The sequence below is a fragment of the Carica papaya genome, chromosome 9 (genome assembly GCF_054855325.1).
Source record: "Carica papaya isolate Zhongbai chromosome 9, ASM5485532v1, whole genome shotgun sequence".
NCBI lineage: Eukaryota > Viridiplantae > Streptophyta > Magnoliopsida > Brassicales > Caricaceae > Carica > Carica papaya.
In genome coordinates, this window is record NC_142317.1 from 3,902,736 (window position 1) to 4,014,025 (window position 111,290).

General features: G+C 35.2%; 13 protein-coding genes and 1 pseudogene across 21 annotated transcripts; 7 read left to right on the forward strand and 7 right to left on the reverse strand.

Moving 5' to 3' along the window:
* Positions 1–1,343: 1,343 nt before the first annotated feature.
* Positions 1,344–6,671, reverse strand: LOC110823124 (beta-glucosidase 44-like). The gene is made up of 11 exons (XM_022053431.2): positions 6,336–6,671; positions 6,177–6,235; positions 4,327–4,402; positions 3,875–3,946; positions 3,695–3,782; positions 3,346–3,598; positions 3,129–3,244; positions 2,733–2,950; positions 2,584–2,615; positions 2,150–2,252; positions 1,344–1,869 (listed from the first exon to the last, which is right to left on the reverse strand). The coding sequence occupies exons 1-11, from the start codon at positions 6,574–6,576 to the stop codon at positions 1,589–1,591; spliced, it is 1,539 nt and encodes a 512-aa protein (XP_021909123.1). The 5' UTR covers positions 6,577–6,671; the 3' UTR covers positions 1,344–1,588.
* Positions 6,672–8,319: 1,648 nt separating this feature from the next.
* On the forward strand, positions 8,320–11,010 carry LOC110823123 (aspartyl protease family protein 2-like). Its single transcript, XM_022053430.2, has 2 exons — positions 8,320–8,611; positions 9,099–11,010. Exons 1-2 carry the CDS (start codon positions 8,574–8,576, stop codon positions 10,831–10,833), a joined length of 1,773 nt encoding a protein of 590 aa, XP_021909122.2. The 5' UTR covers positions 8,320–8,573; the 3' UTR covers positions 10,834–11,010.
* A 575-nt stretch (positions 11,011–11,585) lies between these two features.
* LOC110823073 (transducin family protein / WD-40 repeat family protein) lies at positions 11,586–21,171 on the reverse strand. Of its 4 annotated transcripts, XM_088211180.1 has the most exons (10): positions 21,032–21,171; positions 18,854–19,049; positions 18,477–18,759; positions 17,654–18,192; positions 17,076–17,237; positions 16,233–16,419; positions 15,004–15,423; positions 13,332–13,739; positions 12,355–12,617; positions 11,586–12,027 (listed from the first exon to the last, which is right to left on the reverse strand). In XM_088211180.1, the coding sequence occupies exons 4-9, from the start codon at positions 18,043–18,045 to the stop codon at positions 12,360–12,362; spliced, it is 1,827 nt and encodes a 608-aa protein (XP_088067306.1). In that variant the 5' UTR covers positions 18,046–18,192; positions 18,477–18,759; positions 18,854–19,049; positions 21,032–21,171; the 3' UTR covers positions 11,586–12,027; positions 12,355–12,359. The 4 variants fall into 4 exon arrangements, with proteins under 4 accessions (XP_088067306.1, XP_021909048.1, XP_088067304.1 ...); XM_022053356.2 differs by having other exon boundaries at positions 11,586–12,617; positions 17,654–18,189; XM_088211178.1 differs by having other exon boundaries at positions 11,586–12,617.
* LOC110823075 (sufE-like protein 1, chloroplastic/mitochondrial pseudogene) lies at positions 20,760–22,093 on the reverse strand (annotated as a pseudogene).
* A 949-nt stretch (positions 22,094–23,042) lies between these two features.
* LOC110823076 (microbial collagenase) lies at positions 23,043–25,739 on the forward strand. Its single transcript, XM_088211181.1, has 6 exons — positions 23,043–23,449; positions 23,619–23,801; positions 23,903–23,962; positions 24,520–24,795; positions 25,048–25,147; positions 25,257–25,739. The coding sequence occupies exons 1-5, from the start codon at positions 23,153–23,155 to the stop codon at positions 25,138–25,140; spliced, it is 909 nt and encodes a 302-aa protein (XP_088067307.1). The 5' UTR covers positions 23,043–23,152; the 3' UTR covers positions 25,141–25,147; positions 25,257–25,739.
* Positions 25,740–28,619: 2,880 nt separating this feature from the next.
* CDKD1;3 (cyclin-dependent kinase D1;3) lies at positions 28,620–33,590 on the forward strand. The gene is made up of 7 exons (XM_022053796.2): positions 28,620–29,000; positions 29,482–29,780; positions 29,862–29,970; positions 30,611–30,736; positions 31,700–31,935; positions 32,006–32,281; positions 32,952–33,590. Exons 1-7 carry the CDS (start codon positions 28,896–28,898, stop codon positions 32,995–32,997), a joined length of 1,197 nt encoding a protein of 398 aa, XP_021909488.1. The 5' UTR covers positions 28,620–28,895; the 3' UTR covers positions 32,998–33,590.
* Positions 33,591–33,762: 172 nt separating this feature from the next.
* LOC110823562 (protein DETOXIFICATION 16-like) lies at positions 33,763–38,059 on the reverse strand. Of its 2 annotated transcripts, XM_022053963.2 has the most exons (9): positions 37,466–38,059; positions 36,311–36,855; positions 35,810–35,896; positions 35,634–35,690; positions 35,087–35,325; positions 34,640–34,758; positions 34,397–34,483; positions 34,203–34,285; positions 33,763–34,100 (listed from the first exon to the last, which is right to left on the reverse strand). In XM_022053963.2, exons 1-8 carry the CDS (start codon positions 37,736–37,738, stop codon positions 34,226–34,228), a joined length of 1,467 nt encoding a protein of 488 aa, XP_021909655.1. In that variant the 5' UTR covers positions 37,739–38,059; the 3' UTR covers positions 33,763–34,100; positions 34,203–34,225. The 2 variants fall into 2 exon arrangements, with proteins under 2 accessions (XP_021909655.1, XP_021909654.1); XM_022053962.2 differs by having other exon boundaries at positions 33,763–34,285; positions 37,466–38,057.
* A 636-nt stretch (positions 38,060–38,695) lies between these two features.
* Positions 38,696–42,864, reverse strand: LOC110823520 (protein DETOXIFICATION 16-like). The gene is made up of 8 exons (XM_022053915.2): positions 42,376–42,864; positions 41,012–41,556; positions 40,495–40,581; positions 40,325–40,381; positions 39,778–40,016; positions 39,383–39,501; positions 39,131–39,217; positions 38,696–39,018 (listed from the first exon to the last, which is right to left on the reverse strand). The coding sequence occupies exons 1-8, from the start codon at positions 42,646–42,648 to the stop codon at positions 38,959–38,961; spliced, it is 1,467 nt and encodes a 488-aa protein (XP_021909607.1). The 5' UTR covers positions 42,649–42,864; the 3' UTR covers positions 38,696–38,958.
* Positions 42,865–44,049: 1,185 nt separating this feature from the next.
* On the reverse strand, positions 44,050–48,134 carry LOC110823284 (protein DETOXIFICATION 16-like). The gene is made up of 8 exons (XM_022053648.2): positions 47,681–48,134; positions 46,384–46,928; positions 45,884–45,970; positions 45,714–45,770; positions 45,169–45,407; positions 44,707–44,825; positions 44,464–44,550; positions 44,050–44,351 (listed from the first exon to the last, which is right to left on the reverse strand). Exons 1-8 carry the CDS (start codon positions 47,951–47,953, stop codon positions 44,292–44,294), a joined length of 1,467 nt encoding a protein of 488 aa, XP_021909340.1. The 5' UTR covers positions 47,954–48,134; the 3' UTR covers positions 44,050–44,291.
* A 16,046-nt stretch (positions 48,135–64,180) lies between these two features.
* Positions 64,181–66,796, forward strand: LOC110823458 (alpha-1,3-arabinosyltransferase XAT3-like). Its single transcript, XM_022053844.2, has 3 exons — positions 64,181–64,447; positions 64,560–64,874; positions 65,367–66,796. The coding sequence occupies exons 1-3, from the start codon at positions 64,279–64,281 to the stop codon at positions 66,539–66,541; spliced, it is 1,659 nt and encodes a 552-aa protein (XP_021909536.2). The 5' UTR covers positions 64,181–64,278; the 3' UTR covers positions 66,542–66,796.
* On the forward strand, positions 66,352–69,475 carry LOC110823398 (alpha-1,3-arabinosyltransferase XAT2-like). 2 transcript variants are annotated; one of them, XM_088211822.1, is made up of 2 exons: positions 66,352–66,450; positions 68,138–69,475. In XM_088211822.1, exon 2 carries the CDS (start codon positions 68,155–68,157, stop codon positions 69,295–69,297), a length of 1,143 nt encoding a protein of 380 aa, XP_088067948.1. In that variant the 5' UTR covers positions 66,352–66,450; positions 68,138–68,154; the 3' UTR covers positions 69,298–69,475. The 2 variants fall into 2 exon arrangements, with proteins under 2 accessions (XP_088067948.1, XP_021909464.2); XM_022053772.2 differs by lacking the exon at positions 66,352–66,450 and adding an exon at positions 67,197–67,460 and having other exon boundaries at positions 68,138–69,474.
* A 623-nt stretch (positions 69,476–70,098) lies between these two features.
* LOC110823304 (DEA(D/H)-box RNA helicase family protein) lies at positions 70,099–100,463 on the reverse strand. 2 transcript variants are annotated; one of them, XM_088211977.1, is made up of 19 exons: positions 99,941–100,462; positions 99,289–99,443; positions 99,076–99,163; positions 98,637–98,882; positions 97,957–98,052; positions 85,067–85,255; positions 84,798–84,957; positions 84,598–84,728; positions 84,145–84,318; positions 83,793–84,065; positions 77,701–77,895; positions 76,008–76,211; positions 75,857–75,926; positions 75,619–75,767; positions 72,794–73,102; positions 72,449–72,508; positions 72,165–72,317; positions 71,878–71,988; positions 70,099–71,780 (listed from the first exon to the last, which is right to left on the reverse strand). In XM_088211977.1, exons 1-19 carry the CDS (start codon positions 100,310–100,312, stop codon positions 71,301–71,303), a joined length of 3,615 nt encoding a protein of 1,204 aa, XP_088068103.1. In that variant the 5' UTR covers positions 100,313–100,462; the 3' UTR covers positions 70,099–71,300. The 2 variants fall into 2 exon arrangements, 1 of the variants encoding a protein (XP_088068103.1); XR_015816565.1 differs by lacking the exon at positions 70,099–71,780 and having other exon boundaries at positions 72,165–72,298; positions 99,941–100,463.
* A 1,782-nt stretch (positions 100,464–102,245) lies between these two features.
* APG10 (Aldolase-type TIM barrel family protein) lies at positions 102,246–106,241 on the forward strand. 3 transcript variants are annotated; one of them, XM_088211687.1, is made up of 8 exons: positions 102,246–102,541; positions 102,622–102,707; positions 102,960–103,164; positions 103,852–103,937; positions 104,032–104,133; positions 104,343–104,476; positions 105,364–105,412; positions 105,860–106,241. In XM_088211687.1, the coding sequence occupies exons 1-8, from the start codon at positions 102,412–102,414 to the stop codon at positions 106,034–106,036; spliced, it is 969 nt and encodes a 322-aa protein (XP_088067813.1). In that variant the 5' UTR covers positions 102,246–102,411; the 3' UTR covers positions 106,037–106,241. The 3 variants fall into 3 exon arrangements, with proteins under 3 accessions (XP_088067813.1, XP_088067814.1, XP_088067815.1); XM_088211688.1 differs by having other exon boundaries at positions 102,248–102,541; positions 102,646–102,707; XM_088211689.1 differs by lacking the exon at positions 102,622–102,707 and having other exon boundaries at positions 102,257–102,541.
* A 1,231-nt stretch (positions 106,242–107,472) lies between these two features.
* LOC110814410 (TCP-1/cpn60 chaperonin family protein) lies at positions 107,473–109,383 on the forward strand. Its single transcript, XM_022041881.2, has one exon. It carries the CDS (start codon positions 107,593–107,595, stop codon positions 109,195–109,197), a length of 1,605 nt encoding a protein of 534 aa, XP_021897573.1. The 5' UTR covers positions 107,473–107,592; the 3' UTR covers positions 109,198–109,383.
* Positions 109,384–111,290: the final 1,907 nt, after the last annotated feature.

Consider the following 111,290-nt stretch of genomic DNA (forward strand, 5'->3'; position numbering starts at 1 on the left):
ACTCCATTAATAATTTTGATTTTTTCTAATAACCTTCATTTTTGTGTTAGTGAGTAACGTGATATTCTTACTGAACTAGTGTAGCTCATTTCCTATTTAACTATTTCAGATCAAGAGAACCAGAATGTAGAGTTCGATTCACAAGAGGGTTGTAAGTAGAATGCCAGTTTTATTTATTTTCTTAATTTTTTGTATTTCCTTCAAAAAGGTAATTTTCATATCACTATTTGGTACTTTAACTTATTGTATAAAAAATATAAACTTTAACTATTAATTTTCATTTCATACTTAATTTTTAATTTATTTTTTTTAAAATTACGTAGCCGTTATATCCCTCCATTGCAAAAGGAAAGTTAGACTCAAAAAGTATGGAGACCTTCAACGTCAGCCAGCCCTTGTCGTTGGCAGGCTCCACAAAGCGGAAGCTGCCACTGTATCCTCCATCCGATAAAAAAAACTCCTTTTTAGTGTTCCCTTCTCATAAAACAGAGAAAGAGATATTACAGGCAAGTCTTCTGGGTTCTCATGCCATTTCTGATAGCTGCTATACAAATGTATGCCAATAGTCGTGCATTTTCACAAATTGTCTTGAACATATCTATCTTCATGTAACTTCTAAAAAAAAAGGTCTACCTTCATGCATATACATGTAACTAAAGCCTCTTCCACCTATTTGACAACAGACATTTTTCTAGAATCATACACAATAAGGGAAGATCCAATTTGACGAAAACGAAGTATCACAAGGAAGATTCAGGGTTCCACAAACTTATTTCACCAGCTAATACTCATCGGGCAGTGGAAGCTTAAGAGATTCCTGATGACATCCAATTGAAGGTTCCCAACAACAATCTATTCAAATAAAGAAAACTTCATGAAATTCCCTTGAAGCAGATAAATGATGCAGCTGAACAAATGTCTGTTGTGACAGAGAATGAGAAGATGGATGTCTTTTGCAGCCCACCTGAAGATACTGTGGAATTCCCATGTATGAGAAGGAACATGAAATTCACTTGAACCATACAGATTGTGCGAATGAAAAGATCTCAGTGGTAACTGAGATAGAAAGTTCAGACAGCTTGTTTGTCAACTGGGGGTCCCAGGAAAGTCTAGAAAGGTATCCGGTGGGAAAACAAGAGGGAGAAGTGAGAAGTTGAAGAGATATGCTGAGAATTCTGAAAGAAAGAATGGTAGTAATGAATTTCTTTTCTTGAGTCTGATCAGTCTTTTTATTTTACATAATTTATGGACCAATTCAGGCCTTCTTTCTTGATTCTAGAGTCAAGTTCTTATGGATGATCATCTCTTATAATTGGCTAACCGGTCAACCGCAGTAGTCAAGGTAAGTATAAATAATTTATATAATATATTGAATTTATAACTGAAAATTCAATAGGAATAGTTTCTTATTTGCAAGCTTGAGCTGTACTACTAATGCTCTTGGATGGTAAAAGAAATCTAACATAATGAAAGGAAGTGGCTAATTTAACACTATCTGGAGGATTATTAACTTGATGTATGCTTTTACTTGAACAACATTATTTAGCTAGCTGAAACATAGTGAGTATTCCGTGCCTTTGGCCGTTGTTCAATGTCGGTTCCTCTGAAGCAGTGTCCGGAACCAATAGGCAGACATCTTAGGATACCTCTTCAAGTTGTTAGGCCGGTCGATATATACAATTCCAAACCTTGAAGTGTATCCTAATCTCCATTCAAAATTGTCAACCAACGACCAGGCAAAGTAACCAGCTACATTTGCTCCATCATCTACTGCCTTCTTCAATTGCGTCAGATATCCTTTGTAAAAGTTTATTCTGGTAGTGTCGTGTAGTCCTTGACGAAGTGTGACATTTCCTGGATCATCCATCCCTGCATGCAAAAATAATAAGGTAAAGATTTGAAAACTGAAATAGTATGTTTCTTCTTAACTAACATCCAATGAACTGGATAAGGAGTCTCTTATAATTAGTTCTATATCTATACTACAACTTTCTAATATATCATAGCAATTAAGTAATTTTCTATTGTACTTAGTTAAGATCGTCAATAATTAATAAGAAATATGGTACCTAAGAGGCATCATAGAACTTCTCAAAGTTCTAACCAAATTTAACTAACTCAAAAATATATGAGATATCTTAATTCTTACCATTTTCAGAGAGAAACACAGTAGGGTTCTGATATCGTTCCTTTATATACATCAAAGCCTTATACATCCCCCAAGGTACATTATAGAGCCAATTAGAATTTGCCTGCAAATGTTCGATCAATTAGGATGAATTAGATCGAAATTCAATTAAATAGAATAAGAGTATGAGTATAATACTTGTGTTATGGGAATATACATGAACATAATATTGTAATAACCAGTTAACCTCGTGATTTTTCTCTTAACAAGTGATAATTGAAGATATGAGAGGAGCATCAAATATGTAAATTATCACATTTTTTACTATCAAATAATTTAAGAATTGATTGAGATATAATACTTTTGAACTAAATATGACTTTAGTGTTAAATTCATTGTTTCATTTTCATTCATGGCTGACTACCAAGTGAGAAAAGTAAATGGAAGAGACTTACTCTTGGACCAATTGGCACTTCTTTCTTCTCATCTGCAAAAGTCAAAAAATGGTTGAAAATCAAAGAATATATAAGTATATATAGATTTTTATGCGTGTTTTATAATCTATAAAAGAGCCAGATCACACAGACAGGGAGCAATTACTTACAAACAAATGCAGCATTCCAGTCTTGCTGGTAACCCAAGACCTTAGGATTTGATGGGGGTGGGTTAGATATGTAATAGGTAGTGTACTGGTTGATACCCACAAAATCAATGGAGCCTTTCACCATCTTAACCTCTTCTTTTGTGAACTTGGGTAATCTTTTCCCAACAATTTCTTGCATTGTCCTTGGATATTCACCATATACAATTGGATGAATAAACCTACATAATATCCGAACATTGTATCAACTACAAATTTTTTATATCTTATATTTTAGTTAAGATACGAAGTTAAATAAGTGATTATGGTGGATTCCTCTAAAAGTTAAGAAGAGAGCAAATGATAAAATCCATTTTTTATACTCTTATAAGATGGTTCAAAAAGAGTTAAAATTTGTACCATCCAACATGGAAGTCTCTTGCTCTTTGAGCTGCATAGTTGTCAGCCTTGGATCTGGTAAGAGGTTCATACCATACAAAATCCAACAAAATTCCAATCTTTCCCTTTTGCTTTTCCTGAACATTACAGAATTGAAGAACATAAACCCGGGTTGCTAATGTCCGTGTTAATTATGTAATTAGTACTTAATTAAGCAATAAACAATCATGTTAATTACTTGGTACTTTTCGCGGTATCTCTGAACAGCAGCAGCATGAGATAGAATCAAATGATGGGCAACAATGTAAGGCTCTGTTGCTGAGTTTCCAACAGTACAATTTCCAAACTCTTTAGAACACCTTCCTGGAGCAAAGAAGCCATTGTCATACCCGAGAGCAGCTACCACTCTCGGTTCATTAAATGTCATCCAGTTCTTCACTCTGTCTCCAAACATTTTGAAGCAGAAATCAGCATAGTCTGCAAAATCCTTCCTGTAAAAAGGAAAAAGATTTACACCAGTTAATCAAATTTCACAATGTATTTTACACACAAACATATGTATAACCAGTAAAAATTAGACTACTTACACTACTTGGTCATTTAGCAGCCCATTGTACTTCTTCTCTAGTGCCAGAGGAAGATCATAGTGATACAAATTGACATATGGAGTAATGCCTGTAAATATTATTTTGAATGAAATCAATTTGAGAAAAAAAAAATTGAAAATTACAATGAAAAAATGTCGGCATCATATGAATCTCCTTTACCTTTTTCAATCAGGTAGTTAATCAATCTATTGTAATATGCAACTCCTTTCCAGTTAACTTTGCCAGTTCCATCTGCATTCACAAGATTCTTAAGATTTTTCATCCATGAAAACTAATTGAATATTTTGGAGTAGGTGTAAATGTTAGTGTATTAGATCCAAATAATATATAGAATCATTTTCTATCACTTTAAATTTTTTGTTAATAAATTATTTCTCATTATTCAAAGTATGCCTTATGTTTAAATTTTGACTGCTGTCGAAGTTCTATTAAAGTAAATTTCAGCAATGTCAATAATATAAGGTGGGTACTAACTAGTTTTCTATAGAGTTACTTATATATATATATATATATATATGCATTTAAAAGAAGTTTCTACAAAATTGATTTTAATCAATTAATTTGATGATAAAATGAGTTTAAAAAATTTAGAAAGCTGATTAGTTAATCACCTGGGAAAATTCTAGACCAGGAAATTGAGAATCTGTAGGCATCAAAGTTCAATTTATGCATGATATCCACATCTTCCTGGAACAATCAAAAGAAAGAAAAATTACAAAATTATAAATATATTATATAACTTGTATCCACACTTACAAATATATATATTTGTTGAAATATACATTTCAATACACATATATATATATATACATATATGCAATATTGATGACTATTCGATTCTTTACTTTTTGCAATATTTCTTTTTTATGTCCTTATCTCTAATTATAAACATCGTAAAATTAATATAATACAATAAAGCAAAAAGAAAATCTTATCTTGAGCTGTCGTTTCATCATAATTGCTGTTGCTATATTTTAGAATTAGTAAATTCAAAATTAAATAAGCAAACCGTGTAATAAACAGACGATGCTCTCTACTTCCCTTACTGCAAACTTGAACATAAACCAACCGGTAGCGTTGAACATATTCCATCTGGAGGAAACAGTTGATTTCTATGTGAATTACAATGATTCTCGGAAATGGAAGGAGTTTTCTGACCTTCTCTCTCGTCATATTTGCTTCGAAACCGATGTGATGATGGGCTCTAGGTCGTGATGATGATTGTGAGCAAGATGAAACCGAGGACAGCGACATGGAAGAAGAAATAGCACGGCAGTGAGACTCGACGAAGAAGAGAAGAGGACAAAAGACATAACGAGAAAAGAGCAAAGAGTAACAAAGAGAACCGTGATTTGGAGCAGTGTAGGTGGCCGAATTCGGCTATAAAAAGGGGTCGAGACTGAGTAGAGGAGCCTAGAGGAGATGAAATAGATCCTAACAACTGACGGTATCGTAACTATGAAAACGGGTTACAAGTTTTGTCAAAAACGAAGGACTTTAGGTCGAATAACATTTGGGAAACAATTTGGCCCCTCCTCGTACCTGAGCATGAGAGACAATTGTTGTGGTTGTTAACCTCGAGAAACCTTATTTGTGAATGAAGAAAGAATCATGGGTACCTTACCCAAGATGCCAAATCTTTGATCAATGCCTTAACTGTTTGACCTCTAAATAAGTGTCGAATTAGCTTCTTGATAGTAAATATACTAATGGATTTTCTTTTTTTTTTATATATATTTCTTTTGACCGGTGGATCTATTTGGACTTTCATAAAGAAGTGTTCATGACATTATGGAGTGGAGATCAATCTTTTGCTACTATTGCCTGGTTGTTATGGAGAAGAAGAAATGAGTTTGCATATGATGGTGAGGACGTAGTTTCTAGCACATTCCAACTATGAGGCTGCCAACCTTACCCTTGAGTTTTAGATATAATCCAGAGAGATGATTCAAGCTTAATATTAATGGTTTTGCATATGTTGGTCTGGGCATGGCTAAAGTTGCAAGACTCATTCGTGATGGTGGCGGGCTTTATGTACTATATCGGTAATAGCGATGTCACGAGCGTAGAGAGTATTAGAGTACCGAAGAGTCAGTCTTAAGTTGGTATGGGATAAGAGAATTAGGAAACTAGTCATTAAGGTGGATTTCCTACATCACTACAGGTTGATAAACTTGAAAAGATTGCCACGATGATTAATTTACAGATTAAGAATCTCCTTGGTCGTGATTGGGAGATCTACGTCTCCCGCATGAATTGAACTCTCTGCTCATTGGGTGCACCATATCTATAGATACTGTGTGAAAATTAGATCAGCTCCCCATTACCCTCAACAAGTACCTTTATTTGGACTATTGCGGCACTGATTGGATAATTAATGTTAATAGCCTACAATTTATCCAGTTAAAGAAGTAAATTAGACATTAAATTTTATAAAATTTTTGTTTATAAAGAGAATTACCCTGTAACGATGGTATTGGTCTACTGCAACTTCGCCGGTGGCGTTGTTTGCAACAATCCCTATTTAATAAACAAAACAAAGAAAAATATTTAATAATAAGGAAAAAATTAAATTAATTCTAAAAAATTCAAACTAAAAAAGGAGGAGAAAAAAAGGTACCAGGGAGTTTTACGAATTCATCCCAAATGCTAGGGCCACGACCGTCCTCATCAGCCATTCCTTCAACTTGATAAGCAGACGTCGCCGTTCCGAACAGAAAGTTCTTCGGAAAGCTTGCTCTGCTCAGACCGCCGGTATCGAAATGGACGGCGTCCGGCTCTGCAGCTCCATTGAAGCCCGATGCAGAAACGACGCACTGGGTAGCGAGGAGGAGTACTAAAACGCAGAGTAGCCTCCTCATTAATCCTTAATTAGCAAGCAAGGAGAAGAAGAAGAAGAAGAAGAAGAGTACCGAGAATGATGTTTGGTGTGAGGGGGAGGAGTGAAAATCTTATCTATTTATAGACATAATATATGAACAAAATATTTAAATATAATGAATAGAGTTAGAAGAAAAATAAAAGTTGGTTATTTCAAAATTCAGCTCTCATTTGGACCCTATGCATCACTGTACTTTAGTTTAAAACTAAATTTAAATTTAAAATTTGAGTTTTGTGTCTGATATGACGTAGTGGTGACTCATATTCAGTAATTACTTTCTACATATTTATAGATAACAAGTTTATATGGTATGAAGCTCTTTGTCCCATTCTCTTTTAAGTTTATTATTAAATGAATGCATCTTACACCACCCTTCGATTTGCTTAATTATTATTTTTTTTAATAAAATGTCACGGACGTGTTAAGAAATTTTATACGTGATATTTAGGGTTTAATGATATTAGATGTTCGTAACGTTAATAATTAATTTTAATCTTTTTTTTAAACTTATAAAACTAAATTATTGTGAAATTGAGGCATATGTCAAATTAAAAAAAATAATAATAATAATAAATTGAAAAAGTGAATTTGTATGATAATTTACTTAATTATTTTTAATAAAAGATTAACTATTACTAATTAATAATGATTGACTGAAAAGAGAAGGGCTGACCAGCAGCAGCATCACGTGAAAATTCACGATTGCGCCCCACATCATAATTAAACTATCCAGACAAAAAGTAGTATGATTTTGCGCAGCGCTGACAAGGTGCCATACTTTTTTTTTTTTTTTTGTCATTTTGTGGAAAATGAAGGGTAAATTGGTCAATTAATATAGGGCCTCCTCCTCTTCCGTCCGTCCGTCCGTCCGTCCGTTGCTGATATTTATTTTCGGCTCCAAAATTAACTATTTTGGATTGGGAAATTTATTACAAAATCAGGGGTATATTCGTCATAACAGATATTCCAAAAATTATAAAGATTTATTTTAGTTATTATATAATTTGACACGTGATTAATTACTTACAAGTGTTAGTACAAAGCCCGAGAAGTTCCTTGCCTTGTCGACCACATTCCTCCATTGGGTTTCACGACTAATTATTGGTCAGCACCATTTGTGGTGTCTAATTGTAATTAAAAATGTATACATCATTCGTTAGTTAATTATTACTAATTAATAATTAACAATTAATATAATTTTTCACGTAATAATTACACAATTCGGCTGTAATTAGTATTTCTAAAATTTTAAGTATTTCTTGTGTCATTTATCTTGAATAAAGATATCGATGTTATTATATAGTTTTAGTTGACAGTGGTCCAATGATCTGCTTTTTTAAAAGAAAAAAATTTAATGGTATAATCTAAAATTATTACACTATTAGGATAAGTAATACCTAATAATTTGCAGTTAAAGAACCCATTTTAAAATGTACATGAATCGGAAAAATGTGCAGTTTTATTTTTTATTTTTAAAATTTAATTAGGGGTGAACTTGACCAGATTAAAAGCCCAAATAATCAAAAACGAAAAGATAGTCCGGCCCGAACCCAAGTCCGAACCCAGCCCAGTCCAGGATGACCCATGAAAAGCTCCAATTTGGATTTTCCAATCCGAGTTTCATCTTGGCCCACATCAACGTTTCTTTACATTTTAAAACAGTATGAAAACAAAAGCTGTGTTAATTCAACTCCATGATCAAGTAAATAAGGAAGGAGACGGATGGTTCTGCGATTGGAGGGAGACTCGGTGAATTTAAGTCTCTGTAAATACCCGACCCGGATGTACATACACCCATTTATCTATAAATGCAGGTGCTTGCATCATAAATAATGATTTGTTAAATACATAAATACATTCCGTTTTTCATGGGTCCCGTCCATCAAGCTGACTGAAGGAGGGAAGAAAAGTACCGGCGACTTCTGGTGTAGTTGCAGGCCAGTGACAGTGAAGAACAAGTTTGTCAAAGCGTAGAAAATGCGAGAGGAAGAAACCCAGAAAGGAGAGCAGACCAGGTAAAATAATCACTTTTAATGTTTCTTAAAGAATGGGCACATTTTTGTTTCTTTGTTTTTTGTTTTAAATAAATTTTTTAAGCTGTATTTTATTTTTCTTTGACCAGTTTTTAATAAAACCGCGTTTCAACACAGTCCCCTGTTTCAATTCAAAGTCATTACCTTTGATTTTCGCAACCCATCCAGATTTTCTCTTCTCTTCTTTTCTTCTCCATATTTGCTCTTGTGCTCCTCATTAATGTCATTAAATCAGATTGATTCACATCAACGACTCAGCTCACTTTTTCCCGGCTTTTCACTTCTCTCTAATTTAACTTTTTCCTCTTTTGGGTTCCTCCTTTTATTGCTAACTTCTTTTTCTTCAAGTGAAAAATCCAACTTATATTTCTTGTTTTCTCTTATATTCCAGTTTTGATTCGGGTTTCAGATTGATTCTCTTGTTTTCTCTTTTCTGGGTCTGGGGTTAAACTTTTGTATTTTCATGTAGGATTTTCTCTGCAACCAAACAGGAAGAGATTGCTGATATGTTAACCAGGTTTTCTCTTATTCTCATTTTGGCCTTTCTCTCGGTTTTTTCTGGAGGTTTAGAAGTAGTCGCAGGAAGCCATGATCACTCCGAAAATCTCAAATCCAATACATCAACTCTTCCGGGCATAGAATTTCCCGACCACATGAGCTTCAATGCGGTTTCCTCTTCACCCCCTAATGATTGCAGCTTCCCATCAACAAAGAAAGTGAAGACGTCGGATAGACAGGAAGAAGACGAGTATCTCAGCGATGATGATGGCGAAAAAGAAGAAGGATATAAGAGAGATAAACATAAGGTGAAGCTTCATCTGAAGCGCCGGTCAACGGGTAAAGAATCAGAGCCTGGAAAATCTGTGGCCGAGTTCAAGGTAAGGGACTTGACAAGAATTCAAACACTCCATACAAGGGTGACAGAGAAGAAGAACCAGAACACCATTTCAAGGTTGAAGAAAACCATGGAGGAATCAAAGAAGAAAAAAAAGAAGATTGAAATGAATGTAGTCCCACCGGCTGCATCGCCGGAGTCGTATTCAACCGGGCTTTCTGGGCAGCTAGTGGCGACTTTAGAATCAGGGGTGAGTCTCGGATCAGGAGAATACTTTATCGATGTGTTTGTGGGTACACCTCCAAAACATTTCTCTTTGATTCTTGACACTGGTAGTGATCTAAACTGGATTCAATGTGTCCCTTGTTACGATTGTTTCGAGCAAAATGGACCTTATTATGATCCTAAAGAGTCTTCTTCTTTCAAGAAGATAACTTGCAATGATCCAAGATGCCAGTTGGTTTCATCCCCTGATCCTCCTCAACCTTGCAAAGCTGAGAACCAAACATGCCCTTATTACTATTGGTATGGAGATAGTTCCAACACTACTGGAGATTTCTCAGTCGAAACCTTCCGTGTTAATCTGAGCAGGGCTGATGGAAGATCAGAATTTAAGCGTGTAGAGAATGTGATGTTCGGTTGTGGTCACTGGAATAGGGGTCTTTTCCATGGAGCTGCAGGTCTATTAGGACTTGGAAGAGGGCCTTTATCATTTTCTTCTCAGCTGCAATCTGTGTACGGTCAATCCTTCTCCTACTGCCTTGTAGACAGAAACAGTGAGAGTAATGTTAGCAGCAAGTTGATATTTGGGGAGGACAAGGATCTTTTGACCCACCCAGATCTAAATTTCACAGCTTTAGTCAATGGTAAACAGAATGCAGTAGATACATTTTACTACCTGCAGATAAAATCAATAAAGGTTGGAGGTGAGATGGTGAACATCCCAGAGGGGACATGGAATTTGTCTGAAGATGGAGGTGGGGGAACAATCATTGATTCAGGAACAACTCTAAGTTACTTTGCAGAACCTGCATATGAGATTATAAAGAAAGAATTTGTGAAGAAAGTGAAAGGGTACAGGGTTATAAAAGATTTCCCATTGTTGGATCCATGTTACAATGTGTCTGGAGTTGAGAAAATGGAGTTGCCTGAATTTGGGATTGTTTTCTCAGATGGAGCAGAGTGGAATTTCCCAGTTGAGAATTACTTTATCTGGCTGGAAGAAGATGTGGTTTGTTTGGCAATTCTGGGGACTCCAAGATCAGCTCTTTCCATAATTGGGAATTATCAGCAGCAGAATTTTCATATATTGTATGATATTAATAACTCCAGGCTGGGATATGCGCCAATGAGCTGTGCTCAGGTTTAACCCCAACCCACCACCACTCATGCCTCACCTGGATATATATATATTTTTTTTACATTTTCGTCTAAAGAACATTTGACATACAAGAAATTCATTTTTTTTATTTATTAAAAGTAAAACATATTCTACGATTGATGTAATAATGATTTTTGTTTATAAGAATATACCAACGTGGATCTATGGAGATGTGTATAAACAGAAATTATGAGAGTAATTTATTTTCCGTGTACAAAATCTACCCAGACAGCCTCAGGCTGCATCATAATGATAGTAATAAATAAATAAAAATGGACTAATTTTTGTGTTGTTTTTGTTGACTGGTTTATAGTTGAAAAATTGAAGCAGCGTGGTGTTGTATTATTTCCGTGTAAGAAATGGTTGTGCTTGCTTAGTTTGACTATTGATTTAATAAATAAATTGGGATAGGAAGTTTGGTCAATAGTTAGGTATGGCATTGCGGATGCAGCCTACAACATTTAATTACAAGAATTAGAAAAGCTAATGTATTAGGTGTCCTGCACTTTAATTATTTTATTCATCATTTTCTTCCTATTCACACTTCCGGCTTAACACTTCAATATGCAATCGCTTCATTCTTCGTCTTTCCCCCTTTGACTTATAATAGTTATGTTTTCTGTATAATATATTTGGAATAACACATAATATCTACATTTAGATTTACTATGCACCGATTTATCAATATACTGAACACCTAAATATCTCATTATTTTGGGCATTTATTTCCCATTTAAATATGACCCTAACAAGTTCTAAATCGCTGATCATTACACAATTCTGTAAATGTACAACAGTTGCAATTCTGTAATAAAAAGATGAGGATACATATTTCAACTCGTGGTTGAGGTTCAGATTAAAACAAAGGGGACAATAACGCAGTGCCCCCCAGAAAAAGGAAAACTTAAAAGAAAACAAAAGGAACAGAAAATGAAAATATCAAGCAATGCATAGTAAAAAAAAAACAAAAAAAACAAACAAACAAACCATGTGAGGTGAGGGCACGGGGCCGAAGAAGCTGAAACTAGGCTTAACTCACCGGTCAGTGAATTAAAAACTGCAGAGTTGAGATAGGTAGGTCTCAGCTTCAAATCTCCAATGCAATACCGATTTAAACAAAATAAACAGCTTGTAGGATCATTGCCTCAAGAACAGCTACCAGGAAACAAGACCAACTCCAACCTGGAAAAAGAAAAGGTCAAGAGTAGGGGATGCTTGATTAAACCATTGCTGGCGACCATAGTTGGTAGCTTTCAACTTGATCACCTTCCTTACATAATTAGTTGGTAAGCATTTCTTAAGAGTTTAAACTAATAAGTAAAAAACCCAACTTCATTTTTTATATTCCAACAATGACGAAGGCTAGACCCCATGATAACATGAATTTCCGACTCGCAAAATCTACATACTCTAACTGCAAGCCACACCCAAAATGATCATAAGCCAACAAAAACCCATCTTGCTCAAATTTCCGGACTTGGTATTCTATCCTAAATGGTCTCTACCCACCTCTTTCACTGTGGTGTTAACCTCCAAACGCGGATACAAGCATCTTCTCCTGAGCTCACTACAGTTGAGTCATCGGTAAAAGCTAGCCCATAAACTCCACCCAAGTGAGCTCCCTTTATGGTTATTCGGCTAGACGCTGGCTTGTCAATTTCATAAATTATAACACAAGTGTCAAGGGATCCAGTAGCAACCATGGTACTACTTGGAGACCAAGCAAGGCAGTTTATACGTGCTGTGTGGTACAACATGTTCTTCAGCTTAACCTGCAAGAAAGATCAATGCGAAAACTGACTAAGAGACTGAACAATCTGGCAATCAAAAAACAAGATCTGGCATTGTTATGTTAATGAAACAGATATTAAAAATAATGGAATATTATGTCAAAGAAATATGTCTAGGTTACTTGAAATATTAAACATAAAGGAATATTACAGAAGGGAAGTCACTAAAATGTAACCAAAGGGTTACAGATGCGGCAAACTGGAAAGCTATTTATGTAACATGAAATACAAGTTTCAAGGTATTTCTCATCTTAAAAGATTTCTTTTTAGTGTGTTCTCCAGAAAAAAATGTTTTTATTTTACTGAACATACATGCACATAGTGAAATAGATGTTTTTATGCATAAACATGTATATGTAAACTGTATCTCTTTGTGTAGGAATCTGTATATATATATATATATATGTGCATGAACTTTGAAAACTAGAAAATGTTCTTATGTACCAAATGATTCTTTCTTTGAAATCTTCAAAAAGCAAATGGGAGAAATATTTAGATTCAGGGATCTCTAGAAAGGGAAATGATGATGCTCTCTCATCCAAGAAGGATGCAAGATAATGCAGGTCTAGAGGCATTATAACCAGGTTGGACTTTTTCATACTCAATCCAAGCTGCATTTTGCTAATCAAATGCCAGAAACAAAGTGTTTGTTACAGTCAGGGAAATTAGTTAAAAGACCTAGAGGGCAAAATATACCTCTCTGGAGACACGATCCCAGACTATAGCTTCTCGATTTACATCACCTGTTGCAAACATTGAAAAATCTGGAGAATAACGTATGACACTAATAGCACCTTGGTGTTTCTCAAGGACCAACTCCTCCACAAGGGAATCACCCTGGACAGAATATACATGCAATTTACCATCCTGACCGCCAATGATGGCTTCACTTCCATCAGGTGCTATTGCGGATGCTGTTACAGCAAAACCAACATTTATTGTTGAAACTACTTTTGTACCATGAAGCATAACAATTCCCGAATCTGTAGTGACCAAAGCAAGTTCAGGTGAGAGAATGGCAAGGCTTAAGTCTTTTGGTTGACTCCCAACATCAACCGAGTTTGCATCTCCACACTGATCCCCATGAAGAGAAACCCTCCATATCTATTAACAGAAAGAAAACAAAGGCATAAGTCATACAAGCACTTGACAGAACGGTTTATTCAAAAAGTAATTGATCAACAATACTCTAATTTAAAATTTTAAACAAACATAAAAGACTGTTTCAATAAAACAAGTGCGTAAGATAAGGCACTCCATAGCCCCATCCATGCTTTGATGGAGCGACTCCAACATTTGGTCTAAAGAAAAAGGCAAATGAATATCTGCAACATAAGATAATCATCTGGAAAATCAGACTTTCCCAGTGGTGAAAATAAAACTTTCTGAACAAAAAATGTTCTATGTATCACATAATTGCAGATGCAGAAGAATTTAGGTTTTTGGAAATTGACAATGGTTTAACAAATCTTCCAGGGGAACAACTATACTGAATATGATGCAATTTACCAAGAAAGCTGGACTTTGTTTAAGACAATAAAACAAAATTTACTGGATATTTATATCTATGATACACCTATGGACCTCATTTCCATTATATTAAAGATATATCTATTGCATCAATAAATCTCAAATTACAATTTTACTCTCCAACAAAAAAGAGTTACTAGCGGAAACACTATTTTTCTTCATCAATATTATATTAATCTGAGAAAAGAAAATTCATATGAACTGTGCTCCAATTTGAGAAACCACCTGCCATTTTCCGTGAACTTAACCTAGTGTACTAATAAACCTCAATCCTAATTTTATAATCCAGAACAAAAAATATGCCTCCAAAAATAACCTCCCTCTTTATCACGATTATATTAATCCTAGAAAAAAAAATCTAATCAGCTACAAATCCAGATTGAGAAGTCATGATATCATTCTCATGATTTGAAAGGTAGACTCCATAAACTACAATTGTATGCAGCAAGATACTTCAACTATTGTAAGTGTTTCCTTATATTTACCTGCAACAGGTAATCAGTATTGTCATTAAATGTTAAGCCTGCTCTTGGCATAGAAAAGAAATTTTCAATTTTTTTGGCGTGAGAAAAAGTTTTATTCAATCAGAAATTAGAATTTCTTTTAACATGGATACATCCAATAATGGAAAGGCTGCCTCACAATATGTGAAAATTGTGCTTTTTTCAATGATCATAGTGTTCTGATATAATAAGTACGAAGACAATAAGGTCATTGGTATAGATTGTAGTCCTCCTACAAAGGTTGATAGGCAGTAATTAGGCCATTTTTTTAAAAAAAAAGTGGAACAGAAATCATCCAAGTGCTAAAGCATCATAGATATAACCATGCAAATTACCTTATTGTCAAATCCGGATGTAACAATCTCTTCTTCAACAGCAGCAAGACATTTGATTTGAGAATTCTCTTTCCTTTGTAATTTACCACCATAACCAATGCCTTGGATCCATTTAACTATTAGGCCATCATAGCTGCTAGACAGTATAAACCTTGGGTTACTTTTGAGCACAACTAATGAAGTGACATTCTTCATATGTCCAGATAGCTGCAGCGGGGCTTTATCAAGATCACTCGCTGAAAATATACTAATTGTACCCCCAAGAGAAACAGTAACAAGATGATCATTCTGCCAAAGACACCCAACAAGCATGTCATCCAGTCCACCTGAGCCAGGACAGGTCAAAGTTTTCTTCAGCTTTCCATTACTATTTTCAATTTCCCAAACTTTGGCTGACTTGTCAGCAGATACAGTCAGGACCTGGAAAATAATTTATCATGTTCTTGGTGAGCCTAAGAAATTTTATGTATCATAATACATAACAAAGATTATCATTCATTTAAATTACAATTCACTTGTATCTGGCGCTATACTACTACCTAAATTGACAAGGGAAATTTTGAATTTGATGTTTAATTTCCAATTCACAGATAAATATATTATAATAATTTTTGAATTAAAGCATGCATGACTGAAATTTTAATTTCACTACTATTGACAACAAGTCACTTCTAAGGAAAAAAGGCAAGATGTGTGCCTTACAAAGATGGATTGAAATTTATATAATAAAGGAGAGAGAAGGGATGATAGAGAGAGGGGGGGGGAGAGAGGGAGAGGGAGAGGGAGAGGGAGAGAGACAGAGACAGAGATTTTCCTATGATTTGATATTGTCGTGCATGTAATCATGCATAATAAAATCCCTGACATTACGTTGGAATAACAAATCTATAATCAATAGACTCAAGAGAAAAGCAAAACATTGCAAGAAATATCCTTAACTAGCCAAATTCCTTCTCTGGAAAAAAGAAAAACTATAAATTTTCAGCCCACTGTTTCTCATACTGCAAATATCCACTTAGCAATTATAGCATTTTTTTTTAAAATAACTAGCAATTATTGCATTTTATACGTTAGAAAATCGTAAACATCAAAAGCAAACTGAATTTTAAGCCAGATGCTCACCTAACACTTATAATACCATTTTCGCTAAATTTCGTTCTTGAATCCATGGTATTAAATTAGACACATCCCAATGCATCTTTTAAAGAAGAAAATCAACTTTAAAATACCTGTTTACTGTCAGGACTCCAGCTGACAGCATAAATGCTGCCTTTATGGCCATCATCAGAAGACAGCTCTCCAATCTTCTCTCCAGTCTTCCCATCATATACTATACCTTTTTTATCAGAACTGACACTGATAAATTTGCTGCCATCAGGAGAAAACCTTACGCAATTGACAAAATTTGAATGATCTCTGAAAAGAAAACGAATAAAACATATTTATGTTAAAATATAAAAATAAAGCAAAAACATGGAAGTGTTATGACCAGATCCAAATTATATGAAAGATTTTGAAAGCATGTAATAGAGTGAACTTAGTAAAGGATCATCATCAGACATAATTCATCTAACACTCTTGATGCGGATTCCCCATTCACTCCTTTCAACATCACCGGTCATGAGCATAGCACGTGAATTAACAAAAACTCGACATAAATTTAAATGATGGAATGAAGAAACAAAGAAAATCATATTACAGCTTCCAAGTTATGCATCAAGCTTACAGTTTATGCATATTGAGAACATGAAAAGAAATAGATCAATAAAAGTGTCACATAAAGCACTTGAAGATAGATTTGCATAAGACAAGTAGGAGATAGTGCTGAACAAAAACAATGTAACGTCTTGCACATGCATCTAACACACGGATAGATGTGTTTAAAATTCTTATTCAGTTGTTCAGGGTTGACAGTGTCTTCAACACACCATCGAATTTACCAAAAAATGACTCAAGGGTAGAAAATGACCACCGAATCTCCATTTCCTTTTCTATGCAATCTTACAAAGAGAAAAGATGTGAATTGCATTGACTATGGAAATAAGTCACGCCAATGATTTATTATTACCAACCTATGAGACAACTTGAATTTGAAGGGTGGTCCTTCATAGAAATTGACCAGAAAGTCCTCTCCACATGTCACAATCCGGAATGGTCTAGTTGGCTTAAAAGCACAGCTCAGAACACGTCTTGAGTGACCATCAAATTCCCCGACATTCGTTCCTGAATCCCACCTATTTGAGATAATATTTCATCAGCATTAATGTAACGAATAATGACAAACAGACACTCCTAGCAACAGGAATGAGACCAGCTTCAAGCATTCGTGAAGCTACAATCCAGTTCTGGAAAAACTAAAGTTGAAAGTTCAGAGAACCGATAGATAAGAGTTGATGATCGGGAGTTAAATATAGACATAATCAATTTTGCCTTTGCTTTTAGAAACCAATAGAAGCTCACGATCAAGTAGTTTATATCCTCAGTTAATTTCTCTGTAAAAGCCAACCATAGCAGTAAAGAAGACAATAAAATAGAAAACTGATTAAGAGTACACTTCCTTTCACTTTTGCCGGGGTTTCCGAACAACCAAACGCATAAACAATCGGTTGATAACAACAAAAGGAATAGAAATAAGAAAAGCCGTGCTTACATGAAGGCTCGGACAAACGATTTTCCTTTACCGTCACCGGACGCCACGATCCGCATGCCATCAGGTGACCACTGGAGGTCGTCGATCCGACCTGACAGAACCTTAAACTCCTTCTTCAATACGTGGTCGTTGCGGGCCCCCCAGATCCGAACCGTGCCGGAGGCATCAGCTGATGCGATCCACTCGCCGTTGGGGGAATAGCGAGCGACGGTGGCAGGGTAAGCGTGCTCACCATAAACCGAGACGTTAAGAGGATTGTTGAGGTCGAGCATGAGGACTGATCGGCCATTGGTATAGAGAATGGTATCGGATTTTGGATCGCCCGAAATCAGGATTCCCCGTCCCCGTTCAGTGGAGGGAACGCAAGCGTATGTCTCGCCGAGATCCGGCATTGAAAATATCTGCTGCGGACGGAATGGAGCTCGGTTCCCGAGTCAATGAGCTATTGAAAAGGAAGAAATGGGGTTTATGAAAGAGCCACGGTTTTATGGAAGCGCTGCCTGTAAGTGCAGTGCACGAAGTGAAAGGAGTGGGGCCTGCTGAGGTATACAGGTATGATTATTGTTATCCCTTTTTTCTGGGAGAGAAGTATCATAAAATTAAATAAATTTTTCTCCAATTATTTTGTTTATCTTAATTAAAAAATATGTATATATTATTATAAAATTAAAAATACAAGTAAAATTAATTCAACTATGTATTAGATACATAAGTGATAGTTAAATTCCAAATATTAAACTTAAAATAATTAAATTATACATATTAAATATTAAATATTAAAAGTATATAAAAGCAGAATAATATTAAACCAAATTATACATACTAAATAATTTAAACCGGCCATGTATTGATCATCTTCCTCAGCGTAAAAGCCAGCCAGGAGACCTGTGTTTGATGCTCCCTCAGCAAGTTTCAACAGCAGCATCTACTTCTGACTTACTGGAGTGCTTCAAAGGTGACTTTCTTCTTCCGGGCGAATTTCTCTAACCCTAATCTGGAAATCAATTTGAGGTTTGAGTGTCCGGAAATGGAGCTGTACTTCTTTGACAGACTCGTAGCCACTCAAACCTTTCTCTCAAAGAAGGTGACAAACCAGATTGGAATCACTACAATTCATGTCAAGATTGGTCTCGTTACCACAGAAATCTACCTACGGGACTTGGAAAGAAACAACAGAATTAAGCAAAACATAAAGCGTACCTTTAAATTGGAAACGAGTCCGGGTATTGATCCATTTATTCCACCTGGTTGCATAAGAGAGGCCAGTTAGAGATTACCGGTTCACCAACTGCTGTTCTAGTTGCTCATATTACAGAACAAAGAGATGAAGAAAGAAATGGAGTAGGCTTGCTTGGCTACTTCAATTTGGCTGCCTCTATTTCAATTCAAATCAGCTCTGATGTAAAAAGCATTCTCATAAGCTCCAGAGGAGAAAAGACAATCTAAAAGAATATATTTTTTAAGGTTAATGGCTTTATGGGTTCAAGAGAAAAGGAAACAAGGGAAAGGAAAGAAAACAGGTTTTAAATAAACCTAAATATCATTGTCTTTTCTCTTTTGCATAAACATGGAAATCACATATGCTCTTTCTGATGAAGCCCTTACAAGTTCAATAATAGCATCAATTGGAAAACCAGTAGAGAAAGTAGCAGAATTAATTGAAAAGAAAGTTAGTGTTAGAAAAAGAATCTTCATTTTATTCTACACAAACTGCCAGATAAGTTATACATTGCTGCATACTGAAAGTACATAAGCAAGTATGAATCTGATTAAAGAAATGAAAGTTCGAGTATCTAATTGGAGATCTTGTATCAGGACCGCATTTTGAGCATATGATGTGAAGTCCATAAACTATAAATTTACAAAGCAGTCCAGAATTATCTTATCCATCAATAATAAATACAAAATAAGAGAGCATCTAAATTGACACATGAAAGGACCTTTCTTCTGTTTAGAGAAGACAAGTCACAGGCTTTGCCGGAAGCAGAATTACTACTAAATTTTGAAGTACGCAAGCATTCTGTTGGAAGCTAAAAGTGTTCAAATTTACCATAACAGATATGTCGGGTTGATTATTACCCACCTGGTCAATGTGTTCATAATACAGATAAATGATAATGAATGTGTTCACAATACAAATACATGATAATGACATCTCAGTGTAATCCAAAGCATATAAAACTCTTTGATGAGTAACATAAAATGGATTTATAAATAGAAAATACAGAGAATTGGCAACAAGTTCTTCACACCCAAGATTCTGGTACAATGTTGCAGACAAGATCCCATAATTTTTTTTTGGTGGAAGATAAAGAACAACAAGATAGAGTACCACCTATGTTATACAAAACTTTAAAACTTGAAAAATTAGGGATGTTTTTACACAGTTTACCCTATGAATATAATACAGTTCAGGCAAGAATAAATTCCCTAATTATTACCTATGGCATTATTGTGAACTCCACAAAAATTATCAATACCAGAAAACTAGAACCGAGCAGAAGTCACCATAGTATCTCCTTACTAGAATATATGAAGTTATATTATGTTAAAAATTTGGGGAATAATGACCATTATCCTCAAATCTGCCTCAAGTATCTCACAAACTTCGGAGTAAATAGTTGAAAAATAAGAACAGCTGATTTTATTTTATCCACCTTACCTAATAATCATTTCCATTATTTCTTTTCCAATATCAACCTTCTTGCATAAGTTCTACTCCTCTTAAATTCAATCCCACTTTTACCCCATCTTATGCTCTCCTTATGTCTCAAACATTATTCAAACCTACCATGAAAATAATCGGATTAGCATGCCACTTCTAGATAACCAACAAGCTATTTTTAATTATCCCAAATAACCTGGATGATGAAAGATTAAAGCAAACAATCCTGACTCTGAAAATAAGCGCCATCCAACCAGAGCTTTATTAATGAATGACGACAAATTTTTTTTTCCACCTAGTAATCCATAAACAGTCATAAATCATTTTATATTAGGTGAGCAGGAAAGAGATTCCAACTGTGGATTACAGGGAACTTCCTGTTCTTGAACATGATAGGTAGAAAGCAAATCCAACGCCATTCTCTAAACAAAGACATGGGAATTTAAGTCACAGCAAACAAGGTGCAAAATAACTTTACACCTAAATCCTCATATATGCAGTTAATTCAATTCTAAAGACCCAGTGGCATTTGACCCATTTCGCATCATAAAATCGAAGACTCAACTGTTCAAGATTCCACACTTTCCCAAACAATTGGAAATCCCCTTATGAATCTAAAACAGAAAATTTATGAGAAACTCATCTTGATTGAATCATAGAAAAAAAAGACATATAATGCAAAAACAAAACTAGTCTCTTCATCTTGCACCGACCTCAGATGGTGTCTTTGCAACAATGGACAATGCGTGAAGTCCAGTCTGCAACTCGGCTTGCAACAGGTCATAAACCAACCTGTGCCTCTTCACCAAACTCTTCCCTTCGAAAGCTTTAGAGACAACTCTCACATTGAAATGGGTCTCTCCATAACTGCCTCTCACACCAGCTTGTCCTGCGTGTTGATATGATACATCCTCCACCTGCAACTCAACAGGGCTGAGCTCCTTCTCCAACTTCTCCCTAATCCTCGTCCCTCTACTCCCTAAGGCACCCGAGTTCGACCCATTTGCATTACTCCACAAATTCGGACTTGTAACTCGGTTTTCACTCTCTGAACTTTCTACCGGATTTTCACTCAATCCAGAACTCAAGTTCACCACACCACCATCTTCTCTCCCCGCCGGATTTGAGCTCGCAAGGGATCCTTCGCCTTTCTCAGCTTCCATTGACAACTCAAGAGCCTTCTTCTGCATCAGTCTCAACATGTTCAAGAACCCGTTGTTCCTCGAAGGCGTCAAGCTCTGCTGCAACCCGAGGAGCACGATGAAATCCGGGGAGACCTGCAAAACTTCCTGGACGGACCTCCCAGATAGCCCTTGAACTAGCAGAGCGGCGAGTCCCTTGGTAAGAAGCGAGTCCTAATCGGCTTCATAGAGAACGTCCTTGTCTTCATCGAGATAAGCTCTGACCCAGACCTGGGAAACGCAACCATCGACCTTGTTTTCCCTCGTTTTGAATTGGGTATCAAGTGGCTTCAAGTTCTTCCCGTAGAACAAGAGCTGCTCGTACTTGGCCTTTGGTTCTTGCACGGACTGGAAAAGCTTGATGAGTTCTCGGAGCCTAGGAGGTAGCTCTTCGACTGGTTGCAGGTCCATGGAGCTTGATGCTGACACAGATACCGATAATGTCGAGGTGTTTCTAGTAGAGATCCTTCCGAAGGTAATTGGTTTGTAAAAGAAATGTAAATTCGTTGTGGGTTTTGTTGGCGCGATTAGAGATTTTGTTTGGTGGAAAGGGGCGAATGATTGTAGTGAAGAAGAAGAAGCCATGGCGTCCATACTGGGGCAGATGACTCGAGAGAGAAGTGCTTTTTTTGTTTCTTTTGAGAAATAGCGTCAAGAGAGAAGTGCTTTTGATGGTCAAGAGAAGAGCTTTTTTTTTCTCCTCTCCTCAAGGAACGCACCGTTTTGTGTTAGTCTCGTACTTTTTTTGTTTTTATTTTTTATTTTCTCTCAATAGCTAAACCACACATTTCGCACTTCTTGTGCCAGAATAATTTTAAGAAATTATTTCGAAAATAGAAAAAAAAAAACCAGGGAAAAAAGGGTCAAAACTTGTTAGAATTAATTGATTAGTTTAAATAACATTAATCAACTAATCAATTCTAAATAGGATGATTAGTAAGAGTTTAGTCTAAAACGTAATCAAACAGAAACTAATTAATAATTATCTAACCAAATAATTTTCCATTAAACATCATATTGCTCTTATTAGTCTATAGTTTATAACTTAATGAACTCATCCAAAATTACCATTTTCTGAAGTGTTTTATTCATACAACTAGTAAGAATTTAAATTATTATTTTTAAATATATATTTTTACTAAATACTGAAATTTTATTCAAATTAAATTTATTTATAAAATTAATTGAAGGAGAACATTATAAATAAGTAGTTAAAGTAAAATAATATATAAGCATGGCAATTTTATTAAATTATTATTACATTTTAGTCTAAACTATAATTTATTTAAACGAGTAATTAATACTTTTTTTATAATAAATTATAAATTTGAGCGGAATTATCTTTTACATGTACTAAATTTTAATATTAATTATTTATGTATATTATATAATTAATATATAAATTTATTCAAAAGTATTAATTTACAATAGTTGGTATAATTTCAAAAAGTAAATAGCAAATTATCAAATTACATATATATATATATATATATATATATATTAGTAATCGGTCGACTGTTTTTACATTAAGATAAATAGCTTTTACAGGTCCAAAACCAAGCAGCTGCCAGCCAAGGTGTAATTCTAGTCCACAAGCGGTGGCAAAAATGGCCAGCTCTGTGTAGAAAACCCAACAAAACCAGCAGAAGCAAAATGGGTCCACAAGCTAACTGGATTTCAGCGTCGTCTTCTTCCTTGAGCTCTTGGGTCTCTGTAAATTCATCCCATTCCCAACTATCGCCACTACCATCTTCACACTCAACCATCAGGCCCTCGGTATTCCCTTGCAAAACTCCTAGCCATGCTCATGCCTCCAACATCAGACAATCCCCTCTCCATTGTACTTTTACCCAGAATCGCTTCAGAGCAAAAACTAGAGCTTCCCTTGATGAAGAAGACCAGGTTGCGCCATCTCCAGTTGTTGTCCGAGACCGAGGAGAACCTAGCAGAGTATACGCCCATGCCATTACTTGCCCTAGTTTCTGCTTTAACTTTTATTTGAGACTGGTTTCTTGCTCTTTCTTTTGGTACAGAACCGTTCAATAAGATTCCAAAATTATTCACTTCCCTTTCGGCTTCCTCAATTTTGTTAGCATTACGTGTTGTTAATGTGTTATAGGAAGTTGAGGAGTGTGTGAAATTGCTGAAAACTGCTGCGAAAACTAGAAAAGTGTCTGTTGACGAGATTCTGTCTGCTCTGTCGGTGATTGAGAAGACTAAACTTGATACTTCTGATTTTCTTAACACGCTTGGGGGAGGAGAATCGCCTGGAAGAACCTGGATGCTCATTTTTACTGCCGAGGTTTCATTGTTTCAAGCTTTTTTCCTTTTCTTTTTCTATCCTCCTCTGTGTGCTTGTTCATTGTGAACTTTTCCCTTATTGATTATTTGTTGACATTGCAGAAGAAATTGAAGGGTGGTCGATATTTCCCTCTCACAGCTGTTCAGAGGTTTGATGCTGCTGTAAGCCCTTTCTCTCTTTTTTCATGATCAAGTTTCTGCTGCTTAAGGTGGAAAAGAAGGAAATGATAAAGAATGTTGAATTTGCTTTTTTTTTTCTTCTCATTTGCTATTTGCTTTTAGATTTATGTCTATGGCTGCAAGAATTTTATACAGTTTGATTTGAGTAATAAATGCAGAGCTCAACCTCGAATTGGTGATTCATGATTTTATAAGCCTCTTCTAGGAAAATAGTAAAAAACCCTGTAAGATATTATTTCTGCATGTGTTCTTGAACCTATATAGAAATTTAACAAAATGATTTTAGCATAATATAGTACCTTATAAAAGGAAGGTTTATAGTTACGATTTCTTTCATATTCATACTTTTGCATATCTTGTTCGCTCGTGATTGTCTTGACTCGTTCTCTCACTCTCAGCCCCTATTCGTGATCGAGTAGAGTTAGAGTCGCATTCTTGTTTGCAAGGATAGCTTATATTGGTAGATAAAAGAAGAGGCAATAGTGGCTTGTATTGTTTTTCAAGATTGGAAGGGTGATAATTTTTTCCTTGAATCTCAGGCAAAGAGGATAGAGAATGGAGTATATCTTGGGCCAATTGGATCCTTGACATTTGAAGGAAGATTTTCATGGAAAAATAGAATACTGGCTTTCATCTTTGAGTGCATTCGCATTAAAATTGGTCCTTTGAACCCTTTCGAGATAAGCCTAGGACAGAATCAAGATAGAGAGCCAAACACGAAAGATCCTTTTTTTATATGGTTTTATATTGATGAGGAGATAGCTGTTGCTAGAGGAAGAAGTGGGGGGACAGCATTTTGGTGCCGGTGTCGCCGTGTGAGTGCAACTTGATTCTTATTGATGTATTTCTGTATTGCTGTACAGTAACAGCTGGTAAATATCCATCTGCGACGTATGTTTAAGGATTCTTTGTATGCTTCAAAATTCAAATGGATCTCAAATGTAATGTATTCCTCCATTAAGTTCTGTTTATTTCTGTAACTGGGGCTGTTACACAGTGTCTTTTTTTTTTTTAAATAGTTACATAACTGACATTTGCATATGCTTGGCCGTGACCTACCCGCATAGAAAGAAAAGGAGATTGTCCGTTACAGAGGATTAAAGATTGTGTTACAGAAACAGCAGCTGGTCTTTTGGTATATGGAGTCTACAATGGTATAAATTTCTGGTAATTATCACATAAGAACTCAGTTTTTACAATTTTGAATAGATCAATCCTTTTTATCTTAGTTCAAGCATTTATTTTCGGCTTTGTATGTTATCATTTTTCCCTTAAGGGAAAATGTAGAGAGAGGGATGCTGTCAGAATACTTACTCATGGCTTTGATCTGCAAAAAAAGAAAGAGATAACAGAGGAAGGGAGAGATTGATTTGCTTTGAGGTAAATAGATTTTCAATGCCTTTATTCATAGAAACTTTTGACTATTTATAGGCTACAAATGGCAGGAAAAATGAGCGGGAACCTCCAGGCGTTCATGGAGGTTGTAACAACCGAATGGTCGGTGTGTAGGTGCCCTTGTCAAATGGTTTTCTGTTTCACCGTTTGAAACCCTACCCTTAATTGGTTATTTTGGAAAAGTCTATTTTGAATAATTTTCCTTTGTATTCATTCTTCGGTAGTACACTACCAGAGGCTTCAGTGGCTTCTTTGCAGATGCCTTTGGAGTTTAGACATTCTGTGAAATTGTTTTGTTCGTAAGGCTCCACATAATGCAAAAAGATGCTTCATTCTATTGAATGCACAAAATCGGTTTTCTCCTTGTTGCCTTATTAGATAAAAGTGATGCAAAGCACGCATGGTGAACTAGTGCCTACTTTCCTTGAAAGGAAAAAACTCTTGTTCATCTTGTTCTTTACTTCCTTGATACCAAATCTTACCATTATATTTGTAAATCTTGCTTGGTATAGCAGAAATTATTGTGTCTTATACATTCTCTTTTCAGGAATTCCTTCACGACAGGGGACTTTCAAGGTATCTTCTTTGCCCTTACCTTTTTGCTAGAATTACGAAAGCTTTCTGATTTATGCGATTGATACTTTTAAGTTTGCATCACAAGTTTCTGATGAAGATTTGAACAAACCAATTAGACTTATGGAGTTTCTTAAACTTATTTATACTCCTAAAGTACCTAATAAATGTTCTTTAAAAGTATGGTAAAATTTTCTACGGAACGTTGTAAAAAGTTTATTTTGTGTTGGCTGCTAAGGGACGCCTGTAGTTCACACTAGCAGTGAAGTAGTTGATAAAATTCTTTCGTAATGACGAGCCAATAAGGCATCCAACTAATTGCAGTTAAAATATAAATTTAGTTCCTGTATTATTTATTTTTGTTCAATTTAATTATTACTTTGATTTTATGTCAAATTAAATTCTTATATTTTTGAAATTTTTTTAATTTAATTATTTTTTGTTATTAATTATAAATATTATTAATTTAGGTATGAGTTAAATGTCACATCAGATGACATGTGGCATTTCATGTGATATCAAAGAATTTGCATGTAAACTAGTTTAGGTTGGTCCCCAAATTAAAAAAAAAAAAAAAACAATTGAAATCCTTAATTTTCTCAAATTCCCAAAAACATGTCATTCCCCTTCTTCTTCTTCTCTTTGTTCTTTCTCAATTTTGTTGTCGGTTTTGCAATTAACATTTGGTATTCGGTAATCTTTTATGTTTTGCTTGTTGGATTCTTGTTGTTTCAAGACGAGAATCTCATGAAAATGTATCGAAAAGATTTTCAAAGTTGATTTCAAATTTTTTTTCATGGTTCTTAGTAGAGATCAGACAATTGATATCAAATGTTAGTCTCAAACATAGAAAAACAAATCACCATTGTTGCAATCACTATGTTCTTTGGTTTCGATGAGGACTCGCTCCTCATCAAGCTTTTTCGATAGAGGAATCGCTGCCAACCACCAGTGATAACCAAGGAGACATTAAATTATCATCCTTAGTTTTTTAACACTTTAAAATTCATCTCTTTAATGTCATACGAGTTCGATTTATTGAGTCTGATCGTGAAAAAAAAAAAAGATTAGATGTTTTTTTATATTAAAGTGCTTGACTGTCGCGATTATGACCAAATTGAAGGCGTCGCTGTGTGGATGAATTTCAAGGTAGCCAAGCTAAAAGGCCTCAAGGTCAAGCTTCAAGATAGAATAGAAGGGCGTAAAGGGACACTAGTGGTGGCTGCGAAAGTGTACAAAATGATGTTGGAGGTTGTCGTCAGGGAGGATTAGACAACACACGATGACTAGTGGCGTAAACCTGTAATAAAAATAAGGGGTTAGGTGGGAGGAAGAAGAAGGGTAGGGGACATGTTTTCGGTTTAAATTATTTTATATACAAATTAAATATTAATCAAATACATACAGAAATTAAATAAAAAAAATAAATAGTATATAAACTAAATTTTAAATTTAGCTAACCAAATACTATATCTAAATGCTCTATTAAGAAATTCTTTCATTCAATCTTCTTCTCTTAGAAATGCCAAAGTCTTATAAATAAAAATTTTGTTTATAGAAGGAATAATACACTTTGTTGATATGCAAAATAAGGATAGTTCCATGTAATCCTATATAAGCTTCCTTCATCTATGGAGCTGCTCGAGTGTGTTTGAGCTTTCTATTAAATAATGAGAGTTATAATTATTTTTTTTTAGAGTTAGTAAGAAAAGTAAGAGTTCAAAATTAAGATCTTAGAATTTTTTAATTTTAAATAAAAAAAATCTCTCATTTTATTATTCATTATATCATATTGATCATTTAAAAGGACATTATGGTAAATAAAAATAAAAATAAAATTGGTAATTTTTTAATTTTGAAATCATATATTATAAAAAATCATCGAACATGTATATAAATTAATAAAGTTTGATACTTGGTTGATGTAGAATAGCATTTCCTAACATACTATGGTGTATATATATATATATATAGTTAAATAGGAAGCATTGTAATAATTCTATCATTATTGTTAAATTGAATTAGCCAAAATGTCTAATGGTAAAGTGCAAAGCATGCAATACTTTTTTTTTTTGTATTTAAAAAAAGAATGCAATTAGTTATAAAGTAAAAGTGTTATAATAGTTCAGATTAAAAAAGTATAGTTATTTTTTTTTTTTTAAAAATATTATATTAAGCTTCAAAAGTTTCTCTAATTTGTTCATAAATTTTAAATTTAAATTTAAATTTCTTTGAGATATAGCTTTAATGAAAAACATTAATTTGTCACATCATAAAAGTGATAAACAAATTATTCCAAAAAAAAAATTATATAAATTTATGTGTTAACGCTGTCTTGTATTGAAATTATTTTCTAATATTAGATGAATTAATTAAAAAAATTTAAGTATAGTTTATTGAGAATTAATATCTTATTGAAATTAATATATTAATCATATAAATAATATACAAAATAATTAAAAATAAAATTATAGAAGTTTAAATTAGTAAGTAGTTACAAAATAAAAAAAAATTTATATATTATGAAAATTCAACAAACAAACCGTCACGTTTTAAAATATTTAATTTAAAAATTCGTAAAAATAATTTAGATAAAAAGTTATTAAAAATAAATTTCACGTTATTACGGATATGCCCCTCTCTTAAACGTTATTATCTATAGTCTGTTGAAGGTTGCTGTACTTTACTCTCTTCACCGCACCTCACTCACGCTCCCTCTACTCCCCATCTCCTTCTTCTCCAAACGATCAACCATAGCTATCACCGATTCCCTTTTCCGTTTCCAGTCTCCGATGGCTATATCCTATCAGCTTGCTCCGTAACCCAATGCTCATCTCAAAACCCTAACTTTATCTCGGATTTTCCCGAGAAATTCTCACAGACCTGACTCCGAACTTAATTATTCATCGTCCGCCAAACACTTGCCCAACACGCAGGGCAATCAACAATGCCCGAGGCCGACCAAGAAAAGAAGGTTGCTGATAGGTACCTGAAACGTGAAGTCCTCGGTGAAGGTACCTATGGAGTCGTCTACAAGGCCATCGATACTAAGGTCAGCCTAAACTTTGTACGTCATTTATGTGTAACTAGGGTTGGATAGAGGAAATTTTTCTATGTGGTTTCAAATGGTTTTTTGTCATCTTTTTTGGTTTGTGAGAGACATGAGCGAAGGGAAATTGGGGGTTATATCTGACAGTTTAGTTGCCAAGAAAGTTAAAGAAAAGGAAGAGAAGAATCCGGTGCTTGGTAGAGGAGGCAAATGGGAGTTTTGTTGTTTGTGTGTCTGTTTAAGCAAGCTAGAGCTAGATGAAAAGAACATAGCTTCAGGAACGACATTTCTTTTCCAATGGATATTTGACTGCTGAATTCATCTTCTTGATTTTTGGAATTGCCTGTAATGAATTCTTTCTATTGTAATGTTGAACTATATATTTGTTTTTGTTGATTATACATTCGTTCATATATTAGTATTTATAGAGAATGGTTTTGTGTATCGTGTACCATAATTTTATATTTTTGTTTCATGTGTACAGACTAGACAGGTAGTAGCAATTAAGAAAATACGGCTGGGGAAGCAAAAGGAAGGGGTGAATTTCACAGCACTTAGAGAAATTAAGCTGCTTAAAGAGCTTAAACATCCATATATAATTGAGTTGATTGATGCATTTCCTCACAAGGGAAACTTGCACCTTGTATTTGAGTTCATGGAGACTGATCTTGAAGCAGTTATTCGAGATACAAACATATTCCTTTCACCAGCTGACATAAAATCATACCTTCAGATGACACTCAAAGGACTTGCTTTCTGCCACAAGAAGTGGGTTTTACATAGGTATCACATTGTTCTGAGAAGCTAATCTCATGTTACTGCTGCTGGAATTTATCTCAGATGTGTTCTTCTTGTGCTTTCCAGGGATATGAAGCCAAATAATTTGTTAATAGGACCTAACGGACAACTTAAACTTGCAGATTTTGGGTTAGCACGTATATTCGGGAGCCCAGATCGTAAGTTTACTCACCAGGTAAACCTCTTCAACACTGCTATTGGTCCTTTTATGCCTATAAGTTGACCCTTAGAATTTTGGAGTTAGCTGCTTTTCCTTTTTATGCATAAAAGTGATGAGATTAATTGTAGTCTTTGGTTTGGAATAGCTTGGGGGATTGCATCCATGATCAATCTTCAAAGCCAATAAATTACATGTTTTTGCCTGTTGCTAGTCCTGTGTGGTTCATTTTAAAGAAGGGAAGAGTCTAGAACTGCAATGTCCTTTTGGTCATTTGAAGTTCAAAATGATTTACATGTATTTTTGATCTGGTGAGTGATGTTAGCGCTTGAAAGTGCTTAGGTTTTTAGAACTTACAGATAGTAGCAAGTCTAACAACTGGTCTCTTTTTTACCCTGCATTGCATTATTGTTGATGTTTATGTCACTGAGCTCGGATGTTATGGTTGATAGAAAAAGCTTTTGTTTTAGAATGATAAGGAGGTAATTAAACGGATTCTGAGTTATCTTACCATCTACTGTATTGTTCTTACAGTTTGGACTATCTGGTAGCCACCAACTTTCTTTTGGCTTCTATCGTTTTGAGGATTAGGTTTCCCGTTAGCTCCAGTGATTCTCGTGCACTTTCTCATTTCCTACTAATAAGAATCTATGCACAGGTATTTGCTCGATGGTACAGAGCACCTGAGTTGTTGTTTGGCACCAAACAATACGGTGCTGCTGTGGATGTTTGGGCTGCAGCTTGTATATTTGCTGAACTCCTACTCCGTAGACCTTTTCTCCAGGTGAATCCATGTTGTTATGATTACTGACTCTGTTGGCTAGGAAATACATGGTCTAATATTAATGTTGTCGTTTGTTATTTTCAATCACATTGTCTTTACAAATTTGCTTGTTTATATTCTTGCCCTGTTCTGTATTATTGCATTGTCTCATTGTGGACTGCTTCATGCTGATTGTCAGTTCTCAATATCAAATTATGCTACTCAAACTGGACAGGTAAATGCACTTTCAAACCTAAGCAAATTCAAACAAAAAAATTTATAATCTTGGACAAATAAATGAAGTACATCAGGAATTCTTCCAAACTGACCTCTATAAAATGTGGGCGATGGTTGTTAGTGGAATAGTGGTGAGAGCTTGTAGCAACAGGATGTCTTTTGGTTCATCAGAAAGTCTTTTTGATTCTCACAAGTTTTTCTTGTTTTACTTAGACTGTGATTAATCATCATTCACTATGAATAGAAAATCGAAAATTGCAATTGATGGCTTCTTTGATATAGATTTTGTCCCAAACTCATAAGTGTTGGTGTCTCTGCATTATGTTTTCCCATGCTGGTTTGGGCTCTCATTCCTCACTAACTAATGTAACTGCATCTTTTCATAATGTTCGTTATGGTTATTACCTTTTGGGTTGGATTTGTATTACCTTTCTATTTTCTAGTCATCGATAACCAGATTGATGGGAAATATACCATATAATCTTTTGGTTGAACATGTCAACTCGTAATTTGGCTATGTGTTCAGACTGATGTTTGTTTTTGATTGCATGACCCTTCTTGTTTAAATGCTATCTTCTTTTTCTGGCTTGGGAGGTTTGTACACCCCTGTAGTATTTGAAACCAAGCACCGAAAAATTGCTGGATATTTATGACACTGGCTGCTTTCTTCGGTCAGTTAAATGTTATCTGCATAGTCATTTTGATATTTGCTCCTATGAACTCATTGGATTTCTTTTTGGTTGACAGGGAAGTAGTGATATTGATCAGTTAGGAAAGATCTTTGCAGCCTTTGGGACTCCAAGGTGTTCCCAGTGGCCTGATATGGTCTACCTTCCTGATTATGTAGAATATCAATATGTTCCTGCACCCTCTTTGCGTTCATTCTTCCCAATGGCTAGTGATGATGCTCTGGATCTGTTGTCAAAGATGTTTACTTATGATCCAAAAGCTAGAATTTCTGTGCAGCAAGCACTAGAGCACCGGTATATGGAAGCTTTTAATTGGGAAACTATGAAATGACTTCACCTCTCTCATTCCTGTTCTCTTATCCAGGTATTTTTCATCTGCGCCTCTACCCACAGATCCAGCTAAGCTCCCTAGACCTGCCCCAAAAAGGGAATCTAGAGTTTCAGAATACAATCCCAAGGAAGGTCCTACTGTATTATCACCTCCTAGGAAGTCAAGAAGAGTGATGCCAAATCGTGAGGGGTCTGCTGTTAATGTGCCCCAAATCGATAAAATCAGCCAGCGTGGTAATGAACAGGTGCCAATGTCCGTAGATTTTTCAGTATTTGCATCAGGACCTCCAGATAGGCCTATGATTAGCAGGTAAATTTGCATGAATTATGTAGTCCTATGTAGTTATTTTGGAAAGCAATTTAAGATTGTACAGTTAGATTGGTCTGAATGGGAAGCAAAAATATCAGATTGTGAACAAGTATTGTTCTATAGTGACTATGTCTTAGACAAACTTAAAAAGCATTTAGTTCAAACATAGAACGTAGGTTGAATTTGATAAAAATGGAGGTTACGGAGAGGAGACTTTTAAAATATCAATTGTGGGCATATTCTTATCAGTAAATTTAGTACATAGCCAGTGAACCTGTTGTAATCAAAAACAGCTTTTGGTTATATCTTGTGGGCCCTCATGGTTAGTTTTTCACCATCACCACTTCTCAGGTGATGAATAGCTGTCTATATTAGAGTTTCTATATGGTTGAAATGAAGCAAGGAAGTGGTATACCTTGTTGGTACTTATGGTTAGTTGTTCACGATCACCACTTCTTAGGTGGCAAGGAGCTGTCTATATTAGAGTTTCTATGTAGGTGAAATGAAGCAAGGAATTGGTATAGTATTCATATTATCTTGCAAGAGATTGATCAACTTCTTTACTTTATCAGCTGTATTTATTGAAGAGTTTAGCATTGCCTTTATACCATAACAACAAAGTTTCCACTTTTATCTATGCAGTTGACTCATTCATTATCTTACCTTGCAGTGCTGACAGATCTCATCTAAAACGGAAATTAGATCTTGAATTCTAATATATGGAAGAATAAGAAACTATATCATTATATCCGTGAAGATTGGATATATTTCTCCTGCGGAAGTATGTTGGGTAGGTAACACATGAATGACATTTAGAGTGAGCATTTGAAGTTTGTTTCAATTACCTGGTGGTCTCTGTTGCATTTCCATATTCGGTGTATTTACTACTTTGGGATTGTGAGGAAGAATTGGTGAAGTTCAGATCATATTTTACTGAATTGAAGTTGGGGCTGGCTGGAAATAAATTTCTGGAAGAGAAGTAGACATGGGAAAAACAACTCCTTATTGCATTTTAAGAGAATATGTACCCAAGTCCACGGAAAGAAAAGTTTTGAGCATTGGTCTTTTCTCCTTGTCCATTTTTAGTGGAACTTTTTTTGCGAATTAGAAAAAGAAGAAATGAAAATTGATGTTTTAGACTAGAGCAGTGCTGTGAGTAAATTTGTTTACCAGTCTAGAAAAGAAATGAATTACTAATATTTTGGTTATTAATTACTGGGAAAACTATTCTCATATTGTATTAACTGTATAATGATAGCATGCTGTGTGGAAAAATTGAATGGGAAATCCTTTGATTTTTCATGTTGAACTTCAATGACATAATGGGTACTGAAATTTGATTTCGTAGTGCATTCTAAGTTTCTTGATAATTTAGTAATTTGCATTTGAAAGTTTAATTAATTTGCATTGATATTTTAGTTACTTGCATTTGTAGGAAAATTAATTTTTTTTTAAATAATTAATGTTTAACAGTTTAAACATAACAGCTTGTAATTTTTCTCTGCTTTTTCTTTTACTTAAAGATTCTTAAGATACATTCTCACAAGAAAAAATTACAATAAGAAATCAAAAGCCAGTGAATCATGTAAAATTAGTTTGATCTTTTGTATTTTTGCTTTTTGACTAGTTTGATTTTCTTTCATCCCTAAACAAATGGTGTCCTGTAAAGTTAATGTGATCAAACATCTACTAATTTTTGGGAAAAACCAAAACTCTCTGGATCATGAAGATCTCATATTCCACGATATCCCCTTACGAGCTCCAAGAATCAACTTCAGCAATTTCCGTGGTAGAGTCGTCATTATAGAACACATCCACACTGCAAAGAATATATATATATATATATATATATAGAGAGAGAGAGAGAGAGAGAGAGAGAGAGAGAGAGAGAGAGAGGACCACTGCTTTTGGTTCTCTCTACCTTTTTAAGTGATTATAGCAATGTCATGATGCCATGTCCACAGGGATAACAAAGCCATAAACTCTCTCCCTAGCTTTCTTGGCCTAAACAAGGATTGAAGAAGACCACATATTCACATTTAGAATTGTATGCATAAACACAAATGTACAAACATGTGTGTGTCTGTAAATATAGAAGAAAAACTGTCAACTTACCTCTTCTTCCCAGTTTGTGCGAATGGTAACTAAGAGAAGACAAATTAATTGAACGAGCAGAGCACAAATGATTCCTAGCCAAAGCCCCTAACATACAGAAAATAACATGGAGATTGGAGATTACCCTTTTTCTTTTTCTTTGCAGTTAAGTGAAAACGGCAAAGGGGAAGGGAGAGAGCCAATAGAAAGGGGCACTACTAAAAGTAGGTAATTTTCTTATTAAAAGAATAAAAGAGAAATTACCTTCCCACCCAAGTGTAAGACAAAAGCCATCAAAATAGCAGATGGAATTCCCACAAGATAATATGATCCAAGATTTATAAATGCACCGATCTTCTGCCACCCACATCCTCTAGCAGTTCCTGAATGATCAAATTTAAAATTTAAATGAAATAGGAATAAAAACTGACTGATATAATCTAAATGATCAAAATATATACATAACAAAAAATAGCTTCGAAATTACGTTATATCTTCCTCATATACCTAATAAATGTATAAATTATTATAAAATTTTGTTCTTGTGAAATTAACATCCATCGTACTTGCAAGATTTTATATAAAAAAACTCATATAAAATGATATTGTGATTGTGTTTCACTTATTTGTCTTCTATTTTTGTACATATCAAGAACCTTAAAGGACTTTTTTGGTTAAGGATAATATGGTAAAGATAGAAGTTAAGGGAACCTGAGAGAACACTCTGGAGGGCGTCCACAAAGTTTGATACTGCAAGAATGGGCGTCATAGCTGCTACACGTTTAACAACTTGTATTTCACTGCTATAAGCATAGCCCCAGAAATCTTTTATCAGTATCAAAACTGAGGCAACCAAAGATCCCTCGGCAATGGCTATCATTAGCACTACACATACCGCCAAACGTGCAGCTACTGGATGTCCGGCTCCTAATTCGTTTGATACCCGAGTGCTGGAAAATTAGACATTGAAGAAATTCATTTATGAATTTGAGTAATGATGTGAAACAAAGGGTTTTAATTTGGTTTTTCCCAGTTTCAAAATCACTTCTAACCTTCTTTTCAGTTTGCAATTTACCAAGAAGTTGCCAGAAATTCCATAAAAATCAAGTGTAAGCATACTAATTTGTATTATCAAAGTCATTTACTTAATAAGCATTGAAAAACTGCTGTAAAGAAATCAGTAATCCCCTAAAAGTTAGAAGCATCAGAGAGAAACCAATCTAGGAAGTAGTATCACAAGTTATTTTGCATAATTCACCTGACTGCAGCACTGAGACCGAAGGGGATCATCCAGATTAGGGATGAAGTGTTATGACTGCAGGAAAAAAAAAAAAAGATATTTGGTGAGAAAAAAAATCAAAAACTCATCAAATAACATCTTAATAAGCTGCAAGCTTGATTTAAAACGTTCAGGAAGTCAATACAGATACTAACCAGATAGAAAGCACAGATGTTTCTAATTCTGGATGAGGAAGAAGGCCTGATAACAGAACCATCATTTCAAAAGACCACATTTCTAAGCTGTTCAATATAAAAAAAAATTGCATTAAAATCTATGGATATAGTATCTGTCAAAAGTATATATACTGGCTCTTGGAATGAAAACAGAAAGCCCATGCTCATGACTTCCTGTAGCTGAGGCAATAATTAATGCATGTAAAATATAATTATTATTTGCAGTTTGTACTACTTCAAATTACAAGCATTCTTTCCTTAGGCTATGGTGGAAAAATCTACTAATTTTGTTTTTGTAGGATTTATTTATAAATCAATATTTAGTTAATTGATTTTTTGAGAATGCGTTGGTCTAAATTCTAATACAATTTATGCTATTTTCTAATTGAATTAAAAGTGAATTTAAACATGAATTTCATAAAATTTATGAATTTATTCTAAAGATCAATCAACGAGTTCAACAAGAAATGTCATATTTACCAGACCATAATAGTGGACGGAATACCGAGTCTAAGAAAGACGGAAATGTCATACAAGGCCTCCTTTGAGAATCCTGTCCAAGTTTTCGAGCAAGAGGAAGAGAACTTGACATAAAATGCCAATAATAGCACATTAATCCAATACGAGATTGCATTAGCCACTGCAGCTCCTTTATTTCCGAGACCAGATTTGAATACCAAAACCCAGCATGTAAATATATGCAGTAGAGTTGTGATTCCAGAAAATAACATAACAGGGAATACAATATTCTGGGTTTGTAAGAATCTGACAAGGCACATGAGTAGACCATATGCAAAAATACTCGGAATCATGAAACGGGCATATATGCCTGCTTCTTCGGATATATCTCGATTTTGGCCAAAAAAAATTAGGATTGATCGTGTGTTCGCCCATATAATTGCTAAAGGTATGCTAACAATTGAAAGAACTATCATGGCTCTTTGCATATGTATGCCAAGCATACGGTACTGTTTTGCTCCATATGATTGACCACATAAGGTCTCCAGTCCACATGCCATCCCAAGCTAGTCATGCCAACAAAGAAGAATGTATTACATTTTAAGTCAATACATATCCAACATCATATAAAGTATTATTATAATTTCTTCATCACTAAGTCATAATACAAATCCATGTAATTGAAAATATGAGTAAACCAAACTATCTAGAGTATATAATTTATAATTCAAACTTATGAATTATTAAGATTTAAAAATAAAATAAGGTCAAAGCAAAGGCAAATTATTCTAGGACCAAGAAATTTTCTTCAGAACATTTCAAACCTGTGAAAGTCAACTGGTGCTAATTTTACAAATTTGATAGTGAGAAACAACTAATCAGTATGAATAAAAAATGAAGTTCATATTTCTTTGTGCTTCTCTTTTGAATTTTTGCAAACACCTATTGTGCAATTTTACTTCACATGTAAATCTTATTGCTCGTCCAACCACAAAAAAATTACAGAGGTGGAAATAACTTAAACTTCCATCATCAGAACATTCAATAATATATCACAATTTGATAAGAAGCCACGAATCACTATCATCCAAAAACAGTAAGGATAGGAAAAATATAATGCATATACATGCGTGTATGTGTGTGTGTGGAGGAAGAAAGGAAAAACAACTGACTCACCAAGAAAGAAAAACCAGTAACAGAAGCAAAAGAAGTAGCCATGGAAGCACCAGAAAGAGCCAGCTCTCCAAGATGACCAACGAACATGACGGATATAACCTGCAAACAGAACTGTAATATACCCGAAGTAATTAAAGGCCCGGCCAGCATTAGTTGTTTCTTCACTTCTTCTAATATTAACCTCCTGTTTTCACCACTTCCCTGGTTTCCTTCACCAGCTCGAATCAATGGCGATTTTGGAGACCACGAGTTCTGGCCTGATTCTTTCTCCATTTTTTCTGCCTATACACAAAACCAATACTCAATGAATTCTTACCTACACTGAGATGTTATATACCTTTTTTGGAATTGCGATGTTATTTCGCCGAGATCTGAGAGTCATGTCGGCATCTATGTCAGTTTTTGTCTGTGTACATGCGCACATATAATCCTGAGCATGAAAGCTTTATTCTCACGAAACAATATAAGATTATGTATATATATATATATATATATGCTATTCCAATTATATTTTTCATTTTAAAATTAAAATTTAATTAAAAATTTTACTGATTATTTAATTAAAATTATTGATTTAAAAACTTTCTAAATTATATTTTATACGTAAAAATCTAATTAATATAAATAGGTACATAAATTAGGCACGTGTTTTCAACCCTAAATAATTTATAATTATCATTTACAAAAATTAATTTTAAAATTTTAAATAATTTGAAGTGTTGTTATTAAAAAAATAATTATTTAAATTTCAGTTTAAAAATAACTTCAAAGATAAGACACCTTTAAATTCATTTAAAATATATTAATTTAAAAAGGTAATTTATTTTCTTAAAATTATATAATAAGTTATTATGTTTTATTATCATGATTTTAACTTTTTTTAAAGTCGGTACGGGAGGATGCAAATATAAATATTATGTATTTAATTTTTAACTTCTGTTTAAAAATTTAAAAATAACCTTTTTATTAAAGGTTTATGATTACTTATATTTCACATCATTATAATTTATATTTTCATTTTATTAAATTTTGAAATGTATTTTATGTCTTCTACTTTATTAAGAAAAGAACGGTGAGTTAATATTATACATAAATTATGTTACAGTGTCCGCCTCTGTAGATCTATCTTGACGTTCGTAAACAATTTCATGCCATTTTTAAGTAGTGGGTCGAAATTCTTTTTTGTTTACGTGGAAAATTAATTTCTTTTTAAATATTAATATTTAACAGTTAAAAAATAACAGCTTATAATTAATACTATAAGTTTCAATTTACTTAATCTAATGTTTGAATATTAAAAATATATTTAGACTATCCCCTTACAAGCTCCAAGAATCAACTTCAGCAATTTCCGTGGTAGAGTCGCCATTATAGAACACATCAACACTGCAAAGAATATAATATATATATATATATATATATAGAGAGAGAGAGAGAGAGAGAGAGACCACTGCTTTTGGTTCTCTCTACCTCTTCAAATGATTATAGCAATGTCATGATGCCATGTCCACTGGGATACCAGAGCCATAAACTCTCTCCCTAGCTTTCTTGGCCTGAACAGGAATTGAAAAATACCACATATTCACATTTAGAATCATATGCATAAACACAAATGTACAAACATGTGTGTGTCTGTAAATATAGAAGAAAAAACTGTCAACTTACCTCTTCTTCCCAGTTTGTGCGTATGGTAACTAAGAGAAGACAAATTAATTGAACGAGCAGAGCACAAATGATTCCTAGCCAAAGCCCCTAACATACAGAAGATAACATGGAGATTGGGGATTAACCTTTTTCTTTTTTTTCTTTCTGTTTTTTTGCAGTTAAGTGAAAATGGCAAAGGGGATGATAGCCAATAGAAAGGGGCACTACTAAAAGTAAGTAATTTTCTTATTAAAAGAATAAAAGAGAAATTACCTTCCCACCCAAGTGTAAGACAAAAGCCATCAAAATAGCAGATGGAATTCCCACAAGATAATATGATCCCAGATTTATAAATGCACCGATCTTCTGCCACCCACATCCTCTAGCAGTTCCTGAATGATCAAATTTAAAATTTAAATGAAATAGGAATAAGAATTGACTCATGCAATCTGAAATAGCTCCAATAAATTATTATAAAATTCCATTCTTGTGAAATTAACATCCATTATATTTGTAAGCTTTTATAAGAAAAAATCATATGAAATGTTAGAACATCACTTATTGTGATTATCCTTCACTTATTTGTCTTCTATTTTCGTCAATATCAAGAACCTTAAAAGAATCTTTTGGTTAACGATAAAATAGTAAAGATAGAAGTTAAAGGGAACCTGAGAGAACACTCTGGAGTCCATCCACGAAGTTTGATACTGCAAGAATGGGCGTCATGGCTGCTACACGTTTAACAACTTGTATTTCACTGCTATAAGCATAGCCCCAGGCATTTTTTATCACTATCAAAACTGATGCAACCAAAGTTCCCTCGGCAATGGCTATCATTAGTACTACACATACTGCCAAACGTGCAGCTACTGGATGCCCAGCTCCTAACTCGTTTGATACTCGAGTGCTGCAAAATTACACTTTGATGAAATTGAGTTGTGAATTTGAGTAATGATGTGAAACAGAAGGTTCTAATTTGGTTTTTCCCCAGTTTCAAAATCATTTCTAACCTTCTTCTTTCAGTTTGCAATTTACGAAGAAGTTGCCCACAATTCCATAAAAATCAAGTGTAAGCATACTAATTTGTATTATCGAATTCATTCACTTGATAAACATTGAAAAACTGCTGTAAAGAAATCAGCAGTCTCCTAAAAGTTAGTAAAATTAGAGAGAAACCAATGTAGAAAGCATCACAAGTCATTTTGCACAATTCACCTAACTGCAGCACTGAGACCGAAGGGGATCATCCAAATGAGGGATGAAGTGTTAAGACTGCAGGTACAAAAAGATTTTTGGTCAGAAGAAAATAAAAAAGGCATCAAATAACTTCTTAATAAGCAGCAAGCTTGATTAAAAAAGTTCAGGAAGTTAATACAGATACTAACCAGATAGAGAGCACAGATGTTTCTAATTGTGGATGAGGAAGAAGGCCGGACAACAGAACCATCATTTCAAAAGACCACATTTCTAAGCTGTTCAACATGACAAAATTGCATTAAAATCTATTCAACATGACAAAATTGCATTAAAATCTATGTATATGGTATATATCAAAAGTATTTATACTGGCTCTTGGAATGAAAACATGAAGCCCATGCTCATGACTTTTTGTAATTGAGGCAATAATTAATACATGTAAATTATTATCAATTTTTGCAGCTTGACACGCATTCTTTCCTTAGGCTATGGTGGAAAAATATCTAGTAATTTTATTTTTGTATAATTTATTTGTAAATCAAAATTTAGTTAATTGATTTTTTGAGAATACATGGGTCTAATTCCTAATACAATTTATACTATTTTCTAATTGAATTAAGAGTGGATTTAAACATGAATTTTATAAAATTTATGAATTCATTCTAAAGATCAATCAAGGAGTCCAAAAAGAAATGTCAAATTTACCAGACCATAACGGTGGATGGAATACCAAGCCTAAGAAAGACAGAAACGTCGTACAAGGCCTCCTTCGAGAATCCTGTCCAAGTTTTCAAGCAAGAGGAAGAGAACTTGACATAAGCTGCCAATAATAGCACATTAATCCAATATGAGATTGCATTAGCCACTGCAGCTCCTTTATTTCCCAGACCAGATTTGAATACCAAAACCCAGCATGTAAGTACATGCAGTAGAGTTGTGATTCCAGAACATAGCATAACTGGGAATACAATGTTCTGGGTTTGCAAGAATCTGACAAGGCACATGAGTAGACCATATGCAAAAATACTCGGAATCATAAAACGGGCATATATGCCTGCTTCTTCGGATATATCTCGATCTTGGCCTAAAAAAATTAGAATTGATCGTGTGTTTGCCCATATAATTGCTAAGGGTATGCTAAGAATTAAAAGAACAAACATGGCTCTTTGCATATGTATGCCAAGCATACGGTACTGTTTTGCTCCATATGATTGACCACATAAGGTCTCCAGTGCACTTGCCATTCCAAGCTAGTCATGCCAACAAAGAAGAATTTATTAAATTTTAAGTCAATTCATATCCAACATCATATAAAGTATTATTATGATTTCCTCATCACTAAGTCATAATACAAATCCATGTAATTGGAAATATGAGTAGAGTTAACCAAACTATCTAGAGTATTTAATTTATAATTCAAACTTATGAGTAACGAAGATTTAAAAATAAATAAGGTCAAAGCAAAGGAAAATTATCCTAGGACCAAGAAATTTTCTTCAAAACATTTCAAACCGGTGAAAGTTAAATACTGCTAATTTTACAAAGTTGACAGTGAGAAACAACTAATCAGTATGAATAAAAGATTAAGTTCATATTTCTTTGTGCTTCTCTTTTGAATTTTTGCAAACACCTACTATGCACACTACTTAGTTCATGTGTAAACTTTATTGATTTTCCGACCATATAAAATTACAAGGTGGAAATATCTTATTGAATAAAAGATTTAGTTGAAATTCGATAGTGAGAAACAACTAATCGGTATGAATAAAAAGATGAAATTCATGTTTCTTTGTGCTTCTCTTTTAAATTTTTTCAAACACCTACTGTGCAATATTTACTTTGCATGTAAATCCTATTGCTTACCCAACATAAAAAATTACAGAGGGTAGAAATGACTTAAACTTCCATCGTCAGAACATTCAATAATATATCACAATTTGACAAGAAGCCATGAATTATTATCATCCAAAAAGGGTAAGGATAGAAAAAATATAATGAATATAACATGCGTTCATGTGTGTGTGTGTGTGTGTGTGTGTAGAGGAAGAAAGGAGAAGCCATTGACTCACCAAGAAGGAAAAACCAGTTACAGAAGCAAAAGAAGTAGCCATGGAAGCACCAGAAAGAGCCAGCTCTCCAAGATGACCAACGAACATGACGGATATAACCTGCAAAGAGAACTGTAGTATACCGGAAGTAATTAAAGGCCCGGCCAGAGTTAGCTGTTTCTTCACTTCTTCTAATACTAGTCTCCTGTTATCACCACTTCCCTGGTTTTCTTCACCGGTTCGAATCAATGGCGATTTTAGAGACCACGAGTTCTGGCTTGATTCTCTCTCCATTTTTTCTGCCAATACACGACGCCAATACTCTCCGAACAAGAACCTACAGTGAGATATTATACTAACTTTTGGGAATTGCGATGTTATTTAGCCGAGATCTGATACTCACAGTCAGCATCTATACCAGTTTCTGTGTGTATTTATGTACGCATATATATAACCCCGAGCATGGAAGGCTGTTTGTCTCAGAAGTATGTAATTAGAATTAGTGATTTATTTTTTAAAATTATATTCTATATGTAAAAATGTAATTAAAATAAATATGTAGGACGAGCGTGCCAAACTTACCGACAAGGCGGGGCGCGAATCCTTGATTCATACCTGGACTAACATTCATGAACTCAACACGAAAAATGCTTGGCCCACAAATTATTAGGCACGTGTTGAATTTACAATTATCTCATACTAAAATTAATTTTAAATAATTTGAAAAGTACAGTTATTTCAAAAAAAATATATATTTACAAGTGTCGAAAAGAAATGAATTATTAATATTTTAATTATTATTGTTGTATCGTAGATTGAATGGTGTCTGGTTTGATATTGAATAGAAGAAGAGGTAAAAAGAGAAATGTACTCACATGGGCAAAAGGAACTTTTCCTGCTCTTAAGAAAAACTTTTCAGAGTGAAGAAGTTGGATTAAACTACTACTCTTATTTATAAAAAGGAAATGAATGGTGCCGAAAAACACATTCAAGCCAAGGAAAAGAAAAATTAAAAACAAAAAGGTGATTGTCTTAAAAAAAAAAAAGAGAGAGAGAGAGAGAGAGGAAAGCCAAGAGAGAAGGAAGAAAAAAGTATATATATATATATATATATAAGTTCGAGTGCAGGTCAAGAGAAGAAGACAAAATGGTTGTCATTCTCTCTCATAACTGATAATATCACTGGTATCATCTATTTTATCTTTCATAGAAAAAGTTGCAAAGAAAAAAAGAAAATTTGTTCTAAATTTAATTCTTGATGGATTATTTTGCATTTATTTCTGTTAATAATAAATTTTATTCGAAGATTAAACTGTAATTTTTTTCGTTCATACTGAAATATTTTTATATAAAATATTGTATGTATTTAATTTTATAATTATTATTTTTATTCGATTATACATTAATTTAATTTAAAATTATTGTTATTAGTTTTTACTAATTAATTTAGAATTATTTTAATTTATACAAATTACATCTCTATTCGCGATTCAAATAGTATCAGAATTCACTAACAGACTAAAAAATCTTTCAAGAAAAAGCAGAAGATGACAGACACGACGTGTTACCTTAAATGAATTACGTACCATTATGTTTATCTTTTGTATTTTTGCTTTAAGTTGTTTGATTTTCTTTTATCCTTCAACAACTAGTGTCCTCTAAAGTTAATGTGATCAAACATATATTAATTTTGAGGAAAGACAAAAACTCTATGGATCTTGGAGATCTCATATTACACTCTCGTTTGAGTCAATTGGGCGCCAAACAATAACGCAATATCCCCTTACAAGCTCCAAGAATCAACTTCTTGCAATTTCCACTCTAAAACACATTAATACTGCAAAGTATATATATATATATATATATAGAGAGAGAGAGAGAGAGAGAGAGACCACTGCTTTTGGTTCTCTCTACCTCTTCAAGTGATTATAGCAATGTCATGATGCCATGTCCACTGGGATACCAGAGCCATAAACTCTCTCCCTAGCTTTCTTGGCCTGAACAGGAATTGAAAAATACCACATATTCACATTTAGAATCATATGCATAAACACAAATGTACAAACATGTGTGTGTATGTAAATATAGAAGAAAAAACTGTCAACTTACCTCTTCTTCCCAGTTTGTGCGAATGGTAACTAAGAGAAGACAAATTAATTGAACGAGCAGAGCACAAATGATTCCTAGCCAAAGCCCCTAACATACAGAAAATAACATGGAGATTGGAGATTACCCTTTTTCTTTTTCTTTGCAGTTAAGTGAAAACGGCAAAGGGGAAGGGAGAGAGCCAATCGAAAGGGGCACTACTAAAAGTAAGTAATTTTCTTATTAAAGGAATAAAAGAGAAATTACCTTCCCACCCAAGTGTAAGACAAAAGACATCAAAATAGCAGACGGGATTCCCACAAGATAATATGATCCAAGATTTATAAATGCACCGATCTTCTGCCACCCACATCCTCTAGCAATTCCTGAATGATCAAATTTAAAATTTAAATAAAATCAGAATAAGAATCTGACTAATACAATCTGAATGATCAAAATATATATATACATAACAAAAACTTATTCTAATTTTATGTTATATTTTGCCGGTTACCTAATAAATATATAAATTATTATAAGATTCTGTCTTTGTGAAATTAACATCCATTCTACTTGAAAGATTTCTTTTGAAGAAATCATATAAAATGTTAAAACATCACTTATTGTGATTTTGTTTTGCTTATTTGTCTTCTACTTTTGTTAATATCAAGAGCCTGAGAAAAATGTTTTGGTTGAGGATAATATAGTAAAGATGGAAGTTAAGGGAACCTGAGAGAACACACTGGAGCCCATCCACAAAGGTTGATACTGCAACAATGGGCATCATGGCTGCTATACGTTTAACAACTTGTATTTCACTGCTATAAGCATAGCCCCAGATATTGTGCATCGATATCAAAACTGATGCAACCAAAGTTCCCCCGGCAATGGCCGTCATTAATACTACACGTACCGCCAAACGTGCAGCCACTGGATGCCCAGCTCCTAATTCGTTTGATACCCGAGTGCTACAAAATTACATATTGAAGAAACTGAGTTGTGAATTTGAGTAATGATGTGAAACAAAGGGTTTTAATTTGGTTTTTCCCTGTTTCAAAATCGTTTATAACCTTCTTCTTTCAGATTGCACTTTAGTAAGAAGTTGCTCATAATTCCATAAAAATCAAGTGTCAGCATACTAATTTTTATTATCAAATTCATTCACTTAATAAACGTTTAAAACTGCTGTAAAGAAATCAGTAGTCTCCTAAAAGTTAGAAGCATCAGAGAGAAACCAATCTAGAAAATATCACAAGTCATTTTGCACAATTCACCTAACTGCAGTACTGAGACCGAAGGGAATCATCCAAATTACAGATGAAGTGTTAAGACTGCAAGGAAAAAAAGATATTTGGTGAGAAAATAATAAAAGAGCTATCAAATAACACCTTAATAAGCTGCAAACTTGATGAAAAAACTTCAGGAAGCCAATACAGATACTAACCAGATAGAGAGCACAGATGTTTCTAATTCTGGATGAGGAAGAAGGCCAGATAACAGAACCATCATTTCAAAAGACCACCATTCCAAGCTGTCCAACACGATAAAATTGCATTGGAATCTATGTATATGGTACATATCAAAAGTACATATATTGGCTCTTGGAATGAAAACAGGACAGCCTATGCTCATGACTTTCTGTAATCGAGGCTATAACTAATACATGTAAATTATAATTATTTTTTTGCAGTTTGTACTACAAATTACACGCATTTTTTTCTTAGGCTACGGTGGAAAAATCTACTAATTTTTTGTTTTTGTAGGATTTATTTGTAAATCAATATTTAGTTAATTGATTTTTTAACAATCCATTGATCTAATTTCTAATACAACTTATACTATTTTCTAATTAAATTAAGAGTGGATTTAAACATGAATTTTATAAAATTTATGAATTCATTCTAAAGATCAATCAAAGAGTCCAAAAAGAAATGCTATATTTACCAGACCATAACGGTGGATGGAATACCGAGCCTAAGAAAGATGGAAATTTCGTACAAGGCCTCCTTCGAAAATCCTGTCCAAGTTTTCGAGCAAGAGGAAGAGAACCTGACATAAGATGCCAATAATAGCACATTAATCCAATACGAGATTGCATTAGCCACTGCAGCTCCTTTATTTCCCAGACCAGATTTGAATACCAGCACCCAGCATGTGAGTATATGCAGTAGAGTTGTGATTCCAGAACATAACATAACAGGGAATACAATGTTCTGGGTTTGCAAGAATCTGACAAGGCACATAAGTAGACCGTATGCAAAAAGACTCGGAATCATGAAACAGGCATATATGCCTGCTTCTTCAGATATATCTCGATCTTGGCCTAAAAAAATTAGAATTGATCGTGTGTTTGCCGATATAATTGCTAAGGGTATGCTAACAATTAAAAGAACAAACATTGCTCTTTGCATATGTATGCCAAGCATACGGTACTGTTTTGCTCCATATGATTGGCCACACAATGTCTCCAGTGAACTTGCCATTCCAAGCTATTCATGCCAACAAGGAAGAATTTATTAAATTTTAAGTCAGTTCATATCCAATATCATATAAAGTATTATTATGATTTCTTCATCACTAAGTCATAATACAAATCCATGTACTTGGAAATATGAGTAGAGTTAACCAAATTACTTAGAGTATATAATTTATAATTCAAACCTACTGAGTAATTAAGATGCAAAAACAAAATAAGGTCATAGCAAAGGCAAATTACCCTAGGACCAAGATATTTTCTTCAAAACATTTCAAACCTGTGAAAGTTAATTAGTGCTAATTTTACAAATTTGATAGTGAGAAACAACTAATCAGTCTGAATAAAAGATGAAGTTTTGTGCTTCTCTTTTGAATTTTTGAAATACCTACTGTGCAGACTACTTACTTCACATGTAATCTTATTGATTATCCAACCATATGAAATTACAGGGGTGGAAATATCTTACTGAATAAAAGATGAAATTGAAACTTGGCAGTGAGAAACAACTAACCGGTATGAATAAAAGATGAAATTCGTGTTTCTTTGTACTTCTCTTTTGAATTTTTTCAAACACCTACTGTGCAATATTTACTTCACAATTAAAAAAGAAAAAATCACAGAGGTGGAAATAACTTAAACTTCCATCATCAGAACATTCAATAATATAATCATTATCATCCAAAAACAGTAAGGATAGAGAAAATATAATGGATCTACGTGCGTGTATGTGCATGTGGGGGAAGAAAGGAAGAGCCATTGACCCACCAAGAAGGAAAAACCAGTTACAGTAGCAAAAGAAGTGGCCATCGCAGCACCAGAAAGAGCCAGCTCTCCAAGATGACCAACAAACATGACAGATATAACATGCATACAGTACTGTAATATGCCCGAAATCATTAAAGGCCCGGCCAGCCTTAGCTGTTTCTTCACTTCTCCTAATATTTGCCTCCTGTTTTCCCCACTTCCCCGGTTTTCTTCACCGGCTCGAATCAATGGCGATTCTAGAGACCACGAGTTCTGGCTTGACTCTCTCTCCATTTCTTCTGCCTATACACGACGCTAGCGCTCCATGAACAAGCACCTACACTTGGATTATATACTACGTTTGAGGAATTGAGATATTATTTCGCCGAGATCTATAGTCATGTTAGCACCTCTGTCAGTTTCTGAGTCTACATGCACATATAATTCTGAGCATGAAAGCCTGATTCGTTGAAAATAATATATATATATATATATATATATATCTGTATGCCACACATTATGTTTCCATTTTAGAATTAAAATTTAAATAAAAATTTTACTGATTATTTAATTAAAATTAGTGATTTGAAAATTTTATAAAAGTATATTTTATATGCAAAAATATAATTAAAATAAATATGTAATTATAAAATACGTGGATTTACAGTCATGAACTCAACACGTAATTATATCGTACAAAAATTAATTTTAAAAATTTAAATAATTTGAAAAATATAGTAATTCAAAAAAATAAATAACTTAAATTAAATTAATTATATCAAAATCAAACATATTAATTTTATGAAAATTATTTTTATAATGATTATAGAATGTGATAGTATATTTTTATTACTATTTGTTAATGAATTTACTAACAAACAAATTTTATAATTAAATAAAACTTAGAACAAAACAAAATTAAAATAATAAGAGAAGAGATTGAATAGAAAGATTGTCCCATGTAAATAAAAAATTTTAACTCAACACTCGTGATATTACTTCTATTAATTAATAATAATTAATGGTTGAAATGAACAAGAGCAGTAGCTTGGCTAGCATTATAGTATTAACTATTAATAGAATATAAAATATATATAATAAGGTTACATGTTTCTAGAAATTAATAATTTCCCTTTTTCAAAATTCCAATGTGATGAAATTTAAAATTAATAAAACAATAATTCTTAAAACTTTAATAAAGTTCAAACATAATATTTTAAATTTTTTTTAAAACATTAATTTTTATCATTTCACCTTATATTTTTATTCTCCTTAAATTAAATTAAATTAAATTATATATATGTGTGGGTGTATATATTTGGAGAACAGTTACTATATTAACTAAGATATGTACAATTTGATTCCAAATTTCAAAAACAAATTCAAAAAAGAAGCTATTAACTTATATAGTAGATAATAAAATTTTACTCTAGTTTATAAATTCTTATGAATATTATACTTAATTAATTTAAATTGCAAATTAAAATTAGTTGTTAAAATTAAATAATTTATGAGTAAAAATTACATAAAACTTTTAACCCATTTAAATAGTAAGACTATTTTGTTTTTTGATAATCAAAATTTAAAATAATATAATGTCACAAAATAGAACTAAAACTTATCTTCTAAAGAATGATGCAATATCATTTGCCACCAAGATAAGTATTATCATGTTGGTTCTTATAATAAGTACTTATTATAAAAGAATAATATAATAAATCAATCTTAGATTAAAAGATTGAGAAAATAAATTGTAAAAGTCCATGGCTAAAGGAAATGAAAATATTGAATTATATCAAGTATAAGCATAAATAATTTAGAATCTAGGGTTTATGTTCCTTACGCAATAAATTAGAATGTCTAATAAGGTTAGTAGAATATTCATTTTACAGCAGTTCATAATAATGGAATAAATAGTTAAAACAAACAAAATAAAAATCCTATTAGGTTAACCTCCGCTCGGCAACTCTGATGGAGTCCGGGAGGTAACTTTTATTCGTAACTCTCATGTTGTTCAGGATCTGCATTTTGATCTTCCTGATATGAAATTGTTAAATAAAGAGGAATGAACTACACTAGTTTAGTAAAAATATCACACTTATCACAGATATGGAGAACCGAATGTTGGTAAAAAATCATAAAACAACCAATGGAGTCATTTACTTTCTTAAATAAATTTATTTAACATAAAAATCATTATTTCATACTTACCCATATGAGTTTTCAAAACTAACCTATGAAAACAATAACTCGAATAACATTTTGATTTCATATCCAAATGAGCAATAATAACAACTTACCTTCTTACTTGCTTACCAGTACCTCTGGGGGCCCATAGAGATCTTCCCTACGCGTGGACCCAATACCCAAATTATTGATTAACTGTCGTTCCTATACCCCGTCCGGTAATAGGCACCAAATATGTCACCGTCTCAATACTCCGTCCGATATGATGGTTAACTATACCTCACAACCCTTTTCGATATGGGACTTCTCAGCTCCGTACGACTGAGTTAATGTTCACGGTAGAATTTTTTCATGTACCGGGTACGTCTACCCTTTCTCAGAGTACCCAGTAAGCCTTTCATACATAGATTCACATCATCAAACCATCACCAATCGCATACCAACATCTCATTCTATATTTATAGATCAATAGAATGACATTTAAGCGGACAATATAAATTTATACTTTAACCATTAAAAAAACGTAATTAAGAAATTTATCTCAAATCAGTCAATATATGAAAATAAACTGTTAGACAATTAATAAATGAGAAAACAGTTTAAATAATAAATTAAAATGCATGTGGTAAGCAAATCGAATAGCCTAACAATAATTGAGCAGTGCGGATAAATAAGCAATTATATATTGACTAGTTTTTGCTCCACTGATGACTTGTAATTAATTTTAGAGTTTTTTTAATTTTCACAAGCACAGTATTATTGATTATTAAGCTTCAATTTACCATAACAGAAAAAAAAAGGTGAGAGATTCTTACCCTGGATCGATGTTCGAAATACCATACTTTTCATTGTGCTTTTTGGCGGTTCTTAGGTTTCCTGAATTTTTTCTGCGAACATTAAAAATGTTTGTCACGTATCTAAAAATACCCTAAAAGGTTAAAATAGACATTTTAAAACTTTTTCAGCCAATTTAGGGTTCCAGCACAGCGGCGCTACCGTGTTTCGGCGTCGGCTCCACCGCCAACGGGGGTGGTCCCTCTCGACCTGGCCGTTTTCACCCAGTTTTGGCCGACTTTATTTGAAAACCTGCGAAAAATCAAGCTAGGGTGCCTCTGTTGGCCGAAAAAGGCAAAAACCGAAACTTTACTAGCAGGAGGGTCTCCAGGTACGGCGGCTCAATCGTTCCTCCTTCGCGGTCGGGGTTCTCCTTCGGCTAACCTGCACCAAAAAAGGACGATAAATACAAAGATTAAAAAATTGTGGGAAACGGGAAACGAAATAGGGCTCATCGTAGAGGGTTTTAAATTTTGGTCACGGTAGCTCGGCCGAGCTTTACTCATGTTTTCCATCTCACTCATCAATCTTTCGACTTCGATATGGGCATATGGAGATTCAAAATTGAATTTCAAATGGAGGAGAGGAAAATCCTACCTTTTCGGCATTAGTGGTGGCTCCAGTGCGACGGCGATAGTGGTCGATCTGCTTCTCCGTCGTTTGGTTCTTTTTCTGGCCACCCTTCTTCTCCTTCTTCGGTCACTCTTCTTTCGGCTAGGGTTTTGGTTCCCTGAGAAGAAAAGTTTAAATACCCTTCTCCATTCGATCCAGGCCGTTTGTTCGGGTCGATGTGGAGCGAGGAGAGTCATCCTATTGTTGCCTGTTTAGGCTGATCATGTGTGCGAATCAGGACCGTCCATCACGAATAATCCCGTCCATCCGATCGCGTCCAAAAAGAAAACATATTTGGGCTATTCATGAGCGCGAGATGCGATCTAGATCGTTGGATTACTGAGGCACGCAGATCGCCCCCATGGCCATATTTTTTTTTATGATTTTACCCTATGTTTTTAATTTTTCTTTTAAAAACACTCCCTCTTATTCACAGTTTCTCTATTTTTTTTAAAATTATTTTTAATTTCATCTCTAAGTCCATTTTTCTCAAAAATTTCACAAAAACTAAAATAAAATTGAAATTAAATAGTTTTAAGATATTATTTTATTAATTATAAAATTATCTCAAATCAAATTTTTGGGAGAGGGTGTTACATAAATAGCATATAGAATATATTATAAATAGCATATAAGAAAATTTATTTCAATTTTTATTTTGAAATTTTTTAAACATAAAATAATGGAAAGGTTAGGTTAATTGTTTTAACTTAATTCCTGTATAGTTAATAGATTATTTTTTAGATTAAAAATAATAGAAATAGACATTAACATCATCTGAGTTAAATAATCATCATTTTTAAACCCTATTGACATCTAATTATGAAACAAAATTACACAATTCATTGAAAGTAATTATTATACGAGTCACTTTTTTTAACCATTATATCTAATCTCTTTTATATTGCATGGTTAATTTCAATTTTTAACTATAATAAATATAATGTGGAAAAATTAGAGGTCACTTAAGCACGTTTGGGAGGAAAAAAAAATTTTTTTCTTATACTCTCTCTCTCCCTCTCCTTTTCTTAATTTTTAATTCAATGACAATAATAATAAAAATTTTAAAGAGTCCATTAACATCTTCTTCCATGTGGCATTGATGGCTGGCTCCATACCCAAAAGTGTTTGGTTCCTAACTGCTTTTTTAGTTATGAAAAGTTCATTTCACAATTTACAGTGATGCCTCCTACCTAGGGTTGGGTTGTATTCTGATGCAGCATGGGAATGTCATAGCCTATGGGTTCGGGCAGTAGAAGAGTCATGGAAAAAAATTACCCCACCCACAATTTAGAACTTGCCGCGATTATCCACGCCCTGAAAACTCGGCGCCATTACTTGTATGGAGAGACTTTTCAGATCTATATCGACCACAAGAGCTTGAAACACATATTCACTCAAAAGGATCTCAACATGCGTCAGAGACAATGAATATAACTCCTCAAGGACTATGATTGCAACATTTTGTATCACCCGGGTAAGGACAATGTGGTAGCCGACGCACTTAACAGAAAAAGTGCAGGTATGTTACATGTTTGGCCTACCTGACGGTTCAATCTGAGTTGATCCAGCGAATAAATGAAGCTCAATTCACCGATTTCACCCTATCAGCTCTTAAAAAATATGTAGAACAGGGAGTAAATTTTAAATTTCGAGTCTCTACCGATGGGTTGCTCAGATTTCAAGATAGGATATGTGTCCTATGTGACAATAAGCTAAAAAAGAACATCATGGCAGAGTCTCATAGCTCAAAGTTTATCATGCATCCCAAAAACACTAAAATATATCAAAGTACGTGACTCCGATTTTAGTGGAACGGGATGAAAAAAGAGGTAGCCGACTTTGTTTCCAAATGTCTAATGTATCAGCAGGTCAAGGCAGAGCATCAACACCAAGGCGGCCTACTTCAGCCATTACTGATTTTAGAGTTGATATGGAAACACATCACAATAGATTTCGTAACAGGATTGCTTAGGGTACGCTCAGGACATGATGTCATTTGGATAATTGTTGACCAACTCATCAAGTCTTCCCACTTCTTATCTATCAAGGTGACTGACCCATTGAAAAAGGTAGAAAGAATGTATATCCGGGAGATAGTTAGGTTACATAGAGTGCCCGTGACAGTAGTATCCGACAGGGACCTCAGGTTCACTTCTCGGTTCTGGTCTAGTTTTCAGCAAGTCATGGGAACGAAACTATCTTTTAGTACCGCATTCCACCCTCAGACCGATGGATAATCAGAAATGACGATCTGTACACTGGAGGATATGCTCCGAGCTTGTGTTTTTGACTTTGGAGGCCATTGGGATGATCATTTACTCTTAATAGAGTTCGTCTACAATAATAGCTACCAAGCAAGTGTCGGCATGGCTCCATACAAGGCGTTATATGGCCGCCCATGCAGATCGCCGATATGTTGGAAAGATGTAGGTGATAGAAAATTGTTCAGCTCAGATATTGTGGAGGAGACTACAGCCAAAATAGTTAAGATTAGGAAGAATAAATCGTTCCAATTTCACATAATTACATGTAAATTTAATTTATATAATTATACATATAAGATTAGTCGCACAAAATAATTTTCTTGCATTCATTATTTGGAATAATGTCATTATATATATATATATATGTAAATGTTAACAATGAAAGGGATGCTTGAATTTGCTGCCTAACGTTGACTTCTAAATTAGTACGGTGGCACGAATGCAATCTCTAAGAGTCCATAAGATTTTAGTACAATGTTTATTTACAATTCATGTACATTAATGAAGACAATATAGTGCAACTTTTCAACCTTAAATCCTTCTGCATTTTTCAAAGATCCTAAAAAATATTATCTACGATTAGATTTTAATATAATCTTCCAATTTAACTTGTCAATATTTATAATAAAAATATCATGTTTAAATTAATTCAAATTATAATTAATTACATGCTTCAAAATTGAGGGATTCCGCTGGCTTAGATTAGAAACTGAGATATCAATAAATTCGAATTCGACCTGCTCTTACAAAAAGTAAATTCAAAATTGTTTTAAAAAATTCGAAACGAGTTTGAATTTTTTTTTTTATATTTTTGAGTCGTATTGAATTTATAAGTTATTTGATTCTATTCGAACTCAATTGTTCATTGTATTATATTAACATAATTATAATTATATTTAATTAATTTATAATATATTTTATTTATTGATATAAATATATTTATATTTAATAGAATACAAAATTAATATATACATAACTGATCTGAGTTCAAATAAATTTTAAAATGTCAAGCCTGAATCCGAAGTGATCTACCCATTTTTTTCAAAATAAATTTATAAATGTTCAGAATCTTAAAGAAAATGAATTTATAATTTAAATGTGGAAGCGAATAATAGAGTTAGAGTTTACATTCCTTACACAATAGTTTAGAAAACCCAATGGCGCTATGAGAATGTCCCTTCTAAAAGACAAACGGTAATTAAAGAAAAACGAATTAATAAATATCATATGATAACCTTCACTAATACTTGAAGGGAGTCCGGGTGTTGACCTACTCACAACCCTATTGCTGATCAGAATCAGAATCTTAATTTTCGTAATCCGGTATAGTTAATGAAAGTGTGAGCTACACTAATCCAGTAAGAATATCACAATAATCATATATACGAAAAATTAAAAGTTGATAAAAATTAGAAATTTGATGTAAATTTATTTAATATAAAGAAAGTCATTTATTTCATACTTACGTAACGAGTTTTTCCAAAAATAACCTATAAAGACTCATATTCATATCACTTCTTATTTTCACGCATAAGATAATAGGAGACGATAACTTTTCCTTCTTAGCTACTTACTGGTATCCTTGAGGATCCATAGGGATGTCCATCTACTCATAAATTCAATATCCAATTTAAACAATTAACCGGTCGTCCCCATACTCCGTCCAGTAATGGGCACTAAATATTTCATCGCCTCGATACCTCGTCCGGTATGAGGGTGAAACATATCTCCCAAACCTTTCCAGTAAGGGATTTTTCAGCCTCATTTGACTGAGGTAACATTCACGGTATGATTCTCTATGTACCGGGCCAGTCTGTCATTTCCCTAAGTGCCCAGTAAGTCTTTCACATAGAGATTCCTATCAACAAAATCACCAACTACGTAAATCATTATCTCATACTACATTTATAGATCAATTAAATTATATTCATGCTGATAGTATATAGTCGAATAAACTAGATAAATCGATAAGGTTATAGAAAATATAAATTAGAACATACACCATATAATAACAAGCAAATAAAGTAGTACAAGAAAATAAATAGATAATCGTGAACTAACCGATTCCGACTCTATTAGTAACCTGTAATTACTTTTAGGGTTCTCTAATTTTTCATAAAAATACAAATTTATGTAGCGTTAAGCCTCAGTTTACCGTAATGGGAAATATGGTAACGGATCTTTACTCGAATCGGTGTTTTGAGAGTCGCACTGTCTACTACACCTCTTAACAGGTACCGAATTTCTTAAATTTTTTTTGTAGCGCCGGCTCCACCGCCCACAGTGGTGGTTTGCCTTGGCTTGGTTAATTTTGGCCGATTTTACACGTATTCCTGTAGAAAAATACATTAGGGGCCTCGGTTAGTCAAAAAATCACCAAAAACACTAAACCTACCAGCATGGGGTCATCGGGTGCGGCGACTCCGCTGGTTCTTCATCGCTGTTGGGGTTCCTTCTTCAGTTAACCTGTACAGAAAAGGACGGTGAGCACAATGATTAAAAAATTGCATGAAGTGGAAAGGGGCTCATCAGAGAGTTTTTGGATTTTAGCTGTCGCGGCTCTGCCAAATTTTACACGTAGTTTTTGGCTCATCCACAGTCCATCTTGCTCTGATTTGGCCACATGGATGCTCGAAATCGAATTTCGAGCGGGTAGGAGAAATTTTTACATTTTTTGGCGGCCGACGGTGGCTCTGGTGCGACGACGGTCGGCCTCCTTCTCCGGCACCTAGTTCTTCTTCTCCGAAGGGGGCTGGCGGCTAGGGTTTGGGCTCTCATGCGACGTGAAGTATTTATACCCATCCCACATCGATCTAGACCATTAATCATGATTGATCTCGTTCATCCGATCGTGCCTAAGGAGGAAGAATCCGGACCGTCCTTCGCAATTAATCACGATTGTCTGATCGTGCCTAATAGAGAAACGAATCCAGGTCATCCACGCGCGCGGAATCGATCTTGCGTCGTCCGATCATGAGGCACGCGGATCACCTGCATGACCTCCCGCGTGGCATCAATGTCAGCGTGTCTTACCACGCAGTGTGCTCCAGTTCGTCAGAGCTGTTGACAATGCAGTCTTACATGACCGAACTTTTCCTATTTTTACTCTAATCCCCTGTTTCTAATATTTCTTTCAAAAACACCTATCGAACTCAAATTTTTACCCATTTTTCCTAAAATTATTTTCAATTACATCCATAACCTATTTTTTTCAATAATTTAACAAAATTAATTTAATTTAATTTTCAAATAATTTTTTTTTATTTTTAAATTACCAAAATTGATCCTGGGTAAAATTTCGGGTCTGTGTCTTACAACTCTCTCCCCCTTAAAAAGAAATTTGGTCCTCAAATTTGTCGCCCTCTCACTTAGTCAAACAGTTGGGATACTAGACTTTTAAGTCTGATTTTAGCTCCTATGTGGCTTCTTTCTGTATACGATTCTGCCATATGACATTGACAAAGAAAATTTCTCTGTTGCAGAGTACTTTGCTTTTTTGGTCTACAATACCCACTGGTACCTCCTTATATGATAGATGCTCCTAGAGTGAAGGAAGCTCATAGGATAACATGTGTGAGATGTCTGAGTTGTACTTGTATATTATAGACACATTAAAGACATTATGGACCCTAGGTAGCTTTAGAGGTAGTGTTAGTTTGTAGGCAGTCGTATTAATCATGTCTAAGATCTCAAATGGCCCAATGAACCGGAGATTTGACTTCTCTCTCTTGTCAAGCCTACTGATTCTCTTGAAAGGAGAGACCTTGAAGAATACTTGATCACCTTTCTCAAATTCTAAATCCCTCCTCCAGGTGTCTGCATAACTTTTCTGCCTACTCTGAGTTATCTACCTATTGATTTTTTTGAAATGGGTGACTTTAAGGAATACTCAATCACCTTTTAAAAATTTGAAACCCCTCCTCTAAGTGTCTGCATAACTCTTCTATTTGCCATGAGCTGTCTGGATGTTCTTTATAATCTTAACTATCTTGATTGTAGTCTCCTCCACAAGATTTAGATCGAACAATTTTCTATTACCCACCTCTTCCTAACAGATCGACGATCTACATGGGCAGCCATACAATGCCTCGTACAGAGCCGTGTCGATACTTGTCAGGTAGCTATTATTGTAGACGAACTCTATTAAAGGTAGGTGATCATTCCAATAGCCCCCGAAGTTTAGAACACAAGCTCAGAACATATCTTCTAGTGCGTGAATCATCATCTCTGATTGTCCATCAGTCTGAGAGTGGAATGCAGTACTAAGGGATAGTTTTATTCTCATGACTTGCTGAAAATTAGACCAAAATCGAGAAGTAAACCTAGGGCCTCTATCGGATACTACTGTCACTGGCACTCCATGTAACCTAACTATCTCCCATATATACATTCTTGCTATCTTGTCCAAGGGGTTGGTCATCTTGATAGGTAAAAAGTGAGAAGACTTGTTGAGTCGGTCGACAATTACCCAAATGACATCATGTCATAAGCGTGCCTTAGGCAACCCTATCACGAAATTCATTGTGATATGTTCCCACTTCCACTTCGGGATCGGTAATAACTGAAGTAACTTGTCTGGGCATTAATGTTCTATCTTAATCTGTTAACATACTAGATACTTGAAAATAAAGTCAGCTACATCTCTTTTCATCCTACTCCACCAAAATTAAGATCGTATACTTTGATACATTTTAGTACTTTCAGGATGCATGATGAATCTTGAGCTATGAGTCTCTGTCATGATGTCCTTTTTCAATTCACCGCCACCCAGAACACACACCCTCTCTTGAAATTTGAGCAACCCATTGGTAGAAACTCAAAATTCTGAATTTACTCCATGTTCTGCATCATTCTTAGAGTTACTAGGGTCGAATCTGCAGATTAGATCTCTTTTATTCTCTGGATAAATTCAGGTTGCATAATTAGTTGGGGCAAGCATGTAACTCTTTTTAAGTCCAGAAATCGTATCTATTGTGCAGCCCTATTACCCTCTATTCTGAAACCATTAAGTGAGCTAACATACTTGTACTTTTTCTGCTGAGTGCATCAGCTACCACATTGCCATTGTTTAGGTGATACAAAATGTTGCAATCGTAGTCCTTGAGAAGCTCTATCCAATGCCTCTGACAAATGTTGAGATCCTTTTGAGTGAATATGTGCTTCAAGCTCTTATAGTCAATATAGATCTCAAAAATCTCTCCATATAAGTAGTAGTGTCAGGTCTTCAAGGTGTGGATAATATCAGTAAGTTCTAAGTCGTGGGTGGGGTAGTTTTTCTCATGACTCATTAATTATCTGGACCTATAGGCTATAATTTTCCCATGCTGCATCAGAACACAACCCAACCCCGGGTAAGAGACATCACTATAAATTGTATATCCACTTGTCCCACTCGATAAGGCCAACATGATCTTGAGTCCTGAAAGGCTCATTTTGCAAATCTCGTTCCACTCAAACTTAATGTTCTTCTTTGTGAATCAGGTCAAAGGAGCAGCTATGCTAGAAAATCCTTCCACAAACCTATAGTAATAACCTGTCATTCACAGAAAACTATGAATCTCCTTGATTGAAGTCAATTTTTTCCAACTAAGCACTATCTCAACTTTTTCGGGGTTCACTGATACTCCATCCCTTGATATAATGTGCTCTAGGAAGGTAGTCTACTCGAGACAGAACCCAAACTTACTCAATGTTGCATACAACTTCTTTTTTCTAAGAACTTGCAAAATTTAAGTCTAGTGGTGATCGTGTTTTTCTCTACTTTTTAAATAAACCAAGATATTATCGATAAAGACAATGACGAACTGATCTAAGAATTGTCTGAAAATCCTATTTTTTAAGTCTATAAAATGGTTGGTGTATTAGTTAATCCAAATGGTATGACTAGGAACTCATAGTGTCCGTACATAGTTCTGAAGGCTATCTTGGGAATGTCCTCTGCCCTAATTTTTACCTGATGGTAACCTGAATGCAAGTCTATTTTAGAGAAAACCTAGGCAACCTACAATTAGTCAAAAAGGTCATCAATCATAGGAAAGAGGTACTTGTTCTTGATCGTAACCATGTTCAATCCCCTGTAATCAATATATAACCCCAATGTCTCATTCCCTTTTCTTGCAAATATGACTCCAACACCCCAAGGAAACACACTATGTTGGATGAACCTATTATCCTATAATTCATTGATCTGCTTCATTAGCTCTTCCATCTCAACACGACTCATGCGATAAGAGACATCCAAGATAGGCTGGGTGTCAGACCAAAGATGTATAATGAACTCAACTTCTCTATCCAATGATAGTCTAGGTAGTTCATTAAGAAACATATCCAGAAAGTCTCAGATTACCGGGATCTTTTAAATCCAACATTCTTTCTTAGGTTTGCCTACGTTGAGAAGTAAACTGAGTTAAAGGGCTATGTAATAAGGAAATTGCCATGAGAGAATAACATTCAAAACTTTTATGAACTTATAAATGACTCTTCGTTAGGGTTGAATGCTAGTTTCTTGTGGAAACAATTTACGATGGCGTGATACATCGCTAACCAGTTCATTTTTAAAATTACACAAAGTCCCCCGTGTCAATCTCTATCAAGTCCATCATGGGTGGAACAAGGTCCCATGGAAAAGGGATCGGGTTGTGCTGGAAAGGGACCCGGTGGCCTTGTGGCGGTGCCGGATGATACGGTGGACGCTCTAATTGTATTATGGTGGTGTTGGATGATATGTTGGAAGAGCATTGTTGTACCGGGGTGGCTCCAGATCATCCCTCTGCAAGGGCGGCTTGAACTGTGGCAGTTAAGGAAGGGTCAGACAGCTCCCCCCTTTCCTCTCGGGCCTGCTGAGTAGAGATGAGTCTCTCAAGTATCTCAAAAAGTCGGTCAACATCCTTTCAAAGCGAACCATCCCGAGCTGCTCAATTTAGTGAGGGTCTTCATCTCCTCATCTCTCTGTACCTTCATCTCACAATAAAGGGTAATAGTTCGTATTTTATGTATTTAAGTCTTTATGTAAGGGATTTTGAGGAATGCGGCTCTGATACTAACTGTAAAGGCTTGGAACCTTAAAAAATGAATTTATAATTTAAATACGGAAGTGAATAAAAGAGTTAGGGTTTACATTCCTTACACAATAGTTTAGAATGCTCAATAGGGATATTCTAAAAAACAAACAGTAATTAAAGAAAAGCAAATAAATAAATATCTTAGGACAACAATCACTAGTACTTGAAAGAAGTCTGGGTGATGAACTACTCACAACCCTTTTACTAATTGTGATCTAAATTTTAGTCTTTGTGATCTGAATTTAATGAAAGGGTAAGTTACACTATCCCAATAAGAATATCACAATAATCACAGATACAAAAAACTGAAGATTGATAAAAACTAGAAAAATAACTAATAGAGCCCTTAATTTAACGTAAATTTATTTAATATAAAGAAATTCGTTTATTCTGTACTTACGTAACAAGTTTTTCAAAAAATAACTTATGAAGACCTATATTCATACTACTTCTTATTTTCACGCAGAGGATAACAAAAGATGATAACTTTCTTTTCTTACCTACTTATTAGTACCCTTGGGGAATGTTCTCATACTCGTGAACCCAATATCCAATTTAAACAATTAATCGTTCGTCCCCATACCCCATTCGATAATGGGCGTCAAATATTCCATCGCCTCAATACCCCGTCAGGTATGAGGGTGAACCATGTCTCCCAAACCTTTCCCGTAAGGGATTTTCTAGTCCCGTTCAACTGAGGTAACGTTCACAGTAGGGTTCCCTATGTATCGGGTCTGTCTCCCGTTTCCCTAGGTACCCAATAAGTCTTTCACATAGAGATTTCCATCAACAAAACCACCAATCACGCAAACCATTATCTCATATTACATTTACATATCAGTTAGACTATATTCATACTGATAGTATATAGCCGAATAAACCAGATAAATTGATAAGGATATAGAAAATATAAATTTAGAACATGCACCATATAATAACAAACAAATAGAGAAGTACAAAAAAATAAACAAAAAATCGGAACAATCGTGAACTAACCGATTCCAGCTCCACTAGTGACCTATAATTATTTTTAAGGTTCTCTAATTTTTTATAAAAATACGAAATTATGCAACATTAAGGCTAAATTTACCGTATAGGAAAATAGAGTGAGGAATCCTTACCTGAATAAGTATTTCGAGACGTCGTGTTGTCTACTACGCCTCCTAACGGGTACTGAGTTTCCTGAACTTTTTTTGTAGAATCCAAAACACTCGTCACATACCTAAAAAATACCCCAAAAATTCAAAATCAATGCCCAAAACTCTTTCCAGCCGATTTTGGGGTTCCGACACGGCGACACTAGCTTTATCGCCCATGGCGGCAATTCACCTCGGCCTTGTTGTTTTTGCTGGTTTTATATGTATCCCTGCAAAAAACTACATTAGGGGCCTCGGTTGGCCGAAAAATCATCAAAAACACCTAACCTACCGGCGAAAGGTCACCAACTGCGGTGGTTCGATCGGTCCTTCTTCGCAACTGTGGTTCTTTCTTCAGCTAATTTGTACAGAAAAGGATTGTGAGCATAATAATTGAAAAATTGCGTGAAACGAGAAACAGAAATAGGCTCATCGGAGAAATTTTTGGGTTTTGGCTACGGCGGCTCTGCTGCGATTTGCCCACGGTTTTCAGCTCACCTGCCGTTCCTCTTGCTCTGATTTGGCCACAGGGATGCTCGGAATCAAATTTCGAGCGTGTATGGAGAATTTTTACCTTTTTAGCGGTCGGTAGTGGCTCCGGTGCGGCAGTGGTCGGAGGTCAGCCTCTTTCTTCGGCGGGGGTTTGTGGCTAGGGTTTGGGCTTCCATGAAATGCGAAGTATGTATACCCATCATGCATCGATCTGAGCCGTTCATCACGATTGATCTTATCCGTCCGATCGTGCCTAATGTAGAAATGAATCTGGGTCATCCATTGCGATTGATCTTAGTCATTCGATTGGGCCTAAGGGAGAAACGAATCTGGACCGTCCACGCGCACGAGATTGGTTCCTGGTCGTCCGATCGTGGGGCACGCGGATCATCTGCGTGGCCTCCCACGTGGCACCAACATCAACGTGCTTTGCCACGCGACGTGCTCCGGTTCGTCGGAGCTGCTGGCTGGATAGTCCTACGTAGCCGAACTTTTTCTATTTACACTTTGATCCCCTATTTCTAATTTTTTTTTTTCAAAAATACTCTCTAAACCCAAATTTTTAACTTTTTTTCTCAAAATTATTTTCGATTACATTTCTAACCTATTTTTTCAATAATTTAACAAAATTGATTTCGGACAAAATTTTAAACCCGAATATTACAAGATTTGGATCCTACTCAATTTGAACTCGCATTTTAACCAAAAAACCATATCGAATCAAGTTCAAACAAATCAAATTAAGCGAGTTCGGATAAAAAATATCATCTCTATTTTCAAGTGTCATTTTTTTAAGAAAACAAAACTGTTTTATAATAGATTTTGTTAATTGGTTCTTAAATAACGAATTACTTAATATAATTTTTTTTTAAAGTAAAATTCAATATCTATATCCCGTTAAAGTGTTGTAATGCAGTATTAGTATTATACAAAATTATTATTAAACACGCATATACACATATATATATATAAATATACTAAAGGTATATAAACTGTTACATACATTGTATCTATTATGAAAAATTATTAATCAAAAAATGAAATTGAAAAAAAAAAATAAAAAAAAAAGAGAGAGAAATACTAACTCCTCCTACCCCTTGTCTCATCATGCATCCCACCCAAAATTAATAAGTAAAATAAACAATTTAATGTTGCCAGATGTCTCCCAAACACGTTTTTTGGGGTCAGATGAACTACAAATTAAAGAATATATACTCGACTATTATATTCAGATTCAAATATTATATTGTCTAAATATAATTTTTTATAAAAAAAAAAAAAATTCAAAACCATTGTTATAACTTAAAAAATATTTAAATAATCATTACATAAAGGATATAGATTGTATTAGTTATTTTTTTAGTGTAAATATATGTTGTAGAATATGAATCGCCATTTTTCTTAACATTGAGAAATGTATCATTATATATAATTACGTAGGAATAGAGTGCAAGTCTCCTGAGAACATATATATATATATATATATATATATAAATCAATCACTTTTAGTTGGATTGGTATTTTTCAAAGATGGAATCCAGAGAAGATCACCGTGTATATATATATATATATATATATATTCACTACAGTGATTTTGTGTATATAATTACCCTCCGAAATAACCAAACAAATCTTTTGATAAAAAAGAGACGAGTTTTATGTTTTGTCACAAAGTCAACGAAAAAGTCCCTTTCCTTCCCTAAATTTCTTATAATTTGGTAAACCTCCTCCGAGCTAACAAAATCGTGGGGAGCAACAAGCATCAATATGTACATATATATAATATATAATCTAATAACCAGAAAACCCTTCACCAAATCTTCCTCTTTTACAATCTTAATTAATTAATTAATTGCTACCCGATTCTCCATTTGCTTTCTAATGTAATATATACATACATACACCCACACCCACATCTTAATACATTATATATATATATATGCTTCCATTCCATGACTTTGAGAACTGATTCATTGATATACATGGAATGGCATGTTAGCAACTGGTCAAGTGAGTGAATCAAGAGAAAAATGATCGGTGATAAGGAAAAAATATTGGTGTATGATTCTATACTAGCAAGAAGTTTTAGCAGGTACGAACAGAAGAAGCTTGGCTATGGAGCTTTCGTTTGTTGTCTGCTAATTGCCTTCGCCTTCTGTGCTTTCTTCAAGCCATATTTTATCTACTCTCTACCACCTTGTAAGTATACACACACACACACACACACATAATCCACATTGATCTCTAAACTTTTCCTTTCTGTACAACATATATATGTATGTATATGTTTAATGGGCGTAGTACATTGCAGTGAATTTGCAGCTGGGTGCCAAAATGTTGTTGAGAGTGAATGAGACAAGTGGGTTCGAAATTCAGAGAGCCAAAACCATTGACGAAAGAAGAAATGCAGAAATGGTGATGAGCATGAAGTTAGCTGTGGCGAACGACTCTGATATTCGTGATGATCAGATTAGAATAAAGAATGGTACAAGAAGTTCTTCCATGGCGGTCGAGAAGAACACAAGTAGCTCTGGTGATGATCGAGATCTGTATAATAAGGAGACAGCAAGCTATCAGATACCAAGTTCGGTTAATAAGACAAGTAGTTCGCAACGTATCGTCCAGAGTAAGCATGCAAATCCAATATCGCAGTTTTTTTTTTTCTGCAGTTTATGGATTGCATGACAGCAGAATATTATATATATATATATATGTATTTTACTGATTGCACAGTTTTTTCACAAGCCATCTGTTTTTTACTGTATAAAGCTGCTGTCTTTATTTGATTAGTAAAATATATATAATTGAGGTTAAATACTTAGTAACTTCCTAGATAATAATTAATTCAAATTAACTAAAAAATATGTAAACTAATTTACAATTATAGTATGCATCAAGAATAAGATCATCCACACTATTTCACATCATTTTCTAGCTCTTCTTTAAAAAAAAAAAATCAAAATCACCTCATAATTTTGTAAAAAGTAATGTACATTTTCGATTTGCATATGAATTTTTAATTGTTTGAAATAATTACTACAATTACAAACATATAAAATCTCATTTGGAAATAAAGTAAATTAGCTTCTTTTTTTTTTTTTTCGCTCTTCATGATCAGGTACAGATACAAACATCACAAAGAATATGAATCCAGTTTTAGTCTGCTCCTCAGAACCAAGATCAGACTTTTGCGAGATCGTTAATGGTGATATAAGAATCCACGCTAAATCCTCCACTGTTTACATCTCATCATCTTCTCCAATCTCAACACAAAACTCTTCATGGTTTATCAAACCCTACGCTCGAAAAAATGATGAAACGGCCATGAGCAGAGTAAGAGAGTGGCTGATGAAAACAGAGAAAAACACAGATCAGATTCCTCCATGCACGAAAGCACATAAAGCTCCAGCAATACTTTTCTCTCTCGGCGGATATTCAGGCAACAATTTCCACGACTTCACAGACATAATCATTCCTCTGTTTTTAACTTCTCGTCACTTTAATGGCGAAGTTCAGTTTCTTGTCACGAATCTCAAATCAGGGTGGATTCCAAAGTTCAGAGAAGTTATAGAAAATCTGTCGAAGTACCCAGTTATTGATATTGATAAAGAAGAAGATCAAACCCATTGCTTCACAACCGCCATTGTTGGACTCAAACGCCATGGTCGAGCAGAGTTGATGATTGACCGGTTAAAAACTCCATACTCCATGGAAGATTTCAGGGCTTTTCTCCGATCAGTTTACTCCTTACCGGCAATCACAACCGCCGGGAAAAGCAGAAAAAAGCCGCGACTTCTAATTATATCGAGGAAAAAAACTCGGACTTTCAGCAACCCAGATGAGATTTCCAGACTGGCAAGAAACATGGGATTCGAAGTAATTGTTTCAGAGGCAGACGTGGGAGTTGCGAGATTCGCAGAACTCGTAAATTCTTGCGATGTGATGATGGGTGTTCATGGAGCTGGGTTGACAAACATGGTGTTCCTCCCTGAAAATGCGATCTTGATTCAGATTCTCCCCATCGGAGGGTTCGATTGGCTGGGGAATTTCGACTTCGGGGGACCATCGAAGGAGATGAAATTAAGGTACTTGGAGTACAAGATCAAAATGGAGGAAAGCACATTAATTCAACAGTTCCCAGTTGACCATCAAGTGATGAAGAACCCTTCTGCAATTCTGAAACAGGGATGGGAAGCGTTTAGGTCGGTTTACTTGGTAAAACAAAACGTAAATCTTGATGTTAGTAGGTTTAAACGCACTTTGTTGAAAGCTCTTGAACTTTTAAATCAGTAGATATAATATATATACACATATATATGTCTGTGTGTATATATATATATAATAGAAAAAGAGAGGAATTAAGATAGTGTACTACACAGAACTAGTGAAGATGGGGTCGTGGCCACCTCCAAAAAAATTTTAGTAAAGAACATTTTTTAGATCAGTTAATTTGCTTTAAGAAAATCAGAGAAGCTTCTGAAACGTTTATGTTTGAATGTCAATAATTACGGCACAATAAATTTTTCCATTCATTATTACTAAGAACGTATTGGAATCCAGAAAAACTGTTCCAGACCTTTGAACAATTTCATAAATAGAAAATTAAATACTGATAATAATATCTTTAAGATTGTGCAAAATCAAATTCTCTTTTTACACCTATATTTTGCCTAGTCTTGAAAGATTTATGTAGTCCTATATTGGTAATTACAAAGCATGACTTGTTCGTTCCTATCTCTACTTATTATAGGTTATAAAATCTGATTTTCTTTTCCAAAAAAAAAAAAGAAAAAATCATTAATTATTTATCTAGTAATATGCCAATTTATTATATATAATCCAGTCAAACATAATCACTTATTGTAGGATAATTAACAGTTTTCCTGTATTAATATCTAGTATTCCCCTATCTTGTGCTTACAACTTTCTCTTTAGATTATATATTTCCTAGTGCTATAGAATTTTAGTATACAAAAACACCCATATCTATACAAGTTTTTTTTAGAAATACAACAAGTACATTGTGAATATAAATACATATATACACACACACATGAGATAAGGGAAAAGATGGTGTACTATTCTAGAATTGCAAGAAGCTTAAGCAGATATATGAGAAAGTTGGGGTTTAGAGCAGTCGTTTGTTGTCTGCTTTTACTCTTGATCTTCATTGCTTTGTTTAAGGCTTATCTCGGTGATCGTCTTCCAGTGTGTAAGTCTACATTAATCTGCCATAAACCTAGAATTTCTGATCTTTAATTTCATTTCAGATCGAGTCGAGTTATCGGAATTGTGTCAAAAAAAAAAAAAAAACTTGCTATCCATAGTTTTTTCATGAGAGGTTGAGTCGTGTTATCAAAATTGTGTCAAAAAAACCTATTATTCTTAGTGTTCTTCATGAGAAACCCTATGTGAGTTCTAACAATTTAGAAGGTTAGGAAAACAAACTGTTATAGTATATTAGAATTCTTAGATGAAGTTTATTTGGTTATAGATAAGGTTACTCAGCAAACATACAAATTATTACAGATACATTATACATATATATATATTTATCTGAATACTTTCTTTTAGTCTTAAGTTGTAGAGAAAATTATTTTCTTATCTAGTACGAAAGTCTGAGATCATAGTTTTTGTCCTCCCTTTTCTCATATTTGATAAATATTATAGGTTTAATTTCCCTTGGGAAGCTGTAAGTATCTTGGTCATTCTGCTTACACGTAATTTTGCTTGAATGTAAGAATTGTTAAAATACATTGTAAATTATGAAATTAAGTTTTCCTACATGTTTAAGCTTTTGATATAATTAATTATAATTTATATATACTGAAATCCTAACTAAAGTTATTTCTTAATATATTGTTTCTTTTTTTTTTTTCCGAATTTCAGATACGATTTCAAGAAAGATGAATAAAGTCCAAATATGTACCTTTGAATCAAGATCGGACTTCTGCGAGCTCATCAACACCGATGTAAGGATTGAAAGCAAGTCCTCCACTGTCTCTGTCATATCTTCTTCTCCATTTTCATGGAAAAATCCTCCGTGGCATATTAAACCTTACACTCGAAAAGGCGATCAGACTGCCATGAGTAAGGTCAGGGAATGGCTTGTAAAAAAGGCAAAAAACCAAAGAGACCATATCCCTCAATGCACAAAAATGCACAAGTCCCCGGCAATACTTTTCTCCCTTGGAGGATATGCTGGTAATAATTTCCATGACTTCACAGACATTGTAATTCCTCTATATTTAACATCAGAACATTTTAATAGAGAAGTTCAATTTCTTATTACCAACAACAAACCAGGATGGATTACCAAATTTAAGGAATTAATAACAAAATTATCAAAATATCCAGTTATTGAGATTGACAATGAAGATGGTCATATCCATTGTTTCAAGACTGTTATTGTTGGCCTTAAACGCCATCATGGTCACAAAGAGCTAACAATTGATGCATCAAGTTCTCTACATTCTATGAAAGACTTCAGAAATTTTCTGAGAACTGTCTACTCGTTACCTAGAACTACTGCAATTAAAATAGGAGATGGTGATCGAAGAAAAAAGCCTCGGATTCTTATTATAACAAGAAAAAGGACTAGGTCCTTTACAAATCCAGGTGAGATTGTTGAACTAGCAAAACAACTGGATTTTGAAGTAGTTGCTGCAGAAGCAAGTATGAACTTGGCGAGATTTGCAAAGATTGTGAATTCTTGTGATGTGATTGTGGGCGTCCACGGAGCTGGATTGGCAAACATGGTCTTCCTTCCTGAAAATGCAATCTTGATTCAGATTATTCCAGTAGGAGGGTTCGAGTGGCTGGCAAGCTTTGACTTTGGGCAGCCATCGGAGGGAATGAACTTGAGGTACTTGGAGTACAAAATCAAAGAGGAAGAAAGCACATTAGTACAAACTGAGCATCGAAGGGTTGTCCCTCCAAGGAAATGGGAAAAGTTCAAGACAGTCTATTTGAATAAACAAAATGTGACACTTGATGTTAATAGGTTTAAACCCACTTTGTTAAAAGCGCTTGAGCTTTTACGTCAGTAGACAGTGTGTTCCAATTGACTTGGTGCTAGTAAGTTTAAACCTAGTTTGTAAAATGCGCTTGAGCATTTGTATCAGTAGACATATAGTATTGTAATTGACTTCTTTCTTTTCAAGTGTACAAGTTAATTTTGGAGAGAACTCCAAAACTGAAAACTAAAAGCTATCTAGCAGATAATTTTCAAGATACAGTTCCAATTTATCGAACACTTTATAATTATTGGAGGCTAAAATGTGTGGAGTAAAAATTTTCTCAAAACACTTTTTCCAGCTAAAAGTAACATAGTTTTGTCCATTGGAGCTAAAGACCATGCAGATAGACAAGTGAATCCAAACACCCCTGTAGATGTATCTGATCATTTCTTCATTTAACAGAAAGCAAAACCAGTTGATCATAGAAATTCTTGAGAAATTAAATCCATGTCTACAATCTACTCTTTTCAAGATGAAATGCATCAGCAAACACAGAATACTCTAGTCTTCCCTTCCTTTTCTGCATTCCAAATGCTCTTTGGATCTCTCTTAAACCCAGCCAACCACATAATAAATTGGAAAGGAAAGAGAAATCAAACGAATGAATGAATTGATTAATTAACTGATTAAATGAATGAATTCTCTTAATAAGCCTGATTCTCTTAACAACCCAGGCTTACGCCCGCATCTGTCTTTTACAGCCCACATAAGGCACTTGGATTATCAAGACCAATCAATCAGCAAAAATAAAAACCTCGTCAGGAATTCATCAACCATAGTAGCCAGCCTTATGAAAGAAACATAGAGGACAAAGTACATCAACGAAGCAGCTCACTGATAATTTTTTGTAAATATTAGGCATTACTATGGAAGGTGTTTGGAGTCTTAACATAAATATGATTCCATAGACTTCCTTGACGACCTATAAATATATCTTACAAAAATTCAATACATATTAGTGTTGTACAGCATTGTATGCATGTAAATTGTAATCCCAGTTTCTCTCTAATACAGGTGAAATAAATTTCAGGAAAGCTAAGAGCGTAAAAGAAATTCCTATGTATTTAATAGCCTGCTAGAACCAATTACAACAATACTGTTATATCTTTTAGCTAAGAACCATCTGTTATCGATGAAATGACGTAGTCACCTTCTGAGCAAGAACTTTGAATAAGCATGCTGAACTCTCTGCAATCAACAAACTATTCTATCCTCTCTTTGCCAAAACTCAAACCTCCAAATTACAAGCAAGGATATGAACCCACAGATGAATGACCTGCAATCAGTATCATTTGGTCGTAATAATACAACATTCAAGAATCCATTATTTCCTTTCTTCTCAAGGCAATTCCTAGGTCTTCATGCCCATTAAGCTGATTTGATTTATTTTGCCACAATTTCATATGATGTCATAATGTCCATCCATGCTTGGCTTATCTATATCTTGAATTCAGTTAACAAAAGTAGCATCAACTCCACAATGCCAACGGACACCCGCAAAGGCATGAACTTCAGCTGGTAATTTGACCATGGTACTTTGGGAACTCCAATTTTGACCAATGAGTTGTTTGGATCCAGCAGCCAACAGTGATATTATAGAAAACAATTCAAGCAGAGTCTAACAGATGATGAAAACTTGTGTATAAATAGCATGGGATGTACAACACTAACATATCTAGATATTTCTACTAGTGCCATTAGTTTCTATTCAACTCTCCACTGCTGCAATTAAATAAAGTAGATAGTGGGCAACTTCAAAGCAGGCAGCATCCTTCCATATTAAAAAACATGAAAGTATGCGTCTTCAACTGTGAGGTAGAATCTCCAGCTTCTGACTCTGATACTGTTTTACCCTTCCATAAAAAACGAGGGCCTAAAAATAGTCAGTATTAGAGTATTAATTTCAATTCCCTGTCAGACTCTAATTCCGTATGTAGCAAGATATCACTCCAGCGCTGACGACTTCCTGATCAATTCTTCCTCAGTCAGAAACAAGAATAACATTATGACTTCATTCCCTTGTCAATTTAATATCATTTAGCATGAACTGTCCTTCCTTTCTGAGTTTTGCTTTTGCTCTTCTTTAAGAGCATTGACATATGATCAATATCTGTTGATGATACATGATTCTCACCTTTCAACCATAGAATAGCCTCAGCAGCCGCGTTCTTTTCCGCGACTTTCTTACTGCTACATGGCTGCCCTGAAAAGTTCAAGCCATTAAAGACAACAGTAGAGCGGAACTGGTTGTTTTTAAGTTGTTTTGTCTTATATATCGGTGCCCCATGTCCTGCCCTGGCAAGCAATGTTTGTAGCTGGCTCTTGGAGTTATCACCCCCATTTTGAGCCCCAGTATATTCATTCTTGGCTACCACTTTGGTTGCCTTTTTCTGGGGTACTGCTACCTGGCGACCAAAAACGAATCTACCCTCACATTTATCCTCTGATACCAGCAATCTTACGGCTGATATGAGTCTGTAGTAGGACATCATATCAAGTTTGGGATCTAGAAGCTGCCAAAGGAATTATCAAGAAAGCATACATCATTAGCAAACAGCAATGGTAATTCGGGAATGTTCAAACTCACTTTGAGGCATAGGTAATCTTTACCTTCTTCTGAATTAAGTCATCAAGCTCCCTCTTTAAACTCAAGTACATATCTGACAAGGAAGGTTTCATAAAGAACTCCAAGTATCCGCCCAACATTTTTAGGTGCCCATCCTATCAAGGTCAAAAAGAAAAAACTTTGGAACATATATCGGATGTTACAATAACTCAGCAAAAAAGGAAGTTTGCATGTTACAATAAGACTATGGAAAGGCATGATTGTCATGCATGAAAAGCCATGGTCATGACTCATAAGAGATATTTGTATAAAAGAGAATCAAGGGACTCACTAGACCGCCCTGGGAAATGTTTCCTCCAAATAAGAGAAGCACAGAGTCAGATACACCAGTAGAATCCCGGAGAAAAACTGAATTAACTTTCACTTTTTCATTGAAGACTAACCATGGGTAAGGAATTTTGGGTACTGCAGCATTCACGGAATTCTGTTAAACACGGTATGTATGATTAGAGAATGAGAAGCAGTCAGTTTCAAGATACTTGAATGTTTCTTTGTTCAAAATGTTAAATAAAGCCACGCAGAGATACCAAAGAAACTGAAAGATGAGACAATTACCGAGTGCAGAAGCACTTGACCATCCTCCATAGTTTTCAATGCTATTGACTTCTCCCTGTTCTGCAGAGAAAAAAGTGTGAATATGAGATCTATCATATGACAAGCATCAACAACCAAACCTTTATAATGGATAGGAAAAGAAAGGAGCTAAATCAATCCCCTCAACCTTATTAAGTCCTACAACTCATAGAAAGTAAACTCATAATTCTTTTTGCTCATTGGAACTTCATATGAATATCAAGAGCAAGAAGCACCAGAGACAAAAAGACTTATAAACAAGATTAAAACTGAAGACATTTTTATTAAGTAAAGAATTAAAATAAAAAGACTATTCAATTGACTCACCACAACAGAACAAATTCCAGGAAACAAGCCTGCACAGATGACTGCTCGGATTAGATGTTCATCTCGACTCCACTTAATGCAGTTTTCTGTATTCTCATCAACAAGACCAGCATCCTTGAGTAAAAAGAAGAATTGTTTTCTGAGAGAATCCATAGCTTTTAGAGTTTGTGCAGAAAGAAAATTCTTCCAGCAATATTCATAACCAGATTGCTCTTTTTCAGCATCTTTCCAACCCTCATATGCCCGGATCAGTGCCAGATGGTCACTATACTCATCTGCGGAGAACTGCGCTTTTGCTGACTCTGCAAGCTGCAGAATTTCACTAAAATTAAAGGCACCTCCTTATAATTGCAGCACAAATTCTTTGCACAGTTACATGAAGCAAATGAATCTCTTTGAGACAACTGCTGTGTTTTGTCTCTTTCTTCCTAATCATCAACCATCAGTATTTTTCTCTTGTTTAAAGCAACTTAACAAGGGTAAATTTCACAAAGAAAGTCATCAACCTAGTGCTAGCAAATTCTAAAGAGTGTTGCTGTAGCTGAAGTGTACAATATAAACCCAATTAAATTTCATTCGCTAAAAACCATTAATAAACACCACACTTCATTCTTCATAACAATCATACAAACACCATACATTAAAGAATTTCCTGATTAAATCCTGCATGGATAAAGTTGCACTTGCAACTAAAAAAGAAAAAGGATCATAAAATATGAGAGGTAAGACAGTTAAATTAAATGATCTGCTTGCAATTGGACAAAGACTCATCAAATTCATGACTCACTCATGGAACACTAAATTTAGGGTTTTTCGTTCAAGCCTTAGGTTGAAGTTTTACAAACCACCAGTAATTATGGATATACAACTACTGACAATTTTTCTATTGTTAATGAGTATTTGAGTTAAGGTTTAGAACATTTAAGAGCCTTAAATTTTCTTCAACTTCAAGTAAGGCTATTAAGATTTTGAATATTTCATTATCCAAGTTTGGTGCTTAAAGTATCCACTATTCTAGGGTCTTAAATTAAAGATGGTAAGATTAATAAATTGCAGAATTTTAATTCTCTATTTTTTATCTAATACATCAACCTTGGGGTTGACTATAAACTAAGCAATTTGCAAGTAGCTCACATCTGTCTTGTGATTAACTCAGCTTGTTTCCACCTCTACCTAGCCCCCTATCCCTTCTGTTCTATTATTTTTCTATTTTCCTCCTTTTTCCCTCCTACCTCATATCTCATTCTCTTCACTGTTGTTTCTTCCTACTATCCTACTCTTACTCAAAGGAGAAAAAATTATCCTATCTCCAATTAAAAATTTGCATGGAGGTCCCAGTTAAGTACCTGCAAAAATGTACTGCCTAAAATTTGCTTGTAAGGAATTAGTTGGGAGAGTTATCATTTCCCAAGTGACAATGATTACTAGTTTAGTTGTAACTGAAAATTATAAAGTTTATTGGTTATAGTGCAGTTGCAGTTTCGCATTACAGGCCAAAGCTGCACACCCAGTGCAATGTAACTGCAACATACACGATTAAATTGTTCAAGCCACTTCCAAGCATGACAAAGGAAGAAGGCAGGGGAAAATTGTCAAGGTGAGAGAATCTTCTCTATCAGCTGCAATCTTCTATGGAATAAGGAAGTGGAAAGGATGAAAAGTAAGTGTATAAATCTAGAGAAGATGACTAACAGAAAGCAGAGTACTTGTAGGAGGAAGTTAACAGATGGGCAAAATGGAACCCAAAGGGAATCAAATTAGTGGATGCCGGCGGGAAAAGGAAGAAATTAGTGCATGTCGCTTAACACATTGAACTTCAGGACACAAGGACTCAATGGTGAGACAATTCCCGGTTCCTGGATTGAGAGTAGAAGCATTGCCATAAGAAGAGAAGCAGAAGTCCGGGATCTAGGGGAAAATTAGGTTATCACTTCCACAGTACCAAGACACAAGGTGTTGGAGAAAATAGAGGGTTTGGAAAAGAGGGATTGGGAGGATCAAGAGAAGGCAAAGGCAGGAGCTCGGAGATTAAGAGAGAGTATGCAGGTAAATATGCTGAACACCAACCACAAGATGCGTTTGTTTTTTGAAATACACAAGATGTGTATTCTTGGCATCTTTTTATCGAGATCGCTCAAGATCTGCTTGACACAGCAGTAAATATGCTGACAAAACCTTGTTTATGAGGCTGCATTTCTAGGAGCTTTGAAGGGCTTGTTCCTGTTGAGCGGCACTATCTATTGGGTGATGGGGGACACCCGTTTGGTTGTATGTGCTCATATGAGTTTTGGCTTTGAGGGGACCCTGATATAGGATACTTTTTGGTGTTCTGAGCTAGCAACTTACCCTTTTTTTATATGATGATTCTGCTTCAAATCAATTTGTTTTTAAGCTATTCCAGAGCTACAGCTTTTTGGTGGTTCTATGCAAGGGGATGCACTTTTATACCCTTTTCCGGTGATATCTTGCTACCACTTCTTAACAAATTCTCTTTTTCTTTTCAGAAAAAAAAAGGTTCAAGCCACTCAACAGAATTATTATAGCATTACACAGTCCAGAGAGTTCTACCTTTTTGCTACTTAACGCTACTTTTAGTAGGCAGTTACTGAAATGAACTGTTCAAAATTAATTTTTTTTCTTCAGCAGGAAAATTAAAATGTTTTTGATATCTTATTAAAGAATTAAACTATCTTCAAAACAAAAGCAACAGGAAAAGGATATTTCACATAAAATAATTGACGTAAGGAAACACATTATATCGATTGCTGACATTTCAAGTATAAAAGCATGAAAAAAAGCGTAATATGAACTAGCCATACACTTACATCTTTCTTATCAAAGGGCATCAGGAATGGATCTCTGATACTAAGACCAGCAACAACAGTCATTATTGGATCCAGACAACTGAAGATGGCCCCTAATATGAGCATTTTCCCAAGCTTCGGCTCAACTGGAAGCATAGATAAGTTGTATCCTGCAAAGCCACCAACCATTTTTACCACCAAGTTTCAGAAAACAAAGGTGAGAAAAAGGAGAGATCTTTAGAAGAAAACAAATCCAAACCTAGCACCGTCAAGTCTTCGTTCTCATCTAAAGCCCCAATGATCTTCAGATATTCAACAGCATTTTGTACCTATGAAGATCCAAATACCTAAATAAATAGAAATATATAGAGGTAAAGATAAGAGATAGAAGAAAAGTTGAACAAAGATACCGATAGAGGCTCAGGTGGCTGCAAGGCCCTGGCAAGGAACTCAGAAATGCTTCCTAGTTTTAGACTTTTGATTTGCAAACATAAAGACTGTAATGGTGTTCTTAAGAGTTCCGGCAACTGATAATCAGCAAAGGCATCGTATACACATCTGGGATATAGATGATAACATTCTCCGGGCTGAACACGACCAGCTCTTCCTCTTCTCTATAAGATAAACACAGGCAACTAATTAACACTTGAAATCAATCTATACAAATTAAAGAAAACAATCCAAGAAAATATATAAAATAAAAGAAGCAATCAAAGAAAATACATAAACTATATGAAGCTTTCCGAGGTAAAAGTAAAAGCGTTCAGAAAGGTATTGAAAGGTCAGAGATAGAAAATTGATAATGGTAGATCAACAGAACTGGACAAAAAATTTAAACATACAGAATCAAGCAACCAGAACAAACAACAACAGCGTATAACCTACATCATGCGAGAAGATCTGAGCAAAAGTAAAATATCCACACCAATAAAAATTGCAGATTCCCAACTTGCACATATATCAGTCTAAAAATTTATTCTCAAAGCCTCCGACGGAATTGAGAAACTTTTGTTGTTACTGAAACTGGGAAAAGATCATGTCATGGAACAAAAAAATTCCTAGACCATCTCTTTCTTGCTCGAATCAACTTTCAAAAACTAGTTGACAAACCAAATATTTCCTTTAGCTTTTGTGAGAAACTTTCATCACCACTGAAACTGGGAAAAGATCATCTCTTGGAACAAAAAATTCCTAGTCCATCTCTTGCTTGCTTTATCAATCGTGAATCAACTTTCAAAAACTAGTAGGGAAACCAAATATTTCCTTCAGCTTTTGTGGAACTTAACTTCATAAAAATATTTTTAAAAGATTATCCTACCTGAGGAATCGCATCTATATCAACTACACATATAGAGTATACACATGCATATAACAAAATGTCATTCTGAAGTCCATTGAATACTGAAGATAAACCTAATTCCAGCAAGATCACATTCTACTTCGGTCTTTGCATGACACCTATAAAAGGCACATAAAATTCATCACACCAAAAGCTTTTGAAGCATAGAAGTCACTAAAATAGGCCCCAACACTCTAGATATGGTTGAGGTTCAAATCTACCAAGAAATGAATGTCCACGCAACACTTTTCTTTCAAAAAAAAAAAATTGAACATCCAAGCAACTTATTTGATTGAGACTTCATTGGGAAAATGAACATCCTCCATTAACATCATAAAAGAATAATGAATCCAATCAAAATCTTATTTTGCATCTTTTCAACTTCTCTCTTCCTTTCTGTTCACAAAAGAATAAATAAATAAATAATCCAATCAAATCTTACTTTGCATCTTTCTAACTTCCCTCTTCATTTCTGTTTATTAATTTTTTTGTTCCCTTTTTCGTTCGGGTGGGGACATGCAGTAGAAGACCTTTTATTTTTAAGCAGGAAAAGATATCATAGACAGAACGCCTTTTCTTTAGCCGAAAACTTTTTATAGATAGAAATTTTATCAAGAAGTTTGGTCCAAGCAGCACCCACTTATCACTAGATCAAAAAAGCTTCAGCCAAGTTGGTAACCTAGAGAAGAACATCTGATAGCAAATATTCTAGGCAAATACTATTAATCATTAGCAATAATCAAATGTTCTCAAACTTATCTTACTTGACGAGCAGCTGCTTTTGAGATCCAGGTAGGAAGCAAACAAGGAGTGTTATTTAGTGCATCATAAGATGTCTCTTTTGCCTTTCCACAGTCTAGCACAAAAACCACATCATTGATGGTGATACTGGTTTCAGCCATATTAGTAGCCAGAACAATTTTCCTAACTCCATCTGGAGGCTTATCAAAGATTAATCTCTGTGCACAGAATACAATAACAAAAAATTAGCATAGTCGCAATCAGTAGAAGGTAGAAAGCAATTTCATTGAAAGAAAAGTACCTAGAGGATGCTTCCCCTTTATAAAAATTTAGAAAATAGAACTTCACATAACTTATTTGTAAGAAAAATATTTGAAGTTAAAGAAGAAACTGCATCAGGTGAAATTCAGGTAAGATGCACAGAATTTTGTAGAAAAACTTTACAGTCCCTTTGATTCAATTCCTCTCACCCTAAACCATACTATTTTTAAAGACCACCCTTCTATGACCAGACAAGTATCCAAAATCCAGCGGCAAAACCCCAAAAAAAGCTAAACTAATGAATAACTTCCTTCCTGGCAAAGAGATCCCCAGAAACACAAGATGTTTCAGCACCTTTTACCAGTACGGAAATAGTTACTTTCCTGGCCACCAATGCAAGAACAAGCAACTGATTATGAGGAATGGAAGGAAAAGGAGGAAGCAGAGAAAACCAAGAAGGAGGCAGCTGTGAAAGTAGTGGTGGGGGTGGAAGAAACGGGAGAAAAATCACTTCATGAGTTAGAAGGGCAGGATAATGGCAACATTGTCAAGGTGTGGGGAATCCTCAACTCCAGACCCATGTTGATATTCATCGATAGTGGGAGTACCCACACTTTTCGGACATCAAGGTTGCAGAAACTTGTGGAGCACCCTTAATTCCAAACACACCCCTTCATGTGTTGATTGCCAACAGTCAAAAGGTGCTTACCAACATGAAAACTCACTCATCAACTGAAAGGTGTAAGGAGACTGGGTCAAGTGGACCTTTTTGAGAAGGTGTTTAATTTTGAGAAGAAACATAATGCAGTGCTCTTTGATTCTGAGAAAGTGCAGGTTGGAATACTTGAAAAAGGGAGGGTGCAGCTTCAAAGGGCGAAGAACACCGCAATGTCGAGGCAAATATTAGAGAAGAGGCTTGAAAAAATAAATAAGGAAAAGTGAACCACCACAGGAAGCCTAATCTACAAAAAGTGAAAGTGAAGGGAAAAACCGGGGGAACCAGCATAGAAAATGAGGCTTTGCATGCCTGTTACAATAATAAAATAGTATGTCCAGGAAGCAAAGACCATGTTATACCTCTGGTGCCAGGCAATTAGGCAATGAATACAGGCCTTACAGCTGCACCCACTTTCAGAAAAACGCGATTATAGGAAAAGTGGTGTAAAACCTTACCAACTAGGTAGCTCGGCCAAGTAATAGCCATTTTGCCTCACCAGTTCTCTTAGTCAAAAAGGAGGGAAACTAGAGCTTTTGTACGACAACTCAACATAATCACCATTAAAGATAAGTTTCTTATCCCTGTAATTGATTATTTACTTAATGAAGTTAAGGTTGTTGCAATTTTATCGAAGATGGACCTGTGTGGCTGTCACCAAATCAGGACGAGGCCTGACGACGTGCACAAGATAGTGTTCCGCATGCACTATGGCCATTTTGAGTTCTGCGTAATACCCTTAAGGCTCACCAACTTGCCAGCCACTTTCAGGCGCTCATGAACAGTATCTTCAAGCCTTATCTAAGGCGGTTTTTGCTAATGTTCTTTGACGACATACTTGGGTACAACCAAACCATAAAGTAGCATCTCAAAAACCTAGAAACAGTATTCAAGACCGTTCAACAACACCAGCTCCTGACCAAAGAGTCCAATTGTTGCTTCCCTCAGTCAGAAATTTAGTATCTTGGGAGGTGTGAGAACTGACCCTTCAAAGGTGAGGGCTATCATATCCTGGACCAGACCCGTAAATATGTGAGGATTAAGGGGATTTATCGTGTTGACATGGTACTATAGAAGGCTTATAAATGTTTGGAAAGAGATGAACAATAAAGCATTCAATGAGTGTGTGAGGGATATTGATAAAATTAGAGATAGATGGTTACATACTGTTGGGACTCTAATTCTGGGTCATGATGTGTACGAGTGGGATGATTTTGGGCGGGTTTTTGATGCACTAACTAATTTGTAAATACTTTTGTATAGGGGCAACACCCCCCATTGGTGTCATATACGTAATATACATATTTTTATTTCAAAAAAAAATTATAGGAGATTTGTAAAGCATTATGGGTCCATTAGCAAGCCTCTCACCAACTTGCTTAAGAAGGACAACTTTAATTGAGGGCGAGACTGGTGGAGGAAGCCTTCAAGAGGCTATGAGCTTAGCGCCTGTACTGCCTTGCTTGACTTTGCCTCCCTTTTTGTCTTGGAAGCTGATGCATACAACAAAGGCATAGGGGTCGTTCTGATGCAGCATGGGAAACCATTGCCATACCTCAACAAACCATTAGAGATGTGCAACCAATCCCTGTTCCTTTATGATGAGCTATTAGACTTTTTTTAAAATAAAAGTATGAAACTGTATTAATGTAAGGTGCTAAAGAAGCACAGCCCATGTACAAAATTTACATCTCAATTAGCATATTTACAATGTCACCTAAATTAAAAAAACCATCAAGGTTATGCCCTAAAACATTAGAGTCAAAATAATGAAACCAGTTATCCTTGATATTGTTAAAATCAGATTCTACCCCTTCGAAAGCCCTGTTGTTCCTTTTCTTCCAGATTACCCAAAAAATAATAAGAGAAACAAGTCTAATTGACTTATTGTTACTGCCAAGACCCTCCCAGGCCATCAACTCAGTATTGACAGTGTCGGCCATTACCCAAGATAATCCCAACAACCCAAGGATCATAGTCCAGAGCTTGTGCAATGTAAAGCAATTCAAAAGAAGGTGATTGCAGGTTTCCATTGCGTTTTACAAAGGAAACATCTGTTGACTATATTGTGGCCTCTCTTCATCAAGTTGTCAAGGGTGAGGATCTTCTCCTTGGCAGCTTCCCAAGCAAAAAAGGATATCCTGGGTGGAGCACCAGATTTCCAAATGATCTTTGATGGAAAAGTCCTTTGTCTATCATGGTTAAGGCCATCCAAAAAGTGGTACAGCGACATTATTTCAAAGGGTCCAGCCTCATTAAGCACCTGTTGGAGCATAGAGATTACATCTTGGTGCAACGAAGGAATCCTTAAGCTATTGGAATTAAATTAAGTGATTCAATACAAGAGATGAAAAAAGAATCAAGTAGCAGATGCTTTATCCAGGAGAGAGCACAAAGCAAGGTAACTGATGGCTCTCATGACTACAACCATTCCAACCTGGATAAAGGAGCTAGTGCAATCTTATGAAGGGATGAAGAGACATCCAAGCCCATAACTAACATGTCTGTGACACCCATGGTCAAGCCCCCTTACACCTCCAAACACAACCTCCTAAAAGCAGAAAGGAAGACTCTTTATAGGCCTTAGAACCAACTTAAGGTCGTAACTCATCCAGATGTGCCATATCCCTCCCTAAAAAGGCCACTCAATCGTTAAAAGTATCTACCATACTCGCAAAAGAAGTTTTTTGGCCACAGAGGAAGTCACAAATTACCGCATAGATCAAGGAATTTAGTGTTTGTCAACCGTGCAAGAGAGAACATGTAGATTGCCCAGGCTTATCGAAGCCTCTTGAGGTACCACGTCACAATACAATGAACTTCATTGAACAGCTTCCCAAATTAAAGGTAAGGACACGATCTTGGTGGTAGTTGATTGCTAGACCAAGTACTTGCACATTTCATTTCATAGAACAGCTCCCCAAATTAGAAGGAAAGGACACAATATTGGTGCTAGTTGATTGCTAGACCAAGTATGCACATTTCGTTGCCTTGAGCATATCCTTTCGCACCAAATATAGCTAGGATCTTCTTGGACCACATTTACAAGCTACACATTTTACTAGAGTCTATTGTCACAGACCAAGATATAATTTTTACAAGAACATTCTGGCAGGAGCTAATGAGATTAACAGGAGTGGAACTATACCTCAACACTGCATACCACCCCCAGAATGACAGCCAATCCAAGCAGGTCAATCAATACGTGCAGAATTATCTCCAATATGCTGCTCATAGGAAACCAAGCTCTTGGTCACAATGGTTGAGCCTAGCTCAATGGTGATACATGACCTACCACTCAAGTATCAAGATCCCCCTTCTTCGCCCTATACAGCTATCCACCACCCTTGATTGAACAGAAAGAGTTGAACACGCCTGTGGCTGGTCTGGAAGAATGGATGAACCAAAGATAGGAAATGAATAAAATTTTGAGAAGACAACTACTGGACTCACAGAACAGGATGGAACAGATCGCAGATGCCAAAAGGACTGAAAGATCATTTGAAGCAGGAGATAGGGTCAGCTAAAATTGCAACCCTCCAGGCACTTGTCTTGGCAATTAGGAACTGTTTAAAGCTGGCTCCTAAATACCATGGCCCCTATGAAGTGATTAAGAATGTGGAATCGTCGTCTATAAACTAGCGTTGCCCTCTACCTCGTTTATTCATACGATCTTTCGTATCTCAATGCTTAGAAAATATGAGGAAAGCTCACCACAGCAAGCAAGGAGTTGCCTATCACAAGCTCCTAAGTGCAGATCTGAGTTGACTAGAAAAAGCAAGATTATCAGTTGGCAGAAACCAATTAAACACATGCTTGTAAAATGGTTGAACACGGGACTGGAGGAAACCACTCAGGAAGTTTGGGATTCCTCAAGGAACAAATTTCTGGAACTGAACCTTGAGGACAAGGCCTTTTCAGAAGAACTAGTCCAATGGCAAGAAATAGGAGATGACTTGAATTTTGTTATTGCTTTTCATTCTATTACCATCTATTTCTTCTTGTAATTTTGTGTATTGTGTTTTGCGTTAGTGGAGCAGTGAGTAACAATAGGTACAGACACACAGTTATCTAATATGAAAGAAGTTGCTTTACCATTTCCTCTAGCAATTATTGGTAATATTATCAGCTATATATAGCTGAGGTTGCAGATAATACGGGCATGCGATGAATAAATAAATATTCTGAATGTCCTCACTCTCATTCTCTGGTCTCTATCTCTCTGTCTCTTCTCCTCATTTACACCTAATTCTCCCTTCTTGCTTCTTATCTTCTCCATATCTTCTATTAATCAAACTAGAACCTGACCTCCTACCTATGAGTCAAGGTTCTGACACCTTGCAACTACCTCCACAAATGGCGGCTCCAGCTCCTTCACTAAAGAAACTTTTAAAATGAACCCTGCAATTAGATCGGCCCTTCAGTCAATCTCCTCTGTGGCTGTGGAAAGTTGAAAACTTCCATCGATGGTGGTTTCCGATTTGCACTTTCCATATTTGGAGGTTTTGATTGTTTCTCAACCAATTCACATACGCCACCAACATTCTCCACCATCCACATATCTAAAAGTCCCCCAAGCATGATGATTCTCCTTCTCCTTCTTCCTCCTCTCTGTTAGTGGCAGATATTGCCATTCCGATTCTCTCCTAGTGCCACCTGGAGCAAATGTCGACTCCCAGCCAAACTCCTCACCCATAGTCTGTTCCTGTTCTCCCAGTAAAACTCCATCCATGTCTTCAGGAGCCACTCTATCTCTTTTTCCCAGAAGATAATCAAGACTCGAAAACCTTTTCTGCTCTTAGTAATCTTAATACCTCTGCCTTTTCTCCCCACTAGTTCCACATAAAAATTTCCTTTCTACAACCAAGAACTTCCTGGTTGTAGATGACAACATGGAGGTTGTGTTCCTTAGTAAAAAAACTCGCCAGAGAAACTCACAAGTGGAATCCCCTCTCTTGGATTTTCACTCTCCAAAAAGCAGTTAAGTTCTATCTTGAACTTTAATTTAGGATCATATATAAATCCAACAAGTAAAAGAACATAATGGAACTTAAAATTAAATTTTTTTAAAAAAAATTGAATTATAATAACAAGAACTTGATTAAATACATGGAAATAACATCACGTGTAGAGGATCACCTGCTCAGAGCTAGCCATGGAACCATGGCATGCCAATAATAAAACCCTGCTAGGATCCCCCAGGAGAGGATGAGCTTGAAGTTGATCCTTCAAAGAGTTTATGTCATCCCAACCTGTCATGAAAACCAGAACAGCACCAGACCTCTCTTGCTTTACTATGTGACAAAGAACGTGCTCGATGAGGTTAAAACCAATTGAGTCAGGATTCCAGCAAGACAAAGACTCCCGAGTCCGCAGACTATACCCCTTAAAGTCAGCATTTTCAAGAGCATCCTGTACAAGTTAAAAGTAAATACATGTAGAAAACAAATGCATGTGGCTAAAACAAATTAATCTCATTAAGCTTCCATACCTCAACAGCAGAAGCAATCTGGCTTTTCCTTTTTCTGAGAGCTTGAACTTGTCTCTGCATTTTCCACATTTTTTCTTGACCATAATCATCTATTTGATTATATTGAGTCAACCTATATCCAGTTATCTCCAGAATGTTCTCCAGAAAATGTGCTCGGACAGGGTATGTAAATCCCTGGAATATAAAATTTCATTGAAGTGAGACAATCGAAATAGACTTTTTTAGACTGTTCCATCATAACTCACGTTTACTGTAAACGGATTATAAAGCAATTATGAGGGACAATGTCCCTAGATATAAGAAGTTTTGATATACAAATTTCAAATTATAAGCAATGAAGGGAACCTCATTGGAGAGAGAAAGAGATCTTTTATGATAATCAGAAGCACTTTGTCAAGACTAAAGGTAGATAAGCATCCTAAACATATAGATAATAATTAGCAGAGGAAGTACCGGAATATGCATTGTCGGGGCACCACCAAAGTAAGAAGAGAAAAGCTCAGCATCCAAGGTGGCACTCATTAAAATCAACCTTAATTCTGGTCGACGAGGAAGAAGGTCTTTTAGGACAACCAGAAGAAAATCTACATGCAAGTAAAAACATGTAAGCCTCAGATTAAAAATCATTAACATCTTGTCAACTAAGTATTTACCTTCATTCATTCCACGTTCATGGATTTCATCAACTATTACATGAGTTACACCTTTCAAATTTCTATCAACAAGTAGTCTTCGCAATAAAATACCAGTGGTACAAAAGAGAAGTCGAGTATCCCTCCCTTTCATTCCCTCCAACCGAACTTTAAAGCCAACCTTCCAAAAAGTGAAAATTTGAGGAATCAGATATTTTCCTGCCATAATAATAAAATTGCTTCACAAGATTCAAGTGCTTATAGTAACATATTAGATGGAGGAGGCTAACAGATTCTCCAAGACTCTCCCCTCTTTCTGCAGCAACTCTTTCAGACACCGCCATTGCAGATATTCTTCTAGGCTGAGTGCATATGATACTACAAGAAGCTCCACGAGCAGCATCAACTTCAGATTCTAGTATGTACTGTGGAAGTTGTGTGGTTTTACCACAACCAGTTTCTCCAGAGACAACAACAACCTGAAACATCAATGTGGCTAATAGTCACATATACCAGTCATCACAGTATGTCACTCCACAACAGTACAGGATATTGCAGGCATATCAATATATGGCAGTGCAAGCTGCACTTGCCAAAAGTCTCCATTTCATCTTACAGTACACATTGCCATATGAGATCAACATTTCAGTTATCTTTTCAACAATCACTGAATAAACTGCATTTCCAATGTCTTCTTAATAGAAAAATAAGTACTACTTGAAGTAGGGAGAAAAATAAAGCAACTAAGGATTAGATGTCCTCAGAAAAGAAAAAAGAAAATAAATATGAAAGGAGAAGAATCCGCACAACTCAATAAAGGCTAACCAGTTAATCTCTGTGTAAACTGTATCTCCAATGTTTACAGGAGCATTTTCCAAAACCGAGGATTCTAAAGTCGAAGACACTAAAGTAAATTTTTCTCTTTGAGAGAAGCAAAGAAAAACTATATACAAGCTTCTCAATTTACATATGTTGCATCCTACAAACATTGTTTTTCATCCATTTTGTTAAAAGAAAAATAAATGAAATTGCATAGTGCAGACATGAAAACATATGCACACAGCATTTTCAAGGGAGTACCATGGGTATCATCCTCCAATACATAAATGTGATGGTTCTAAGAAACTCTTTTAGGTACCATACCGTAGAAAGGGAGAAATTTCTTTCTGCATTTAGAAGGGCTGAAGAGAACCAATATATATATATATACACACTTTATAATTAATTATTTTCCTTTTAGAGGAAAATTTGACAATTAATTTATAGTAAATAAGGAATCAGAAATAAAATCTAATAATGTAAAATCTAACAATTAATAACAAAAGGTACAACTAGTAATAGTTGGATTTTTGACCAAATCAAGAATTAAAGGCTGAAAATTTTTCTATAATATTAATTAAATGCTGAAAATATTTCAACATTAATGCTGAGAATATTTCCACACTCCCTCTCATGTTGGGTTGAAAATGTTAGTCGTCTCGAGCTTGGAACTTAGGTCTTCAAAGCTTCTTTGAGGCAAGGCTTTGGTCACAATGTCTACAACAACCGATGACCTTGTTGGTGTGTAGAGTAGTTGAATAACATTGACTTCTACTTTTTCTTTGATCAACAACCGAGGAGACTTGCTGGTTGGAAACAGGGATTGCTTTCTAAAGGAGGCCGTTTGATTTTAGTAAAAAGCACACTAAGCAACTTGCCAATTTATTACCTATCTTTGTTTACGATTCCGGCTAGTGTTGCAAAAAAATCGGAAGCTATACAGTAAAAATTTCTTTGGGGTGATTTTATGGATGCTAGAAAGTTTCATTTGGTCGCTTGGAACAAATTGAAAAAACCTTTACAGAAGGGTGGACTTGGAATTCGGTCTTTGATCGAGATGAATCAAGTTTTGCAGGGTAAATGGTTATGGAGATTCATGAATGAGGATAATGCTATGTGGAGGAAAGTGATTGCCTCTAAATATGGGCTGAATGCATTCGGGTGGCTAACTCTTGAGGGGCAGAGGACTCATAGTAAATGTTTGTGGAAAAAAATTGAAATGTGTAAAGCAAATTTTATGAACCAAATTCTTTGGAAGATTGGAAATGGGTTGCGGATCAGTTTCTAGAATGATCATTGGCTGGAAGAGGGTCCACTCAGAGATAGATTTCCCAATGTTTATGGTATCTTTACCCACAAGGCTGCCCATGTTTCGGATTGTTTTGAGAGAAATCAGGATGGAAAAGGATCTTGGGAGGTGGTGGTGAGTCGTAATTTAAATGACTGGGAGTTGATGGAGTATGAAAATTTGATGATGATCCTACCTGGTATCAATTTGGGCAAAAATTGGTGGAATACCACAAAAAAAGAGGTGTTCGCGGTGAAATCCTGGTACAAAAAACTAATGTAGCATGATGAGCCAGCACAATTGATTGACGGTGAAAGGAATATTTTTTAGTTCAAACAGATCTGGAAGGCAAAGGTGCCTCCTCGGGTTTCTTTTTTCACTTGGGAAGCTAGCAGGGAGTGTATATTAACAATTGATAAATTAAAGAAGAGGCCTCACTTTGGTTAATGCTTGCTACCTATGCAAACAGGCTGAAGAGTCTTGCTGCCACCTTTTGCTTCACTGTCCTGCTACTTATCCACTGTAGTGTGGGGTGTACAGATGCCAGGGATCAGCTGGGTCATGTCGGGATCGGTAAGGGAGGAGATTGGGGCTTGGGAGAGTTTGAAAAGCTGCTGTCTTTTTGCAGACATTATTCCTCTTAGTATTTTGTGGGTTGTATGGAAAGTTAGGAATTGTAGAACTTTTGAAGGAATTGAGGATACAAAAAGTTTTGATGTACTTTCAAATAGATGGCTTAGGACCCTAGAATTTTTGCTTTCGGGTCATACTCTGATTATGGTCCAAATATTTAGGAATACTTTCTGTTTGGAGGATTAAGCTGTAAATAATTATACATGATCTGCACCAGTTGGTGCTTATAGCAACACATATTACATTTTTTACTTTCAAAAAAATATAATAATCAACCTCAACATATTTGATTCCGTCATGATAAACCAGATTCTTTTCAATACTTAAGAGCAAATTGATATCACAAAAAAGCTTCATAGTGTCTTCTAGATTAATTTCTAGTTCCTTGAGTAAACTTCAAATCCAAATACTTCCACGAATTGCATTGGTCATAGCACGAAATTCAGCTTTTGCACTATTTCTAAACACCATAGAGTGTTTCTCATTGACCAAACTTCTTCATACATAGGAATAATAACCAGATGTTGTCTCTAGTCTCTGATAAATCACACTCAATCTGTATTGCTATAAATTTCTACTCCTCATTTAAGATCCTTCTTGAAGAACAAACATTGCCAGAAGTAACTCAAAATCCTATAAACAGCCTCCATACGTTCTTCTTGCAGATCATTCATAGATTGGCTTGTAACGCTAATAGAGAATCCAAAATCTAGATGTGTGTGTGTGAGTTGGCTACCAATCTTTAGTAACGACCTTTACCAACTAGATTACCTTTTTTAGACATTTCAAACTTATTGGTGGTTTCCATAACGGTCTCTGTAACACCAAAAATAATTTTTTTCTATTTTTTTTTTTTTATGTAATTTAATTTAAATTAATTTTTGTTAATGATAAAATAGGGTAAAAATATTATTTGGATTTAATTGAAATTGATTTTGAAAAAAATGGGTGAAAATTTAGATTCTGGGGGTATTTTTGAAAAAAAATTCGGAAACCGGTGGTCAAAACGCAATTTAGAAAAATTATGCCCCGTCAGCGCCACGTCAACAGCCACGTCAGCGGCCCTGTCCAACCAGGACCAGCCGCGTGGCAAGGCCAAGCCGACCCGGGAACGGGCCACGTGGGCGATCCGCATGCGCGCGATCGGACGGCCCAGATGCGTCCCCGCACGCACGGATGGCCAAGATCAAGCGCGCGCACGGACGGCCCAGATGCACGCGCACGGACAGCTCAGATTCAATCAAGTATGGACGGTCCAAATTTAATTGCGATGGACGGCCCGGATTTAATCCAAATTAAATCGCGATCGAACGGCTCAGATTAAATCAAGATGGACGGCTGTGATTAAAAGGCAAAGGGTATAAATAAACCCCCCACACCTGACCACAAAAACCCTAGCCGCCAGCCCTCGCCGGAGAAGACGAACCAGACGCCGGAGGAGCCGGCCGCCGCCACACCGGGGAGTTTTCCGACCGCCGATCGAGGTAAATTTCATACTCCCGGCTCGTTTTTCAATGTTGAGTTCCCCTGTGGCCAAATTGGAGCCAAACTCCCGGCCAAACGGCCAGAAAACACGGCCGAAACCCAGCAGCGCCGCCGCGCCCCTCCTCGGTTTTTGCCTCTGATGAGGCCCTTCCCGACATCCGTTTGATACAATTTTTATATCACCGTGATCACCATTCTTTTCTCTACAGGTTGATCGGAGCCAAATCACCAAAACACGAACCACGTCGAAGAGCCGCTGCACCCGAGAACACCGCCGCCGGTAAGCTTCGGTTTTTCGTAATTTTTTGGCCCCCCGAGGGCCCTAGGGTTATTTTATCGCAGGTACCGATGTAAGTGTGGCCGAATTCGGCCGAAAACGGCCAACCCGAAACGAATCGCCGTCGCCGGAGTACGATGGAACCGCCGTGCCGGAATTGCGATATTGGCCGAAAGGGCCCTAGGTCTGATTCTGAGATTTTTGGGACACGTGCAGGTACCGGTAGCGTGTTTCAGTTTTTTGAAAAAAAATTCAGGAAATTTAGGGATAACCCGTAGGCGCTCGGAAAAGCCTATTTCGGGTCCCGAAAACAAGTAAGGATTCCTCACCCTATTTCCTATCACGGTATTAAAGTGCAATAAATGATAAAATGGTATTTCATGAATCAATAGCTGTGTGAAATTGTTTAAGGTTGCTAATGGAGCCCGAGTCTAGTGTATTTGTCGGTCAGTTGTCGTTTGTTCTATTTTACAGTTTTAAATGCAGTATGATGTCTGATGTTTTTATTTCATAGTTTCGTGTGCATGTATCACTGTTTCATTGATTATGGACTGAATGACTGAGAACCCGATGTTGTGTGTTGTCTTGTTGGCATGAACTACTGGTTTGCATGTTTGTGTGTGACTTGATGATGGTGACTAAAGAAAAAGGGATAAAAGGTTATGTGAATTGGCAAACGGATAATGTGAACAGCCTGACTAGGTATCCTAGGAGATGGTGGACGGACCGGGTCCGTAGGGAACCCTACCGGGAACGTGGTCTCTCATACCGGATGGGGTATGGAGACCTGATGTGTTTTGGCACCGATACCGGACAGGGTATGGGGACGGCCCGTTTCACCTTCATACCGGACGGGGTATTGAGGTTTATGGTTTTGGCGCCCATACCGGACGGGGTATGGGGACGGCCCTGGAATCATGTTATAAATGTTAAGGGTTCACGGGTAGCGGGACCCCTATGGATCCCCATGGATACTAGTAGGCTGGTAAAGAGGAATTATGTTGTTTAAAGATTAAAATGCAAACGCGTGATAAATGTTGTATTATAAAATCTATGTGATAACGTGATGATGATAATGTGTTGCTTGTGTATTGTTTTATGGATCTCATCCAGGTAAATGGAAAGTAAACGTTTTTATGAACAAATGGGTTTATTACAAATTATGCTCCATTAGGTCGTTTTTGTTTTCTACCCACCCTTACTCCTGTGGCAGTGAGGTAGAGTGACGTCTTTACTGGGCTAGTATATCTCACTCCTTATTTAACCATTTCAGATCAGGAAGACGTGGTTCCCGAGCCCGTTCCGCAGGAATACGGCGAAGGGGACGCCTAAAGATCCCATAGTTATAATTGTAGTTCTTACTTTCGAGCATTTATTTTAATTAGTTTATTCCCTCATTTGTTGAATACGTTTTGGTATTGCGTAAGGGATATTAATTGCAATGTTTAATACGCTTCCGCAAATTCAGATTATTTATCTATATATATGCCTTTCCAATATTAAATTTTTCCGGGGATGTTACAGTCTCAGCTGGTTTACATCTCAACATCCTACACTTAATAAATAAATATATTATTTAGTAAATAAATCTATTATATGTTTTCTCTAAAACCCATAGATGTCTTCTCTTGATCTTGCCACCTCTATTCCTGATAAGCATCTAAGATATCTTAAGTCTTTAATCTTGAATTTCTAACCAAGAGTTTTCTTCAAACTAATCAATTTGATCAGTAAAATCAACAGTGATAATTACATCATCATCATACACAATTAGAATAGACAACTTACCGTGGTTCGATTTCTTCACAAATATTGTAAGGTCAGTTAGACATTGGGATTATCCATGTTGTTGTACTACTCTTGTGAATTTTTGGAACAAAGCTCTTGGGATTGCTTAAGACCACACAATAACTTTTTAACTTGCAAACTTCATATCTTGTATCGAGAGTTTCAAATCCAAGAGGGATCTCCATATACACTTCTTCAACTAAGTTTCCATTCAAGAATACATTATTACATACAGCTGGAATGGAGGCCAATCCAAATTTGCAACTAATGACAAGAGAATATAGATAGTATTTAGCTTAATCACCAGCACAAATGTCTCTTGGTAGCCGATACAATAAGATTAAGTATATCCTTTTACCATTGGGTCATGCTTTATACGGGTCGTGCTCCCACCATCCTTACATTTTATCGTAAAGATCCATTTGCATCTCACTAGATTTTCTCTTAGGGACAGTTTTGTGATTTCTCATATATGATTCTTTTTTAGAGCTCGAATCTCATCATAGATAACTACCTCGCAAGAAGGATTTCTGAGAGCCACTTGAATATTGATAGGGACATGCACTACATCTAAACTTATAACAAAAGCTCGAAACTTAAGTGAGAATCCTAAATAAGAGATATAATTGTACAGAGGATGTTGACTATAGGATCTTATTCCTTTCCGTAGAGCAATAGCCGAGCTCAAATCATTTCTATAAATTTCAAAAACTGTGTTACCTTATTTGATGAATTCAGATCGGACTCTTGTTCACGGTCAGGCAGCGCTTGAGATTCTCCCTCCTGTGAGGGGCATGTACTCTCCTCGAATAGGTAGAAAGCTCATTGTGGCATATTGTTCGGTGGTAACTCCAGGATTGAAGAATTAGGCCCAAGAGATATTGACTCAATGTTAGAATTGACACTTTGAGGTTCAGGTTCAATGAGATCTAGAAAAAGTGGGACTGGTTCTCGTAATGAATTCTCAACATCTAGATACTAACATTCCCTATTGTTTTCTCTCCCCCTAAATGGCAATGTCAGGATAAAATGGTTGATTCTCAAAGAAAGAGAAATCCATAGAATGGTAATATCTCCTTATGGTCGGGAACGAGCTTGGATGGACAAAAGCAGAAGATCTAAATGCTTATAATGGAATTGTTGACACAAGGCAAGTAGGAGGATGATGTTTAAGAAAAACCTAGAGCAAGGTTTGAAGTTGAAAATATGAGATGACATCCAGTTTATGAGGTACACTGCAGTAAAGATGACATTTTCCAAAAAAAATTTTGGAACATTGAATGCAATTCTCTAAGAACGGGCAACTTCAAGGAGGTGTCTGTTTGTTCTCTAAACAATCTCATTTTGTTGTGGGGTACACTGCAGTAAATATGACATCTTTCCAAAAAAAATTTTGGAACATTGGTTGCAATTCTCTAAGAACGGGCAACTTCAAGGAGGTGTCTGTTTGTTCTCTAAACAATCTCATTTTGTTGTGGGGTACACTGCAGTAAATATGACATCTTTCCAAAAAAAATTTTGGAACATTGGTTGCAATTCTCTAAGAACGGGCAACTTCAAGGAGGTGTCTGTTTGTTCCCTAAACAATCTCATTTTGTTGTGGGGTACCTACATAAGCACTTTTATCGATGATTCCTTGGTCCAACAAATAATCTCCCAAAACATTATTAAAAAATTATTTGGCATTATCTGTTATGAGGATTTTGAGTTTTGTCTTCAACTGATTTTGGATCATTTTGCGAAAAACTCAACTTTTCACTTTTCTTTTAGAAGAAAAACTCATATTAAATGAGTATGATTATCAATAAAAAATACAAACTAACAAAACTCAACTATATGTTTAACACAAGCTGGTCCTATACATATTTATAAAATATTTTGAATGGATAAGATGGTTTATATGAATCGCTTGGTAATGAATTTCGTGTATATTTTAAAAATTGCACTTTGCATTGAAATAATTTTAAATTTTTATTTTTGAATAACAATGCAAACAACTTTTCAAGATATACGAAGATGGGATGACCTAATTGAAAATGCCATAACATGATGTCATTATTGGGAGCATTAACTAAAGAGTTGTGTGGAACCAGACTACCAAATTTGTAGAGCTTGTCCACTTGGAGGGTCATTGCCAATGAGGAGATACAACCCCAAACACTCATTAGCACTGTTAATCGTTCTTTCTATATCGATATCACAAAATTAATAAGAATTTTTAAAAATTTAATGACACAGTTGTGACTTTGAGTCAATTTGTCGGGAGATAACAAGTTATAATCTAATTTTATAACAAATACCACAAAGTAAAGTATTAAGTCTTTCGTTAACTCCACTGTTCCAATTCCAGTGACTTGTGATTATGTTCCATCAACAATTCACAAATACCACTTTTTTTTACATGGATCAAGATTAGCAAACAACTATAAAGCTCTAGTTATATGGTCAGAGGCACCTGAATCAACAATTTAGATAATAGATTTTTCTTTTTCAACATTAAGGACATGTATGGTGTTATTTTTATGAGCCACAAAACCTGAGGCTATGAAAGTAGTAGGTTGATTGTTTTGCTGCATAAACAATTATTGGAGCAATTACAATGTTCTTTGTTAAACAAAGACATCTCAGTACTTTCAAGCTTCTCTCTCAAGATGGCTAAATTACCTCTCGGTATTAAGTTTTGCACCTTCTACTCTATCATGCAAATCCGAACATTTATCCTTAGTGTGACCAAGTTGGTGATAATGATTGCATTTTAGTCTTTCCCTCCTTTGTTTCCCGGAGTTGAGTGGTTGTTGTCCTCTTTTAATTATAAATGTAGTTGCTTCAGAATCGTTGAATGAATTATGAGTTTCCATCATGAGTGGTTCTTGTCCTCTTTTAATTATAAACGCAGTTGCTTTAGAATCGTTGAATGAATTATGAGTTCCCATCATGACTTTCTTGCAACTTTCTTCAGGCCTAACTCTAGCAAATGATTCGTGAAAGCTAGGAATTGATCAATTGGAAAGGATCCTTCCACACAAATTATCCAAATTCTTGTCTAGTCCATGAAGAACTTGTATAATCTCTTTTGTTCCATAAATTTCTTACAATATAAAGCATCATGTTATGGACGCATTTATACAGTCTAAAGAAGAAGTTGAAGTTCAATTAAATATGAAATCTTAATGAATATTGAATTCATAAATAGTAAATTTAAAATTTTAATTAATATTAGATTTCTAAATAATATATAATTTCCTATTAATATTGGATTCTTAAATAATATAAAATTTCTCATATTTTAGTATAATGTTTCTAATTAGATTTAAATTTCTAATTAAATTAAGATTCTTAAATAAGAATTGTAATTTTTATATAAAAATATATGCTTGCTATTAATAAAAACAAGTCAAAATATTATTTTACATTACAAGATTAGAACTCTTTCTAATAAGGTTGAAGGTAACAACTCTCTTTGATGAGCTGTAATATATTTTCACAAAATAGGTCGTTCAAAGAATCGCAATAAAGAAAATGAGCAGATTTTGGAACTAGAAATTCCAGAGAATCGCCCAGTGACTAATCCTGATCTCGAGCACATAACAAATTGGTATCAGAGCCTAACATAATGGGCGACTCTGTAATAAAAGAAGTCTGCAATTGATGCTCCAGGAAGCCTTGACCGCAAACGAGGCACGGACTGCAAATATTGAAAGACGATTAGGCAGGCAGTCGTAGGAGTTATTCTCACAATTCAAAAGGATATTGGCCAGCTTTAATCGTGACAGACAAGCAGAATCCAAAGGCACTGCAAGCAACAACCACCCCCGGGAATAACCACCTCAAGCGCGTCATACCGGAAGTAAGTCAAAATGCAAACAACCCTCCAGGTAATAAAGTCGTTTCCCGATATACTAAACTAGACTTTCCAATGTTTGATGGCTTTGAAGATCCTCTAATATGGTTTCATCAGTGTGAGAAGTTTTTTACCAACCAACACACATCAAAAGGGGATAAGGTGGGATTGCCCACCTTCCATATGCTTAGAGAAGCATAGCTATGGTACCACTAGTTAAAATCTAAACAACCTACACTCAACTTAACTAAATTCAAATACTATTGTTCTCTAAGCATTAGGCCGCCAACAGGAAGTACTCCGTTGGGGTAACTGGTAAACTTAAACAGACGGGATCAGATGCGGACTACCAGAGACAATTCCAAAAAGAATTGGCAAGAGCAAACAAGTTCATTCGAGTTGATCAACATGTAAGTTTGTTCATAGCAGGATTAATCGATTCTCTCTATTTAGAGATCAAGATGCAATCACCCACCTCTTGTGCACGCAATGAGCATGGCCAGAACTTTTGAAAGGAAACAGCAGTTGTGGACAATGACCTAATACAATTATAGTGACCTTTCTCAACCCGTGACCAAGCCTAACAAGTTAGTTCAAAAAACACCGACTCCACAGAACAGCAACATTACGACACAATCTAGTAATGTTTTATCTCCATTCATAAAGAAACTAACAAAGGTAAAATGACAGAAAGGAGGCTAAAGGGATTGTGTTATAACTGCAATAAGCCATTTATTTAACCAATATAAACGATTCTTCTAACTCGATATTGAATGCGACACTAGTCCTGAGCAACAAAAAAAGACCAACAAATCAGCTATATCCATATTTCAACATTGAGGACAAACTTGAAGACAATGGGAGAATAATGTTATGAACGCATTTATAGAGCTTAAGTCCTCTTCCACCCCTTCAAAAACTTTTCTATTTCTTTCTTTCCACACCACCCAAAAGATTGCAAGGATAACAAGACCCAAATGTTCTTTTCTATCACTAAAACCCTTCCATGCCCATATCTCCTCCCCTACATTAGCCGCCACTACCCAGCTAATCCCCAACAACACATACCCCATACTCCATAAGTTATACGGTAGGGGAAACTATAGTAAATATGATCATAAGTCTCATCCACCCTCTTATATAGAAAGCAGTCGTTCACCATAATCTTTTCCCTTCTCATCAACTCGTCACGGTCAAAATACATCTACATCCTGCTTCCCAAGTGAAGAAAGTAATTCTATGAGGTGCATTCATTTTTCATATTTTCCGAAAAGGGAAATTGCTCTCCAATTTGTCATTCTTGGCCAAATAGTTATAGAAGGACCCAACTGTAAATGCCTCTATTGGGTTGAGGATCCAAATCTATTGCTCATCACTCTCATTCAAAGATATGGAAGACAGTGAGCTTAAGAGAGATTCATAATCATTTATTCCCCAATCATCAAGATTTCCATGTGTCACTCCCTTGCTCCCCCAAAATCCTTGAGTGAAATATCCTTATATCATGCAATCACAAAGATCTGTAGAAACCTGTCTTTGAGCATTCATATGTAGAAAACAGTCTTTGAGCAACACTCTCCGAGCCAAGGTTTCGTCCAAAAGCTTGTTCTCTCCCCATTATCAACTCTCCATCTGATACATCTCCAAAAAATATCCCTTTCCGTTCATATTGTTTCCACACCTCTGCCCCGTGCAGTCTTGTCACTGATCTGGAACATCATTCCCTATCCATCGCACCAAATTTTGCCTAAATAACCCCAGATGAATTCTGCTTTATTTAATAAACCATCAAATCCACTTCCCAGAAGCGTCTTCTTCTTTTCTACTACAAATCTCATCCCCAAACCACCCTCATGTAAAGGTTTTTTAAAACTTCCCTGCCACCAAATGATATTTCCTTCTCTTCTTAGAATCACCTACAGAAACTGCACCGAATTGCTTCCAATTTCTTCACATAGATTTGTTAAAAATGACATATAGTACACGAGAAGATTGGACAGTGTACTTTTATTGAGAGTGAGGTGCCTGCCTTTGGACAATAAATTTCTTTTCCATCCCACCAATCTTCTCTCAAACCTTGCCACAATATGGTCCCATGTCCTCGTGTCTTTGTATTTTTCTCCCAAAGGCATACCTAGGTACTTAATCAGAAGTTTCACCACTCTACATCTCAAAACTTTTGCCAATCTCGTAGTATGTCCCCCATTGCCTGGTTTCACCAACTCTAAGTTTGTGTATGTGTATCTTTATAATTGATTACTTTTCTTTTAGAGAAAGATTTAACATTAACTTACAATAATAAGGGATCAAAAATAAAATTTAATATTGTTAAATCTAACTATCAATAACAAAAGGTACAGCTAATAGTAGCTGGATTTTTTACCAAATCAAGAATTAAAGGCTGAGAATATTTCTATAAAAATGAACTAAATGCTGAGATTACTTCAATGTTAATGCTGATAATATTTCCATATTAATGCTGAGAATATTCCCACACATACTTATAAATCTCGAGCAATGCTAACACTGAACAGAATTAGTCCATGATCAATTCAAGTTTGTGATGTTCAAGCTCATCTGGAGCTCACTCCAACTGAACTCCAAACAAAATTTGCACTCAATTTATTTATCTTGAAAAACTGAATATAAGTCCACAAGTTTCAGCTTGAGAGTTCATGAGCATGTTGAGTTAGACTTTACATGCATTAATATTGTTTATAGTTATATTTATACTTATTCAAATAAGAATTTATCTAAGAGGAGAGTAATATGAATTCAAACTCAAGGATACTCAAGCTCAATAGTACTTCTTTTGTTATTAACCCTAAGTCAAGCCGAACTTGGAACTTAATACTTTCTGTACAAGTAGAATTGAGCCCTAAGAGAGAAGCTCAATTGAGTTTTGAGAGAGATTCAAGCTATCATATTTTTATTGATCAAATTGAAATACTCAAATATTCCAGCCGACTCAGTTCATATCCATCTGCAATCTTGAATATTAAATGGAAGGCAACAAAAATCATTTTGAAAGCAAAATAATCATACTAACTTGATTTTCTGAAATGACTTTCAATAATGCATCCCTCTCCTTATATGCAGGAAGACTCTTCCGAAACTCAAGCATCTTTTGGCCTTCGGAGGATTCCTACAGAGGATTGACATTTGTTTCTATAAACAACATAATAGTATAATTGCATTGCATGAAAAGGAAGGTAGAGTATATAGCAAAATGAGAGCAAATTTTTTGTACTATTCAGTCACATTGGCATACAAGAATTTACTGACAAAATGCTAGCCACTCCAATTTGTTCAATGAGCCATGTATCTAACAAAATACTCTGAGCCCGCATAGGTTACATTGAGGAAAAGTTAAATCTTCTAATCAGCTCCTATATTTCATAATATTCACAAATCATTAACAAAACAATTATAGAATGTGGGAAAACTAGGAAAAAAGGTTCCGTAAACCCAAGCACAAGCTAAGACTAAAATCAGAAGACGACAACCGCTTAAGCCTAGCCATCCCATCACCTCATAAACATGACTAACAAGGATGAAAGATCTATCATATGATAAGTATTGAAAACCAGCTTAATTCAAAGAAAGTATCAAAAAACGGAGATTTTGCAGGTGATTGCATCTACATATAATATAATGCAAAGAGGATTGAACTACCCAGAAGGGCTACAGCACATAGAAAGTTGTCCACAAAGCCTATGGTAAACAAACCTGCCAATCTTGTTGCTTGCTACGTAGTTGCAAACTTCTTCGGTGAAGAATTCTCTCCATTACAGGACTCTTTTGCATTGGGATCTCCTGTTTCTCATAAAATGCACCATCAGAAACTGTGGTCTTATTACTGGTAGAACTTTGCAAGGAATTATCTGAAAAACTACGGCTGCTGGCGTTCTTTTGATAGAGAAAACTCGCAAGACGATCATCTACTTCATTTTGCAACCCAGTATGTAAAATCACCTACAAGTGTTTTCAAAGATAAGAACATTATTTAACATCAGTGCTGGGACCAAGATAAGAATTTAGTAAACTTAAAAAACATTTAGTGACTTTGAGATGTCCTAGTAATAGCTATTGTCTTCCCAACAAGGAATGATTCGAGATGCAGCTAATAGAAAGAACTGAAAAGCAATGAAGTCCAGAAAAACATTACCTCCCTCTGCGGGCGCTTATCATCAAGATCAGATCTATAATTTGGCAGAGGAACTTTACTGAAAACAACCACCTTCGCATATTGACGGCTGGTAACATGATATATATTTCAGAAAAAACAAATATATGTGATAACAAAAACAAAGAAATCTAGAAAACTGTATTTGCCAATAAACATAAGTAACTTTATACCAAAAAGATAAGCATAAGTAACCTGTGTAAACCCATTCTGGTTGCAAGTGTTGAGAGATGCTCAAAATCACGTCTATCTTTTTTCTCCCTTGAAACCACTTCTTGACTATCTTTATTCCGAAGAAGCATGGTCAATTTCCATCTCCATTCATCAATATTGTCAAGGGTTGAAGCACCCTGATTAGCATAAATTGGCAACAAATAAGCACCACAATCCATGTACAAAACATATTTTCCATCATAAAGATTTAGCAAGCACACTAACTAAGATTAATCAAGCACCGCTACAACTCCATGCAGCGGATTTATCGAAAAATTACAAAAACCCAAGTAAAAGTACCACACAAACATTAAGAAAGTATATTGCTCTGATAAAAATATGTAATTACATAGTTCTTTCCTCTGGCGTTAGCAGTCAATAAGCATAGGACAGTCAGCTTCGAAAACCTATTCAATAATACACTCTCCTCTAATCGGTTCAACACAAAAACAAGTGCTATGTCAAAGTTTACATATGAAAACAAACACTCCAATATTAGCATTTAAAGTCAGGTTTCTCAATTCTTAGGAGCTATTGTGAAAGCAATTCTTCCTTCCTAAATCAATTTTAGAGGAAAGAAAAACATCAGTTCGTAGAATACAAATCCACTGAAAATCTATTTACACAAACTGACCATCTGCTGCTGTTGCTGCTGTGGCGACCCCAATTCGAGATCAGACTCATCACTGGACACGTCCTCGTACGCAAACCGGCCATAATTCAAGCTTCGCTGCTGCTGCAAATACGGTATGTCAATCTTCCGTGAGTCCAACTCAAGAGTCCTGGAATCGGCAGCGCGCCTGAAGCACGTGATGCTACCTCTCTGCAAGCACGTGAGTCCCAAGGTTGGCCTCAGCAAATGCAGATGCCCGAAGAAATAACGAGTTTGGACTCTCGACATGGGAGAGGGTTTTACTAGGATTTTGGGGAGTCTGCACAACTGGAGAGAAGTCGGCCTTAGCGACATGGCTGTTGTTCTGATAAAGATGGCGGAATAGTGGGGCATTTTAGAGGGGTTTCCTCAAGGATGTGGTAACATTTGCGGTGACGCGAGGGTTTTAGCGTCGAGGGTTTTGGAAGTGAGGAAGGGTTGTGTATTCAGCCTGTGCTGGAGCTTGGTCTTGGTTTCATTCGCCAGAGGCAGTTTATGGTTATAAACAAAGATGACGCCTTCTCGGTGTAGTTGCGGCTACCGAAATAGTCAAAACTCGTGGAGTAATTTTTGCGGTAAAAAAAAAGAAAACACAAACAAAACAAAGAAAGTGAGAAATAATTTTTGTTAAATTGTAATTATTAAATTTATTTTTTAGGAAATTATCAAATTAATTTTTGAAACTTGTCATTTGTTGCAGTAATCTCTAATAATTTGTTTATTATAATTTAATTATCAATACTATTTGTTTCAATTTATTTTTATTTTTATTTTTTATCAGAAAAAATGTTTAAATCAGCTATGTATGTTTAATTACTTTAGAAAACAGTCTAAATAATAGTTTTAACTAATTAGTTAGTCAAGGTTGTATTTTTTATTATTTTTTAAACGTTCAATTATTATCTAACAATTTTAATCTTTTTATTTTCTAGTATTGAAGGAAAGTTCACGTTTACAATAAATAAAAAATATTATAAATTAAATTATAATAAATGTTAAAATTTGGATATTATTTTAATAATTTTTTTTTTTTTGTAATAATCATATGTAAGCGTTTCATTTTTAATTATATTAAAATACAAAACTTAATCATTTTAGTATTTATTTTTGTTTAATTTAATCTATTTTTTAATTTTTTATTAGTTTTATTTTTATATTTTTAAATAAATATAAAATTTTTAAATAAGTAACACGTTATAAGTAAGGTAACAAATAAAATATGTATGTCAGCAAATTTAGATTGGTTTACAATTTAAAAAAAAATCTCAACTCAAACTTTAATTTTTTATTTTTCTCTCATTTAATTATGAAAAAAGATATTTGTCATCGATAAATAAGAGATAATCGGTGGGAGTTTGAAAGATGGTGCACATATGAAGATTAAAAACAATGAGACGTTAAAATCACGAATAATTATATAAATAAAGATCGTTGGAGGATAAAAACAAATATTGGAAAGTAGTCATGCACGAAAAAATAAAAAATAAAAGAGGAGAATGATAGATGATTTAAGAGGAAGATATATGGAAAGGTAGGAACACACTGAGGATGTTTTTATTAGCAAATGACAATATTAGAGAAAAGAGGGAGCAAATGTAGGAAAAATATAGAAATCATATATAAAACTTAAGAATGCTAAGAGTCACAAAAATAAATTAATTTTTTTCATAGAGGATTTTTTTTTTTTACGAGATAAAAGAAATCAAACACTAAAAGATCAAATAACTTTAGAAGTAGGGTAGAAAATTAAAACCGTTATAAGAATTTATTGTAAAAAAAAAAAAGAGATTTATCGAGCTTAAAATAAACAATAAAAGCTCAAGTGCGGAACAAATCTCCATCTTTTCATATTTCTTATTAATTATAATATTTTTATACTATTTAATGATAAATTGATATATGAATTTAATTTTTTAGAATATCAATAAGTAAGTATGTTTAACAAATTGTTAAATCATTGTGTATGATTTTGTTATTGAATGATATGACGAACATTTTATATAATTGAGTTGATTTTACATATTTATTTATATAACTGTAAATTTATATTACTGCATGTAAAGTAAGAAATTACTAGAATGCTTAACATAAAATTTTGATTAAAAAAATATTATTTTTACTGTAATTATATCATATTTATACTATAGTATCATTCATATTTAATTGAATTAAAATACGAATTCAACCAAGCATATATACTATTTTAGTAAATACAAGGGCATTATCTATAAAAATTATTTTATATTTTAACAATTGTATTAAACAGTCATTTGATAATTTAATTGAATGAACCAGCAGTAGTTTGTTTTTTTAATGTATAAAAATTGGCTTCGCCCCTTTTCTCACGAAGTCTGCAAAACCCTCAAGAACTGCTACTGCGCAGCAGACAACCTTCTCAGATTTTCTTTGTTTCTCGAACAGATTCAGAACAGGAAGAGCTTATTTCGCGAAAGATGAGAATCGGTGGCCTCTATGCGTATTCAAACTCGGGTTTCTCTTCGATCAATCGAAAATTCAGCCATTTGTTTCGTGGTTCTCTCGATCGGAAGTTCATCACAGCCTTGCCTTCACCGGCAACCTCTCGTATGTCTGCGTCCGTTTTCATTCTCTTTATCTGCACAGAAGAAAGAGAGAATGATACTTTATCGTTTTTCATTTTACAGTCTTGTCTTGTTTTCGTTTCGTAGGGAATTCTCACTTACGTGTTAATTGTGCTGTTCGTTTCCGTCCTTGTATCGATATACATAAGGTACTTATGCACTCAAGAAGCCAATGTCCCGATTTTATGTTTTCTAGCATTGGTTATTCGTATTGTTGGATTGTGAATGCATTGAATTTATCATGAAATGTTGGGATGAAAAGTCTCAGATTATACTTTGCGTACGGGCCAGAAAGCTAGGTAGTGTAGATTGTAGTGTAAATTTGTTCTATTTGAGTTTAAGAGTATGTATTATTTTTCTTTAAATGTCTGTTATCATGGAACCGTATTATTTGTTATCAGGGGAAAGTGAAACAAATAGTTGGATCAACCCTTAGGGATTCCAAGGAGGATGGATCTCTTGTGACAAATTTTGAATCAGACAAGTCGGCAGCAGTGTATGCAAACTTGTATAAAGAAGATGGACTTACAGGTGGTCATGTAATCATGCTTGGAGCAGATCCTTTAAGCAAAGCTGCTGCCCTTGAAGCGCTGAATGCATTTCCTGGTAGGCCTAATGTTACCTCCATTTCTTGAAGATTTTATTTCTGTCTGGACTCTATTTGATATAAGATGTTACCTAATATGAGTTACTATTCTTATAAATTTTGATGGAGGCTAGGTCGGAAGTAACAACTCTGATCATAATGTTTGTATATTGGAATCTCCTCCCTTCGTGCCTCGTGAATGACTTAAATCCTAGTTACTTTGTTTGGTTGAGATATAACTCCTCTTGATCTGTTGTAGCTGGAACTCTAGAGGTTAACCGTCACTTTCCAAACATTTTTAATTTTTGTTAGCCTCATTAACTGCTAGTTGTAGCAGTTTTTCATTCTTAGTTAAAGTAATTGTTTTTTTTTTTTTTGAAGAAGAGATGTCTTTTTCCAGGATCATGGGACTATATACGTGCTTCAGTGCATTTATTTAATCCGGGAACCTTTTTTGGTCAAACAGTTTTGCCTGGTCTTGAACGTACTTCTAGGTTCCTGCTGTTATCTTTTTTTAGATTTTAACTCATCAAAGTGAAGGTAAATGCAATTCTATGCAGTATGCAATCATCCACAAACAGGAAATCCATTGCTTTGAGTTCCTATAGAATGAACTGTTATGCTTTTGACATCTTCTGTTGATAATATGTTTAAAACTTACAGATTTTTCCTCTACTAAACTTACTGTCGAGGACTGGAAAATTTAGGCGGTTTACAAGTTGGAGGTGGTATTAATTCCGACAATTGTTTGAGTTTCATAGAGGAAGGAGCCAGCCATGTTATTGTCACTTCGGTATGTCATGATTTTCTTTGCTTTCTGCAAGGATTGTGAATATAAGTTTACATAGCATACCTTTTTATTTACCTTATTTTCTTGAATATTGCAGTATGTATTCAACAACGGGCAAATGGATATTGAAAAGCTGAAAGATCTTGTTCATATTGTTGGAAAAGAGAGACTTGTCTTGGACCTTAGCTGCAGAAAGAAGGTATGTGCAACTAATTGTTTTACAAGTTTTCTGGCAAGTTTTTGGTGCCAAGTGGTGGATCTCCTGTATAAAAAGTAAAGAGTTGGGAGATATGCACACAGAAGTAGGAATGGATTCAATTACATGGTGTTTCCAGATTACTAATCTTTCTGGCTATTGATATTCCATTTTTTAGTTGTCACCTTGGACTATACTGCTTTCATTTGCAGGAAGGTAAATATGCTATTGTCACAGATAGATGGCAGAAGTTCACCGATGTATATCTTGATGATAAAATTTTGGATTTTCTGGCCAACTATGCTGATGAGTTTCTGGTTCATGGCGTCGATGTTGAAGGGAAAAAGTAAGTTTAAACTTCTAATTGTCTATTCTGTGATTCTAGATTATTTAACAATTACCAATTAGAAGGCTGGTATTTCACATAGCTTCTTCTTCATTTCTCTTTTTTAATACTGTCAAACAAGTTGCTTCCTTGCTACCATATACCATTGGAATTTATACAATACTGGGAATCTAGTTCGGTATAACTTGTTTTTTTAAGAAATATGCAGAGAATCTTGCAGTTCTCTAAGTTGTTTAGTTTAAAAATGTTTTATCTTCCAATAGAAAAGGTTCTACAGGGGACTCTGTAAGCTGTAATGAGTGGTGGGCTAAATTGGGTTGAAGAAGGTGCCAGTTTTTGTAAATTGGCATATGCGTCAAGTCTGACCTTGGATAGCAATGCCATAGGAAGTTCAAACTTAAGATGATTATTAAGATTGGGGAAATCATTAATCATGGAGTCATATGAGAGGCACAGTCCCGTACAAGTTGTCTGGGAAGCTAGCAGTGACGGAGCACATGGTAGCCACAAATGACCTGCCCTGCCAAGCTGAACTAATATCAACATTGCCAAGATTTTTGCTGTCCTTCAACATGATTTATAGGTTTAAGTTTTTCTGGAAATGACCCACATTTACAGAATTCTTTGTAGAACATGATTTATAGGTGCCCTGGCAGTCAATTGCTCTATGGATTCCTAAACTTTTCTTGGATGCAATTATCAGAATCTTGTCTGCTGTTTGTGAAGAGCAATTCCCTTTCCAAAGTTACTTGTTAGCCTTGTTCCTAGGTTCTGTAATGATGTGAGGAAGGTTGGATTAGGTAGCATGACCAAGTGTGTCAAAGCCAAAATAGAATAGAGAGCTTGTGATCAAGATATTCTAATTCCAAAATATTTCTTTATTGCAGGTTAGGAATTGATGAAGAGCTTGTCAAGTTGCTTGGAAGACACTCGCCGGTAGGAAAATTTATTTCTGAATCTGTAATTATTTTCAAAATCTAATGTAGCCTTAAATTTCGTGCTTCCTTTTCTCTTCTATCTTGGGCCTTTGTTTCATTCAAATCACTCCTAAAGCAATTGGCTCATCTAGTTGATGTCTGAAATTCTCGCTTCTTTTTTATTTCCCTCCATTAGCATCATATTGATCTCATTGAAGAGTATCCGGTTTAACATTTTTTTGTTAATATGTTTTCTTTTTCTCTATCTGATTCTTGTCTTGAGAAAACTAGTTTAGAAAGGAAGTGAGTGGATTCAACACATACCTTTTTTTTCAGAATTTTGGAAGCCGCAATTCATCTTGATGAAACTAATCTCTCAATCTCACATGCTATAATTCTTTGCTTACTCTGTGCACTTAATTGTATATGCACAAATTGCTGATGCATTCTGGTAATTTGGTATCAGATTCCAGTAACTTACGCAGGTGGCGTCACCACAATGGCTGATTTAGAGAGGATCAAATTGGCAGGATCTGGACATGTTGATGTCACAGTGGGAAGTGCTCTAGACATTTTTGGAGGCAACTTAGCGTACAAGGATGTAGTTCTATGGCACTCAAAGCAAGAGGCATTGACGGTCTAGTGTCATGCACCTGTTATTCATTCCCCTAATTTAATTTGGCATGCTTCTTAAATTTTATTTAGTGCGTGGTGAGGCTTTGACTCTGTTGTATAAAGATCAGCTCTTCTTAACTTGCTGCCTTAAAGCTTTGTGCAACTTATTAGCATCTTTTAGAACACGTTTGACTGTTGCTACAGAAAAAAAGAGCGCCTGTTATCCTCTTGAACTCCATTCTTATGTTCCTTCACTAACTATTCTATTCACTCATTAATTTTATTTTGGAGTAAAAGAAAAGCAGCAAGTTACTTGATTTCTATGAACGAAATGTGCCAAAACACGCGTATGTAAGAATCCAAGATGAGAACTAGCTTGAGTCATGCTTCATAAACTCCATATGAGGTTTAGCCATCTCAGTCGAGCTTCTTGAACTTACATTAGTCTTTTTTCTATGAATAAAAGGAATTGATATCAGTAATCCATAATCAATTCTCTTCAGAGTAACTAGAGTTCTTGTTCAGTATGAAACATAGAACTCCATGCTTTAACAATAGAAGCGCATCAACTTCTATCACGTAAAAAGTTATAGATAAATTATTAAATTAATTGTTAAAATTTAATATTTTTTTAATTGTTATTTTTTTATTATAATTTGATTTTTAAAATTTTTTATTTATTTTAAATATTTTGTTTTTTTTTAATTTTTTAATCAAAAAAATTTAAAATTAATAGATTATATTTGAATATTTTAAAAATAACTTAATAAAATAATTTGAAATAATAAATTAAATTAATAGAATAATAATAGTAATAGAAATGTTTGTATGTTTCATATTTGATATAGCTTTTAAAGCGTTTGTAATTAATTATTTTTATATTTTTATTAAAAAAAAAAGAAATTGATGTTTAAAACAAATATAAAATATTATGATTATAATAAGCATTTAATAATTACTAAATTTAACTTAAATTTAAACTCAACATTTACTATTCGATTTTGTTTTTGATTCACACAATTTTCTTCATATCTTAATTATCTAATATATAAAAATTAGTTATAATTTAATTTTTTTAATGTATAAATGAATAAATTATATTTCTGCATTAATAACTTTCTACTACACATGCTAATTAAAGAATGACAAAAATATTTCACTTGAATTGAATATAAAATTAATTTAAAATTAAAATTATATTTTTACTTAAATTTTTATCTTAGTTATATTTTATTTTATTTTTATTATATGAGATGAAATTTCAAAATAAACCCATCATTTCATTAGTATTTTTTTCTTAAATGTTCAAGTGTAATAATACAAGTTGGAATCCATGTGTTAATACAAAGCAAGAATCAGCACCGTTTGGGCACGCGAAAGCGAGTGATTCAACCAAGGACTGGTTACGTGGAGCCTTGCCACCAAACACCTACTTTAACCTAATTCTAAATTCTAAATTGGGTATTTCCTTCGGGTCACTGAACTCTCTGGATCCCGCCTAGTCTCCCTTCTAGAACCCTTCTTCACTTTCTTAGGGTTTACTTACCGCCCATTTCCACTTCCATTCGCTCTTCATTATCAAAAATGGCAGCAGCAGCAACAGCATTACAGGCTCGGTCGTCGAAGACAGAGTCGTACGTGGACAATAAGCGTAAGGATGATATCCGGCAAGCTAACATCATTGCCGCCGGAGCTGTGGCTGACGCTGTACGTACAAGTCTAGGACCGAAGGGAATGGACAAGATGATCTCGACGGCGACAGGCGAGGTCATTATTACCAACGATGGAGCCACCATTCTTAACCGTATGGAGGTTCTCCAGCCTGCAGCAAAGATGCTTGTGGAGCTATCGAAGTCCCAGGACGCCGCTGCAGGTGACGGAACCACCACCGTCGTGGTCATCGCTGGCGCCCTCCTCAAACAGTGCTTCTCTCTCCTTTCGCACGGAATCCACCCTACTGTGATCTCCGATTCTCTTCATAAAGCCTCCCAGAAGGCTGTCGATGTGCTAACCGCCATGGCGATTCCTGTTGAGCTCTCGGATCGTGAATCGCTTATCAAATCTGCAAGCACTTCGCTTAACAGCAAGGTCGTGAGCCAGTACTCTAGTCTGCTCGCTCCTTTAGCCGTAGACGCTGTATTGTCGGTTGTGGATCCTGCCAAGCCCGATTTGGTTGACCTGCGGGACATCAAAATCGTGAAGAAACTAGGCGGGACAGTTGATGATACCGAACTCGTTAAAGGTCTAGTGTTCGACAAGAAGGCGAGCCACGCCGCTGGTGGGCCTACTCGTGTTGAAAATGCGAAGATTGGGGTGATTCAGTTCCAGATTTCACCGCCAAAGACCGATATTGAGCAAAGCATTGTGGTTTCGGATTATACTCAGATGGACAGGATATTGAAGGAGGAGAGGAACTATATATTAGGTATGATTAAGAAGATTAGGGCAACGGGTTGCAACGTCTTGCTGATTCAGAAGAGTATTTTGAGAGATGCCGTGACAGATTTGTCACTTCATTATTTAGCAAAAGCTAAGATTATGGTGGTTAAGGACGTGGAAAGAGATGAGATTGAGTTTATCACCAAGACTTTGAACTGCTTGCCAATTGCTAATGTAGAGCATTTTCGAGCGGAGAAGCTGGGGCATGCTGATGTTGTTGAGGAGGTCTCCCTTGGAGACTCGAAGATCGTGAAGATAATGGGAATTAAGGATATGGGAAGAACCACAACGGTGCTTGTTCGTGGATCAAACCAGTTGGTCATTGATGAGGCAGAGAGGAGCTTGCATGATGCCTTGTGTGTTGTTAGATGTCTGGTGAACAAGAAATTTCTAATTGCAGGTGGTGGTGCGCCGGAGATTGAGCTTTCAAGGCAGCTTGGCGCATGGGCCAAGGTGTTGCACGGAATGGAGGGATACTGCGTGAAGTCATTTGCTGAGGCACTGGAGGTTATTCCTTATACATTGGCTGAGAATGCAGGGTTGAATCCTATTGCAATTGTGACTGAGCTGAGGAATAGACATGCTCAGGGAGAGATCAATTCTGGTATCAATGTGAGAAAAGGGCAGATTACCAATATCTTGGAGGAGAATGTGGTGCAGCCCCTGCTGGTTAGTACCAGTGCAATTACCCTTGCAACGGAGTGCGTGCGGATGATTTTGAAGATTGATGATATTGTTCCTGTGAGGTAGTTCTGAAACAAAGGGAAATATATGTTAGCACTGTTATCTTTTGTGTGTGTGATCTTTGAAAGTAGCTCTTTTCCTTTAGGCTTGTTATGGCTAAAGATTTTGAAGTCTTTTTGCTAATTGCTTGCTACTTTGCTTAGCATATGTATCTGTTATTTTGCTTTCATCAGAATCTTGTTATTCTTTCTCTCTTCACGTGCATGTAGACCTGATGAGGTCTTCTTTTAAGCTTATCATATTTACTTTGTTCAAGTTTGGAGGGTTTATTAAATGTTAAAGAGAAGCTATTCCAAGTGAGTATTTCTCAAGCAACTGACTGACAAACATGTCATTTAACTTGTGATAAGGCCTTAACAACTCTATAAGCAAGGAAGTGCATCTTTCTGGAAGTGAGATAGTCCTAGCTAGCTAGATACACAAATTGTTGATAGTTTGTTTTTCTTGATAGATTAGTATTTTGGGCTCAGTATATGCTAATTATGTTTCGGAATTGTCCATCATATTTCTTTAAAATATATTCGTCCAAAATACATTGGCAAAAGGAAGAATACCAGCTTGTTCTCTATGTAAGAGAGCGGCTGAAACCTGCAATCATCTACTATTATGGTGTCCTATTGCTTACGATTTATGGTCAATGGTGTATGGGCTGCTGGGTGGGGGCGGGCTCAGTTAAAGAGGAGATTTGGGCGTGCAGTGGGGTGGGTAGAAAGAAGAATTTTATTAATCTCATTCCCTTGACTGTTTTCTGGGTTATCTGGAAAGAGAGGAATAGAAGAGCTTTTGAAGGGATGGAGAGTGATATTGTTCAAATTAAAGATCGGTGGTATTATTATTTGGCTCGATTTTTTTGGGGCACGACATGTATAAGGAGGAGGATTTTGGACATGTTATAGATAGTATTACTGAATTGTAAATAATTTGTATATGGGTTGCACCCCCTTGGTGCTCTTGCAATACTGCTGTTTATATTTTTTATTTCAGAAAGAAAAAAGAAAATAACAGTTAGGTTATGGATTATGTGTTTGAAGAAGGACTTCCATGTGTATAATTTTGAGGGATCCAAGATCCAAATCCTACTATCAGGTTGTTGGCTATATTGGAATGGTTCTAACAATCTTAGCAGGGTTAGCATATTATTAGTCTTCCGATTGGATGGACTTCTGCATAAATAGTTCAATTTGTAGGATACAAAATAAGAGATGGGTGCATTGTGGCCTGATGAAATATTATATTTGGAAGGAAACTGATTGGCAGAACTGCTATTGTCAATTTAAGAATCCTCCAAAAACCACACTGTCGAGCCATGTCCTGCTTTTGACACGGAAGAGGGACGCAAAGGTGTTGCAATTTGAAAATAGTTATGGGATGTAGAATTTCATGCTACAACATCCCATCAATTTTTGTGAGCACCATGAATGCTTTTTATCACTCTAATGGCAAAGCCATTTAGTCAATAAACACAAATTTTTTTGGTACTAGATACCCAACATCCAGCTACCATAAACTTTGGATGGATAACGCACATTGTGATTTACGAAATAATGCCTATATTTCTCCTCGTCTCAGCCTGTAAAAACACCCATAATTCCCTCTATCCACTCAATCATCACTATCAGTATTCTAAACAGAGACAAATAACAAAGTGCTATGCTAGACAGAGACACCTATGATTGACAATAGCAGTGGTCGAGAGGAAGAGAACAAGCCCCCTTTCGAATACTCCAGTCTGTTAGACACCTTGCTAACCACTCCAGTCTTCTGTCTGCGCGGAAGTATGATGAGTTAAATCTTATAGGAGTTTTAATAAACAATAAGCTAAATTTGGTTCAAAATGTTAATTCCATGGTAGAAATAGGATTAAGTTTGAAAGGGAATAATACTTTAAAAATGTTTTTCCAATTTAAGCTAGGTGAATTTATAATTTCTACCTAAAAAAGTTGGCCTAAAAATCAATTCTCAAGAAATGCAAGATAAGACCAGAGTTCAGTATCAAATATGAAACTTGCCATAAAATTATACGTATTAATAAAGTCAAGGAATTGATTTGGAATACAAAGAAAATATAACGTACTGTGCCATTAGACCTAGTTAGAATT

Coding starts and splice junctions, on each gene's coding strand:
- APG10 (XM_088211687.1), top strand. CDS start 102,412: ATGAGAATCGGTGGCCTCTATGCGTATTCAAACTCGGGTTTCTCTTCG. Junction 102,708..102,959: donor CTTGTATCGATATACATAAG/GTACTTATGCAC, acceptor ATTTGTTATCAG/GGGAAAGTGAAACAAATAGT. Junction 103,938..104,031: donor GCCATGTTATTGTCACTTCG/GTATGTCATGAT, acceptor TGAATATTGCAG/TATGTATTCAACAACGGGCA.
- LOC110823076 (XM_088211181.1), top strand. CDS start 23,153: ATGGGTCCACAAGCTAACTGGATTTCAGCGTCGTCTTCTTCCTTGAGC. Junction 23,963..24,519: donor TTCAGAGGTTTGATGCTGCT/GTAAGCCCTTTC, acceptor CTTGAATCTCAG/GCAAAGAGGATAGAGAATGG. Junction 24,796..25,047: donor TTTGGTGCCGGTGTCGCCGT/GTGAGTGCAACT, acceptor CTACCCGCATAG/AAAGAAAAGGAGATTGTCCG.
- LOC110814410 (XM_022041881.2), top strand. CDS start 107,593: ATGGCAGCAGCAGCAACAGCATTACAGGCTCGGTCGTCGAAGACAGAG.
- LOC110823304 (XM_088211977.1), bottom strand. CDS start 100,312: ATGCCCCACTATTCCGCCATCTTTATCAGAACAACAGCCATGTCGCTA. Junction 98,053..98,636: donor GCAAGCAACAAGATTGGCAG/GTTTGTTTACCA, acceptor AATCCTCTGTAG/GAATCCTCCGAAGGCCAAAA. Junction 75,927..76,007: donor AGCCACCTGAGCCTCTATCG/GTATCTTTGTTC, acceptor GGATCTTCATAG/GTACAAAATGCTGTTGAATA.
- LOC110823124 (XM_022053431.2), bottom strand. CDS start 6,576: ATGAGGAGGCTACTCTGCGTTTTAGTACTCCTCCTCGCTACCCAGTGC. Junction 3,599..3,694: donor CTGCTAAATGACCAAGTAGT/GTAAGTAGTCTA, acceptor TCCTTTTTACAG/GAAGGATTTTGCAGACTATG. Junction 3,245..3,345: donor GATACCGCGAAAAGTACCAA/GTAATTAACATG, acceptor TGTAATGTTCAG/GAAAAGCAAAAGGGAAAGAT.
- LOC110823284 (XM_022053648.2), bottom strand. CDS start 47,953: ATGGAGAGAGAGTCAAGCCAGAACTCGTGGTCTCTAGAATCGCCATTG. Junction 45,771..45,883: donor ACATCTGTGCTCTCTATCTG/GTTAGTATCTGT, acceptor TTTTCCTTGCAG/TCTTAACACTTCATCTGTAA. Junction 44,352..44,463: donor GCACAAACTGGGAAGAAGAG/GTAAGTTGACAG, acceptor ATTCCTGTTCAG/GCCAAGAAAGCTAGGGAGAG.
- LOC110823398 (XM_022053772.2), top strand. CDS start 67,319: ATGGTGTACTATTCTAGAATTGCAAGAAGCTTAAGCAGATATATGAGA. Junction 67,461..68,137: donor CGGTGATCGTCTTCCAGTGT/GTAAGTCTACAT, acceptor TCCGAATTTCAG/ATACGATTTCAAGAAAGATG.
- LOC110823458 (XM_022053844.2), top strand. CDS start 64,279: ATGATCGGTGATAAGGAAAAAATATTGGTGTATGATTCTATACTAGCA. Junction 64,448..64,559: donor TATCTACTCTCTACCACCTT/GTAAGTATACAC, acceptor AGTACATTGCAG/TGAATTTGCAGCTGGGTGCC. Junction 64,875..65,366: donor TTCGCAACGTATCGTCCAGA/GTAAGCATGCAA, acceptor CTTCATGATCAG/GTACAGATACAAACATCACA.
- LOC110823562 (XM_022053963.2), bottom strand. CDS start 37,738: ATGGAGAAAGAATCAGGCCAGAACTCGTGGTCTCCAAAATCGCCATTG. Junction 34,759..35,086: donor CCTCCAGAGTGTTCTCTCAG/GTTCCCTTAACT, acceptor TTGATCATTCAG/GAACTGCTAGAGGATGTGGG. Junction 34,286..34,396: donor GCACAAACTGGGAAGAAGAG/GTAAGTTGACAG, acceptor ATCCTTGTTTAG/GCCAAGAAAGCTAGGGAGAG.
- LOC110823123 (XM_022053430.2), top strand. CDS start 8,574: ATGCGAGAGGAAGAAACCCAGAAAGGAGAGCAGACCAG. Junction 8,612..9,098: donor CAGAAAGGAGAGCAGACCAG/GTAAAATAATCA, acceptor ATTTTCATGTAG/GATTTTCTCTGCAACCAAAC.
- LOC110823520 (XM_022053915.2), bottom strand. CDS start 42,648: ATGGAGAGAGAATCAAGCCAGAACTCGTGGTCTCTAAAATCGCCATTG. Junction 40,582..41,011: donor CCATCCACCGTTATGGTCTG/GTAAATTTGACA, acceptor CATGTTGAACAG/CTTAGAAATGTGGTCTTTTG. Junction 40,382..40,494: donor ACATCTGTGCTCTCTATCTG/GTTAGTATCTGT, acceptor TTGTACCTGCAG/TCTTAACACTTCATCCCTCA.
- LOC110823073 (XM_022053356.2), bottom strand. CDS start 18,045: ATGCCGGATCTCGGCGAGACATACGCTTGCGTTCCCTCCACTGAACGG. Junction 17,238..17,653: donor TCGTTTGTCCGAGCCTTCAT/GTAAGCACGGCT, acceptor TATCTCAAATAG/GTGGGATTCAGGAACGAATG. Junction 15,424..16,232: donor GGAGTCCTGACAGTAAACAG/GTATTTTAAAGT, acceptor ATTATTTTCCAG/GTCCTGACTGTATCTGCTGA.